At 40.3% G+C, this 144179-nt stretch overlaps 1 protein-coding gene across 1 annotated transcript; it reads right to left on the bottom strand.

Annotated features, from left to right (window-relative positions):
• Window positions 1-55969: 55969 nt before the first annotated feature.
• Window positions 55970-132237, bottom strand: COL4A1 (collagen, type IV, alpha 1). The gene is made up of 52 exons (XM_014944086.1): window positions 132178-132237; window positions 131794-131844; window positions 112812-112901; window positions 112677-112721; window positions 111057-111101; window positions 110894-110956; window positions 110741-110794; window positions 110568-110594; window positions 109208-109291; window positions 109032-109094; window positions 107947-107982; window positions 107353-107394; window positions 105330-105419; window positions 104740-104775; window positions 104536-104595; window positions 101106-101150; window positions 100834-100887; window positions 100320-100361; window positions 99372-99465; window positions 98663-98698; window positions 96919-97083; window positions 95050-95145; window positions 93638-93721; window positions 92835-92905; window positions 89994-90185; window positions 88968-89136; window positions 88482-88574; window positions 88280-88384; window positions 86689-86786; window positions 85965-86115; window positions 85510-85623; window positions 84954-85121; window positions 84311-84400; window positions 83543-83695; window positions 80632-80730; window positions 80451-80540; window positions 79569-79708; window positions 78537-78663; window positions 78352-78432; window positions 77522-77620; window positions 76957-77007; window positions 74900-75085; window positions 74090-74223; window positions 70996-71068; window positions 70246-70317; window positions 69107-69235; window positions 67685-67783; window positions 67324-67536; window positions 65572-65749; window positions 62689-62803; window positions 61487-61659; window positions 55970-59500 (listed from the first exon to the last, which is right to left on the bottom strand). The coding sequence occupies exons 1-52, from the start codon at window positions 132235-132237 to the stop codon at window positions 59419-59421; spliced, it is 5007 nt and encodes a 1668-aa protein (XP_014799572.1). The 3' UTR covers window positions 55970-59418.
• Between the last annotated feature and the right edge of the window lie 11942 nt (window positions 132238-144179).

Raw genomic sequence — 144179 nt, 5'->3', positions numbered from 1 at the left:
ACTGACTGTAACAGCATGAGAGTGAATTATGCAGCTCAGGCAGACTCCTTCAGGTCCACCGTGCCATGTACAGCTGAGAAAATCCCAAGGTCCACTTTGGAGTCCTCCGTCCTGGGCCATGGTAACAGAGTTAGTTAAGGGAAACAAGCAAACCCACCACATGGCCCAGGAAGACAGGCTGTCTTAGACAGAAGAACTAGCAGGAGGTTGTGGTAGCCTCTGGAAAATGCTTGTGTGCTCTTAAGTTGAGATGATACATGGGTACTGCAAAGCATGACTACAACTTTGTCCCCTCTGCTAGCTGATGGTGTTGGTAGACTACAAAAGGGAGAACAAAGCAGAAGCAGGCAGCTTAGTTGTGTCTCTGTCTATAACCAGAATCTCTTAGAATCATAGAACAGTTAGAGTTGGAAGGGACCTCAAAGATCATCGTGTTCCAACCCCCCTGCCATGGGCAGGGACACCTCCACTAGAGCAGGTTGCTCAAAGCCCCATCCAGCCAGGTCTTAGTAGTTGACAGAAACACAGTTTCAAGAGTGAATTTCATGAGATGTTTGTGAAAGCAATTATGTGATACAGTTTATTTTTAGTTCCCCCAAATCAGTGGGAAAATCTTCCACTGACTCTAAGAGGTTTTAGTGCAATCCCAGCATAAGTCTATGCATTACAAAGGAAAACAGGGAGTAAACATCCTCAGATTTTTGTTTATTACAGTTACCTTTACTTTTCCAAAATATATCTAATTAAATTTATATAAATGATGCATATCTTCACTGGGCATATTATTAAGGCAAATAGTTCTCCATCTTCATTTCCCGAGTGTTGACAGAAGGAAATATATCCATAGTAGGCTAGATTTTCCTAACTTAGCAAGAGTAACTAGCACGAATATCTGAGACCACTGCCCTGCTTTGTACGTTTCCAAGATAATGTTTAGTCTTCTCTTGGCCATGCTATTTGAGATCATAGAAACAAGCCCTACCTGGCTTGTTTCAATGCAGCTTCTTACAAGCAGCATTTTAGCTATCTTCATTTACAAAAACACATGACATCTGTCTAGATTCATTGAGTCAGAGACAAAAAAAGACCATTATATCATCAAATCCAATCTTTTGTATATATGTGTACATAAATTACAGAGATACAGCTTGACAGGAAACCTTCAAGTTATACTTCATTCTCTTTCATTTTATCTTTTTTGTCAATAGTCCATGCACTGCAGCATTAGCTCTGTTCACATGCACATTATTAACATCTTTCCAGTTTAAGCCTTTGAGTCTAATCTTGCAAAATCTTCCCACATAGTTCTTACTCAGAGCTATCTTCTCTAAAAACCAAGAATATTTTCATTGGCAGGATTGGTCCAAAGATTTTTATATTAGTTCTTTAAGACAGTTTCCCGTTAATTAGAGAGGAAAGAGCTCCATCTAGCTGTTTTGGGTCCAAAGGTGGAGGCTGGCATGAATTTATGCCAAAAGAACATAGAAATATTAACAGAAGGACAGAACATACCCAGTTCTGACATCTCATAACTCTGTTTTGGAAAAAAGAAAACACCTCTCTCCAGACATTTTACCAGTACTGCATTAATAGTAAAGCAATACGAGGACTAATAAACAAGGCCATTTTAAGAAGGTATTTGGAGGCAAGGGGAATCTTTCCAATCACAAATGAACATAATTTGCTTTCATTTCAAGACATAATTATCCCCAGAAGAAAATGTACAATGAATTGGAGCAAATCAGTCCACAGCTCATTTTGTTTGCCATCTTCTGTTGCATCACCTATTCTGCACTAATAAATAAATGTTAACTGCACAGTGAATAGTTTTCAGATGATTCAGCAGAAGTTATTAATGATTCATTACTATTTCTATTGCAGAAGTGTCTGAAGGTCCCAGTGGGGAATTGAAACCCCACTGTACAAACAAATAAGGGCAGAGCTGGTCTGGTTGCATGGGGCTGGGACTGGAGCTCATGCACACAAGCCCAGTCTGACTTGAGAGTAGCAGGAGTGCTGTTACTACCTAGCTACGGCAGCACAACTCTCTGCTTGGGTTATGCAAGCCACCTGAGAAGAAGCTGAATAAAAACCTGAAAACAGGGCCTGGACTGGACTCTCTGCTGCCTCGGCTATTTCTCAGACCTTATCCAAAGCAGGTACTTTAAAGCATGTTCAGATACATCTGTACAACTTGCAGGGATATCTCCAACTGCAGTTACTCTGACAGATGATCACATTGACTGGTCAAACAGCTGGAGTAACTGGAGATGTTGTGAGTCTCCTCTATTCCATCGCTGCTTTTTCTTCTGCTGGTGGTCGCCACCACTGACACGGAGGAAATCAGGCAGAAAGCCATTTGCTTTGCACTTTGACATCTTAATGTGAATCCGCTGCCATCAGCAGCTTAAGCATGAACTGGAACAGCTGAGGTATAGGCACACGTACTGCTCTGCTCACCCTCTTCATGCATGTGGTTAGTGGTGGTGGCATCCAAAGCTATCTCAGTAGCCTGCTCCTGCAGTCCTCTGCTGGAGACCTTCAATAACAAGGGAACAAAACAGTAAAGCAGGAAAAAAGAGTGGCTTTTACCAAAACAACCTTTGGAGGCAAAGCATATATTGTAGGCAATGCAGAGTGTTAGTCTCAGGACTTCTAAGATAATATTTGTGTAAAGATTTTAACAATGTTATTGAATAAACTGTACTCTACTGAATTTAGTAATTAATAAACTCTGCTGAAGAATATAGCTCCAGTCAGGCTGACAGAAGCAGTCCATCCCTGCACCTTGCCAGTACCTATTGACCAGCCTTAAAGAAAATAAAAATGCAGTTGGCATTACCAAAGTGTTCCAGAGCATTAAGCATAGCAGTCACTTATTTCCATGGGTATTTATACACCCACAAACTGAAATTGCTGTCATCAACGCAGCTGCTGTAGACAGTGAAAAAACACAATAACTGTGAATGCAAGTGTTGCAGCACTGAGACATAGGAAAACACAAGCAGCACCAGGGCAAGATCCTAACAGCACAGGAAGGCAGAGATGGCAAGGATTAGTCATCTGCTAACAAGAAATACTTCTAGAAAAAAGTGTTTTCCAAGCTTCAGCACAGTAAGATTCACTTCAGATTTGTAAAGGAGCTGAAGGATATAGCTGGAAAGTGGTGAGTGATTGAGAGATAATGTCTGTCTTCTATGACTTGAAGCTAACCTACAGAACTCAGCCACAGAAACCTCATGGGAGGACCCAGAAAGTTCAAGTGACTTTCCTTATTTGCCTCTGAAAAAATACAAGAAAGCTGATCAAGTCTTCAGCTGGTCCTCACTGAATTTTAAGGGTTTTGTAGACAATTCAGAGTTTGCCATGCAGCTTCTCCCTTTCCCACATAATTTAGTTTAAACTTTGCTCCTAAAGTTAGATTTCCAACAACACAACTATCTTACTCCTCTTTAGCATATGAATTATCTATTTTCCTTTCACACAATGAGTGGGAATCTTCAGAGATTGAGAACCGTGTTACAAAAAAAAATATAAGGTTGTATAAACCATTAAACAAAATAGTAAGAACTTTTACGGCCTTCTACTTAGCCACTCTGTAAGGAATAGCATCTTCGTTAGACTCTGCACTGGTCACTTCTCCATCCAGTGAAAGTACAATGCAATCGGGTTTGGTATAAGAGTGTTCATACTAAAATGTCAAAGACAGAGCTTTACATAAAGTTTTACATTAAAGAGTTTTCTGCTGCTTCTTGAAGCAACTGAAAAATTGAAAATGTACACAGGGATCATACAAATGATTTTACTGTCACTTTGGTAAAGGTTTGAAATTGCTAAGAAGTGTTTGGTAGTTTATATGTGAATTCTCCCTTGGTGGTACTCATATGCTTCATGTGGGCCAGAAGAAATGGAATTTAAATCATAAAAGAAACATCCTGGTTTATATGAGATGGGTTTCCATGGCATCTGGATGCCACAGGGATAAATTATATCCACTTTGGTGCTTTCTAATATACATTCAAAACAGCACCAGCGTTATTCTAGTTCCCATATATGTCCTGCTTGAAGTGTGAATGGTGACCCTATGAAGAACACTGCTACTGCTCCCTCCTCCTGCCCCCCAACAACTGCAGCTGGGAGGAGGCTGCACATCATACAAAACACGCCTGTACAACTCTTACAAGTCTCTTGCTACTTGCAGTTTATACACAACTGACGGGTTATGAAATTCTTTCAAAAAAAGGAGCTGGCTTTCCTGAGCTAAACCAGAGTCACTTCTCACTTCCTGAAGCCACTTAGTCCTTGGCTGTGTTACCGAAATGTTTCAGGCAACGTTGTATTTCTAGATAGTAGGTTTTGCTCTGGCAAATATCTTTCTATTCTGACCAGTCTACATGCAAAATAATGTCACGCTTAATAACAGTGTTACTGATTTCCCCTGCCACACACCTTTTGCCATTGACTTCTGCCTTTTCATGCAGTGTTTCCAGAATTGCTTTACTGATAGAAGGAACTATTTAAAAGAAATTGTGGACATACTTTTAGCTGTCTTGTTGAATTTCATTAGATTAATGTGAGCAAATCTGTAAACTGTAAGTAAACCTGTAAACTGAGGACTTAACTCACTTCCATTTTTATAGCTATTTCGAACACTCCAAACAAATTGTATTGATCTTCATTCATGTTATGCTGTATCTGGCAGGGATTTCAACTTCTAGTCTGAGCTAAATGCATCTTTGCATGTATTTGCCTTTGAAAGCAGATAGTCAGCATGGAGATAGACCCTAGGTACAGTGTCCCTTGCAAATTTAGTAAAATATCTTTATAAAAATGAGTAATTCAGAACAGCAATATCGTGAAGAACAAAAGGAACTTTAAATTTTTAGCTCAAGGATGATCAAGGTTGTGCTAAGTTCTATGACAATTCTAAATCTTGAAGATCTCTTGTAAAAAGTTTGGCTCTTTGGAATCTGTTTTCATCTTCCATTGCGTTACTGATTTTTTATAAGGATACAAACTTTTATAGCTCTCTGCATCATCCAAACAGTTACATGTAAATGCAATTTAATCTTCAGATGGGAGTATCGCTTTAAGATGACATTCTACTTACCCAAAAAGTGTGTTTAGTTTGGCTTCATGGCAGCAATATAAGGTTCTTATGCCCAACATGGGTCACAGAGCAGATGGAGGTAGTGTGAGTCATGCTTATATACACCTGGGAATATCAGAGGATCCAGAATTGTAAGGCGGGACAAGAGATGTGGCAGATGGATGTAAGGTCTCAAAAACCTGGAAGCATGAGTATGGACACAGATAAGACAACCAAGGGTTTTGGGAAGGGTCTTTTTTTTTTTTATGTTCTTGTTCAATTGTCTCCCCCAAGATTCAGTCCAGAACATTTTCCTTTACCTTTGTTTCAAACCTAGTGCAGGTGAAGACTCTCCACTTGTTGGATGTAGCTAGAAGAAGAGGGGATAATGGCAGCAGTCTCTTCTCCCTGTACAAAAACTCCAAAGGTAGGGGATAGCTCTGGACTGTGGGAGACCCAAGGCTGAAGGTACTCTTCAGGTCTGACCAAAATCAATCCATAGGGGTATGGTATCAATCCACAGGAGCCTCACAGCATCACAGCCATAGCCCAGGAGAAAACAGGGCTTTTCAGTGCACCTCCACCTGGTATGTTTTACAGCTGGGGTGGCTTTCTGTCCAGGTCACAGCCATGTGCAGCCCCCTCCACTCTGAGCTGCTTTCCCCGTGCACTGAAGAGAGGGGCCAGGCACCTGGTTTACAGCTGCCAACCCAACTCGAATCTGCTCACCAAAGTGCACAACCTCTGAGCCCTTTTGGGGTCTCAGTTTAAGAGTCTGAGAAGTACCATCTGATCAGTCTCTTAGTTTCTGTTCTCTTCCCCAGAATCTAAAGTTATATCCTGAGTTTCAGCTAGCAAAGAACCGAAATGTCCGAGTTACCCTCTAAATATTAACAGGCTGTTAAGAAGAGGAGGCCTTGCCAGTTACCGCTATAACTTCTTGGACTGATTTTGCAGTGTGCAATGCATTATCAGCTTCATGCTGGCAGTTCCTGAAGAATGGACCTGGTTTGCCAGAAAGGCAATATATCACAATGAACATGATATTTAAAACAACTGTAAAACACTGTCTACCTTGCCCATTTTTTTCTGAGGGCAACAACAGCCTCCAACCCCACTCTGTCTTGCACTGACTGTAACTTATCCTAACATACATTAACTTTATGTCCAGCAAAAAATGTCAGAGGTACAATCCATGATGCATGAGTTTTGTCCAACAGAGCAAAAATTATCTAAAAATGTATTGGATGTGAGGAAATGGTAAAGAGATTTGTTCCTTGAAGAAAAGGTGGCAAGGGGGAAAGCAGCAAGACTAGCAGGGACAATCACGGTCAGAGCAATGTCTACGAAATCTTAAGAGGGGAGAAGAAAACATGTTTAACCAAATAGCCCAGTCTCACTCCCTATTTATCATTGATCTTGCTGGAGACCTACTGACAGAAGCTGCTCAGTCAAATATGATAGACAAATTAAAATACACACTTCAAATAGATCTTTACTTCAGTTATTTTAACTGAAATGGGTTTGGAGCATCCACATAAGCCAATCTGGTAGCTGACTGGAAAGGCAGAACAAGGATGTGGTAGGCTCCTGCTGCATGCAATGTGGGGTGGCAACCTTTTCCACTGGTGCATTCTGATCTGGAAAATGAGATCTTTCCCCAGGCTACAATGAACGTCTGAAAGGGTACTGAAGGGAGTGTGAAACCCTACTATAACAGCCCAGGATATGAAATCATGTGATCTAGAAAAAAGGATTTTTTAGAAAGATACTCAAGAGATTGCCTACTTCAACCCCTCCAATCCTTCACCTTCCCCTCCTCTAGGTCTGCTCTTGGCTGAGGGTTTTCTAACTTGCTCTTTAAAATCCTTGGGTGATCAAGATTCCAGCACTCTTCCAGTGTTTCTCTGGCCATATGATTACAGTGTATTTCCTAGTGTTTCATCTGTCTCTCCCTTACCACAGTTTCAGATCAATCCTTCTTGCTTTATCAGTCATCAGCTCAGAAAACAGATAAATGTAGCTGCTTTTTAGATACTCGAAAACTATTAAAATTTTTCCTCTCTGTCTGCTCCTCTCTAGACTAAACAACCTTGGTACCTTCAATCTGTTCTCATGGGTTATGTTTTCTAGACCTCTACTCATTCCTGTTGCTTTCCTCCGGATTCTTTCCAACTGGTTCACATCTTTCCAGAAGTACAGTGCCAAAACCTGACCTTCCAATATTTGAAGTTCAGGCTTGGTTTGTATGAATAACCTACAATTAAATGATAAGCAGTGTCTGAACCTAATACGTCAGTAAAATTTGCAGCATAACACAAAGGTGGGTTCAAAAATGGAAATGGAAAATGTGAGTTTGATTTTACTTTTAGCAGTACAGAAGTTTCTGGTGTGTGTCTGAAATACTGGTATTTGTATTTGTATATACATACATGTACACTTTTCTACCAAGTAGTACAAACATTTATAATTGAGGTCACAGTTGCTGTTGTTCTTCCTGTAACCAATCTGGATCTATAAATTAATGTTTGAAAAGATGAAAGATTAACTTCACAGCAATGAAAACTTTGGCAGATCTCACTGATTGTTCACATATGCAATTATATTCAAAAGGACAGTTTCCATTACTGCTGTCTGAAAGGAATCAACTGTAAACTATCATACAGTTTACCTCCCCATCAGCTTATTTTGTCTGGCTGGAGAAAAAAGCCCCAATTAAGTAGCTGGTTTTGTTTTGGTTAAAATTTTGTTTCGTCCAATTAGGATGATATCAATTATCAAAATACAAATTTTCCCCTTCCTAACTTTCGGAAGCAATGACATCTCTGTGAATGGTCTAGGAATAATGTAAAGGACGCAAAGCCATCATTTCAACAGCTTAACATGCTTCCCTGTCGAAGAAGTCAATACATAATGGGTGTGCAGGACTATGTGTTCTTTTCCTTTCACGCATAGTGGGTGGAAATTCTCAATTACAAAATTACTGAAATTACATCAGACTGTAACAGTTTGTTCCTTCCACGATTTGTTTTATAAAGTTCTCATTCCTACATGTGTGCTGCTTATAGAATGTCAATCTTGTTTGTCGAAGTGTGCTGTTTATGTAATGAATACAGTTTCTCCTTGTATCATTTTGTTTTTGTGGAATAAATTGCTGCGCAATAATGTTTTATAGATCGGTAATAGCCATTCATCCTTTAAAGGCTCTTAAGGCTATGGCTGCTCTCCACAACGCAGTGCCAACTTCAGATATATGAGCTGTCATTAACTGATTCTCAAGAGCCAGTTTGCTAGCGAGCTAGCAAGCTAGCAAATTAGAAAGCAAGTTTGCTTTCTGAACACCAGACCACTGTGCGGCGTAGACACTCTCTTCTAAGTCTACCCTGAACATTGCTGCAGGTGGTCTACAGCAATTCCTGAGACTACATCTGAAATACTCTTAGGCACCTTGAGACAGTACGTTAGAAATACTCTCAGGCACCAGATACCTACCTCTGCATCCATAGTTGCGTCAAAAATCCACACACCCCCCAATCCGAAATCATAGTATAAAGGTCACTGCCAACAGGTTCAGGGTGGAACTCAGATGAATGAGGTTTGGGAGAAGGGTATGAGGGAAAGTGCCTTCAGTACCAGGTCTCTTCCTACAGATTCTTGTTCTTCCAAGAAAAAAATCAACAATGTTCCTGAGATCATTGTTCTTAAGAAGAAATGTAGATCTTGAATCTTCCTTTAGTGGAATGTTTACAATCTGCTGGTGAGGAAAGAGAAGGAGGGGAAAAAAAATCTAAACTGGGCTGAAGGCTTGAGGTAATAAAGGTTTCTAATCAGAACTATAGCTTGTGCTTACAGATAATTTTAAAATTGTTATGATTACGCAGATTATGCAATGCAGTATGGCTATCAATAAGGTAAACTTAAGAAGTAGAAGTGAAATTATAGTTGTGGTAAAGTAACTTCTCTACACATGTATAACCCACTGATAACTGACCTTCCCTAATGGAAGATGAAGAAAATATCAGGTTTTGCTTAAATTACTTCAGACTTTATTTAAAGGAAGCAATCCAAGAAAAAGTAGACACCCTTCTGATTTTTCATGCACATCACTGCTTTTATTTTCACCCAAACCCATTATCAGAATTCTTCAGGGTAGAGGGAGGGGAACAGAAAAATTTCAAGGCATAGGCAGTCAAAGATTATATGGAAAAAAGGAAACAACAACTCTTTCAAAACTTAATTTGTACTTGGACTGTGTTAGTAGTCTTAATTTTCTGAGGAAAAGAATCAAAACCAGAAAATAGACTTGAAAAATCATCCTCCCAGAAGAAAAAAAGAGGTGTCATTTATGGGTTAAAGTGAGCTTCTGGGATTACTGGCCTTGCAGTTGTCAGGTGCTGTAAGGGAGCTCCAGTTCCAAATGCCAGCCTGAGAATAATGGTGCTCAAGCTGGGGTAAATCAAGTCAGCGTTTTTATTGATTTGATAACATGCCTGATCACTAAGGTTTAACTGAAATTGGCTCTTATTAACTATAGTTCCTACGTGACTTCAGCTGCAAGCCATATGAACACAAGTGGAGGTTCACGTGTGTCACAATTGGCATGCCTGTTAGCTATTCATTCTGATAACTATTTGCAAAACCTCATACGCAACTCCACTGATACTAGATCTTTGTCCTGCCATACATGCCTGCATACTGTACTTCAGTAAGCACAAAACTCTTAGCAACAACAAAAACTAGAGCCATGAATGAAGTTTTCTTTCCAAGTGCCAGTTTCAATATGCCAACATAAGCCTTGAAGTCCTGCTTCCAGCAGTCATTTCCTGAAGAGATATATCTGCCACAGAAAACACTGGCCAGCTTCTCCTCCACCCCAAGTGAAATGTACAATTGTTTGTAAATTAATACTTTTCAAAAACATATGAAGGCTAGGGAAATTATATTTTGGTTTAGACTTGAGAAAGTTGTAGGCCTCTATCAAATCAGAAGTTTCTAAGGAAATCCCAAGAATTAAGGAGCAAATAATACCTATTCAGAGAATTTTGGGAATCCCAAGTCAACTGAACTCAGTGCAACTTCAAAAGCCTGTTTAAAGTTTTTGATTAAGGACTATACTAGCAGAGGTGTTGGTGAGGAGCCATGTGGATTGTCATAGCTCTTGCTTGCCACCTCTTAGACTGTGCTCATTGCTTTTGCTTTCTCTATGTAAAGAACACCAAAGTAATTAGTCCAGAACAATTTTATTAATCTTTTTATTGGGTTCCATTAAGAACATAGTAATTACAGGGGATTATAGCACATTATTAACCCTTTAACAAAAAAAAAACCAAACAAAACCACAGGCATCACAGTTGTATAGCTATATATAATCCATGATGTTGTATAGTCCACAAAACTTTCATGCCATGAGATATTTCCTGAAGATACTGGCAATTTCTGAACAGTACCTTCGGAAAATACCTGATTTCTGTATCTGATTTCTAAAGAGTACAGCTCCACCTGTGAGCAGGAACTAGCAGCACAGGTGCCAAACCTGGCGTACAGGTACACTCCTGAGCAGCGTGCAGCAGGGCAGGGTCAGGGAGATGTGGACACAGGATCCTGACAAACATCAGTGAAAGGCAGCAGCACCCAGCTTCTGGGAGAGAAAAAAAAACATCTTGTTTTCTGTGAAAAATCCAGGGAAACCCCCAGGGGTTTGCATGATATGTATAAAAGCCTGGGATGTTATGGACCTCTGATATGAAGGAGAAATATCTGGCTTTTGGCTTGCCACCTCAGCGTTCCCAGCCAGGGGTTGGAGCATGGTGCCATTATCAGACACTTTCCAAAGGCAGAGGAACAGGCTTTCTAAAGGCACTGGGACATTACTGTGACCAGTGGCACTGTGAGTCCAGCCATGCTGCACATGAGACAGTTTCCTGTGTGCAGTTTTGACAGCTTCACGCGCAGACGAGAAGGCTAATGACCACAGGTACACGCAAACATACTGTCTCTACACCAAGCTTCGTGAAAGGAAATACACCTTAGAAAATATGGGCCCAGGATTATGCAGAGTGCCTCAAAATGAGTTCCTGCAATGTGCGCTGGAATAATTTAAGGGGTTATTACTCTCAGCTGCCTGCCCACACAGCCAGGAGTTACTGCCCAAAAGCTAAGACTTATTGCAGTTTCAGTGAATACACCAGGCTATGACCTCTGTAGCAGAGACAAGGGTATATCACCCTTTCTGCCGACTCTGCTGCTGGGGTAATAGTGTCTGACAGAAAAATGGAGCATGTACTTTAAATCACTCCTGCATGAATAACCAAAGTTCATCTTGAGGTAGCCTCGGTAAGGCCAAACTAGAAGACCAATGTCCTTACACTTATTTGCTGCCCTACACCCTCACCTGAACCTTTAAGAGTTCAGAACCTTTCAATTAATCCAATAAAGTATTTAACACTGACAGATGTATTAAAATGGGGAATAAAATTCATACCTTCTGTAATAAGCCAGGAGAGGAAAAGTAGGTAACAATAGATGAATCACATATCAAGCGTCAAAGGGAAATCTAATTTTCTGGAGAGTCTTCCAGCTTTCATATTCCTCTGGAACATCCAACACATCTCTTTTTTCAACAGTGGGGTTTTAAATAAAGAAATGCTCTAAACTAGAGCCAGAACCTCAGGAGATCTAACAGACATAACATAGGTCCCATTTACATGCCCCTGATTGTACTCAGTTCTGTAGTTCAGGCTTCTTATCTCTGTTAGTATAACTGCAAATTAGCACAATATGTTCTTTAACCAACCATGTCAGCAGACCCCACGTTGCTTGCCAAATAATTATCTTCAAACTTCAAAGTCACCCTTGGAGGCTTTTATGTATAGCACTGTATCTTTTAAAAATAAAATTTTTATATATTCTTAACCTAAGCAACGATTAATCACCAGCTGATAGAGTTAAAGAATGTCCTCATGTGAATGTACGCACCAAAATAGCTTGCTTTACAGAAACAGGGTGATGCCTAGATGAAACTGAGAGGTGAAAGCATTATTTTTCGTTCAAGATACTGTCAAGGAAAAGAAAGAACCTTTTTCTGAGTGAGACAGTTGACAGACAGAAACCACCCCTTAAAACACAGGAAACACACAAAACACTAGGCTGGTCAGAACTGAGACAGTGATAATGTCTGATGTGACAGTACTGGGGGTAAAATCAAAAGAACTATTCCATTTGGCACAAACCAAGAATTATTGCTGATATTCCTTGTTGAAGCGAAGGGAAACCTTGAGAAAATTCTTCACATTTTGCATTCAACATTTCATTTGACTAAATTCTCTCTTAGATGCTGGTAATAAATGCACAGAAAATGATGAGCTGGAGCCACAACACTGGCAGGAGGCTGCAGAAAAGGAGTATCAACAGTTACTAGGGCATGTACCATGTGGGCAGACAGGTACCTCGACCCCAGCTATACTACTGCCCAAACGTATACCAGTACAAGTAGGTTAGGGAGTAAAAAACACACATTTTTTTCAGAGATGATATCAAGATGTCATCTGCCTCGTGCCAGGTGGTGGAGGTGTTTCTGTCACACGTGTGTGATGCAGGTCCATATGACCTGAGCCCAAGAAGGGAAATGAAGCAGGTCCCCTAAGGCTTCTACTTCCACAAGAATTGCTTCATCCAAAATGAAACCACACAAACTAAACCAAGACTTTCCCGATTATCCTTTCCCCCCCTCCCCAACCCCAGCTGAATTTTGACCTGACTTGACCAGCATTCCCAAGACAACTGCTACAAGTCCCAAATGTCATGAGTCAGGTGTCTGTCAAGAAAATAAAATGATCCCCCACTTCTCCCTGGAGCCTGGAGATAAGCACTGCCAGGATAGGGATGGGGAGGGAGGGAGGGCACGCACTGTCTCATGGAGGAACAAGTGTGTGATTTATTGCTCTGGCCCTCGCGTGAGTAGGAGCACAGGGAGATCTGATGGAGAGCAGCCAGCAAGCAACAAAGGTGACAGTCTATGCTGGGGATGTGGCCGTGGCATGGAGCCCAGCAGGGAAAGTTCTTTGCATGGTGTGCTGCTGGAGGGTACTCCCAACAGCAAGGAAAGAAACTGGTTGTTCCATCCAGTTCCTTGCAAATTCATGGTCATAAGGATCTCGTAGAACTTTGTCCTGCTACCAGAAACATCCTGCACTGCCCTGAATAATGACTAACCCTTGGTGACAAGCAGGACAGCAGAGCGAAGCCTGCAGCATGAGTAAGATCTGTGCTCCCCAGGACTGTTACACATAACCGGCTCACCAGTTGCCTTTGCTTAGGTAAATGTCACATGCGCTAAATAAAGGCTGTGACTAATTGATTTCTACTGGGAAGGAATGAGGAAAAACAATTGTTTTCTTGTTGTTTTTATTTTTAATACATCCAATTACTGTAGGCTAGCAACAGTTGCCAGGACAAGCTGTTCCAGTTTCATTCCCGGTGCCAGGGAAACGGGCCATTTTAAGGAGTGGTTCATACGGAAGAAACAGAAATACCCAAAAAGCTGAAGTGTCGATATACTGTAAAGCATGTTTAAGAAAGCTGGCAAACTACTTGGGATGAAAGCCCCTGAGAGAGGCTGCTGAGGTGAATTACTACAGATTTATTGTAGTTTTGAAGTTGCAAACAGCATTTGAAAGCCCAGCAGAACATCATTGCGACTTATCTAAGGGGGTCTTTACAGAGGCCTGGCTTTCTCTGAGCACAGCTAAATTGCTGAAGAGTTTTCAGATCTACCCTTCATCTTCTCTGGGCATGGCCTAATAATTACTTTCTAAACCACAAGCAATTGGAAATTATTTCATGTATGGGATTCAGCTGGAAAGATACAGAGCCCTGCCAGACCAACTTCTTAACTCCATGAAGTAGCAAGAAAATTCCTCCTAAAGAAGGACTCCTGCTACTGCATCACACCTTCCCTGCTGTCTTTAGGGTTTCATTTGGAACTTTATTTTCAACAGAGCCTCAGTGGATGAAACAGGAATCGCTCAGTACTGCCCATATGTTCTGTATGGAAAAAAGCTGGTCTGTATCCCAGAGTACTCACAACAGAAGCGTTTTAGCCATAGCTAGATATTAATGTATCCATATTAATTATGAATATGTATTAATTCTGAATAATACTATTGGATAATATATCTAGACAGGATTTCATTGCTTCTTGAGCTCAGAATAGCTGTCTCAGGGCAATTTTCTTTTTCACTAAGGTTTGAAAAATTATTTAGGTAAACTTATACTGCTAAAGTAAGCAACCATATATTTATCTCAATAACCTTTTAGAGTCAGCAGAAGTTGAATGAGTCTGCCAGGTTATAATGCTCTAAAAAACAGCCACAGATTATCAGCTCTATTGTCAGCTCCAAGTATTTCAGAAACCAGTCTCCTCTCTTCATCTTTTCAACTGCAAATTCCCCACCCTTCTGTCTCCTTGATGTCTGTTTGGCATGGAGACAGTGCCCTTCCACAAGGGAAAGACAGACAAAACCAATGAAATGAAATTGCATTGTGAAAATTTGTTGTGATTCTCTTCTTGGTGAAATATTTCTATTCCACTGGGACTTATAGACTACTTGCTGTACATTCTTCCCTGTAAATAAGGTTTATTGTTTACTCTACACCTTCCATGAGACACCACATGGTCTCCTATTAGACAGAAATGAGATTGCACCTGTGGGACTGCAGTTCAGTTCATGAAGGGGAATTAAACATAAAGAAGAAAGAAAACCCCAAACAGCATAACTATAACTTTTGCACGACTCTGCAGCGGAATACCTGAGCTGAAACATGTGGTCAGTTCCTACCTAAAAACAACTCAGTTCAAAGCAAGAACTGCTTGTGATTTTTTCCTCTTGGAAACCCAGCTTTCCCTCTGAAGCAATTTTGAAAATGTGCATCTAGTCATCTACCTCCCCCTCTAAGCTTTTTGTCTCAATTAGGTAAATTCTTTACAGTCAAGATTATGTGTCCTATTTGTTCTGTGTCAGACCATTTACAGTTCCCCATAATAGATACTTTACCTTTTAGATGAACAAGTGTAGATATCTTGAATTCTGAACAAAAAAAAATCTCCAACAAAACAGAACAATTCCTTCTTTCACATGATGGCATATGCCAGCTAATTAGCCACATGGGACACTGAACACTGCAGGAGACACAGATGGCAATTTGGGGCTGATAGTCCTACAGCAATGGAACAGCACATTGTTTGTTGGCAGAATATATTGCCATTTTTGTGCTGATGTCTGTGGAGTAATCATAGCAGCTCTTGGTCTTGATAGTTACAGCTTCACTCAGAATAGATTCTTATGAACTTATTTATTATTACTTTCTTAAAAAGTTCAGCTTCACGATAGCAAAAAATAAATATGCTACAAATGCGTAGGATGCGATGGGAAGATTTGAGTACTCTTCAATTTATGGATCTACAAAGGTGCTTTGGCTACATCCTACCGCTATTTTGCAAAGAGATGCACAATTTACTTTCCTTGCCCTTTTATCCCAAGACCATGTAAAGGACAGGGCATGTGGGATACATACACTCTCCAACTATGATACCGGATTAGATCATCAGGAAACCATCCTGCAGGTTACACTATGACACATACTAACGCAGATTACCTATTAATTTCTTGGTAGTGCAGCAAAATAAACATAAATGCTCACTTTAGCATTTTGGGATCAATCTCTCTAGTCCTTCTCCATCATCAGTTAACTGATGTCTAAATATTCAGGGTCCCCACAGAAGGGGACTATCCCTATACTAAAGTTGTCATCCCTATATCCATCTTTTTTGATGCAATTCAAACTCATTTAAAAAATCATCACCGTGTTGGAACCATCCCAAGTCTCTCTTGGTGACTTGGCACCCCTGCCAATTGGTCATCACCACTCTGATAGGGGGAACTGGAGTGAGTCGCCCTATGCTCATCCTCATGCAAGTTTTGCTCATCCTCATGCAAGTTTTGCTCATCCTCATGCAAGTTTTGCTCATCCTCATGCAAGTTTTGCTCATCCTCATGCAAGTTTTGCTCATCCTCATGCAAGTTTTGCTCATCCTCATGCAAGTTTTGCTCATCCTCATGCAAGTTTTGCTCATCCTCATGCAAGTTTTGCTCATCCTCATGCAAGTTTTGCTCATCCTCATGCAAGTTTTGCTCATCCTCATGCAAGTTTTGCTCATCCTCATGCAAGTTTTGCTCATCCTCATGCAAGTTTTGCTCATCCTCATGCAAGTTTTGCTCATCCTCATGCAAGTTTTGCTCATCCTCATGCAAGTTTTGCTCATCCTCATGCAAGTTTTGCTCATCCTCATGCAAGTTTTGCTCATCCTCATGCAAGTTTTGCTCATCCTCATGCAAGTTTTGCTCATCCTCATGCAAGTTTTGCTCATCCTCATGCAAGTTTTGCTCATCCTCATGCAAGTTTTGCTCATCCTCATGCAAGTTTTGCTCATCCTCATGCAAGTTTTGCTCATCCTCATGCAAGTTTTAGATGCTGATCTTCTCCATGCCAGGAATAATAGAAAGCAAGAAAACCTTCCTGACTGGAAACATCCCTTGAAGACTTCACATTCCTTTTCAGAGCTAAAGAATGACACAATCATTTCTCTGCAGCAAGCCATCCTTCTCCCATTGGTTTCTGAACTGCAGTGCACTTTCATGGGTTATGACTTTACAGGGAAACTAAACAGGGCCATGGACCAGCCACACTGTTGGTAGGCTCCCTCACAAGGCTTAGCTCCTCCCGGCAAATATTCAGGCATGACTCAGGAGAGAACATTGACAAAGACCTGTTTTCAGTAGAGACAATGGATAAGAACAGCTTATTTGGTCAAGAGAAGTAAGATTTTAGCCCTGTCATTTCACTGCCACTTGTTTGGTGGGCCAGAGAACATGCTCTACTCTTTTTTTTTTTTTTTTTTGAGTTATGTGTATTCTTCAGGATCTGCCCACTCCAAATCTAACTGAACAAATTCAATGGGAACTCACATCCTCACCAGTTTGTTCAAAGTGTACCAACAAAAGGCTGTTAGCCTGCTCCCAAACATAAAAATCCTTTTGCTTTTTGGCCCAGAGCCCTAGAAGGAGAGTGCTCCCATTGCAAGCCTCAGTCAGCTCCTGCCCCCAAGCCAGAGCATGCATCATTCCCTTTAATACCACTTCATACTTCTCTGCCAGGCTTCTCCCTTCTGGAAACACTTCTCCTCACAATCTCTTTCCATCACACCCCTGATATTCTTCCAGACCTTCTCTCATTTCCTGGCTATTTTCCCCAAGCCTCCATTCCTCCATACCTCCTCTCACATCCTTTCATCCTTTTATCTGGCTCCCCTTTTATTATTCTGGTAGACAGATTATTCCTGAACCCCATGATGCCAATAATTTCCCTTTGAGACTGCGTTCCCCAAAATTTCCTGTTATTAGACCCTCAGTCGGAGGGTTTATAACACCAGCTCTTAAGAGCTAACACACTTGAGTACAACCACAATCTTAGATTGCATCGCCACTGTAAGACTGGAAGATATGCCCTAGGAAAGAAGAAACAGCTGACTTGCTGCAGGAGATTGTATGCTTAACACCATATGACAAAGAAAAACAAGAAGGCAACAAAGCCAGACCTAGCACAAATCTACTGCTGTGCTCATAAAAAGAGGAAATGTTGTTAAATCTGTTTCAATGAGGTGTTTTTTATGGCATGTTTGTTCCTGCAGCAGAGAAAGCAAGCTAGTTTTCCTGAAGCTCTAAGCCATAAAAGGTTACCTGCCTCCTCCTACCAGAACCCAAAGAGTCACATAAATGGTTGATGTATGCATTCCAAATGCTGTGAAAGTAGTTTGGTTAAATATGTTTAATTTTATGAACAGAACCAATTCTAAATGTGAGATAAACAGGTGCAAACATCACAGAAGTTTCACCTGCTCACACAGGTTTTGAATTAAGTACTCTTTAAGGGACACTTCATAGGACAGCAGATAAGTCACCCGAGCAATAAATTAGGTGGAAAGCCATACTTGAAGACAGGAAGACAAGCAAAAAGGTATTTGCAAATCATTTGCTACTACTGGGAATTTCCAAGAGAAGACAGTCCTGAAATGTTAGTACTAGAGCTTGAAACTTTGTGGATATAAATTTTAGGCTTCATAAGTATATGGAGGGGAAAAAATAACTTCTCCAGATTTGAAAAATCCTGCATCCAGAGGGGAAACTTCATTAATAATAAATTTTGTAGTCTTACTGTTACAGGGCAGAGAGGTAGAAAGATGTACTTAGGACCTGACAGTCATTTAAAATTTCCAAGGGAAACATAGGAATTCTCAGTAATACATTTCAATCCCTTTAAACATGCAACTGCTTTTCAAATTCCAGAGGCCAAATATATTAGTGAAATGTCATATGCTTGTAGATCCTGTTACCTTTATTCAGCACCCTGTTCTTCCCACCTCCCTTTCCTCCGTCATTACTACTTAGTTTGTACAGTACATCCAGGACACAGACCTCATTTCCCACTGGTGCTGAAAACAACTTGGAACACAATCAGCCTTGTCAAGTCCTTCACTGGTATGCCATATAGGGCTGCCAGCTTTCCAAGCAATTCAATAATCCCTAGAGCAGTGCCGCAGGGTCTGCGATTAACAGAGGTGTTTACATGTCTGAAAATGTACCAGGCTAAAAATAGAAGTCATTTTCTTAGCATCCTGTGATGCTGGATTTGTTCTTTTCTCTTTCTTTCCATTTGCCAGATTGACAAATAAAGCGTGTTTGCTTAATTCCTTCAACTGATATAGAAGATCAACAACAACAAAAGAACAGCATCACAGTTCTCTGGTGGTGGTGGAAAACAAATTCCAAACAAAATACTTTCTGTTGCAGTCCAAAGATAGAAAAACACCCAAGAACACTAGCAAACTGGTCTCCTCTGCAGCACAGAGCACAATTCCAAACTGGGGTGTACAAAGGAAGGGGCCAAAGCTGGTGGTCAGTATCCCACCACAGACATTTTTGGTTTGAAGGTAAGGCTCTGCTGCTGCACAGGGAGAGGGGAGAGGCATACACAAGTACCAGGAGTGCTTCTGAGCTCCTGGTGTGATAAGGCAAGTAGGTAGATTCATATTTATTTCCCTTTGGGTGGATCATGTGGGTTGAAGACTTCCCTGGAAAAGAGCAGGGTGAAGAAACACTACTCCGGGAGTTCCTGGAAGGCTGGCATCTCTAAAAGCAACATTTACATTTCTTGTACTCTTCTCTGAAGATTGATTTGCAGAAGGCTAAGAACAGAGCCGTTCTTCCTCCCACCCCTTCTAAGGCACCACATCTCTCAGGGGCCACAAACACAGTCCCTGCTTCTCAGCAAGAGGACAAGCAAATTTCACTGAATTTCACTGAATTTCTAGAGTTGGAAGGGACCATAGAGATCATCTAGTCCAACTCCCCTGCTGAAGCAGGATTGCCTAGAGCTTGTCAGAGCATGTTACTCAGGACTGCATCCAGGCGGGTCTTGAAAATCTCCAAAGAAGGGGACTCCACAACCTCCCTGGGCAGCCTGTTCCAGGGCTCCGTCACCCTCACCGTGAAGAAGTTTCTCCTCATATTTGAGTGGAACCTCTTATGTTCCAACTTGTGCCCGTTGCCCCTCGTCCTCTCGGTGGGAACCACTGAAAAGAGTCTGGCTCCCTCCTCCTTCAACCCTCCCTTGAGATACTTGTAGGCGTTGATAAGGTCTCCCCTCAGCCTTCTCTTCTCCAGACTAAAGAGTCCCAGCTCTCTCAGTCTCTCCTCATAAGGGAGATGCTCCAATCCTTGAATCATCTTTGTAGCTCCTGGAGACCTGATCATTGCCACTGCTTGGCTGTTGTTTCAAACCATTCCTATTTGCTCTCACTTGGGCAAGTAACATCTAGCAGAGCTAGCCCTGGATTGGGTGGACGTAACCTAGTCTGTGGCTCTTAGCCCTGGGCTGAGGATTGGTTACTGAACATCTTTTCTTTTGCAGCAGACACTCAGCCAGACCCTCTTCCCTGTGGCTAGCTGTTTAGTGGCTACTGCTGGGCTGAAAGCCTCTCCTACAAACATCAGGTCAGGGTTTTTTTCATTGAAGCCAAAGCTCTGAAATACTTAGGAAATTTGTGCCCACTTCGTGCCATAGAATGGGTAGGAACAAGTCCATCACAAGCTTCATGTAAGTGAAAAGAACAAATTTCCTTGGATTAAAAGTGCACACAGTGCACATCAGAACCAATGAGCTTACAACATCTACAGGTTCCTAACATGAGCAAAGAAACCATAGGTAATACTAGCATGATACGGTACCATTCACATGAGGATGACAGTTGAAGGAGTTCTCCATTCAGCTGCATCCCAGCACAAGGTTTAGTGTGATGTAGTTTGGGACAGCTCTGAACTAGCACTTGTTCAAAGCCTGGTGCTGGATAATTTGATTTCGTCTCTCCTGTATCACTGTAGCCAGACCTGGTTTGATCCCAGGAACTGATATACCACTGTTTGGGCATTTACAGACTCTTGTCAACTTTGCAGCTTTGGGCTCATTTATACCAGGTAATTTAATTTCATAGATCTTAAATGAGTGGGTTGTTTTGCTGCTGTGCTTGTGAAATCCACAAGCAGCTACTAAAAGGCTATGGGCCCAGATTCTTCCAGAAGATGTCACAGATGCACCTGATGTCTCTATATGCTGCATTTAGCATTTGACACTCAAAGCTGACTGAGAAGTAAATGCATTCACATGTCAGCAGGTTACCATAGGTCATCTCACAATTATAGATATTGAAGATCACGGGCTGCTCCTGTCAGCATAAAAATAGTATCTGTGTGTTTCAGGTGGTAGGTAAACCCTACACACATTCTGAAAGACATAATCACCTTGGAAAACTGAAACCTTAAAGAGGCACAGAGGTGGCAGGTACTCCTTTAATGACAGAAATAAAGCCAAGTTCAGAAAACCAAAGTGGACAGCTGAATTTTTCCCTGTGAACTCATTGCTTCCAAATGTCTAGGGCTCAAGCCTTAGAGTGTTTTAAATGGTGCTACATGGGGCAAATTCCTAGTGAAGTCGCTGTAAATTTTATCCCTGTAAATTATTAATGACAAGAGGACTTATTTTACCTCCAAATCACAATTCGTTCTCTGTCTGTTAAAGTCATAACTCCATCTTTCCCTGAATCTCAGTACAATTGCTCACAGTATAATGTGATGTTAAAAAAGAAAAAAAAAAAAAGATTATCTGAGGACTCTTTTACCCTGGGATATCATTAATAAAATGCCTATCTGACCTTTGGTTCCAGATTTCAGCATGGACAGTCATACTTTTTGGCCCCAGGTATTTATCAAATTTAACACAAACGGTCTAGTATCAGAAGGTTGCTCTGTCCTTCTGGGCTGAGAAAAACAAGCATCTGTAGTTTCTCTTCTAGTATTTGACAGATTGGCTAAAGCTGTGAAGCAAAGGTACATTTTGACACTTTGCAAGCCAGTGTTTCTTCCGCTGTTTTCAGTCTCCCTAAGGCTGCCTCCTGCATCGTAAAAGCAAAGCATCGAACCCTGACAGGTTTGCTCCTGACTGAATTCTCTTTCAAAGCATTTATCTCTCTCACTAGTACCTGTAGATAGGAGACACGAACTCGATCAGCAAGACTGGGACAAATTAAGACTATGAAGATTTCTAAATATGCTACAGGGAGATCTCACATTTTAACAGGCCAAGTTTGTAAAATGACCCCTTCACTCTGGCATCTTAACCCATGATTTCTGTCACTCAGCAGCTACTCCTTAATCAGGAGAATGCTTCAGCTGCTGGATGAAGGAATTGCCTCTAGTTGAACACACAAGGTCTGATTATTCACTATGGCTTCTGATGTGATCGGTTTTCCATCTCCAACATCAGCACAAAATCCTCCTCTTTAGATGAGAGTTTTATTTTCATTTTGTCATTTTTCCTTTCTACAGGACTACATATGGAGCATGCCTGCTGACAGCCACTTTGGCATGGTTAAAATGTGGTGTAAGAGTCACATCCACACTATTTGTATGGCTGATCAACAGCTGAGCTTCATGCTGTGCATGAAGAGAGCTGAGGACATTGCAAAGGGATTGAAGACAGTCCCACGAAGAATATAATTTTCTGTTCCTTTCCTCTCATTTCCGTAACTTCTTCTCCTTTCAGGCAGCTCAATACATCTTTCTCATGGCTGTGACATTTCTTTTTATTATTTTCTATTATCCACATTTTGGACAGATTGTTAAGAGGATCGTAGAGCCTTTAACCTCTCTGTCTCCCGAACTCTGAAATGTATCTTTCACTTACTGAGTGCCAATCATAGGAATGATATCTTGCCACCAAAAGATTTGGTCCCCAAATATAATTGCTATATGAAAAACTCACTAAAGGGGTCACTTTAATGGGTGACCTATAAATGGGAGACAGACAGCTCTGGAACGAAAATGTGGCTACTTTGCCATTATGGCAAAGATCAGTAGTTCACAACTGTGGAAATACTGAGGTAACTCAACTTTCCTAGATGGAAGTGTAGCATAAAGGAATGGGAACTTAATCCCGTATTTATAACCCTGGCTGAAGCTGTAGACATATGTCCTCTTCCAAATCCATCTAGGTCAGCTGAAGATAATATCAGGTCCCTTCCCTCCCAGCTGTTTTGTTACCACAGCACAGCCAGCATTAGGGGTGTCTTCACATACCTCCCTATCTAGGGCTGCCTTAGGAATATGGAGGTTTGAATAGAGCACAGGCTTTTGAATGTCTTTGCCCTGATTTTTACAGTTCTGCATAGCTAAAATCACTTGTTCCCCTTGTGACTGTATTTCATATCTGCAGTTAATGAGGCCAGTCGGATTCAGTACACATCTGATGCAAAACCACAGAAAGCAGGTACAGAAAGTCTGACACTTCCCAGAGTTCAGCTGGAAAATTCTATATTAAGGAATCTTAATGAGTAAATTTTAATAGTAAAAATCACTACTGTGTTTATTTCAGTCTTGATAAAATTGAATTTAAACTGTAAAATCATCTAGATTTTCTATCCCAGTGTTGCCACTTGGCAGGAGAGATATGGACTGAACTGGACCCCAGAATTATACCTCTCAGGTTGGTTTTGAGCTTACCTTGAAAAACAGATGTGGCATCCCAATTTGTTTCTTCATTATTTGTTTGTCTCTAAAGCCACTCACACTTAGGGAAGTTGTATATTTAAGGCTATGACAAATGAAGCTGAACGTTTTGACCTATAAACCGTATTCACTGGAAAAGCTCCTAGGAGAACGTGCTTTAAATATGATATTGTGTGAGAAGTGGTATAACGACTGTGTGAGTTTCAAACCCCTTTAGATTTTATTTCTGCTAAGGTCAGATTCCAGTGTGTGATGTGTACTTGTTCGAAGTTCAGTGATTTATAAATAGCAAATGCTTTCAAGGTTTACCTTACTGGTTTTGACCTTATTGAAATCCCTGTTGTACACACTGAACGTAAAGAGCAAGACACTTGACTCACAAGACATCAGTGTTCAAAAAGGGTGCTTTACAAACAAATTGGCGTGGGCATAGTTGGTTCTTCTCTAGTTTTTAGTTTTTATCATTGAACAATAACCAAAACTGTAGAGGTGTACATTTTAAAAGCATTTTGTGCTATATATAGATCAAACATTTGGTCCTCCACTTATTTTGAAATGAAAGTTGTTCATAATGTAGTGTATTACCTCTTTCTATTACTGTATGAATAGAAACTGCTGAATATTTACAATATCATGGCTCTTGGGAGATACACGTGAAATTATTAATAGCAGTTAGTATAATTCATTTGGTCTTCTTTTTAGGAATATAAGTAGAGCTAATTCTGTGTGAGAGCAGGTGCTGGAATACTTTTCTGGAGTGCTAGCAGTATGGCACTCAAGACCATTCTGGTACGAAATTAGCTCGTCAAAACCCATAAAATCTGCTTGAGGGAAATAGATAAAGATCTGTTCTTTTTTTTTAAGTCATACCATTACAAGCCATTACTACCTGCCAGCTACTAATATTACATGCAATGGTAACCTGTGCTCACCTTGCCTTCCAGATTGTGCAGGCTGCTGTGTTTTCTTAAAAAAAAAAAAAAAGTGCACCTTATTTTGTAACCATTATCACATGCTTGTATCATGTGAATAATGGATTGCTTAGAGTAGCAAATTTCTGGGAGTCACTAAGCCTCAGACAGCAGAGCATCACATGTGTGCATTTTTTTTTCTATAAATACCTTACTCATCTGGACCTCAGAATATATGCCATATTTGGCTTATTTTTCATAGAAAGTTCCTTGTCTCCTCAGAGGTTGCCTGTATTGCCATTCTCCCCCCACTGATACTTTTTGCTGGACCAATGTTTTTTCATGTATCCCTCAAATTCTTCCATTTCTCCTGGTTAAGTTTTTCATCCTGTGTATGCTTAGCAGTAAACTTCTTGGAAATTTAACTGTAAATATACTGGGGAGATTTGAGTTTTAATTTCTCTCCTGTTGAAACACACCAAATAGTAACAGAAAAATATTGCATGACTTCATCCCTAGAAACGTCTCTGATAAATTCTGGCTGACTGTGCAGGCCCTGGGACTCCTGTAAGGGAATTTTCTAACCTTTCAATGCTTGGAGTTTCATGTCAGCCCAAGGCTAAGACTTTCCATTTGTTGTGGAGCCTTGTCCTTTCTCTCCACTGTCACCAGTTTAGCCTGATGTAAATTCCTTTACTAGCAGGCACTGGAACTTAGAAGCATACCACCTTCTCTCAGAGATAAAGCCCTAGGGGAAAAAACTCAGAAGAGATGCAGACAGTGGTATAAATTATCCTTAAGAGTAGCAAGAAATATTTAGGCTGGGCTCAGCCGTTGTCAGATTCTCCACCATCAGCTGAGCGGCAGTAATCCTGTATGTTTGTAATCTTGTAGCAAATGTGAGGTAATTGGATTTAATTGAGCCTGCAGTAATAAAGAGTTAAAATAAGCTGAATTATCTTGCATTTGCTGCAGACTAAGACCATACAAAGGCAGCTACCACAGCAGCCGATGTGCAGTAGCTTGTTAAGTTCTGGAAACTCACTTTATTGTATGCCTGAGTCTGCTGTGGTAGCTCTCAAAAGGCACAGAGAAGATTGCACGCTCTGGTACTAGCTATACCAGTGGAAAAAAAAAAATAAAAAAAGAGAAAACAGAAAAACCCACACACATTAAAAAAGTCAGCCCTGAAGCAGATCTGAGTAGGAAACCGGCTACACCACCCCACTGCCCTACACAGGCAGGGGAGGAGGAGCTGAGGGCAATGGCGGGGCAGGCCAGGCCCTCACCAGCCCGGTGCAGGCCTGTGGTCCCCAGAGGCACCAGGACAGTCACTCAGGGGGGCGGGCAGGGCCATGGGGGACAGGAATGGGCTGGGCCAAGGCCAGGGTGAGATGTCAAGTCAGCAAGGCTGGGCACAGGCAGGCACCACCAGCCAGGGCCTGAGGAGAAAACTAGTCCCCTGAGGCGAGGGACACCCCCAAGGAGGCTTCTCACAGCCCTGCCACCGCTCACGGTCCCCAAGTTGCCCCACAGATGTTTGCTAAAATGACCATGCTTGGAGAGGTATCAAACCCTCAATGTCTTCGGCCCATGCAGCTTGAAAAGTAAATGGAAATTGTGAAACGCAACCTTCTCAGGCAACAGAGAAACAGCAGGGGGAAGGAAGATACATGTATGTCCTTTCCCTGGCTAACCATAGGCTCAGGGATTCAGGGAGAAAAGTTGTAAACAGCTATACAAGCAGTTTAGGGACATCTAGAGCACTGCAAACAATTCAGAATAAAATGGAAAAAAGGTCTGGAGACTGTTGAATCTTATGTTTCTGAGATCCTGCAAAACGTGTCAAAGAGGCAGAGAAATAGACTGGATGTCCAGGTGTCCTCAAAGACTACATTGCATGCACAACAAATTACTTTTTCTCCATCTTAGCAACCTTTCTGGGAAACAGAAGCCTTCAAACCTTTCATTACATTTATTTTCTTAATATCTCCCACACACATTATCTTAAATGCTCTTTTCCCCCAGCATTAAACAACATTCTAATCGGGAACACGTAAATAAACTTGGCTCCATATTTCTATCTACTTCCAAAATAAGAAATAGGGGAGGCACTACCAGTGAGACATGGTTCTGGTCTTTTTACCCTGACTCTACTGGGAGATCAACCCAATATCCAGCACAACGTAGGACAGCTTGAAGTTCAGAGTAACCTGGATCTGGCTCTTCAGGGCTGAGATGTATCTTAAAGCCAGGATAATGTGTGTTAGAGCGCGCTGGACTAGGTCTCCGCTTGTGTCAGGGAGTCCCTTACACATGTTACTTTCAAGTTCCTAGCTGACTGACTTTGCTTCTTTTTTCCCTTGGACTAGCACAAAGATGCAAAGCAACTGGAGTTCTTGAGACCAGGTTCCTCCCTCCCCCCCTTTCTTGTAAGGAGCTGCAACACCCAGGGGTCCTGGAAAGTTACTCTTCTGTCAGCTAACCTTGGGTCAGCCTCAACAGACAACACCTTCATGGCTGCAAGTGGATGAGGAGGAAGGGGTACCCCTGGCGGGGTGACATCAAGAGAAACTCTGTCTGTGGCACTCTGAGATTTCACCACATATCAGCAGGTCAAGAGCTCACACAAAGGCTCTAGCTAGCTCTTCCCTTCTCCAGCCAGCCCTCACCATCTAGACCCAGGATGGTAAAAATGGCTCCTCGTTTCCTCTTGCAAAGCAGCCCCACCTCTGCCGGCTGCCGAGCTGAGTGTGGGACTGTTTTTGGCAGCTGGCACAGCTGGCGGCCGAGCGCACACACCCTGACGTGCAGGCTGCCAAAGGGCTCGCAGCCCAGCCGCAGCAGCCAGGCAGGTCCCGTAGTCTGTCTAGCCCTCTGCACAGCAAAGGTGTCTCTGGGCAATGCAGATTAACCGTGCAGGGTCCGGGAGAACAACTCGGACCGTCCCACACAGCTCTGCCTGCTTTACAACCCTCTGGGACACAGCAAGATAGCTGAAATCCCAAATGGCATCTGCCTTTAAAGCTCTATATTCTATTAGCAAATGGTCTATTAATTATACCCCAGTGACTAGTTGTAGCAGCAGTATCCAGTCTCTCTAGCTAAAGTAATAAAAATAACCTAATCACTTCTCTGGTTTTCCCACTCAGAAAGCTGCTTGTGCATTAAGTCAATCCATTGTACAAAAGATTTCATTTTGTTTCTGCATTTCAGCCCTAAAAGGAGGCTGTCAAGCTTTTATTATAAAAAAATAATTACCTCCTTCGACAGTGGTCCCTTTTAAATGGATCTTTTAAGGAGACATCTTGGGTGTATTTTTCCTTTCTTTCACCCTGACAAGAAGAAATGAAACATTTCTCATCCCATTATTTCCTCCCTTCTCCAAATTCACGTTTAAAAAAACAAAAGCAGGCCATGTTTATTATCTCTCTTATCTCTTATGAACGATTGTTTGTTCAGTCAGAACTTAATACAAAGATAATTGAAGTCAGCATGCTTTTTGAGCTGTCTTAATTAAGTCTGGGGTGAGGTGACACCAAAACACAGTGTCAGTGTAACATATTTTCCGAGAATGTTCAGTAGTTGGTGTTTTAAATTAATAAATGCTTTATTTTTTTTCATTTCTATGCTAGGTGGGATTGGTAGCAACTCCTCCTAGGAAGCTAGTCTGGTGCTTTCTGTGATAATACTCTTAACAAGACTTCAATTATAGGATATGCTAACCTCTAACTACATGTACAAAGGACTTCAGATTGAGTCAGACATGGAACGATGTATTTTTGTGAAAAATGGCAAGGTCCAGCCACTCACAAGAGTGAGTGTGGGGAAAGGATAGTGTTTTGTACATTTTTTTTAAACTTTTAAAACCTGTTCTTAAATCTAGAGGTTCACAGAAGGCACTTGAAATCTAAGGGGGATGAGTGGCTTACACGTTAAAAAAACCTTTTGCTTTTTTCCATCCAATATGGTCCGGTTATAAGTCTTTGAAAAGCAATGGTTTCATCCGTTGTTTAGAAATCTATAGCTAATTGCCTAGAATTTGTACCGTTCATGAATATGTTCTAGGTGGAAGCTGCAGAGGGCAGAGCAAGACTCCAGTTTTACCTGGGTAAAACAGAAAAAAGGAAACTGGAGCTGGAGCAGCCAGGTCAGTTAAAGGACTCCAGGGCGAGGGTGGGAAGAGGGCTGTGGGCTGAGGGAAGAGGCAGCAGAAGGAAGGACCTCGGGAGGCATCACAGGGAGAGCAAGCCTGAGAAGGGAGATTTGGACCTAACTGAAGACTGGAGCAAGGGGAAGGGAGGTGGAAATGGGCTGTTTGGTGGTGGTTTGTGAGAAGGAGAAAGAAAAAAGAATTTTTAGGGAAAGAAATAAAAGGATGGGCTTAGCCTGGAGGCTAAGAATGGCCAGTAGAAGAGGCCATGGGCTATCCTTCCCCATCAGACTATCAGTGCATTTTCTATTAAGTAACAAAGCAGTAGCTGAACTGCTACATCTGGCTGCCAATATGTTATAAGTACCTGTTGATGTCACTAAATTTAAGAGGAAGAGCCCTCTATTGGTGGGACAGAAAACCATTCTCCAGTGTGGCATTAAAAAAAGAAAAATGCTTCAAATCCTATACAAGTTTCAGGTCTTATCTCTCTCTTCACCTTGCCTCAAAGATTTTTCTCCCACCATTTGTGTTTCCTGCAGAGGGCACATACCCATACAGTGGGTATTTTTCTGGGATTTCCCAAACACAAAAGTATGTGCATGTGTAACACAGTCCAGAATTTCTGGGAAGTGACCAACTGGACAGAACTTGCATAGAAAATCTATCTCTTTCCAGAAATGTGTACATCTTTGCATTTTTCAGTTATATGGCAGGAGTTGTTGTTTCCGTGTAGTCACTGAAATAACAGAAAAATGTGCACTAAGAAAGAAAAAGGGAAAAACAGTGTCTACTAAAGGATTTTTGAGGGAGGGAAGAGTTTGGATGGCAGCAGCAAAATAATTGTTTTCACATGAAGTGTCTGATACACTCAAATGTTTTTTTTCTGTTGAACACTAATTTTTATATCTTAATAAAATATATTTCTGCCACTAAACAGCATAGAATATGGTATTAAGAAAGCCTCATTCCAGCACTTCAATTATTTATCTGGCATGTGTAAACCTATTTCTCCTACAAATAACTGCATTTGAAAACCCCTGTTTTAAAGGCAGTGGTACTTAGCGTAATATTAATTACAGTGCATTGCCAAGCAGCCAGAGCAATGTTCATATAAGCAGCTAGATGAGCAACAAAGCATAACCGTGAAAGGAAAATACTCTATAGAATTGACATAACATGTCACCCTTATGACAGAATTCCCAGCATAACTACATACTGGGAAGAAAAGCAGAAATCCTATGTGATAGCTGTGTTCCTCTCTGCTTTCAGTCTAGTCTTAGCCCAGTTTTTATAACCTGCCTCCAGAGATATTACTCGAGAACATGTCAAGTAGCTAACCAAATAGCTACAACTTTATTTTATTGGCAAGTGCCATTTGCATTGTATTGGAGGGCTGCAGAACTAGAACAGGAGGAATCTGGGGAGTAGTCACTATGGGGGAGTCAATTCACCCTTTGTGGCCTAGGAAGTCCCTGAAGATCTTGAGGTAATTAGTAGTAAAAGAACTTATCCTTGAATGATCATAGAATCCTAGAATCATAGAATGGTTAGAGTTGGAAGGGACCTTAACGATCATCAAGTGGCAGGGACACCTCCCACTAGAGCAGGTTGCTCAATGCCCCATCCAGCCCGGTCTTGAACACTTCCAGGGATGGGGCATCCACAACTTCTCTGGGGAACCTGTTCCAGTGCCTCACCACCCTCATCATGAAAAATTCCTTCCTAATATCTAATCTAAATCTCCCCTCTTTCAGTTTAAAACCATTACCCCTTGTCCTATCTCTGCACTCCCTGATAAAGAGTTCGTCCCTGATAAAGAGTCCCTCCCCATCTCTCCTGTACCTTCCAATACTACCCTTTAGTTATTGGAAGGCTGCCACAAGGTCTTCCAGGAGTTGAGTCTTCTCCAGGCTGAACAACCCCAACTCTCTCAGCTTGTCATGATGTGTGCAGCTACTCTGATACTGGGTAATTCCACAGAAATATTTTTATATCTGATGAGCAAATGCAATTAACCACAACAGCAACTCCACTATGGAATATCACAGAATCACAGAATGGTTGAGGTGTGAAGAGGCCTCTTGAGATCAGCTAGTCCAGCCCCACTTCTCAAGCAGGGTCAGATAGTCCTGGTTGCTCAGGACTCCATCCAGTCAAATGTGAAATATTTCCGAGGATGGAGACTGTACTGCCTCTTTGGGCAACCCGTTCCTGTGTTTGACCACTTTCACAGTGCAATGTCTTTTTAGATGTTCAGACTTTTTTTAAAATTTGTACCCATTGCTTCTTGTCCTGTCACTGGGCACTGCTGAAAAGGTCCGGACTCCTTCTTATTCATGGGTATTTATACACACACTGACAAAATCCCCCTCAGACTTCTCCAGGCCAAACAGTCCCAGTTATCTCAACCTTTCCTCATAGGAGAGATGTTCCAGTCTCTTCATCATCTTTGTGGCTGTTTGCAGGTTGGGCGTTTTCCAGTATGTCCATGTCTCCTGAACTGGGGAGCCCAGAACTGAACCCAGCACATTAAACATGGCCCCACCAGTGCTGAAAGGAAGGATCATTTACATCGATCTGCTGGCAATACTTTTCCTAATACTGTCCTGTTGGCGTTCACCAAATTTCCAGCTCATGATCAACTTGTTGACCCTCACATAATTTTCTGCATAACTGCTTTCCAGCTGGATGGCCTACAGCATCTGCAGGACTTGGCATTTCCTTTGTTGAACTTCATGAGGTTAGGTTCCACAAGGCCTGCTCCCCCAGCCTATCCAGGTCCTCCTGGAACCAGCTCTCTCAGCGCTTGTGGATGCAATCTTTCAGGCTCCATGGACCTCAGTATATCTGGTTTGTTTAAGTCCTCTTTAACATGGTTCTCCTTCACCAGGGGTAATTCTTTCATGTTCCAGACTTTCCCACTGGTCTCAGGGGACTGAGATATTCTAATATTATTTATTATTTTATATATTTTGGGTAGAGTAGATATTTTTAGTAAAAAATAGACACCTATGTAGCTTTGAGGATCTAGCCAATATTTATTATTTTTAAAATGTTATATATTTGTGTATTTTTTATATGTAAAGTAATAACTTGTATTATAATATCCCAAGGGAGGCCTGCAAGCAGCATCCTTGTCTATAAATTGTCTATAAATTAGTAATTTGGTAGTAAGGAGTAAGGAGTCACCAAGAGATGGGCTGCTACAAACCTTAAAGAAGCATCAGGGAAGAAGTCTGAGAAGATGATTAGGCTGTGAGAGGAAAGACCTGAGTTTCCCTGCATTGAGAAAACAGCAAGAATGTTTTCCAACCGTTTGATATGAAAAATAAAACGATTTTTTTTGTTGTTGTTACAGCTTCCCTCTCCTTCATTTATTTTCATGGGCTAGGTTCAGATCTCTTTATCCACTCATTAGTCTCAAAGATGTCCTGCGACACAGGGGAGTGCTGGAATGTGCAGTGATCCAACCCAGCGTTCCAGAAATTCACATTCTCCAGTCAAGTACCAACAGGTGCATTTATGAAAATGAAAATTTTGAATACATTAGTCTAGCATTTCATAGTAGCAAATCCAAAAAGCAATTTTCAGTCTTATAAAATTATTTTCCTATCCTGCAGCCTGAGCTGCAAGGTAAAAAATATACACTCTTCCACAACCCCACTGATTTCAACTAAGGTTTTCCAAGGCACTAGAGTCAGCTCACATAAATCAAACAGCAAGATCAAAGCCGGTGCTGGAAATACTCAGGCTATCATTTATGATGGAGTATAATAAATGGAAGACCCAGTCACATTTCATTTTATATCGCACATGTAAATGTCAGGGCTCGGTGACATGACACTATCAAAAAGTGATATGACTGTTCTGAAACGCACAGCTGCTTGATTATTTTCCCCCCTTGTGAGTTGTTGCATCTCTCTAAAGCCCCGAGCTTCCTTCTGAGATGTTGTTTCTTCTCCCAGCATAAAAAATTGTTTGTGGACTGCCCTTCTAATTAGAAAAGGAAGCCACAGATGTTCTTAAAAGAGAACTAAACCCCGTAACTAAGCCTCTACTCACTGAAAACATACCTCACTTGGAAAGGCTGCAGGAGAACTGTGCCACAGCTCCGCTGTTTACAAGCAGCCCTCCGTTCACTCCCGTCTCCAGGACCAGATGTGACATCAATACCATAGGCTGCACGCCCTTCTCCACTCGCCTTTTTGGCTTGTGCTCCCAAGGTCCTCTCTCAACCCTTTTGAAGCTCAAGTCTGTGCATGGCTGGCTCTACCTCAGGCCACACTAAATTCTCACAGTGTCGGGAAGAGGCTAATCTAACAATTAATCCAATTCTTTTTTTTTCCCTGTTGTTGTTGTTAATTACAATTAACCCAATTCTTTTTTTCTTTTTTTTTTTTTTTTGTTAATTGCAGAGCAAGTTACTCTTAATATGTGTCAAGTTTTTACAAGACGGCTGTCAATTAATCTGGAGTTCTGAGATGCCCAGTCAGTTTGAAGTGCATTGTAGTCATTTCAAAGAAATAATGGCAGTGGCAAATTCAGACCTAAAAAGAACATATGTTTAACACAGATGGTATGTATTCAAACACTTGTACAGTTGAATCCACTTTTAGAGCCTACAAATATAGCCACCTTTTACATATACTGTAAGAAAGTCAGATTCCCAGATTTCCATTTGCACATCAAAACAGTTATATTATAGCCAGGCGTCATGCATACGATGAAATTGTTCTGCTTAAAAACAAAACCAGATTGCTATAATAGGATCCCATTGTATCTGCAAAATTAATCTGTCTTAATACTAAAGAATAGCATCTGGTTTTAATGGAACAAAAATACCTCAGCCAGTATAACAAATAACACTGTAAAGTTTCCAGACTTTCCACAGAAGGGATTCCTTGGTAAAGGTGACTTAGGCTTCCCGTGTTTCCACATTGAAGACTGTGATTCAGACATTTCCTAGGAGGGAATAATTGGATTGGCTTTATGTCGAAAAAATGGAAAAAATGAAAAATAATAATAAAAAAAATACCCTATACAAAGACGACTTTAATTTAAAGTTGCAAAGTTGAAGGGTTCATGAAACAAGGCACAATAAACTAGATATTGAAAGAGTGTTTTCTCTGCTTCCTTTATAATACCTTTTACAAAAGCCTTTTATATAACTGTGCCATAGGTCCTTGATAACACAAACTATTCCTTGTTTTGAGCATCATTATAGATACACATCTTGAAGCATATTTGCAACCCTAGGATGACTTTAGTTCTCATCTGACCACAATCCTTGCCATCTTCAGAAGAAAGATTACATCACTGCCAGCAGTAACTGGCTAATAAGTTTGACAGACATTTTAATAGGATGAAAGATTAAAAGTCTGTTTAGTCCATTTACAGTAAGATCTGTTGCTGAGATCATTTTACCTGGTTTCCTACATAAGAAACCTTCTGATATGGTTCCTACACACACCACGCAAGCAACTGAAGTGAGGTCCCTCAGTTGGGAAGCAGGAATACTGCATAGTGACCCGGCTTCTGCAAAAACCGTCAGATGTAGCATTACTTTGAGGTGTTGTTCCAGTGAAGTCCATTAGATTATGGCAATTGTCCTGTCGTGCACAAGTGTTTGCAGGCTTGGAGGCTGCTGATAATGGCAGCAAAATTGGGAAGCTTTGAGAATGGAAGTCATTTTTAGGGACAGCTTAAATTAAAATGGCTTTAAACCAAAAACTGTTTCTACATACTTTCATTTTAAATTAAATACACAATTGGTTTCCAAATAGACTGCACATCTTACAAACCAGCAGCATTTCCTACTCCAGGCACTTGCAAAGATTTTAATGTTTTATGAGTGTGGAGTTATTTCTAAACATTTTTGAGTGCTTGAGATATTTTGTTCTTGAAAATGGAAGCGAATTAAGCTGTGTGTTCAAACAGGCAGTTCAAAGACATATTGAAACAATATGTATCAAACAAAAGGCTCACAATGAAAGGAACAGCCAGTAAGTATAAAAAGACATACCATTTAAAAACAAAGCAAATGGAGCCAGCATTTTATCATCGCTATTAGACAATCAGAAGGAATTTAAATGAGTGCTTCCTTTTACTGCCATTGTCCACGGATTGACTAACCTCCCCTATGACATTGGTTTTACCAGCCCTTCTCTACTTTCCCTTCTTCTCTCCCCAAGCCTTTGTTTGTGGAGTGAAATGTCATGAATTTCACCAGACAGGCACACTTATCTTGGAACTGGTTTACCCCAGCCTCCTCACAAGCAATGCAAGTGAAATTGGAAAATGGTCTCAGAATAAAAAGCCCAGTCAGCACGGGCTTATGAAAGGCAGGTCCTGCTTGACTGACTCGATCTCCTTCTATGACAAGGTGACCCACTTAGTGGATGAGGGAAAGACTTTGGGTGCTGTTTACCTAGGCTTTAGTAAAGCCTTTGGCACTGTTTCCCACAGCATTCTCCTGGAGAAACTGGATGCCCATGGCTTGGATGGGTGTACTCTTTGGTGGGTAAAAAACTGGCTGGAGGGTAGGGCCCAAAGAGTGATGGTGGATGGAGTTAAATCCAGTTGGTGGCTGATCACAAGTGGTGTTCCCCAGGGCTCAGTATTGGGGCCAGTTGTGTTTAATATCTTTATCAATGAGCTGGATGAGGGGATCAGGTGCACTCTTGTGCAGACGACACCAAGTTGGGCGGGAGTGTTGATCTGCTTGAGGGTAGGAAGGCTCTACAGAGAGGATCTGAACAGGCTGGAGTGATGGGCCAAGGCCAATACTATGAGGTTCAACAAGGCCAAGTGCTGGGTCCTGCACTTGGGTCACAACAATCCCATGCAGCGCTAAATGCTTGGGGAAGAGTGGCTGGAGAGCTATCCGGCAGCAAAGGACCCGGAAATGTTGGTTGACAGCCTGAGTATGAGCCAGCAGTGTGCCCAGATGGCCAAAAAGGCTGACAGCATCCTGGCCTGTATCAGGAATAATCTGGCCAGCAGGACTAGGGAAGTGGTCATTCCCCTGTACTCAGCACTGGTGAGGCTGTACCTCAAATAGTGTATTCAGTTTTGGGTCCCTCACTACAAGAAAGACATTGAGATGCTGTAGTGTGTCCAGAGATTCTGTGGTCTAAGTATTCATATCAGAATGAAATCATTCAGATAAAGCTGCACCACTAATTACATGGAAAATATTTTTTTTTCTTGTGTAGAGCAGACCTCAATTCTATCAATTCAGTTCTTCTTTTGGAACAATTTCCCTAGACTGGATTTCACTTCACCTGGTTTTACATGTTTAGAAGTCATATATCAAAGTGTGGTTTATTCAATCTTGCCTTCCTTCATAGTTAAAAATAAACGTATGTCAGAGAGTACTGGCAGGTATCCCCTAGTATCATCCTGATCACCATTTTCACATTACATGGCTTACCCTCAGTAGGAGCCCGTTTATTTGTACCTGTGAGGGTGTGATGATGACTGACTTAGAACTAGTGTCTGTACAGGAGTCACATCAGGTTTAAAACACCCAAATTTAGGAGAGCCTGCAGAGCATCATACGGACTCATTCTTAAAGAGACATGTAGGACTTGATTCAGCTGGTTCAGATGTGACCCTAGATATAAGTATCCCACATCCATTTCAGATGTGTGAAGGTATCTCAGACATCTGTGTGGGCTGGTAGATATGATACAGGCCTGTTTGTCCTACTTGTTTCAGGAGAGGCATCTGTAGGCCAAATGGCACAGCCTTGGGCATCTCATCTGGCATTAGATGTCTATGTTTAGACAGCTGAACTGTGCCCCAAGCAACTTGTCTGCTGGACTTTTCTCTGGATCACATTGACTAAACTTCTGTTGACAGCAGTGGGAGCTTAGACAAGTGGCCCATATGTGACACCTACATACCCTAGCCAGAATTTAGGTATCTTAGACTCAAACTGAATCCACTTAGCACTTTTAAACATGGTTTAGGGTAAGATTCATTCCATCTCTCAATTTGATCTTGAATGCTAGGTCCATATTTGCCATCTGCCTGAGTATGTAATCACTTTCCCTGTATTCCCTGCATTTTTAATTCCTTGACCATGACATCCTCCTGCTTAAATGAGTTTGCTTTATGTTTGCCTTTAGTTATATCTCAGAAAACATTTGTCTTCCCACTTCTTGTCCTGTGCTCTGTTCAAATTCAAGCTCCAAATAGGTCCTGCTTGGGTGCGAAATGGCATCAGAGCATGATCTCAGCCTCTTTAGGCTGGGATCAATGCCCACAGACACAGAAAATGTGGTGCATTTTGGCCTCTGGACAGACATCCTGCTGCTGTTATAAATGTGTGGCTTTCGTGACAAAATCATGCCATTCAAAAGCATACTAAATATTACATTTTTCAGAGTTAAGCTGCCTCAAATGAATCACAACACGGAGAAGGGGAGGATGAATGTGTTGCTGACCACTGCTTTACACGTGTCTTAGCTTAGGATTTTTCTCCCCATCTTGCTTTCAAACCTGTCCCTTCACCTTCCAACCCTAAAATCAGCAGAGGCAGAGATTTGGTGTTGTCCTGGCTTCTGTCTGCTTCTAAACACTGGACTCTGCTCCTCTATCACTATGCTCTCTCACCTGATAAAAACCATTCTTTCTTATTTTTGTTCTTTAATTGGTTTTGCAACTCTGACCTCCATTCCACCCTGCATATAAATTAAAAATCACTAACTCATACACATAGTTTAAGTAGGAAGATACAGTCAGTAAAAAGGCAGTAAAAAGGCAGTAAAGCCTAAAAAGGCATTATTCCCTCTGTTCTTTCACCAAAAAAGCATTTCTTTTCTTTTTCTTTTTTGAAATCATGCATTAAGTTTCGTGCTTCAGGCCTAATCTTGCAAACACATATGCACATGAGAAAATGTAATCACATCACAGCTCTCATTTGAAATCAAAGAGATCATTCACATCTGTTTGCAAGATTACATTTTTCAACTCCGTGAACAGGTCCACCTTCTTATTAGTCTGCAGGGTGCTATGTGTGTTTTGAATGCAGTTCAGCACCCACAAAATTTATCTCACAGAAGTGTCATCGGTGGAAAGGACCTTTAGCTGAGCAATAGCAGGTTAAAAAGAACACAAATTGAGATGCAATAGTTGTTATTTCTAATCAGCCCTGATGTGAAGGAGTGAATTTTCTCCTCTTTCCTAGCAGTTGGCAGTTTCACCTTGTGACTTCGTGTCTTAGACAGTTAGCAGAACAGAATGGCAGCTTTACTTGTGAAGTTATTGTAAATGTTATTCATAACAAGCTAATTTGTTGTTGTTCTGCTAAACTGGAACTCTTGTTTCTCAAGGGCATTTACTCATTGTGATTGTGAACTGTTGCATTCACGTTTTATGTTTGGTTAATCTAGTGAGCACTGTAACCTGACTTGTCCTCTTTGAGAGAGTGGTGTGATCATAACTCAGCCCTGAAGGGTGGGGTTACAGTCTAAAGTCTCTCAGAAAAGAAAAATAGGGGGTATTTACCCTGGGTAAAATCACTGATGTTATACCACTGAAGCTTGGCTCAGTACCAAACAAGTCATGAAGAAAAAACTCCTGGCATAAAGAAAAAAAAACAAAAACCAAAACCAAACCCCAAACAACTATTGCTGAATAATTCTATGTGCGTGAACATACCAATGCGAACAGAAAGGCAAAGAGGGCTTGTGAAAGTGTTACAAATATCTTGAGAGCTTTTCTGCGATTTGAAACTGGCTGCAAAAGCTCTCCTGCTAAGCAAAGCTGTTTCCTTAGCGAAGTCTCAAGCCCCCTGAGAATAAAATCTGTAATTTTTATTCAAAAAAGAGGCTGCTGCTTAGAGATTTCATCAGCCATATAACTGCATAAAGCTAACTTGCACGGTGTTGGGTCTGTGTGCCACGAGACTGTATGTTACAGGAGCAAGAAGTGAAACACAGGCGTGAAGCCAGAACAAACGAGCAAGTGAGCAAGACACGGCAGCGGAGCAGGGAGCTACACCCAAAGCTTAAGAATCAGATCCTAATGCCAGAGGATATGCTGGATGAGACTCTCCTCTGGCCCGCATTCATTTCAATGGTTGGTTTTGTTTTTTTTTTTCCTTTGTGAAGGGGTTTTTCGGTCCACTTCAGCAGAAGTCACACAGCAGCATCACATCTGCCAGTGTGGGTGGCCCTCTGCACTCTCCCACACAGAGAAGCTGAGACTATCATCTGCAGGGTGCTGTGGACCAGACAGACAGACGTGATTGTCCTCACGCTCACTAAAAAACATGAAGTAACTGATGGCTAAATAGCTAAGCATACTGGGTTTACTTTAAGCTGAAATAGCTAAGAATAATAGCAGGTATTCATTTAACCTCCGCTGGTTCTGAGCCCAAGGGCTTGGCGTTAAAGAAATCGTAAATGTTTATGTCCTGCGACAGACATTTCAGGAGTGTCCAAACTGCACGTAGAAGTGAGCTAACTAATGCGGGCGAGCTGCTGGAGTTTAGAAATAACCTGCTTGCTCCTCACTCACCCCTCAGAGCCAAGGGTTTGACAAAGTCTTTTTGACTGCGCGTCTGGGCTCCAGCCGACAGCAGCGCATTACACGAGCCGGCGTGTAACATAACTGGTTTCAGCTGGCCTGCGGAAAAGTCCCTTGAAAATAGCATTCCCAATACTTTCTTTTCCCAGCTAAGGATAACAGAAGTGACAATGATTACATGATGTTAATGTGATATTTATAACCAGCCTGCTAACTAATCTAAATAGCAGCCTCAGGCGTATGGTTCTTGCACACTTCCAGCATGTCTCCCCGGCTGGGGCTAAAGAGCCTGATTCAGGTAGGATGGGTTTGGTGTAAAGAGAAAATTCATGCCTAAACTCACAGTTAATCCAAGCCCAAGGAACCCCTACTCTCTCAGCTTGTCTTCAACCCACAGTGCAGATATGACACAATTCCCTGCATGGTTAGAGCCGTGTTCAACCAGCAGTATGGGAGTATCTACTGAACTTTGATCGTAAATCACCTCTTTCTTCACATAGCTCCAGGTTCACTGTGATTTGAAGATCTGTTTTTCATGCTACGACCTTTTCTGTGCCTATTAAAGTAGCAGGCAGGAACAGTTCAGTCTTCTTTGGCATCATTTTAGAGTGGTTTTGTATGGAGCCTGACCATCCTGTCTTTTCTAATCAGTATTTTACTAACTAGGACCATTTTCTACGAAGCTGCATTTATTATTTATTTGGTTAAATGCATGATCCTTTCCATCTGCGTGAGTTCACGTCCGTTAGACTGTGCCCACTGTACAGCTGCATAGACCCACAAGCTCTTCAGTACTAGGAAAAGGATTCAAAGTCCAGGGCAAAGTTGCACTTAGAACATAGTGAAATAACAAGTCAAGTAAAAGCACATTTCATTTGTACAATCACCTATTTTAGCTGTAGCGTCTTTTAATAAGATGATATCCTTGCAGTGAGAGTAAGATTTTACAAGGACACGGGGTTTTTTCCATCCAACGTACCGAAGATCCAGAGATCTTTTCCAGTTCTATGCTCCTTCACAAACAAAACTGTCTCCTTTGCTCCAGGATGCAGACTTTTTCTGTGACATCAGCATGGGCTCCTTCACTTTCCTTGGCTTTTATTTTTGGCACTTATGACAAAACTTAGCAGATTTCATCAGTGCAAAACACAGATACAGAATGAGGCACTGTTTAAGCCATTTGCCTTCCAAATTTCCAGGAAATTTCGGCTCTATTGGTTTTAGATACTTCGTTCTGCTGCTCAGAGTATTTTGTGTAGGTAATATTTTGTTCCCAGATAGTGACTGATGTTTTTTCAGAAACAGCTCTGAGCCAAGGGTTTCGACAGAGGTCTGCTTTGTCTAGTATCTAGCTAATGATCAGCATTGTTTGCTTCTGCATAATGCAGGACAACTAGTTTCAGTGGTGTATGCTAAGGATTCTTAAAGGCATAGCTAAATTCACTTGGTAAGACCTCTGGTTTAATAGGACTGACCCAAGGAATATGGACCTTGCAAATTGGGGTGTAAAGTTGGCATGTTACAGTCATTAGGTTTCCACAGCTAATGAAAAAGTAGCTTTATGTAGTAGCTTTGAGTTAGTAAGCAACTGTAGGGAATAAGTAGGGATAGGGAATATGTAGGGATAACTTCATAATTTATGTATCAGTGTAAATATGTCTCCTGGAGAAATGTCTGTCTTTAGTACATTCCTGGACTGCCCCAAGTGTCTGAATTAATTCAAGTCAGCTGGCTCGACTTTGTAGGTTCTCTCTTTGTCAGGGTGAAGACAGAGACTAACAGGGCCTTAATGGGCAGATTTTGGTTCATTCATTCTCTCTCTCTTTTCTAATTAGCTGCTCTAAGTAATTTAAAACTTTGCTAGTATTCCTTAGGAAACTCACACATTTAGGATATGAAAGAAAATAAGCCCAAAGGGGTGGTAGGAGCTTCCCTTCAGATCACATCAATACTGGGAAAGCCCCCAGGAAAGCTTGCAACTGCAGAGGTGCTGCATTTAAATGTCAACAAAGTGCTTTGTTTTATGGTAGCTAGCTGGATTCGGGGGTTAGAGCCACTCTTTAGCTCTGCTGCAATTCACAGCACTGACACACCATAAAACCCCATGGCCAGGCATCTCTCCTGTGCTGCTGTTTCATCTCTTTTTAATGACAATGAGATGCGGTACAAGTGTACAGGGCTGCACAGGAGAGGGGCACAGGGCTCAGCTGGGAATGAGAGCCTGAACAGGGAATTACCTCCTCTCAGAGACTACAGAAAAAAAAAAAGGACTACACACTTTGAATGAGAGAAGGTAAAAATTCATTAAAAATGCATCTGCTCCTTACAAATGCAGCTTTCAGGTAAGATTCAGCCTATGTTACCGAGGGAAATGAAGCAGGCAGTATGTGTGTTTTCATTTTATGTATTTTGCTTGATAGTCTGTTTTCAGTTTGTGTGTGTTTCCTTTGCATTAGATACCACAGTCATGCACAAGCATCTCTCTTTTTATGCATCTTTGCATTACAAGGATAACCTTCTCTTTCCCACAAGATTTGACTTCAAAATCTGATTCAACACACGACACTGTGTGGTTGGATGCCAACGGCTTCTCAGTGATTCTCTCAAAGGTATGGGCTTACGCCATACACTTTACCACAAATAACAACACCCTAATTAACTGTCACTGAGATCAGAATTTTTTTACCTCTTCATCTTTTTCCCGCCTACCATATCCTTGCTCACCACACTTTGTGTGCTTCCTCAAAATCACGGGCATCTGCGCAACTTTGGTTACAAGCTCAGCAAAAATTGAAGTTGCTGTTTGATGCACATGTTTGGATGGTTCACAGGTGGAGAGCTCATTTTCTGTTAATGCCCTCCCTTCTCCACTGGTTTTGTCCCTCAACAGGGTAGAGACCAGCTTGATAAAGGGGAGCTGCCTTGTCTTCTTGAAGCACAGCTACATCCTGCATCTGCTGAACCTCTAGCCACGTACCCACCACGCATCCACACACAATGCATGTGTATACAAGTATGAAACTGGAAGGGACCAATTCAGCATCCCTCCTACACATCCCCGAATAATCAAGAAGCATTTAGGGAGTTTGCACAAGCCTCAGAGGTCTGATTCTACCCAAGAAAGGTAGATCAGGGCCAAAATAGGTGGCTGTTTTCACAAGCCTGGTACAGAAGTTTCCAAGGTAGAGTGGGGAACAACTGTGGAGCTCATAAGTCTGGAGGCTCTGAAGCCAGTGGAAAATCCCTGAGAAACAGCCTTAAATTACAGCAGTTCCTATAGCTGCTGTGGGTTACGCCCGGCGATGTGTCAGTCGCTGGAACGTGTTCAGTAATGGAGTGAGCACCTTTCCCTCCCTCCCCCTTGAGCTTTTTTTTTTTTTTTTTTTTTTTTTTTTTCCTTTTCTTTTTTTTCCCTCAAAAGACTCAGGAGTCTCTTATTCTGAATCTCTAGCGCTAAGTTAATAAAAATAAAGATCAATGATTAACTACACATGCTAGGTTTTACTTACTGGAGCATTTAAAAATGCTGAGAATGCAATTTCTCAAGCTGTGGGTTGAAGCAGTTGATGGGGAGGGGGCGCGGAAGCAGCAGAGCAAGCCCAGAGCAGAGAGGTAGGAGTAGGTGTCGCAGCCTCCTCGCTGAGCTGCAGTAGCCACACTGTACTGAAGGCATCATGGCCCCGGGGGAAAGCTACAGCTCAGGTGTGTGGCAGAGACACCGCAGGCTATCAAAGTGTGGTGTGCCTCCATACAGGACCAACAGTTACTGTCTTTCAATGTTTTTTCCTAGAAAGCTGACGAGGAAAGGAGCTCCAGGTTTTGCAACCCAGAGCCCACTTCTGTAAGAAAATCAGGCTGAGGAATGAATAACAACATGGTTCAGCATCGCTGATCAAATGAAGGATATGCTAGAAGGGTGAGATCAAAGTAAGAGGGTCTTCACAGAATATTTTTATTTTTCAGAGTGCTATATTCTCTATTTCTGTGTCCGTTCCATTTACTGTTTTGCCGTGGTCCCTGCTCTACATTTAACTAGAAACCAGAGCTTCCCCAGCTAACAAGGAAAAGTATCTTGGTAATTAGGGTCTCCAGAAGGCTGTGGCACCAGCAGTGTGGTCTAAAGCAGTGAATCTATGCCATCCCACAGACGGATACCACTTCTGAACCTGAAACCAATTTCTATGAACAATGCTGCTGTCCAGCTTCAAGGGTCTTTAAAGTACACAGGCTTTTATGTTCCATTTATAATGCACTCAGTGAGAAACAGTTAAAAAAATGATAGGGTAGATGTTGCACAAAACTGGAAGCAGTGAGCACAGATAATACTGAAGTAGATACTGAAGGTACTGCAGGAGAAATCACGGGTACAATTAGCATGTTGAAGTTGGAAGGGACCTCTGGAGGTCACCTTGTCCATATGTTAGCTGTATGGTAGGAACTACCTAGGACCATTTAAGAAAAAGGGTGTCATTTTTTTAGGTGGTGGCAACAAATGAATGACATTAGATATTTTTCATGGGAGCTTGAAAAAGTGTGAGTACTTATGTTTGGGTGAGGACTTAGGTAAGGTAATTACAGACATCTTAAAATTTTCTTAGAAGGTGATGATAAGAGAGTTGCCAAGGCTAGAGCTCATTTTGGTGGACAAACAAATATTCACTGTGGATTTAGAATATCTATACTTGCCTGTATCTTAATGATCATGATTGGGTTAAATTTATTTGACCACGGTATTGCTACTAATCAGCATTATATTTTATCAAGCTTTAAATAGCCATTTTTAAAATTTTTAAGTGAATTGACATTGCTATAGACTGGAATTATATAGAGAGTGAGAAAAGCTTTAAAAAAGCACATGAGGAAATGTTTAAGAACTAGTTCTTGGATACAAAATTAAAAGCTGTGATTGAGCAACCATGAAAAGTGCAGCGGATTGAAAAGAAGAAGATGCAGAGCAATAAATAAATCCTCAAAATAAATATTTAGAATCTGTGAAGGAAAGAAAAAAGTCAGCGATGATAGGTTTTTACTTTCAAAAGGAAGGAGATAGCGGAAGCAGAAGGAATCAGTGAAATGTCACCAGTCACAATGAAGGACCAATAAAATTTGAAATTATAATAGAGTTTTAAAAAAAGAACAAATTAGAAACAAAATGTACTCTTTAAGTCATGCTCAGGTCCATTACAGGATACTGGTGGTGAACTGTAAATAGTGACAGAAAAGAAAAGCAGAACTCTAAATTTGGTTCTTTTTACCGTATTTGAAAAGAAGCATTGAAGTATTCAGTTGACAAATTTGCCATTCACAATAAAAAATGAGCAACAGCATCTGCTATATTTAAACATTTTTGAGTCAATAAAGTGTACACTAATTTATGCCAGTGGTCAAGATGAACAGGTTCTGGGATATTGCCACCAGCTGGGATTTATCACCAGTGCGTAATTGCATAGGGATAGTATCACAACGGGAGAAGTATCTTTCATGCTCCTATGTCTAATATGGCTGTTTAGAATCGTGGAATCATAAAATAGGTTGTGTTGGAAGGGACCTCAGGAGGTCCCCCATGCACCCCTGCTCCAAGCGGGGCCAGATGTGAGATCAGACCAAGTTGCTCAGGGCTTTGCCCAACTGGGTCTTGAAACACCCCAAGGATGGAGCCTGCCCACCCTCCCTGAGCAGTTTGTGCCTCTGCCCCGAGGCCTGTCCTCACGGGGGGAGGTGTCATTACCCAGTCAGAACTCCTCTCCTTACAGCTCATGCCTGCAGTACCTTGTTTCGCTGCCACACAGCTGTGACAGGCCTGTATGCCCCCTCTACATCCCTCCCCATAGGCACTGGCATGGCTGTGAGGTGTCCCCAAAGCCCAGGCTGGACAAGACCCACTGCCCCAGCCTCTGATCTCGGGGACATCCTCCAGCTCACTCCAGTTCATCAGCATCTTTCCTGCACTGGGGGGCACCAAACTGGCCAAGACATCCCGGTGTGGTTTAACAACGAGTGCTGGGCAGAGGGAACAACTCCTGCCCTGTTCTCCTGGCAGTGGTCTGGCTGACATAGTCCTGGATCTCCAAAGGTCCCCTCCAACCCCTACCATTCTGCAGTTCTGTGATTCTGTGATAGTTCAAAGTACTCCCATAAGCTCCCCTTACCTCCCAGGTAAGTGGGATTCTGATTCACAGTTTTGGTGTTAAGATACTTCATCTGCACCAGAAGCCCAGATTTCCATGGATGTGTGGCCTCAAGTACCTGTGGGTCACTAAGAGCAATTGAAGACTGACTTCTTGGCACTTCGTGCTGCTCTGGCAGTGCTCATATAACACGCTTGGCAAAGAAATGCTCGGACCAGTGGTGGTTTTTTTCCCATTTTCTCAAGGATGTGTCTCCCTTCACAAACTTATTTCTCTATAAGGTCACAGAGGTGGAACCATTTTGTCCAGAATTCGGGTACTTGAGAAGATGTCCAAGTCTTTTCACCCAATACACCTAGCAGTCATTCAAAGCATGTTTGTGACTAAAGACAAAGACTCTAGTAGCCATGTGGCACTAAGACTTGGTATTATTAAGTTGTGACTAAAGACAAAGACTCTAGTAGCCACGTGGCACTAAGGCTTGGTATTATTAAGATGGAATGGAACAGAAAGTGATGTAGATGGAAAAGATGATGGATGTTTACCTCCTTAAAGGCATTTTCCTTGCAGGGTATTTGAGTAGAAGTTGAGTTGAGCACACTGCCATCTATGGGTTGTCAATACAGCACCTTCAGGGCAATGTTTTATTCTTTTTATTTTTTCCATCGCTGACCCTGGCTTCTGTTCTGTTTTTTCTGCAGTCTGTGAGCACTCCTTTGGGTAATGGACTTCATTGGACTAGATTTATAGTGACAGTGACCTACAAGTCATGCTGATGGAAAATTCATTATGGTTTGGGATTAGTTGCTAATCTTTGGGATTATTAAAACGATAGCACTTGGACATTCTTCTTTTTGTTTTAATTGCCCGTGTTATGAACAAAGGGCACAGCCAGTCCAGCATCTGGTGTATGTGTATAATTTCTTATGAGCATCGACAGACAAATAAATACGAGCTATTTTCAAAGTGACCTTCTCCTTCCATCCGTATTAGAATGTTCTGACAAAATTCATAATTGACTGGAGTCTTTTTATAGCAGCAATGAACATAATGACCAGGGACAGAGTTTCCAGGCTGCCCTGTCTCTGCTCGGTTTCCTGTCACAGCCATGGCTCCAGTTGGGCTACACACGATCAGGGTAGCGCCTTCACTCTGGCAGAGCCCAAAGACTCAGCAGCCTCCACTGTGGGGATTTGACTTCACAGCGGATAGCATTTCTGACTGGAAATAACCAGCCTTTGGAAGCGTGTAGTAAAACCCAGCTGGCCATATGTCTTATTGTTCACAGAGTGAAAGGGAGATGAAGCCATCAGCAGTAGTCTACAGGCAATTTGTTCCTAAATTCTAGAAAAAATATCCTGTTTGTTCTGTCTGTGATACATTACTAAATTATATTGATTTTTAGTGCAGTTTATGGTTCTCGCTTCAGCCTATGGTAAGAAGAAAACCTCACGGATTCATGACAAACTATTCTGCGAGCTTCCTGGCAGCAGCACCTATTGAAACGGCTTCTTGCTACTTGACTATAATACAAACCCCCTTGAGTTCCTGTGGGCAACGAAATAGCTTCTTGCCTTTCCGTTCCTAAAAGACCGAAGAGTGTAGCAGGAACCTCAGCAATCTGCCACAAAGAAAGAAAGAAAAGAGAGGACAGCTAGCAGTTTTGCAATTTTAACCTCTTTTTGTTTGTTACCCAACGTGTCTTCACATTGCTCTGAAAGCGTCCAAGGACCATGATCCCATCTAACAGAGTGCTACCGCGGAAAGAAAATTTTGACTCATTAAAAATAATTTAAAAATTAAAAAAAAAAGAAAAAAAATCCCCCTTCTTTGGCAATATGCCAGCCTGAGACACATAACTGAGTGCAGTCACTTGTGAAATAATTAACGCTCGCAGTGGCTTGGTTGATGTGATAGTTTGAATGACAAATGTCACTGCATTCCTAATGTACTCTTAGTGACCTACATATAGACACATATCAAATAACGTGTAAAAATCAGGCACTTCACCAGCACTCAGCTACCTAGGCACAGAGGAAGAAAGTGGAGCAGAGAAAGTGCCCTTATCGTTAGCTGTGATTGATTTGGGGTTAGTACTGCAGCGTGAATCCTCATACAAATGTTGTATTATCATACATTCTCTTAAGATGCCTCAACGCAGAAGGAATATTTTTATACAGGCAGTAATTGGCAGTAATTGTGGACACAGTGACAACAGCGGGTGTGGACGTGGCCTCAGAGTAGGCACCGAGAGTGTGAAGAAGTTGGGTTCTAGCTCTGCTGCCGGCCCATGGCTCGTGGGCACCTTTGCTCACGTGGGCATCTTTGCCACAGCTCCTCCACCTGCAAAACAGGGATGATTAATCACGTTGCAAAATCCCAGAGCAAATGGCATTATGTAAGGTTAAAAGCTTGGCGTTTGATGACATTTTTGTGTTTATAGTGCACTTTGATGTGGCCACTGAGAAAGGACGAGAGCAGCAGGCAGGGAAGCAAGCCAGGTGCTTTCTCAGGACACCCAGATGGCAGTATGTACTGTGTCAATGATGTCAAGAGAACATATATTTCCAGCTTCACAGAAAAATCATTCATCCAAACAATTTTTGCTCCATGATGTTTAGCTGAAGTGCATTTTGGTTACAATGTAAGAAAATTACTTTTGTTTCTGGGTACAATAAGTTATTTAGAGAACATATCCCAAAAAGTTCTCTCGAATGTATGCATTTGTTATACCTCAAAAGACTTCTGGCAATTCATGTCCATAAGGTAGTAGGTAACAAGCCAGAAGACGACCTACAAAACTGAAAGATTAAAAGTAGTTCTTAGAAAGCAAATCAGCTTTCCTACATATGAAAAAATTTAAGTGGCAAGAGAAGCCACTTTCACAGAGAAGTCCTTAGTTATAAGCAAAAGGTAAGAAGCCGATTAATTGTGCCAAGAAAGTTGATATTAGAAGAGATACAGCCAAGCTAGGCTGTATTTTTTTAAAGGAAAGGTTTTTGTTGTTTGTCTTTGCTATTTAAATCTTTTCCACCAAGACTAAGAGAACAGAAAACTAATTCAATCAGAAGTTTATAGTTTGCCCTCAGAAAAGGGGCAGACTTTGTCTACGTATAGCAGAGGAACATGAGAGTCGAGACCCTTACTCAACACCACGATTCCTGCCTTACTGTAAGCGAACAAAATACTTTTGCATCGTTTTGTGGAGCAACCTACTTGCTTTCATGCTTCCACCCAGCTACTCCTGCTACCTTGACAAAAGAGGACTTCTGTTGTTGCAGGAAATATTCCTGAGCCTATTGTTCCCAGAATTAACTTCTAAGCAGGACCAGATGAAGATGTGCTCCTAATATTGACACATAGATGTTACGCCGCTCTGAAACAAGAGAGGGGTAGGCACTGCATGGTGTTGTGGTGTTTGTCTCTGGATAGTCTGTAGAGGTAAAGGACGGGGAGTGACAGACGTTTGGCTTAACACATGGGACATGCCGAAGAGAACTAGACTTTGTTGGGATTTTTGAACCGCTATATTGATAACAGAGAGCAAAGGTCAGAATAGATGGTGGCTGAAAAGGAACAGGTCTCTTCAGTTTGCTTGCCTTTCATCAGGAAAACACACTGCTTGTACAATCAGCCACAGCTCTCAACAAAGGACTGGCTGGAGATGAGTCACTAAAATGAATAATCCTTTTTAATCTCTATGAAAAACATCCTGTTAGTGTTGCCATATTCTAGGAATTGTTATAACAGGAGCAGCAAAAGGATTAAGTGCTTAAACCTGTCCCACCAGCACAAGTTTACTGCAGCAGAATCTCTCTGCTGGTAGCGAGTCTCCACTTCTTACAAAAACAAGAGAATACTCCTATTCTGTATTTCTTTTTCTGCAACAAGCCCTCCGGGACCCACCAATAATGTAGTTATTTTAAAAAAATTAAAATCTAGATCATCTCACAGCACGTGCTGAGGGTGAAATAAAAGTAAGGATCACAAGTTCACCAAGATCAGACCAGAGCCTGTTCTCAATGCCTTTCACTGAGAACATTACACCTCTGCCAACAAATCCTCTGGAGAGCAAGAATCCTGTAGACTCAGTGCTGTCCTTTCCGTGCTTTGCAGCGCAGCGCTGTGCCTCTTTCAAAAGGTGAGTGATTCTAGGAAGTGATTAAAATATGTAGGGGATTCTTGGTAGCATAAGGCTGAAGCCCGTGCTTTCAATACCAAATGCAAAAAAGGCTGTCAACTGTGAAGAATGAAAGAGCTACCCAGCTACCTGACAGGAACGATTAGTCTCACGAGCTATGAAAATTGCTAGAGGAGGCAGATGACTGCTTTGTTTTCCCCACAATACTTAAAATGGCAAGAGCTTGCTAAAATATTTAGTGTTAATAAAAACTGATGACAAGCTCTTACTGGTCTCTTTTCCAGAAGTGAGAGTTCAGGAAGACTGTCTCCTTTCACTGGCTCTGTCACATTAAGGTATCCGAAAGATGTTGAAGGTGACACGACACAGAACCCAAAGAGACATCCTCAATTAATCTCAAATAAATGACAAGGCTTTATCATCAACAGGTGGCCTAGCAGTCCTTGTTTTGAACCCTTCTTTTTAAATACATCACAAGGGATTTTTCAAGGTGCTCAAGCCTTACCAGCTCCTGCTCCTGTGGACTAATATTCAGTGGAGCAGAAGCGGAGGGGGATGACACCAGCTGTATTTGCACGGTGGGGCAGGTGTCATGGTTGTAGGGCCTGCACCTTGGCCGTGTCCCAACCCCAGAGCGAATATACCCCGCGATGCCCCCGCTTGTCCTAAATCCCTGACTGCCCAGACCATCCACCTGCTGCAGCTCCCTACCAATTTGTCCGCCCTTTCCTGTGCCTCTGGGCTTCTTCCCAAAAGTAAGCGGGGTGGAGAGGGAACAGTCTGCACCTGTATCTCTGTTCAAGGTGGAGCTGAGTCAGAGCTAAAATTTGCACCTAGATCTCTCCAGCTCTTGGCATATCTCCCACCTTCATTGAGTCATTAAAAAATATGGAGCAGGACTTCTTAACTCTTCTACATCAGGTTCATCCTTCTGCCAGCTGAATTTTAATAATGTTTTGGACAAGTAGTACAGATGATGGGATAATATTTCTTAGATGTAAAATATATATTAAATAACTGTTGATTTTATATATATATATATATAAAATCCATAATAAAAATCCCACCAGAGCATGAAAGGGCAGCATCTGATAATAGGAAACTACAGATATGGCCAACAGCTGTGCATTTCTTTTCAGTAAATGCTAACACAGCTTGGGGTGGAAAGCATTTTAGTTCTTCAGTCCTGCCAGCTCAGGCAATCCCACCCAATAACTATGCAAATTTGTCAGGCCTTAACACTTAACATTTTTTTGCATCTACATTTTTATTGGAAAAACAGCTCCAAATCTCTCTCCTTTGATGTTATAAAGGACTCTCCAGGCTGAATTATTTTATGGTCAATTTACTAAAGCCCCTTCTCTATGAAACAGGAAGAGGTTTAGTCCCCTCAAAACTCTGTGGAGGAGTTCTAGGCTTCTGCTCTTGGAAAAAGGACAGCTAGAATGGATCAAGGAGGACACTTGGGAGAGTCCGTATGTCAGGATACTTGGTCATTCAGAACATCCTCCCCTAGCCATCATTTCTCCTTCTATACTGACTCTTCCTGGAGCCCAGAGAAAAAGACAGTAAGTGACATGTTGTTTTTCCTAAAAAAAAAAAACCATAATTCTTGCTTCATTTCATCTATCATTAGTTTGCTTTCGAGTCTATGCTTTGAACACCATACTTTACTGATTTTCTTTTCCTCCAGGAAAGTAACTGAGAAGACAGAAAGCGGCTTTCATCAGGTGCCTCCTCTCATGTTATTTGACTCCTTAAGTACAATACCCACCTATCTAATCCGGCTGTCATTTTAAAACTACTCCAACTCTGCATTCTATATAATGTTGTATAAAAAAGTCTATCAAATGCAATGGAATATTCAAAAACTAAAAAAGCCTTTATTCTTTTCCTCACTGTTCAGTAGTGCCAGGCACTTTGGGGCAGACCATGATCCAGCAGGGACAGGAGCTAAGGACTGAGTTCATTTCTAACTAACAACATGTGACAACTGTGCTCATGAGACCCCTCCTGGAGTACTGTGTCCAGCTTTGGAGTCCTCAACACAGGAAGGACATGGACCTGTTGGAACAGGTCCAGGCGAGGGCCACGAAGATGATCAGAGGGATGGAGCACCTCCCCTATGAAGACAGACTGAGAGAGCTGGTGTGTTCAGCCCGGAGAAGAGAAGGCTCTGGGGAGACCTCATAGCAGCCTACCAATATCTGAAGGGAGCCTACAGGAGAGCTGGAGAGGAACTCTTTATCAGGAAGAGTAGTGATAGGACAAGGGGTAATGGTTATAAACGGAAAGAGGGGAGATTTAGATTAGATATTAGGAAGAAATTCTTTACTGTGAGGGTGGTGAGACACTGGAACAGGTTGCCCAGAGAAGTTGTGGATGCCCCATCCCTGGAGGTGTTCAAGGCCAGGCTGGATGGGGCTTTGAGCAACCTGCTCTAGTGGAAGGTGTCTCTGCCCATGGCAGGGGGGTTGGAACTCAATGATCGCTAAGGTCCCTTCCAACTCTAATCATTCTATGATTCTATGTAATTCCTTTCCCATTTTTCCTGCTTGTAAGATGAGGAGCAATGGCATTTATTTCCAATTTTAAACAATGTAGAAATATATGAATCAAAAGTCTTTTAATGGTTGAAGACAGTTATTGCTAAACTCCTATGGGTTTACTCTATTACTACAGACATAAACATAACCCTTTGCCTGAATTTGTGGCTGCTCATACGTTACTATCCAATGTACTTTTGTTATAGGAAGCAGAAAAAAGAAAAAAAGGTTGTTGGAAGTCTAGGCAACTATATAAAATTAGATTCACCCCATAGGAATGACAAGAATGTCCTTTACTGAACCTCAGTGCCTCACGAAGAGTTGGCCGCGTATGAAAGGAGGTAGATGATCCTACACGTTCCTTTTCCTAGTACTTGCTGCCACATGATGAGTTAATATTTGATTAGAGAGTGCTGTATCTATGACACCTGTTCACCAGGGAGACTAGGCCAACAACTGATGTAATCTACCTTATTATACACTTAATGATAGAGGAGAAGTGCTGCTTTTCCAGCTTCCCACGTCTGCTTTTCATTTCCTCTCCTACACATTCCTGAGGGGTCATGTTCAGTGCTTTGCAAGAGCAAACAAACAACTACAAAATTTTTCTCTCTCTCTCCCTGGGATTCTCTGCAATTCGCCTGAAAAAGAGGAGAAAAAGTTTAAAAATTTCCACTGAATGTTTCTGGAAAGAAATCTACTTCTTGCTAATAGTTATTAATATACATGTATCGGCTTGATTTCTCTGACTACAATAGATCAGGACAAAGTATACAAAAAATGCATCGGTATTAAAGCTGTACAGAAAAGCTCTTATTTTTCACAGCGGTGAATCAAGCGCTCAGCTGTAGCTTCCAGATCCTCTTCACAGATGTCCTCTCAGTCTCGGGCTTTGACTAGTAGGACCGACTCAATTTTTTTAGGTCAGTTCTCTGAAAAAGCAAGTGGCTGTAAGTGAAAACTTGCAGGGGCTCCAAAGCGCCCCAGCTGAATGAATTCCCCATTGCTCTCCTGTGATCCCAAGGTCAGAGTGCCTTCCGCTAGGAAATGCTGTGCTTCTGGTGTGCACCACTAGCAATCACAGTAATTCTTGGAATCTGAATATGGTTTTTATTTCAAATGTGTAAGGTTGTGCTCAGGAGAATCCATTCAGCCAGTGTGATTTCTATGGTTTTTTCCACTTGACCTTTGTAACTTCCGTCGCTCTCCTGTTAAGAAATCCCCATCTTTACGGGGAATCCCTCAATTTCCCTCATAACTGTAGGTGATTACAGCATTTTAGATATTGTCTTTCTTACTCTGATTAACTACTGGTATAATGTGAATATATTATCAAGGGAATATTGTCACAAATTTCCATTCAGATTTTTCTTTCCCATTTTAGGGAGTTCAGGAGTTTCCCTGAGGATTTGCCTTTGGACAGAGGAGAGCTGCGGTGTATTTTTATTGGAATGCCAGCACTTCTTTTCTTTTATTTTCGATGTATTTTTAATTGGCAAAGGGAGGGCTGAGAATAAGACAGGGTGTATCTTTCACTGCCCTGGGCTAGGACCTTTCCGTAATTTAGGGACAACACTAAAAGGCCCGGATGGCATTTGCTTTGAAGAGAGACGGTTGACAGTTCCCAAGTGCTGATCAAAGGTGGTCAAAAAATCTGTGAAAAAGCTGTAGTCAGTCAGTCCGTGTGGAAATGAGAGCAAACAGTCATTTCGTTTGTAGATGTGGCTGTTGAGCTACTAAGAGTCTTCATTCACTTCTGTCTGCTACTCACCTTCTTACCAGTCAGAGTTCTTGCAGACGCCACACCACATCTTCCACCCAAGGATAACAGGAGGTAGGTCTCAACTTATCAATAAACCAGTACTTACTGAGGCTCCTCGGGGAATCAGTGTCTGAGCATCACAGATAGTGTGGGGATTCCCAGATACATTTTTGAAAGTGGTACAGAGAAACAATTTTTGACATGTGATTCATGTGATTGCATTTCAAGTCCCTATGATTTGATTGCCCCTTTGATCACGTCTCACAAACAGGTTCATGTCCAAAATTAGGCTGGAAAAAATGCTGCTCTAATTACTTAGAGGAAATAGGAAGAGGGGAACATCTTCCACTGCCAGCTACTATGCCCACAAAGATAACAAAAGCTTTGGCAGAACACAGCACTGGGCATGTGCTGGCACTCTCCACTTTGAACCCCTTCCAGGAACCGGTGGCGAGAAATAAGCACTTTGGTGCGAGCCTGAGAAGTCTGTTCTAGAGAAAGCCCACAGTGAGTTACACCGGTCTAAAAGCTGTGCATTTAGAGTAATAAAAAGGTTTGATCGATGCTCTTTAAGCCGTTTTACAAGGCTTTTCTCCCCTGCCCAGGCCATTTTACATGCTTATTTACTGCAGCGCAAATCATACTTCATGGAGCTGAGATGACAAATGAAGCCTGCCACAATTCTGCATGAAATGTAACATGTTTTCTTAGGCAAGACAGGAGTCGACAGAGCATCAAATGATCATGTTCCATCTATAACTTTCACTCTGTCAAGTCTTCTGTCCTCTGCACGCCAATTATAATAAATATAGCTGACTGCATATAGCCAGGGGAAAACGAAGGCGGCTCTCTAACATATGTACAAATAAAAGATCCAGACATTTGTAAATCTTTTGATTGTTTACATAAAAGCAATGCTCTGTTCTCTTTGGTTTGAGGACAATAAGTTGGAAAGGAATGTATCTTTAGAAATCAACACTGAAATACAAGTAAGAATATTCAGCTCAGAGTAACATCCTGTTACAGTGGGAGCTGAAGACAGAAGGTGGTGTCACTAAGCCTGGCTGGGTGAAATATCATTACCATACGAAGCATTTCTGAGCTCATGAGAAGTAGTAGTGATTTATCCTCCCACAGGTATTAACACCTCAAGAAACACAACAAGCATATTGTTTGCTAGAGAGAAATAACCAAAAAGACACGTCCCCTCCTTGCATTTTTTGGAAGGACTTCCTTCTGACATGCTGAAGGAAGAGAATTGTTTAAAAAATGTATACTTTCAAGAAATTTTTTTTGAGGTTCTTCTGAGTGTTAGTACATCTTTCACAAATAACATGTGGTGCTTCTTGCTCAGCTGTTAGTGATAAAAGCAAGTTTGCATATTATTTTTTATTTATAATTGTGCTGTACAAACCCCCCCAGCATTGCAAGCTCACAATCAATATTACATTAATACTAAACAAACTATACTGCAACTAGTGGGTGGGTGGAATGATTTCCTTCTCTCTACACTCTCACTTCAGTCTGAAAACAAGGAGGCTGATTGCTCCCTGTAGCCACTGGATACTTCTTTTCTTAATAATGATTAATTATATCCCAGATCATCATCGGTCTCAGCATCAGCCAGAGCCTGATTGTATGCATTTAAGGATCCACACTGGTCTCTCACGTCCTTGCTGTGTTACCTAGTTCAGAATGTGAAGTTCATAAGAAAGATTAGCTCTGTATGAAGAGGTAGAGATGGAGTGGGCAGCACATCACTGCCACTACGTGAACAGCAAAGAAAGGGAAAGCTCCACTGCAGCTTCAAGGAGAACACTTCTGAACTTCTCCTGAAGGGCTGAGAGCAGGCATGGCAAAACACCATAAGTAGAGCAAGGGATGGAGACACAGGCAGAACCAAGACACTTGTGATGTCAAATTGTCAGGGACTGTCTTTGTGCCAGGTGCCATATACTACCTCTCCTGTGAAGACAAGCTGAGAGAGTTGGGGTTGTTCAGCCTGGAGAAGAGAAGGCTCTGGGAAGACCATATAGCAGCCTTCCAGCACCTGAAGGGGGCCTACAGGAGAGATGGGGAGGGACTCTTTGTCAGGGAGTGTAGCCATAGGATGAGGGGTAATGGTTTTAAACTGAAAGAGGGAAGATTTAGATTAGATATCAGAAGAAATGCTTTACTGTGAGGGTGGTGAGACACTGGAACAGGTTGCCCAGAGAAGTTGTGGATGCCCCATCCTTGGATGTGTTCAAGGCCAGGCTGGATGGGACCTTGAGCAACCTGCTCTAGTGGGAGGTGTCCCTGCCCATGGCAGGGGGGTTTGAACTCGATGATCTTTAAGGTCCCTTCCAACCCAAACCATTCTATCATTCTTTGCTTTTCTGTTTACTGGGTTTAGTGGATCCAATGAGCCTGGTCCTGCATTTTACATGTTTATTTTCCACCCTGTGTAGTTGGTGCAGATTACTCACAATTTGCAAAACATGAAAAGTAGGAAAGGAATTCCCAAAAAGTCACACAGCTTTAAGAATTCAGTCATAAAAAGGTATGGCTTTAATACAATCGCTTCTCAGGGAGCCTGGTATGGGGATATTGTTCTCAGGAGTCCTGATTAATTGAAAAAAGTGTATTTCATCAAGGAAATTACCACTATGAAAAGGCTATAAACTGAATGTCTATCTGCCAGAAAAGACACACAAGCCAAGAGATAATTTGTTTCAAAATATATGTTAGATTATTTAATTATATTCTACTTTTATTTTGTCTATGTATAGTTTTTTTTTTTTTTTTTTTTTTTTTTACTGAAGACTGCTTCATCCCCATTTCAGATGGAAAATTACTGATGACTAGAACATGTCAGAATAGACACAAAGACTTGGGAAAACAGAGAACTGTCAGACTGCTTCACATTTTAGTGGTTAGAGAACAAGGCATTTGTTAGTGTAAAGTTGTTAGTGTCAATCTTACCATAAAGAGAGCAAGGGCACCACCTGCTGTTTTAGAAATGTATTTATTTGGGTCATGAAAGTTACTCTTCAAGTACTGCATTCAAAACCAGTCAGGCCTACTAAACAAGCTGGACTTCTTAAGGAAAGCTTTCTCCTGAAATTTAAGCTTATGCAAGACAATTTTAACAAATTATATGTTTGCCGTTGTCCTTTCACACAACGAACTGTCCTGTAGGAACAATGCTGGCTATAAATGACTGAAGATGGGGTACTTAAAGATTTTTGAAAGCAAGGCAGTGTTTCACACTTCTTTTCTGCTTTAGTATGTGGGCTCGTCCTCACCCAGGGCACCAAAATCTAGCATTCACAACATTTTCAGTAGATCTGATTGGTACTCAATAAGCACCAAAAAGTTCACTCACTGACTTAAGTAGAACCAGCATCTTCAGCATGACAATAGTTTAGCTCAATTTATGAGCTGGAGATTACGGAATAAATAATCACTATTAGATAAGTAAGACATCAAACTACAGTTCAAACAGTTTTAAAAATTTTCAAAGGACCTTGTTTCCAAAATGCTCCTAGTTGAGAAACCACAGGTTAGTACACACCCAGCTGCAGTGAGTAGTCCCTTCCCTAGCAAAAGGGAAAAAAAAAAAAAAGTATTCTTACGCACAGATTTGATTTAAACATACACGCAGGACTTTATAAATTCAACTGTCTGGCAGTTCTGAGACAATTTGAACCAAACAAATTAAATCCCTAGCTGACCAGATAAGCTGTAGAGTGCAATTAAAAAGTCTGAGCAGCAGCTTGGATCCTCTGAGTTAGAGAAGGCTGAATGTCTGCTTAATTCTTCCTAGGAGCCACAAGGAATCACCTATAGTCTTCTCCTCTTCTGCTGAATAACAAGTGGCACTTTGGAAAACTCTGCATCAGGCTGATTAGACATAACCACAGTCTTGTATTTTATAGGCTGGTAAGGGACTTCCGTGAGGACTGGTCATTTACAAATTAAATTAATCACCTGTCAAAACTTCCATCAGAGTTAAAATTGACACTAAAGTCAATTTCTATACAGTCATTTGGCCAGCCAATGTCCTCAAGGATTTCAAGTGAAAGTGAGTTCAAAACTCACTTTCAGCAGCAGCCTCTTCACAAATTTGGGGAAACAACATGAAACATTAACAAATTATTTGCTTTTGCCAAGGAAAAAGATTATCACGATCCATTTCCTCTTGAGACAACCGGAGCCAAGATTCACCTTGCCCACTTACAAGAAAAATTATATGAGACATTTTAAATTTTATCCTGTATAATTCAGTTCTGATTTGTGCATGAAAAATTCAAGGGAATAGTGAAAAATGTGTATAACTTGATTGCTTCCCATGAGCTAAGATGAAGTAAGCAGATTTTTGTAACCTGTTCACATCAAACACATTTCAGTAATAGACACATAACTCATGATTTGTCTATCAGTACCAGTTCTTACAAGGTAACAATAGAGGTGTCGATACAGTGCCCTGTTTTCCCCTTTTGAAGATGCTTTGTACATCTGAAAGATGTGCAAAACAAAAATAATCTAGGATTGCATCAAGCTTGTGCATTTATTGGTGGCTTATTAAAAATTAATTCATTGCTGTAAATGAGTGCTGATAACAAATTAGTAAAAACTTTTTCTTTTCTTCTGTTTTTTTTTTTTTTTACACAAATAGTTTTATTACAAACTTGAATTCTTAAGAAATACACATGTAAGAAATTACACAAAGGCCTTGGCATTTGCAAAAATCTTTTGGTATTTGCATGGTAATAGTCTATAAAACACTTTTGAACACAGATGTGCTCAAACAATGGTATCATTGCATAGAAATTCTGTAGAAAAATTTCTGAGGCCACTTAGAAGAATTTTTTTTGGCACAATATTAACAAAATTAAGGCCTTATACTTTTCAAAATCAAGTCATTCAGTGTGTGAGTAGTGTTTAAAACCCTGAAAAATATTAAATACAGAATAAAGACTATAAGCTCAAAGCAGGATTTGCTATAATAAACACAAATAGCTATTAACCTGGGTTCGGTCTCTGCAACTTCAGCATTGAAATGGCCTATGTAAAATGAACATTTCACATCATATTTTGGCATTTAAAATCTAATTCATGACACTGAAAAGAAGAAAACTTTTGTAAGCTTCTCTTTGAAATGATAAACTCAGAGCTTGATTTGCCTAATGGTCGATATCTATATAAATTACTAAAATATTTATATATATATTTTTCTTGACCATTGCTGGATCATTCTTTATTCCACAGGAAAGTTTGTTCTACTGCATAAAGAAGCTGCATAGTACCAACATCGCAGAAACACTTCCTTGCCTACATGGGAAACCAATTTGGCAATCTCTTCCAGATGTAGTCCCATTAAAACCAACAGCACTAACGACTACAAACAGAAGCAAAGGTTTGCAGGATGGCACTCTATGTTGTGAAAAGATGGTTACATGTTGCTTAACCACAGTCTGTAATCCCAAAACTCTTTTTTTACAATAGTATTGCTTTGTACAGGAACAATAAGTACATACCCAAGAGCCTGGGATTTTGAGACACCTAGATAACGGTAACAACAAACTTATCTGGGGAAGAAAAATGAATCTAAATCTATAATACAAGAATGAGAAAGGGGGGTCAAACAGTATAAGGCAGAACTGCATACCTCCTAGCACCTTTGCATTTTTTCTGGATAAATGCTGACTTTTTATTCTATCAGTGCATTGCATTTATATAAAAAATACATATATTCTGATCAAAAGTGCCATTTGGCATGTCAACATTTGAAGCTTATCTTTGTTGTCTCTTTTCTTCTTCAGCAAGGACAGGGCCAGTAAAGCAGTGTGTGTTAGTTATGCAAGTTCCTAAAAGGCACTTTACTGTTTTCATATTGGACAACAATGAGGTACATATGATATATGTCTAGGCTTCATTGCTGTTAAACGAATAGCACCATATTGTGTGAAATTAGTTGAAATTCAAAAGTCATTATGTTTTTCTCATACAGACTTGACAACGGCTAACGTTTGAGCGCAGATCCCCTGCTTTCAAAGTTGAGGGAGTCGGTTTCCTGTTAAAAATAAAGAAATTAAAAGACCCATTAACAATTGTTTATACAACAGTCAGTTTGCAGGTTTATATTTGACAACACAAACTTTGCACGCAGCCAAGTGCCTCTTTAAGCTATGCTGAATCAAGAAGGTGTCCCTAAGTTCTCCAATGTATATTCACTTTCAAATTTGCTCATAAATTATGACAAGTCTCTTCTCCCAAGACAGGTGATAAGACAAGAGGAAATGGCTTCAAACTGCACTATGGAAGTTCAGATTGGATATTGGGAAAATTTTTTACACTGAAAGGGTTATTAAGCATTGGAATGGGCTGCCCAGGGAAGTGGTTGAGGCACCCTCCCTGGAGGTATTTAACTGACGGGTTGACATAGTGCTTAGTGACATGGTTTAGTGATGGTTTTTATCAGAGTTAGGTTGATGGTTGGACTAGATTATCTTAAAGGTCCCTTCCAACCTAGATAATTCTATGATTCTAAGATGAGTTTTAAACAGAATTCAATTCTGTCATGAGGCTGAACATTTTCTTAACCAGAAGACACTGCCTGTTTAATCAGCAGTTTGAAAACATGCTAGAACTTGGGTAGTAAAAAAAAAAAAATTAGACAAAGAAACTGAAGATATTTGACTGTTCATGATTTTCTGCTACCTTGTAACTTCACAGAAAAATGAAAAGCCAGCAAAGGAAATTATGTGATGTCAGACCGAAATCTTTAGTCTCTAACCTATCCTAAAGGAGTTACTCCTAGCAGGTGGAAATAAAGCTATTTCAAACAAAAGTGTGTTTACATTTAACACTTTTCTTTAAAAAGGATTAAGAGTTTATAGGACACTGCAGAGTATTTGTGAATTATGATAGTAGGACAGGTCCCCTGATCTGGGATTATTTTATTAATTTGAGATAAAGTTTGTAGCCAGAAAAGGCTATGAAGCTGACAGGCCTCTGGGTAGGACTCAGTGAATGCAAACAACTGTAGTGCTGATGACTCTAAATTTTCCTCTGACAAGCTTTCCCCTTTCCTAGGGAGCCAGTGCTTACCCCAGTGTGGGCAAATGGGCTCTTTCAGTAGTAGCTTTTATGGCTGATGACATTATCACAGCCCCAGTGATAATCAGGCCTGGTGCTCAATCTTTCTACCTGCTTAGCTGACAACTATCTCAGACAAACAGTCAAAACTGGCTAAACAATTTGCTTCCTTTTGACTGAGACAGTCTAAGAAGCATTCACAGATCTAGAAAACATGAAGGGATGGAGGGCACCAGATGAAGGAACCCGGACTGCAGTGGAAGAGGATGCTTGCCTGCCCTCCAGAGGAATGTCTGCTAATCAGGTAAACTATGCACACCTAGGAACCGCTCTATATGCTAACGTATTAATAACATTCATATGGAACAAATTAGACTGTGTTGAAGAATATTTATGTGCAGGAGACCAGAACAAAGCCTACTACCACTTAATTCCTGAAATTAGAACCTCAGCGGGACTGAAGAAATGCCTAAGGCCTCTGCCTTCAGCTGCATTTCAATCAGACATACTTCCTCCAACGTTAGGGGAAGGTAAATAATTGTTGAGCTCAGTTAGTTCAACACCTGCACTAATTTCAAGTGGTTCTATTATGTGTTAACATCCACTAGAGAAAATGTTATATTCTAACTTAATTTCAATCAGTCCGTCAGCCTATCCCAGTTACAACTCAGTGAATACAGACAAACATAGTTGCAGTGCAAACATTGTTAGATTATTCTGAAAAGCAAGATACAAGGTATAAACGACACATTGTAAACACTAACGGAAGAGACTTCATTAATTCCACCAATAGCTATAAATTTTTTTTTTCTTTTGTTACAAAAATCATTAACTGCATATACTAACCAGGCTGGGGCACAGCCAATACTTGAATCATGTGTTATATTCAAACAATACTTCTCTTATTCAGTGACAAGGCTTGACCGAGTCTCAAATACTGATAAATAAATGATGAACTTACTTGAACATCTCATTCCTCTCTATAGTGGCAAGCCAGAAGCTGTAAGCATTTGCATAATAATTGCAGGTGCCCCGGCCATGGCATTCAATGAAGGGAGCGCTGCGGAACTCCTCTAGGCAGGAACCAGGAGACGCCAGGGCCTGGCCAGAGCCCTCCGCACCAGCACTGGTGTGCTAGAAAAATACAAAAGCATCAGTCAGAGAGGGACCCTTTACCTCTTCTGCTACAACACCTACTGACTATCTGGCACAAATGTTTCTTCACATGCCTCTCCTTGTCTTCTGTTGCGTCCGTCTGTTGTTTTGTCCCTCAGTTCAAGGAGGAGCAAGAAGGTGGAGCTGAAGGGCTCCAGAGGTGGCACTGGGTTCTCTCGCTTAACGGCAGCACATCACACCAGCAACATCAACTTCAGGGCAGCTGCATGCACAGAAATCTTTTAGGGCTAACTGTAGGACCCAAGCTATCTCTGTGCTAGCAACAGAGGGCCAGCCCACTGGCCCAGAAGTCATACAGACTGGTATGGTTTATATCTGAACAGCTTCACCCTGTTCCTGCCCCACATCACAGTGGCCTCTCTCCCACTGCTAAGCGCTAACAGCTCTGGATCCATGCTGTTTCTCAGATTATGCCCAGACCTTGCTTGGGAGAGATGCTGTTGATACAGGCTGTGAGCACAACAGGAAGGATGCTCACAGCTAACCACTGTGGAGGACTCCAGAGTGGCTCTTCCAGGCCGCTCCTTGGTCCTATTCATTTTACTAGTATATATACAGCTGAAGAAACTGGATAAAAGGTCAAAAATGCCATTTGGAAACTGAAGCCTTATTCATCAAAATATGGGAATAGGACAGGCACTGATATGCTGCCACTCTAGGAAGCTACTGCAACATAGATATAGAAGGAAAATGGAAAATTATGCTTATTTTGTCATTTATTCAGCACTTGGATCCTGTGCTGGTGCTTCAAATGAGAGAGTAAGCTGTGTGCATTTCCCCAAAAGTGAACAAATAATTGTTATTGCATTATTCTCATTTAGTAATTAGCCAGAATCTTTTCAAAGCCACCAGAAAGTGTAGAGGTCTAATGCCCTCCTAAGACCTGAAGTGACACAGACAGACATTAACTTTCCTAGAACAGGAGCGTAGATCACACGCCTGAAACAAATGCTTTCCTCAGTTCAGAGTATGCCCCAGTGCACTCACCATGACAAAGGAGTAACCAATCCAGAGGGAACTCCAGCCTTCAGGACATGGTGGTATTTGAATTGTTTGACTGTGAACGGCTATTACCATAGCAGGAGCTTCACACACAGAGCATCTAGAAAGACCAAGCAATGAATGAGCTACGTGCATTTGAGGATTAATACTTCTTTTTTTTCAGAAGTTACTTTCTTGAAGGAGTGTTACATTAGAAAACATTGACACTTTCAAAAACAAAGGAAAATCAAAAAGTTTCATTCAGAAAAACAACAAATTGGTTCTCTTTTTTTTTTCCTCATTTACTTTGGGACAGCTTAACTATTAACTCCTATTCCTATTAGTCTTCCTATGAGCAAAGAACAAGAGATCTCTTATCTGAATATTCAAATGTATTTGTCTTTTTCTAGTCCCATTTGTACTGTAGTTTCAAAAAAAGTGCTCATGTCATGAACCTGAGAGGCAAACAGCCCAACACTGTAACTCAGCAAGTATCACTTAAAAAGTGGTCTACTGTGATCAGAGACAAGTAAGAGCAATTCATCATCCTAAACACAGCCCAGAGTGACTTCCAGACAGAAAGCCATCTCTCTGGAAAATGTCTTACAAAGGTAATCACTGCTAATTCCTCTCCATGCATTTTCCTTGAAAGTAGCTTTTATTTACATTTGTGCTATTTATCTCCAGTAAGGCATTTCTAGCAAAGTAACTTGAACAATGAACTTGAAAGTAACTCTTCAGAAAGTTATGCAGCATCAGTTCTTTTACTTTAGATAATTTCATTGTGTCTCAGAACTCCTAGGTTACAATTGTGCCTCACAGGAGAATCATAAAAAAATTGGGAGTTGGGCTGGAAATTTTAATATGGGAGCTGGTAATAAGGAATTTGGTAGATAACATCCATTTTTTCTTGTACAATTCCTAAATTGGCTACTGCAGTTAGCTATGATGAGAATGACTCAAAACAGATACTCAGAACTAGACAGTCTGATTCCTATTATCAGAGTGGTGAAAAGAATCAAATGCAAAAGGGATTAAGTTGGATTCTGGATAAAGCACATAAGCAAAGGAATTCAGAATGAAAGCCTTCTATTTTTGACTTGTGAAGACTGCTTTCATACCTACTGCCTTCATCTTTAGTGCAGAAGTAAGACAGTTATTTTAAGAAACACATCAATGAAAGAGTAAGTTAAAAGAAGAATGTAAAGCTGCCTCTATTCTTGGAGCTCTGCTTTGCTTCAAGGAATTTCTGGTATTTCAGTGGAAGGCCTTACATGAAAAGAAGTCCCATGACCCAAGGCAGCAAGTGACACTTCTACACCTTTTCAACTTTTGGACAGGGAAAACTGTTGGTTTAAAAGCCTCAGATAACAAAATAAATTGAAAGAACAGTCTTCTCAGATTCTGTACTGGTTTAAAAAAATGTGTATTACAATTAGCTCACTCTGCTATGGCTAAAAGGAGCAAACCCCATATACATGCACACATATACATAGATGCACACACACACATTTTTATGGTGCAAAAGCTACCATAAGATGTGGCAAAATGTTGGTGGGTTCGTCCTTGAGCAAGAATTTCAAAAGTGATCGTTAAAGGTTATGTTGGGTTCTTGATCAGGGATGGCATAAAAGGAACATGAATTACAGAGGCTGGTCATTTGAATTTTTCCAGAAGTCAAGCACCTTCCATTCACATCCAATGAACAACCAAAAAAGTAAGACCAACAAAACCTATAGTCTCTTTTGAGAATCTTGCCCTCAATCTGCCCACTCATTGTCAAGACATACCAGTTTCTATGGCATTAACCCAAATATAGTGTACAAGAGTAAGAACTGCAGACACAAGATGGATTCTATTATGCAAAATAAATATCAAATGTTTTGCAGAAGATCCAAACAGCTTTTTGAACATAGCAAGATGTCAATACTACAAACCCACTGATTATTTGAATTGTTCTTTTTCTTGGATGGTATATATAGACCCGAGAAAACTATAACAGCAATCTCCACTCCCAGTCCATTTATATGGCAGGAAGAGGGATCAGCTCTGATCCCTCTGATACAGATTAGAAGCAATGATAGGAATCATAATAGTGATTATCATTTAAGTTATAAGTTGGAGATTCCCTTGTCAGATTTTTATCTAACAATAATGGTACGGTTCACCACAGTCTTGCTCACACATCTGCCTTCAGCACTAGGCATATGAGGCCAGGATAGTTTCTGCTAGTGGCCTTAAAATTTAAAATGGACCAGAAGTTCATCATGTTGGACTGCTGCAGAAGAGTTATGTCTGATATAAGTGCTGCAACTTATGCTAGCTGAGAATGTGGAATTATCACAAAATAGACAATTGATTTTGCAACTGTTTCCTTGTTTCCTTTAATTCAGACAATATGGGCTGTATTCAAGCAGTAAGTCCAAAACAATGGAAGAAGCCTGGCAGTGTAGTGTATGATAAATAATGCTACCATTTTCAAAGAAAAAGAAACTGAGCCCGAAAAAGCTTCTAGTTATGTCTATTAAAAAAAAAAAGAATTGTTTTCAACAAGAATTGTAAAAAAAATAATAACTTCTTATTCTTCAAAGTACATCATAGCTTTTGCAAAACATAATTTCAAAGTAAATCTTTTCATTTCATTTGGACTTAAAAGAGACTACTCTATTTGTTTGGGTTTCCCCCAAAATGGGTTTATTTTTGATCAAAGTCTAAACTCAAAAGATGCACACTTTGAAACATTTAATCAAAGGAACTCAAACTTTAAATTTAAAGGCAGGATATAAAAATAGGCAGACTAAAAGCCCTTTTTTTTTTAAAAAAAAAAGTACCATACGCACTTTTCACAGGCTTCTTCATTTTATAAAGAGAGCAGAAGTGAAACCGTACCTGCTGATGAATGGTCTGATACTATCACCAGTGATAGGAGCCATATTCATTGGCATGGGTTCAGGAGTGGACAGCCAGTAGGAATAATCATTTCTTGATGCAAAGTTACATACGTTGTTGATATTGCAGAACAAGAAAGGCATTGTACTAAATTTCCGAAGACAGCTTCCTGCCGTGCCTGAAAAGGTAAGTGAAAGGTTACTTGTTAACCGATTGTTGTTAAATCATTGCCAACTGCCAAACAAATATTTCCAGGAGCAGCTGAAAAGCAAACGACCTGGTTCGCTCAGAGGAATTGACTCCTCTAAGTTCCATAAAGAAGGAGCAGGGCAATGCAAGGAGTAGCCTAGTCTTGCCTGTAATACTAATGAATAACTTAGGTGGGAACAGACCTCTAGAGGTCATCTATCCTAATCCCCTGCCAGTTAGACAGAATTGCCTAGGTTGGAAGGGACTTCTAAGAAAATCGAGTGCAAGCATCACCCTAACACTGCCAAAACCACCACTAAACCACGTCCCTAAGCACCATATTGCTTGAGTCCACAGCCAGTTGAGTTCTGAGTATCTCCAAAGACAGAGATTCAACAATCTCACTGGGGTCCTGTTCCAGTGTTTGAGCATCAGCATGGTAAAAAAAGCTTTACTTTATGTTTCACTGGAATATATCTCATACTGGTGTCCACTGCTTCTTCTGTCACTGAGCCCCTCTGACAAAAGTTTGGCTCCATTTTTTCTACCGTCCCTTTAAACAGCTGTAGACAGCAATAAAGGTTTCCCCCTAAATTTCTGCTAAGGCTGAGCAAACCCAGTTCCACCAGACTGTCCAGACCCCGCTAGCCATCTTAGTAGCTAGCTGTTGTATTCACTGTATGTCAATGCTTTCCTTGTTCTGGGAGACCGACGTCTGGGCACAATACACCAAATATAGTCTCACAATTGCCAAACAGAGGGGAAGAATCGCTTCCCTCCATCTGCTGGGTGCTCTTTTGCCAACAGAGCCCAGTAGGCTGGGCATAGGGAATGGGGCAGTTGTTGCAAGGGCACACTCATAACTCATGTTCAGTGTTGCTCACCAGGACTCCCAGGTGCTTCTCTGCAAAGCAGCTTTCTAGCAGTCTGTACTGCTGCTACCGGAAATCACAGTCAGTGTTCAGCCTGTTCTGCTGCACAAGGTTATTTCATTGCAGGTGTACCCCTTTGCATTTGCCTTGACTGAACTTCCTGAGATTTCTCTCAGCCCTTTTCTCCAGCTTGGCCAGGTCCCTCTGAATGGCAGCTGTATTCACTAGGGAATCAACCGTTCCTCCCAGTCTGGCATTACCCACAAACTTGCTGAGAGAGCACTCTATTGCATCACCCAAGCCATTAATAAATTCATTAAACAGCATTGGCTCCATACTAATTCATGAAATACTAATTCACTAATCAGCAGCCACCACTCAGACTCTGTACATCTGATCACATCCCTCTGAGCCTGATGGACCCATCAATTTTCCACTCACCTTATCATCTACTTAGTCAGCCCATATCTCACTAATTTGACTACTTTGTCAAAGGCTTCGATAAAGACTCTCTTAAATAAACTGACACTGTTTCCACTATACACCAAACCATTCTTTGTACCAACCCAGAAGGCATAATAAAGCATCAGCGAGCCAAGAATAATTACGCTGGTTTGTTCAATACAGTTCTACAAATAAAAGAAACACTTGTAACCAATTCCAACTGAATTCTAACCTGGTCTCTACTTACCCAGATCTTGGCCATGTGCTCTTTCATTGCCTTGTACATAAAGCAAGGAGTAGCCATGGTAAATCAGCCTTGTTCCAAATGGACATGATGGTTCTTCAATGGTTTGACTGTGTCTAGTAACCAGGAAGCCATGAGCAACAGATGGTGCACCTGGTGGGCCCATAGCCCCAGGCAAGCCTTCAGGACCAGGTGGACCAGGGAATCCTCTGGGCCCTACAATAAAGAGAGTCTCCTTTTATATCTACAGACAGCAGTACTCTGCCTACATAACTAAAGAAGTGAAATTAGATACATTCACACCTAATCTCCCATGTTATTTTTCTATGAAGGAATCAAGTCTTTGAAGAACTCATGGGCTTACCTGGGGGACCATAAGGACCAACTTCTCCTTTTTGCCCAGGTTTACCATCAAACCCTGGACTACCAGGTGGTCCAGGTACACCTGAAGGTCCTGTCACCCCTGTTGAAAAACAAGGAATAGTTATAACTGGATATTACTCAATATTACTCAATATATACTCTATATATTTCAATATCTAGAGCACATACAAGGGTTACTGCAGGTGAAGTGATTATAGTAGAGAAGAACAAAGTAAGCAGAGCATGTGCTTCTAAAATAAGTAGTATTTGCCTAGAATATGAAAAGGAAGGGCAGCAATCTCTTTTGTCTCTGCTTATCATATGACTCAATCAAAAATAGACCATAAAAAGTAGGCCCATGAACAGAGGGAAAATCAGTGTTATCTTAGCTTCTTTCCAAACAGGTTTTCAGACATATATTATGTCCTCCCTTTAACAATTTCTAGGGATGCTTTGTCAGTAACTCTTGACTTTGGGAAAAAGAAGTTAACACCATCACCACCATACCAACATTTCTGTGGCACATTTAAATAGTCATAGCTGTCCTTTGCCTGATCACTCAAAAAGTAATATTGTGCTCATGTAATGAATTGACTACTAGAGAACAGCAACAGAACCTATACAAGCAAACCCACACAATGTTCAATCATTGAAATTATTTCATGGGTATTTCCTAAGGGACGGCAGTTGCAGAATTGTAACTCCACCTTCAAGAGCAAACTTCCTTATCTATTCTACTAAATACAAAGAAGATAGTAATTATAATCCACTGCAATTCCCCATCATCTTCTTATAAAGCAATCAGGAACTAAGCTTTCCCTTAGAATCTTAATAGCTTAAGAACATCTCTGAGCTTCCACTCTCCATGTCCTGTCATTTTAAAGGACAGCATTTCATTTGTTTTACTCTTTGCTCCATTCTCTTGCTCCCTAACGTGTTTAATTTTTGCAGATTACCTTTTCTTTATAAAAATGGCAATGTCTGGACTAAAACACAAAATCTAGGACTGTGGAACAAGCTTCCTTAGAAAGCACTTTCAACTCCAAGATCAAGGTGTTTTTCCTCATGCTTATCTTCTCCCAGAGACACACAAACACTAAAGATAGACTATATCTTAACAAATACATTCTGGGGACAGGATGAGCAGTGTGTTAGAAGTCATTCTGGTTACTGCTGATTTCAGATACTGATACGGCAACTGCAGAGTGAGAGCCTATAAAAAAATCACTAGAAAAGCATCTGTTTCTGGGACGTCTTTGGATGAGCTTCAAAAAGGACTCTCTTCCTCACCACTGACACAAATTAAGTGGCTTATAAAAAGCTGGATAATATTATAACAAAAATCTTCAAGCGTCTAGCCTACCATTGATCTATTTTTACATTACTTAAAATGTATTTCTTCTGGCAAGTTAGAAACTCTCACCTTGCTGTCCTTTGGGACCTGGAAGTCCTGGGAATCCTTTGAGACCAACTGGTCCTACAGGACCAGGTAAGCCAGGATCTCCTTTAACAAGTTGAAAAGCACCTGGTGGGCCTGGTGGGCCTTGTAAACCTGTGAAAGTTAACAGAGGAAACCAGCAGGTATTTAGTATCGCCCAATAAAAAAAAAAAGTTAGAAAACAATGTTACCTTTTATTGCCATTTTAGTTAGAGAAGAGACAGAACTTGTAGCTACAAGATATTGATGAATTGAGAGCAGCCCTGCAAAGAAGGACTTACATATACAGGTAGATGAAAAATTGAACATAAGTCAGCAACATGTGCTCACAGCCCAGAAAGCCGATCATATCCTGGGATACATGAAAAGAAAAGTTGCCAGCTGGTGGAGGGAGGTGATTCTGCCCCCCTACTCTGCTCTCATGAGACCCCACATGGAGTACTGCGTTCTGAGCCCCAGCACAAGGAACACATGAACTTATTAGAGCAGGTCTAGAGGAGAGCCATAACATAATCAGAGGGCTGGAACACCTCTCCTATGAGGAAAGGCTCAGGGAGTTGGAGGTGTTCAGCCTAGAGAAGAGAAGGCTCTGGGGAGACCTTACTGTGGCATTTCAACAAATAAAGGAGGCTTAAAAGAAAGATGGAGGGAGACTTTTTACCAGGATCTGGAGTGACAGGAAAAGGGGCAACAATTTTAAACTGAAACTTAAGGAAGAAATTTTTTTACGAGGGTGGTGAGACACTGGAACATGTTGCCCAGAGAAGTTGTGGATACCCCATCATTGGAAATGTTCATGGCAGAGGGGTTAGACTAGATGATCTCTAAAGGGCCCTTCCAACCCAAACCATTCCCTCATTCTATGTTTTTAGGATATCATTTAAAGATTCTAATAATGACAAAGTCTCAGTATTGAATTTTCAGAGCAGGAGATAAATATGTTCACTTTCTTCCCAATACTTTAATCTAACCATTCAGATGCTGATACCATGATATCTGGTTTCATATTCTACCTTTTTACACTAAATAAAAGGGCAAGGGAGATATTCATTACCCATTGATTAGTCACAAATAACCGTTCTAACAACAACATCCAGGAAAAAAAGCAAGTCTTTATATTATACCTTTAGATCCAGGAAGACCTTGGTCACCTCGCTCACCCTTAAGGCCTGGGAAGCCAGGAGATCCTTTTGGACCTGAAGTCAAAGGAAATATTTACATGGAAACTCAATAATTTCTGGATTTGGACAGATATGTGCAGAATAATCATGTATGACCTCAGGATCATGTAAAGGCCCTGACTTTATTCACATAAGTACTTTTTAACTGTTTGCAAGAACAGTTACAAATAATAGCACCAAGTCACCAAACAAATAATGACCAAAAGCAAATTTATCTTACTTTCATTAATAGAATATTTCTCTAAATTGTAAATATTTTTTCTATTATTAACTGCATTTTTATACACACAGTGTTTTCATGTATATGATAGGGACAGTAGCAGCAATATATAGTCAACAATGGGAGAAATACTGAGCCTATATTATCTCAAATACAGCTATAGCATTTGCCCCTCCTATTCTCAAGAAAACCTTGAAGACTCCTGACCGGTAGTGTCTAAACAACTGATTTTACATCCACCTTTTCCAGCAAATGCACTCTTAAAATTGGCAAAGCAAGATAACAGGCAAAAGGCAAAAAACCTTGAGAAAAATCTTGATCTTCTTATATGCTTTTTGATGCAACTTTCAATGTCCTGTTTCAATAATTTGTAATGTAAAGTCAACATTCTTTGAGCATCTTTTTGAGAGAGGAAGGATATGAAAGAAACATCATTGCATACTTTTTAGGAATGTGGTAAGTTTTCTTCTCACCTGGAACACCTGGAACTCCTGGAGGTCCCAGATCACCCTTTTGACCAATATCTCCTGGTAAACCAGGACCACCCTGTATAAAAGAAAATGTGAAGTATAGTTATCCTACGTTATTATGATATGTCTCTCAAATAGGCTGTCTATTTTTGGAAATCTGTGAAAAAAAATTTAATATGAGAGAAAAGCCATTAAGTTTAAGGAATGGTTATTCTCTACCATGATTAGACGAGAAGCTTCTCTTACAGGAACAAGCGTGACACCTTCTTCTTACTAATTTTTGCCTTACAAAGATAGTAGATCAGAATAAGGTCTCACTAACAGTATATCCGATAAGAAATTTCTCAACCACAGACCACATTGTTAGGAAAAACATCAGCAAGCAGAAATCTCAGCAAATACTAATTTCAGTGCAGCCTCAGCTGGCAGTTGCTAGTTAGATAATTAAACGGGGTATTTCTAGACCACAGTGGACTTGAAAACTTCTACATTCACATGCGGAATAAAAATAAATGTGCTCAACAGTTTATAATCCTCTGAAGATTTTTACTTTTCAACAGGGCTAACATACTCAAGGACTTGAACACGTCAAACACAATGTGAACTCTTCCTTCTGCCTTCACTATTATAAACTGCTCCCCTGAAATTAATGGTAACAAGCTCATTATAGCCTCACTTCAAGGAAAACCAAGCCCATATTTCAAAAGACACTGTAAGCAGTCATTTAAGTGACTGACAATTTCCTTCTGTTGCAGATCATCTGCAAAAAGCTTGTAAGTATAGTTTAGAGCTTCTCCCTGGCTGAAGCAGTATGGCAGTGATAGTCCCTTATATAATACAATGTGGAACACAGGTGGAGGAAAGAAACAAAATCCCTTTGCTGAATACCTTACTGATCAGAGGTTGGAGATGTGAACTGAATACCCAGTGAAAAATAATACCACTGGGAGGATTCACCTCATCAGATATGGAGAGCAATAGGATAGACACACACAGGAGTGATTTTTCATTTGTTTTAAGTTAGATGCTTATATTGAGGTGAGAAGAACGGCTTCCTACAAATGTCTAGTTCTTTCCACTGACTATAAAGGGAGAAGGGATGACGAGCTCAAAAATACACGTCAACAATGAGACTTTGAAAGGTAAACAAAAGAAATGCTACCCTCAGAGGTATTAATGAAGTAAGGTTCCCTGGTTTCCTTCAGTCCCATAGTCAGAGTATGCAGGATTGTTTAAAGAAACAGCCCTCTCTTTGTATCATAACATATGAACTTCAGTAGCATAAAACAGAAGGGCTAACATTCATTCAGAAGACAGTGATGGATCAGACAATCTCATTAAAAGAGCCTTTTTTAATATCTTTTTTTAGGTTAAAAAACGGAATTATTTATAAAAGGAGTTTACTGGAAGCTTTCCATCAAAATACTTTTTCCACAACAGCATGCAGTTTCTTAAATGTTTTTTTCCCCCATAGCTTGGCAAACAACATTTTGTTTTGGATCCGTTCCAAACAAAACAAAACTATTTCAGTTCTTGAAAATGATGAAAATGTTTCTGTTCTCATTTCAGCGTTAAAATGCACAGTAAACCCCATGGGATTTCTATTTCACAGCCTGATCTCCACATTAACTTTTTTTTGGATAGGATTTTTGGGCAGGCTGTCACCCATGCTGTAACAAAATCTCCTTTCTGATATAAGCTACCATGTACCTGGGGACTTCTATGAGCCACTGAGTTGTAATCAAGGCAGTAGCCTGTCACATTGGGGAGGACAAAGACATTAGAAACACATCTTGGTAGGTATCACCAGGGGAAGTTTAGTGTTGAAATAACTCTCACTGGAGCATTTCGCGATGAGTTAACAATCCAACACCATGCATTGTGGCTCAAAGATAGTAAAATATTTTCTGGTGACTGAAGGCATGGAATCAAAATCCTTTGGCATTTCCCAGTCCTGATAAACAAACAATCTTGGACTGGAATATCAACCTGTGAAAAGCTTTAGAATTTCCTGGGATATAGAAATTTAGGTCTCTGCAGAAGTTCTTCAAATTCTTAAAATAGGGAAAATATATGGGAATGTTATTTTGAAATTTACTACCTTCAAAGCTGCTATGGTGTGGTTTCAAAGATAAAAAGGCATATAAGATCTAGTGTCACAACACTGAAGCAAATCCTTAATGTTTCTGTGTAGTGACCCCTGGATGCAGAAAAGGATGAAGCACATGTTTGCATTATCAAGAATAACGTAGACGTTTTAAGTCCACTATCATTATCCTGCTTTTCATGTCAGGGCCTTATTCCCGAGTCTTCTTACCTTTTGTACACTAGGAATTGTTGAGTCATATCTACCTACTTTCTTATCCATTCTTCCATAAATTTTATTTTATATTATTATTATTGTTATTTTCTTAGGAGGAAAGAGGAAATGGAAAGTTAAAATATAGAGCACATTTTCAGTGTGGAAAACGGCAGCAGGCACTGAGAGAAAGAGGATAGAAGACCAACTACTTTGGGTGACTGTCCTATTCTACCTCATTCTCCCTAATACACAGAAAAGGGACTGTTTTAGATCAGGGAAAATGAATAATATATGACAACAACGAATTAATAGAATTGCCTGTTTGTATTTCTAAATCAGCAGCTATATTTCATCACTGACAGTACTGAAAGTGCACTTTATTTGAAAGGTTTCATAACAAAACCAAACAGTTCAGGTATTTTCAGAAGGCAATTTATTGTTAAATATGCAACCTTTAAAATTAACTACTAATGCATTTGCAGGATTTATGGATGTGCTGCAGCCATCCTGTACTGTTAATACACTGTAAATTATATTCTGGGTGTTGTATGTTACCACTCACTATCTATAAATTTCTAATAAGTTCATTAGCTCAGTGGGGCTTATTGGTAGGCAGCCTTTAAAAGGAGAGAACTGAAATGTTTTCAAACTGACTTTACATCATCAGCAGTGAGTCCAAAGTGCACTTTGAGCATAAAGTATCATTATTTTGAACACGAAATACCTATGATTAATATATCCATTAATTAGAAGAACCAGCTTTCAGCAATCTGGAATGTACTGAAGGTAACTTACTGGCAGTCCCTGGAATCCCGGATCACCTTTGACTCCCGGAAGCCCAGGAGTCCCAGGCCAGCCATTGCTCCCCTGCTCTCCTTTAGCCCCTTTCAGACCCGGGGGTCCTGGTGGCCCCATTGGACCTGGTAAACCTACAAACCAGAAGGGAGTATTTAGTGGCAACACTTGTTCAGAGCAGCACCTGATGGAGGATGAGCTGGCTAAGTCTACAGACAGGCAGGACCAAAGTAATTGTCATAATAGCATTTCAAGAAAATAAGTAGGAGAATCTGTTGCAGGGAAGTCCATATGACTCACCATCTGACTGAACATCTATCATTTATCAGCCTGTGGCTAACGGAAAACAGTGGAGATTTTTCTATACATGCAGAACAAACAGATGGTATGTTCTCAGATATGAACATGCTAGAGACAAATTGCAGCTCTGCTCTACTCTCCTCCTTAACCTCCAGCACAGAGCCACTGCCGAGGTAAGGCCATGCTGGGCCATTTTTAAACACATGAACATTCCACAACATAGGAACATACAGCCATGGCTGCCTTGAAACCGTAAATAAAGTCCAGAGGGAAACATGGAAATGGGAGGCAAACTTCTCAACGTCAGAAAGACTTCTGGACAATGCCAACTGCCTGAGGACATAAAATTAGCCTGTTCTGGGACATAATTGCAAACTGCCTACGAAGGGGAGCTTTTCTCTGATCTGTGAGAAGAGGAAAAATGAGGATATGCAACATTGATTATATTATTAATTAATTAGGTGAACTTTGATTAACAACATTACATTAATACTAAAGTTAAAGCATTACCTGGGAGGCCAGGTTGGCCTTGGGGTCCTCTGTCTCCTTTAGGGCCCTCAATTGCACTTCCTGGTAGTCCAGGAAGACCTTGGTTACCCTTAGGGCCTGGTGGACCAGCGTATCCTGGCTCTCCTTTTAGACCTGGGATCCCGGGACTTCCTGGGGATCCTGGAAATCCCACATCACCTTTTGCACCTAAGATTTGAAACAGCCCCCAAAACACGATTAGAGAAAGGATCACAACTACTGAAACCTTCTGCCTTATTACCCACTCATTGCCTTTATACCTCTGTACAAAAATGCAAAAGCTTTAGGAAAACTGTATTATTCTTCACATTATGACATAAAAATATGAGGAAAATAGTAGTTTGACTGACATATCTTTTCTTAGCTAAACTGATCACTAGGCTATTTTAGTCTACTCTAAAAATAGACGAACATTCAAGCACCTCTCTATCAGTTCTTCCACAAGGAATATAAAGGCCCCAACCTCTTACTCCATTACAATTATTATTGTCATAGCTGAGTAATGGATGTTTTGCTTGACTAAGAATAAAAGCACTTACTCCAGGAGAAAAAGATAATTTATTTTTTACTAAGACACTTAGTACTTACTTTCAGATTTGTACAAATAGTTAACATTTGCAATTCAGTAGAATTTTAGATCATGATTGAGCAAAACCACTATAGATTAGCTGGTGTAAGTATAATAATAAAAGAGATAAAATGTATAAAGAACACTATCCCTGGCTCTTTGCATGAACAGAATAGGGTCTTTAAATCCTGGACGTGGGGGTCTTTTTGGAACTTCAATACACTTGGAACACAAATAATGTCAGTTGGATATCAATGTACTCTAAAACCAGATATTTTCAGATGCGGTTTGCTGGCAAAATAAAAGAGATGGGTAAGATGAGAAAAGTGTTCTCATATCTAGCATTCTACATGCCTTACTGACCTATGATTACAAAATTTGCTTATTAAAATAAGTTCTCTCACATTAGGGCTTTCTCAGCAATTTATGACTGTTAATTAATCTGAGATGGTAAATAAAAGATATTCTAAAATTCTGGTTTATCACTTTTGATTGTCCACACAAGTTTCCTGTATTTATAGAATGAATGAGTGAAGTAGAGCATTGATATTTCAAGCTACGTAAGTACTTCAAAATCTGCAATGCTATGTTAATTTCATAGATGGACTAGTTGAATCTCTTTCATTTTCTGGATGCTTCAAATTCAAAATTCTTTAATTATACACAACTTACTTTATCAGCAGCAGTTTGATAATTCTTCACTATTGTATCTATAGCAGTCTAGCATCTAGGACATACTTACTTCATGAAATGGAGCATGGTGCATTAGACAACTTGAACAAGCACTGCCTCGAGCCAATCAAGCTGTTCAACACAGCACAGCATGGTGACACACTTTGCAAAAAGTGATCTTGAAGTTGTGATAGCTACGTGCCTGCACCCAAGCTAATAAGTCCCGAGTCCAGGTAATAACAATTTTCAGTAAGATCTCATCAGGTCTCTGCTATCTTTTCCATCTCTGCACCATGCTCCTGTGCACAGCTTAGACATGCTCTACTGAGCTATACAGAATAATGATTCTAGCAATGAATAAAGTTGCATCTGGGCTGCACAACAGAGTCACGTAAAAAAAAAATTTCTGTGGTACTCTGGCCACAAAACTACTATCTTTAGCTGTTCGGTGCGCAGACCTCACTAGTCTTTGATTCTTGCAAAATTAGTAGGAAAACAGAAATACTTGGAGTCAAAAGCACAGCACACAAATACGGGAGTTATTTATATTACCTCATCACAGCACAGCTTGCAGTAAATTCCACACTATGAATAATTACCTATTTTAGGGCATATCTAACTCATATCCAAGATGCTGCCACTGTAACAGAAATTAGCATTTGAGCCTCTCAGAGTTTCTGCCTGCTCTGAAAAGGTATAGCATGTAAAAGAATGAAGTAGAAAGTATGTCTGAATTACAGTATTACTTTTATAGTATGTTGGGAGGGAGGTTTGCTGCTTGTGTAAAAAAGTGTTTTACCTTTATCTCCCTTTGCACCGGGAAATCCTGGAAGTCCTCTACCTGGAATACCTGCAAAATAGAGGCAGCAAACAATCAAAAGATGGGCCAGTACTTAAATTTAACCTGTAACGAACAAAACTCTACTAAGCAACTATAAAATCTAAATAAATGGTTTATGCAAAAGTTCTTCAGGGCAGAGACTGTCTTTGTTATGTATTGGTATTCCATCTAGCACAATGGGCCCTGTATGACTGAAAACCCTGCCCTAAGAAAAGGCAAGTCTGCTCCATTATTTCACAGCTAAGTTGCAGATCAAAATTAATTCTGAAACATGACAATTCTTTAAACTTTTGCCAGCTTTTGTGAAAGACATTCTTTCAAGATTACACTGATTAAACACAGTTGCTCATCTAGATGATCAGCTTTACAATGATGGATGATAGTAGTTTGCAAGACATCTTAGTAACTTTTATTTTCTAAGGTGCCATCCAAAGTACCTCAAGCCCAGCACACCCCTCTACCTTGTGTAGCCTGTCTCTGTGCATTTTTGTACCCCATAAACTTAACATGACAATCACAGTACCTTGTTCGCCTTTTGCACCAGCTGCACCTGGAATCCCATCATAACCTGGTTCACCTTTCTGTCCAATGGAACCAGCAGGACCCGGAGCACCAGGTTCACCTGAAAAATCATCATGATTTTTATTTCACCTATAAATCATCAGACATTTTTTCACATGTTTTTTTCCTCTAAAGAACAGATTAACATATTCTTTAGCTCCCACAGAGGCCAAGCAGATATGATATGACGACTTCAGCGTGACTTTTCTCTGAGATTACAGCTGAATTAAATATGCATGAGGCAGGGCTTAAGTATTACGGGTTTTGACATAGCTAATTATCATGAATCTCAGTGGGGTTAGAGTGCAGGAACTCCACCAAAGACTTGTGAATAGCACAGTCTATTGTTCAATGAGATGATGTGTCCTACATCCAATAAACTAAGAATATAAGGCTCCAAGTTAAAAAAATGTTGTTATAATGGCAAGGGACTTACTCTCCTCCTTACTCTATTTCCTCTTTAACATCTCTGTAATGATGTTAATGTGGTGATTCAAGTTTGAGCCCATGGATCAATTCATTGTTTTTAAATGAACTCAGAAAAAAACAGAACTAATGTGGGAAGGTGGTAAAATCTCTTCCACAAATACTGCAAGAGAAGTATTTAGCCTCACGCTACACTGACTGAGATTTACCTGGGAAACAGCACTTTCTTTTTTTGCTTATGAAATAAACAAATGTACCAGGAAACATCTGAGCCAAAACAAATGTAGAGTGCCATAGTATTTGCTTGAGCCAGTGCCTGGAGGTGAACAATATTTTAAGTAGCATTTGGTGGTTTTGCTTTTTCACCTGGTTCTCCTTTTAAACCGGGAATGCCACTCAAGCCAGGAAGTCCTTTTTCACCCTTTTCTCCATGGCGGCCAGGGCTCCCTAAAGAAAGGAGAAAGAGATAGGTTTACATGGGGGATATTTGCTATAAGTTTCACATAAATTTTTCACTGCAATTTCTGTTTTATTAAAGCATAAACACTTGCCTGGAAATCCTGCCATGCCAGGGGATCCTTTGGGACCAGGGGCACCCGGCATTCCAGGAATTCCTGCACTACCCTTTTCACCCTTATCTCCAGATAAACCTGGACTACCCGTTCTTCCTGGTTCTCCCTAGAAGAAGCAGCACACATTATAAAAGCCACACATTAATTCTGAAACAGCTTTTTCTGTTTGCAATGGTAGATGTCACCCCTCTTATCCATCAGAGTTAGAAAGAATTTAATTCTTTTTCCATTTAGAAACAAAGTAATTTAGGATTAATTTTGGCATTAAATTCCACTATCAGAATTATTGACTTTTTTTTAAGCAACTGCTTAATACTTACATATGAAAATGAGAAGTTTTCTATGCATTTTTATGGCAGGTTTTACAAAGTCTTTTCCAAATTAACCTCTTAACTTACTTATTACACTTAATCATCTTCAAAAAAATCTTTTTTTAAGTCTTCAGAAAGGTTGCTACCAGATTAGTAAGTTTTATTTTTACAATTTTTACTTATAAATTAATGAGTACTGTCATCGCATAGCTAGGAAAAGGAATATGAAACAAATGAGAATTCTATTAGAATACTATTAAAGATTAAATTAACTTTACAGACAGTATTAATACAGTTCTCTTTTGGGTAATATCTGAGCATTTTATAGGCTTTTTCAGCTTCCCAGTATCTCTGCAAAAGTACAGAAACACTATTTCAGTGTAGTTATTTGCTCCATTTGCAAGAAACCCTTCTCATTTTATTTACTTAGGATTTTTTTAAATTCTTCCCCTCCCCCACATTTCTAGCACTGTAAAGTAGCCCATTCTGAAGAGACAGAATAAATAAGAAACCTGGAAATAATGGTCCTGTCAAACAGAGTGCATCTAAACCTGTGCACATACACACCTTTCAAGTTTCTCATCAGGTATTTAAATGAGCATAATAGAAAATATAATAAAATAGCTTAAAGGCCAACAACATCTTTTCACATGAAGTACTTTGTAGAGACAGACAATTAAATCCTTAGGGCTGTAAATACCTTCTCACCAGGAGACCCTGGAAAGCCAATTCCAGGAAAACCTGGGGCTCCTTTGTCTCCTTTTTCACCTTTTTGCCCAGGGAACCCTGGTGTGCCTGGTGAACCTGGTACTCCTGGCAGACCCTTTTCTCCAGGTGTTCCTAGTAAGACAAAGGGAAAAACGGGTGTATCAGAATTAGCACTGTTGACAATTGCCTTAGCTATTCAGAGCTAGAAAAGCAATGTAACTCACTAAAATAGCTAGTAAATTAATTTTTGAGATTCACTCTCCAAATAGGAAAGTTTGTTGATTTGAGTAATTTCTAACAGGACCAAAGGGACACCGCTGTCGCAAATATTTCTGTCCTCCTTTACCATTTCAGTCTTACACCTTTAATTTCCTAAATATCCTGGGCAGAAAGCCATCTGAATGGAGACAGTTTCCATGTTGAGATATAGGATCTTCTCCATTCTACTCTTTACCAATCCTCTTCACAACACCACTCTTCCCAGATTAATAGTTTGTAATTAACACGCAGTACACAGCAATTCACCAAACGTTATAGAAGGGGGAAAACACACAAGAAACTTAATGCAGTTCATGCACCAACAGAGACAGACAGACAAACAGGTATCACTCGGAAAAGAAATACAAAACCAAATATGTAAATCCTACATATCCAGCTAATGGATTCACATGCAGAAACTTAGGAAACCATCCTATTATTTGTATATCATTTTTTTCAATTGAGAAAGCGATTTCCCAAAAGCCTGGAGTTCAGACACTGCAGATAGTGCAACCATTTAGTAGATCTACACCAACAAATACTCCGTACAGGTCTCTCATCATGTTCTTTATTAACTTGAGGAAAACAGTAATAAGAAATTCCAAGCAATCAGTACCTGGCAAACCCATTTCACCAACTGATCCTTTTTGTCCTGGAATTCCTGGATCCCCTGGGTACCCTGGGGGGCCCTGATCACCTTTTGGTCCTACAGGCAGCAGAGAAATTAGGAGTCCCATTAGTTAATGTGGTTTAAAATACCTTATAAACAGTCTCTCTGTTGCTAGCTTCCAACATACCTGGCTGTCCTGGAGTACCAGGTTCACCATCTTTCCCTGGAATTCCTGGTTCTCCATATTCCCCACGTAATCCTTTTTCTCCTGTTGGTCCATGGTCCCCTGGACACCAAGAAAACAACCACAGTGAGATCAGTTTTATCAAAGTTTACCATAATGCCATAAAATATTCCTTCTAGTTAATTTTTGATCACTGTTGCCTCTCTCTGCTGAGCAAGGAAGTAGCTGAATTCAAGCTTCATACATTGTTCAGTAGAGTCACACTTGAATAAAACACAACTCTCCAGTAGCTAACCCAGTGCCGAGGAAAGGCCGCAACCTATTACAATTTTACAGGTGTCTGTGCAAATTAAAAGGCAAGTTATATCTTTAAAAGAAATTGCAAACAAACGTGTTTGAGTTAGATTAATGCGTTACTTCAGAAGTGCCAGACAATATCCGATGTTAAAAGAAATGATCGATTTGACTGTTTTGCTATTTGTCTAAAAATGTACATGTGAACAACCGGTCCATAGACACAAATTTGCTGTTTCCTCTGTTCTATCTAATGTTAAAGCATCTTCATCACTCCAGGAGGCTCCACCTCTTATTCTGTGGTGTGCCTCTTCTCCAGCTTTAAGGTCTGAGCTTTTTGGTCACACACAACCCTGTCTGTTAGAGTTGCATATAGGTGCAGGACAGCAGGTTGCTGAAGAAAACTTGCTGGATGTTTTTAATTAAGCGGATTTTATTAAAAGCATCCCAAGATGTCCAAACCCAAATTTTTTCATTAAACTTCACTGACAATCTTCCATAAAAATACTATGCTTTTTCTGCACAGTTTGTATTTTAGAAGCTTTTAAAAACATTACTGTGATATTCATGCTTAGAGAGGTGAAGGCAGTAAAGTTATGATGATGATCAGGAAAGTTATGGAATATAACTAGATTATTTTTCTCTTCTGGTACTAAGTATGTTTGGTTTGAAGTGGATGAGATGGGCAGAATAACAGTAGAAATGTGCAGGCTGGGGTCTGTTTGAACCTACCCTTCCAGGCTGTGTGAGCCAGGCCAATCTGGAGACTGTGTTTGGTCAGGAAAAGGTAGAGCATACAGGTTTGCAAGCATGCATTATTAGTGCTGGAGAGATGAAGGAGTTAGAAACCAAAGAAATTAACCATTTGAATTTCTCAGCAAAAGCTTCTTTATATGCATGTAACCAGTGTGCCTAATTTGGATTTCTGTAAAGGAAATAAAACTAATTATCAATCAGTCAATCTGCAGGCCAGTAGCAGATAAGAAAGTAATAAAAACAACCTATGTGGATTTGTTTTAAGGCTTTTCATACCACTATACGTATCAAGATGAGAAATAAAGGAGAAAAATTAATCTAGATGAAAATTTAAAGGCTGGGAGCCTCATCAAATACAAAAGTGTTCTCAGCAGCTGCATCTCATCTTAGAGGCAGAAGCCCTCCATACTTGCACCTGCCCTCCCTCACAGTCCCTGGCTGTCCAAGCTGGGAGGTGCTACCTGTCCATGTTTCTCTGCTGGGGTTTCTCTGAGACGCAACCAGGACACAAGAACCCAAGTCTCATTCTGACAAGCAGTCAGGACATGAAGATAAGAGGTACCTAGACTGGGAAACCCTCCTGTTCCCACAATTCAAATATAACCTAACACATTTATTGGTGATTCACTGCCAAACTGGATAAGAGTCTCAAGTGCTCTGTCCTGGGCCCAACAGAGATCACATCGATGAAATGTACAGGTAACACTAAACTGGAAAGGCTTGAGAAGAACACAGGATTAGAAGGATTTTGAAGAGTTGGAGTAAAGGTTGAAAATCAACATAGTGAAAATGAAAAAGTCTATTACATCACATATGTGGTAAGGAGAAGTCAAAAGCGTGCATACAAAATGAAAAACGATTGCATAGGCAGCAGTCCAAAAGTAAAGGACTAAGGATTATAGCTAATCACAAACTGAGTTGGCTGTTGTTTCAAGAAAGGGAAATTTCATTCTAGCAGGGCCTGAGTTGAAGTACTTCCCTTGTTTCAGCAAAGTGGACTCTAACAAAGATGCAGCCAAACTGGGGAGAAGTCAGAAATGGTAACAAGAATGATAATTATTTTAGACAACAAGATATACAACGAAAGATTGAAGGATTTGGTTGAGGGAAACAGAAGACTACTTGATCTCAATAGCTCCCTTGTAAGCCTTACACTTCTATTTTAATTAAACCAGTTATCATTCATTGAAAAACTATTGTTTTATTCCAAAATAAAAATTAAATCATAATAAAAAAGGATAAATAATAAAAACATAAAAAATATGCAGTTTTTTATTTGAAAAGAAAACCAGGAGAATGATCTTAAACAACTAAATTTTCATGTAGCCATAAAAATAAACATTCAAGAATACATTGTCTAAAAAACCCTAATATTTCTACCACCATTAAGTTTCTAAATAGAAAGCTGATTGCCTTTCTCCTGAGTATTTCCAGACATTTCTAAACTGACATAAGTTGATCTTTTGGTATCAGTGGCATACAGGTGAGTCTTTCCTGAAATTTCTTCAGGTCACAAGGAAACATGTGTGCCAGAAAAGGCTGCCCACATTTTCTCATAGTATCAGTTGGCCTTCATGGCCACAACAGTGCTTCCACTGTATGTTTTACATGAATGACAGCTTTTCTCTTCTGGAAAGCTCTAGTTTCTGCTTTTAGCCATCCAAGCAAAACCCTTTCTGTCTGTGATTAATCTTCTATAGAGTTAAAAAATGCTGCAAAAATATCTGCATTTGCTATCTGAAATTCCTTAATCTTATTTTAAAAACTGTTGTCTAAAACTAAAATGCAACTGATGTCAAAGCATTGCTGCTTAACAGTATATGAGTGCTAATAACACTTAAATGCAGTTAGAGATTAAAGTTACCTTTTTCTCCTTGATCTCCCTTTTGGCCTTTTAGACTAACCATGTCCATGTTGTCCATTGTTCCAGGTTTTCCTGGGAGACCAGCTTCACCTTTATCTCCTTTGACACCAGGATCACCCTGTGGTCCAACTATACCTTTGAGACCCGGGCTACCTATAAAGGGATAGCACAGGATATTATAGTGGCATATAAAACTTTGCAAAAGTACTTAGTAGACAACAACAAATTAAATTAGCTCTTTATTCAGATTTCGAGCACCAAATACCATGATGTGGAACATCTCATTTATCTCATATGAAGTTTTGGGGTTTTTTTACACCAGGACTCCACAATAGCTCTGTCAAAAAAAATTGACATGTTTTTCTCACTTCACAGCCATTAATTTTAGACTCTCAAAACAACAGGGATAGGAGTTTGGCAGCAATACAGGGCATTATTTGCAGGATTTAATTAAGACCTTCCTGCTGGCTTTTTATAATTTCCAACACAGTATTTTTCTTGGAGTAATATCTGTAACATCCTCACACCTAGCAAATCCTTATGTTGCTGAAGAACTGATCAAAAATCCTGGCTCAGTGCTGAAATACATAAGTGCTCCTAAGACATGGCTTTCTAAATTACACTATTTCTAACTTACAGGGAAGTTATTTGATATAAAACATTCCTTAGATCAAGCATACTCCTTATATTTCATTATTTCCAGTCTTGTCTTCTGCTGGGAAAAGGGTGGATTTTACAATTTTGATTTGGAGAAAATCTCTCTCTTACCTTTTTCACCAGGTAGCCCTCGATCTCCAACTGGCCCAGGAACTCCTGGCAATCCAGGAGTTCCCATAACTCCCATTTCTCCTTTGGCTCCTGAAACCAAAGTGAAAGAGTGAATAACAGAAATAACACAAGCAGTGTAAAGAAGTACAAGAAATGGTATTATTTACTCCCTGACATATTAGGAATTGCACTTCTTAAGGAAAAATAGGACAAAGAAGATGATTTTTCTAAAATAGCCTGATAGAGAAAACAATAGGAAAAATAGTTATGAAAACCAGAATAAAACACAGTTTGTAATAGGTTTTTGACAGATTCTTTAAACTTCCTATTACAGTAAACAATGCTGTCATTAACAAAGGCATTATTAAAACCACATTCTGGCACTGAAACTGTGCAGAATAATCCCCTTTCATTATTACAGGCTAAAGGCTAGTTCCTGCAAGTTGCCAGATTTGATCCACCAAAGGACTTGAGCAGCAGTTCAGTTACACATGCACAGATCTGCTTTACTGACATCAGTCCATATGTTTTCCCAAGCTTTGGTCCTTTGATGGACCAATTCCTAATGAAGAGAAAGGGCATGCTACTACAACTTAACAAAACAGTTGTCAAAGATGCTGGTTTCAGAGGGAAACGACTTTACCTGCCGATCCTTTCAGTCCAATGGCCCCCTGTGGACCCGGCAGACCGGGTAACCCCACAGACCCTGGAACTCCAGGCTGGCCCTGGCTACCTTTATCCCCTTTTGGTCCTGGCATATCTAGACCTGGGAGACCAGGGAAGCCCCTTTCTCCTTTTATTCCAGGAAATCCTAGGAAAAACAGAAGATACAAGATTAGTCCTTTAACAGAGCACAGGGAACACCATTAACAAGACTATCTGATAATGTCCACTTGCAGTTCAGTAATTACATGGCATGAAGAATGAAAACTAAAAGCCAGACAGCAGAACTAGTCCTCATTTTCTGAGGCTTTGATCCTGTATATATTACTCACTAATGACCTGAGGAGACCAAACAGGACAGCAGGTTCTTTCTCAGGAGGCCTCGCCCTGCATTTTGGACCAGAGGGAGGAAGCCCACACATCCCCACCAACCTCACACTGCAAACCAGCTCATGAGCAACGCTTTTACCGATGCCGATATCCATTTATGCCAAAAGTCCACTCATAAGCACCGCCATAGGAGTATCTCTTCTCACCTGGTGGTCCCTGGGGTCCCGGCTGTCCTGCGGGTCCTGGCGATCCTGGTGGACCCAGCCCTGGTGCACCTGGAGGGCCCTGCAAGCCTTGCAGACCTGGTAGGCCAGGGTCACCTGTGGGGAGACAGAGACATAGAGGGAGTGGTCCTTCAACGTTATTTGAAATCTTGTTTGCTGAAGATGCTGGACAAGGTGTTTTGGAAGCACTTGACCAACAAGGCTTCATTTCAGCCTCTAACACCTCCTGCCTGGGCTGGGAGGAATGGCAGCAAAGTTGCTAGCATTTGCTACTGGTGGTTGGTCGGAGAAAATGAGGGGAAGGAAAAAGGGCACTACCCTGAGATATCAGCAGGATGTCTCAGTGGTGAACAGACTTTTTGCTGCATTTACATTACAGGGGAGTGACTTAGAAAAGGAAGTAGAAATACAAAGCTGTATTTTCCCAGTAACATTACCTCTGAATCCTTGCTGTCCAGGTCTGCCCGGAAAGCCTTGCTCACCACGTAAACCAGGGAGTCCTGGATTTCCCTTTTCTCCAGGGATTCCAGCTGGGCCGGGGGGGCCTGGCAAGCCCTTAGGGCCAGGGAGACCTACACCAGGTTCACCCTAGCCAAAGAAACACAATAGATTAGGAATCAACATACTGAACCCAAGAATTCATTCATTGACTGTATTTAAACCACACAGAGGCAGAGCAGCGCTGTGTGTGACTTGAGGTCAGAGCCATTAGCCCTTTAGTGTTAATGTCAAGCAATTCATCCATCTACTCTGCTCCTTTGTGTGCACAGTGGGAAGCATAAGATGAAAGACAGTTTGGCCATTTTTTTTTTTTCTTTTTTTTTTTTTTTTTTTTTTTTTCTCCAATTTCCACTTGTCCGTCCCTCCTAATATAAAGAGGGATGCACACTCTAGACTTGATACTGTTTTTTGGAGGTATAGTAATTCATTATTTAATATGTCATTAAAATGACACCCAGAGAAGATAGAGTCTAGCAAGATTATAAATGTACATATATTTTAAGATTATATATCTATTAGGACTAAGGTCCTTGCAGAGGTTTGGCCATTTTTTTTTTTTTTTTTTTTTTTTTTTTGTTTTGTTTTAAAGAGCAGGACCTTTGCACACATTCCTGTTAACATGGGTAGTCACAGATAACAGTATCAGCAGCTGACACCTACTTTTTGACCTTGTAAACCTGGTACACCTGGCAAACCATCCAGGCCAGGAGTTCCTGGAGTCCCCGGCTGACCAGGCGAGCCAGGTTGACCTGGGAAACCTACAAAACAAAACAAAACTCGTATCATTACTGTATCTGCCTGTAAGTGTCTCTGCTGTTTCTTTAAGACTTTAATTGAACTATTCATGTCCTCACAGGGACACCTTTAAAAAGGTCTAGGTAGTCTTTTATGTCAAACTTCTAGGGATTCCAGCATGCAAATGTCTCAACAGAGATTGAAATGCTGAGCTTTGTGCAGCATTTGGCTTCTGATGAGAAACGACCACCCAGAAGAAATAAATGCTGAGTGTCTCCTCTTAAATTAATAGCCATGTGGGTTCATGTCACTGAGAAGCATCCTGTCTGCAAGAACAGGTTCCCAAAGTCTTCTTCAGAAAAGGCATCTTAATGTGTGGGGTATCAGGCTGAGGGATGCACAACAAAATCCATCTGTGAATCAACACCTTTTGTTCAGTATATGTCGTGTGATGTGTCCTACACGTCCCGCTGTGGGTTGCACACAGCTATGTCACAGCTGGCCCACGCACTGCCATTCTGCAAATCACTTAAAGGTAGCACGCACTCAACACCAGCACACACTCAATAAATTGAGATGAAGCTCCTGTCCCAGACAAAGGTCTCAGGGAGTGGGAAATGCATCTTTTAGGCTAAGCCCCACGAAACTCATTGGGCAGAGCTGAATTCAAGAAAGGGTCCTTGAAATAAAGGTATTTGATATGTCTTCCTTTTTTGCTGGCATCAAAGAGCATACAGCAATCTTTTTCCAGATGCAACAAACCTCTTCTGTTCATGTTCATCCCACACCAGTCTCAGAGGAACTAGAGGTGGTCGCAGGTAAAGATTTTCCCTTTCTCTTTTATATGTCTTTCTGACCCTCCCAGTTCATTAGTGTGTGGCACCCTAATAAATGAAGTAACAATGAAGACACACAAGAATTTTGGGGAATGAGTTGGCTGCTGAAAGCTCAGTCATCTAGTTCTAAATGTGTGGCAGCACAATGAAATATATTCCCAAAACCCCAAAACTAGAATATGAACATTTAAACTCCCTCTAAGCTATCTGCATACCCTGACAAAGGCCATGCAGGGAAGACTAAACTTACACTGACTAAGCTGGTATTCTAACCAAACCACTCTCAACCACCTTGGACAGTTGAGCTGAGATGCTAGCTCTGGACCAAAAATGTTATAGTTATGTCAGCATGTATTATTGACCGACAACACACAGTGCTTCATCTCTCAGCAAGGTCATCTCATCTCTCAGCAAACTCAGCTGCTGCAAAGTAAGATGTTTTACTATATCACTTTCTATTCTGGCAGTAGCTTTGACATCGTCTATATCTGCAGACACATCACCATGCAAAGCAAGTGTGCATTGAAAGTATGCTTATTGTGGTGCTTGTGGACCTTCTCAAGGGAGGTTCTGCAGGTGCACCTCCCAGATCTCACACAGCCATGGCTAGATCAGATAATGCAGGCCTCCATCCACACTCCAGTTACACTAGCTCTGTTAGATGGAAAATGTTTTCTTACCTTTGGGTCCTGGAGGTCCAGGGAACCCTATACCTGGCTGCCCAACAGCACCTTTTTCTCCTGGCAGGCCAGGTCTACCTGGAAGCCCAGGATCCCCTTTGTCACCTTTACAAGTGAAAACAGACAAATGTTAATACTAAGGCTAACTTCTGGGAAACAGAGCCATTATGATCATCAGACAAAGATTTACAGGCTACTGTACCTTGGGGTCCAGGGAAACCAGGTGGCCCAGGAAGGCCATCCGCCCCAGGAGGTCCAGGAAGTGGTACAGTTCGTCCTGCTTCACCCTTTGTTCCTGTGAATGCAAAGAAGTATTAAGTCCAGGAACCAATGAAATTAAACAAGGGACTTTCACTTAGCCAGAAATATTAGTTCATCCATACCATTACCATTGACCTGCTATGAAGGTTTTTTGGTAGAAGATTCATAGAAAATTAGTATGAATTCAGTTTAGGGTGAACCTAAACCATCCTATTTAGCCTAATAAACTCTTCAAGAAAATTGCTCCCAAAGATTTGCAATTATACTGCTGAAAGCAGGCACTAATTTAAATTAGAAAGTCCTTTTATTTCAGTCTTAAATTCTGTTGATCCTCTAAGTTGTACCACCTAAAGAGCACAATTATATTGTTTTTTAAAGTGTTTTTTGTTTGTTTTTTGTTTGTTTTTAAAGCATACTACAGTATTACCTGGAAGGCCTGGTAATCCTGGGGTTCCAGCAAAGCCTCTGTCTCCTTTCTCACCGGGTAACCCTGCAGCACCTATCCCAGGAGGGCCAGGAAAACCTCTTTCACCACGTACTCCAGGGAATCCAGGTTGGCCAGGGGGACCACGTTCTCCTTTCAAGCCAGCTGTACCCTGATTTATAGAAAATGTAAGTGTATTTCTTGCCTGTTTGGCAAAACAGAACACGTCATCCTCTCTCTTTGACTATTTTGTAACTTGGAATTAGCACAGGTACTTGTAATGCTGAAAAAAGTGGATTTCTTTTATCACTGAGTTCAATGGAAATAGAGCTGGGTTCCACATGGAATAGTACATGGAAATCATACCTAGTGTGCAATGCAACTAACTGGACCATGTAGGCTATGTTCCCAGTGGTGGATCTGGGAGCAGATGTGAGCTCCACATGCAGCTCCACATCCATATCACCTGAACTCTCTCTCAGTGCAAGACTTTGGAGCATTAGTTTCCACAAGAAGAGAAGAACAACAGAGTTGAATCTTGTCTTAACAATCTGTACTTGGATAACGGCATTCCTTCAATCATCTCCAGATATCAGCTAAATCATCCACACTAAATCTCACTATGAAGCCGTGAGAAAGGGAGAAAGGAACAAAACTACTGTCCATGTCCAGAACTTTGCGGGGGAAGTAACCTTGTGCTATAGTCTGGAAAGTAAAAAGCCATACTGAATACATCTGAGTCAGATCACTCATTTGCATGACATGTAAACAGAAAATCTAAATCTGAAATCGTCTGTTGTTGCAGGGCCATCTTCCTCACTAGCTCCTGGGAAACTGGAGTCTTCCTCTGAGGAAGAACGAGCTACTCAAGGTAGTTCAAGATGTGAAGCAATTAATAAGGCCGATAAATATAAAGCATACATAGGGCATAAAAGCATGTGAATTTTGATCTGAAAGACAGAATGTATAGGACAGTATGTAAACATAAATAAACACACAGTAGGACAACACATAAAGAAACAGACATACCGCTGCTCCTTTTGGACCCTGGGGACCTGGCAATCCATCTTTTCCTGGTCTTCCTTCTCTTCCAGGAATACCTGGTTGCCCCGGGAAACCAGGATCTCCCTTTTCACCTTTCAGGATAGTATCATAAGTAAAATCTCCTGGTTCTCCTTTTGCCCCAGGGCTTCCCATAAGTCCTGGAGTGCCAGGGGGCCCCTGAAATGTCATAAATTTAGATATTATCAGTTGCCCTACCAAGCCTTCAACTAATACAAAAAAGAACCTGATAGAGCAATTAAAGACTAGACCCAAATCAAGTAAACCATTACATTTTCATTTTCAAATGAGAATATTTTCCAAGACACAACAGTGTGAATAAGGAATAAATGCAAATCTTATCCTGACCATTTTGACTTTTATCATATCACAGGTATACCATTTTAGATGGTCCCTTACCCCCTTACACCCCTTACACAAGAACTGCAGGCCATGACACCAAAAAAAATACTCTGAATTTTCAACAGACTACCCACTGGATTTCAATTATGTATATTTATACAGTATCAGCATCAAGGTGAACAGGACTTTTTAAAAAGGCATTTTCAGAGTTAAAGTGCTTGCCCCAACCTTTAAATGCTGAATTCTGTAACACTGTGGAATTTATTTCCCTGACACGTATGCAACAAAAGTATCTCTACATTTCCATGATAATTTACAATACCAGCAGTAGTACTAATACAGGAAAATAACACACTTCCAGTATGCAAAGACAAACTCATAGGTTTAAATTGCTTACACAAACCACACCCATGATTTTCTTTCTTTCAAAACCTTTTAAAACTATGATATTCATCACACGTATAGATAGTCTACAAAATTAAATGAATTGTCAAAACTCAAACGTTATTTGCACAAGAGGTAAGGCTAACTGAAGGCTGAAAGCTTCTCCCTGGGTAGTTTATTTATGACAGTTACCTGACACACGTTTCCCTTCATTACTAAAGTTCATTGATTTTGTACTGTTAACAAACACAGTCACTTGGTACTATCAGAATACTATATACATGCTCAGAAAAGAATTTTGTAAGCTGTTCTGGGAATGAATTATCTACCTAGTAATATATCTAAAGGATTCCCAGAATTCCAGATTTCCCTACATATTTTTTAGGACTTGAACATTTCTCACAGGAACAGCCTCTCTAATTTCAAGTGAATCAGAGCTACTTGCTAGGGAAAAAGCACAAACTTCATGGACAACATCCACTGCTTATGGCTGATATTTGCCCTCCATGTAGATCTGAACCAGAACATAGTCAAAGGTAATCTTTCCATTAGCTTTGGTGGGTCCTGGATCAGACTCTGATGCTCTGGCGTGGCTCTAAACAACGTCAGCTTGCAAGGCTGGCCTCTGTGTAGTTTTTCCAAGATAAACTATATGCTGGATCACCACCTGGCTGAACTTTGTGGAGCAAAACAAGCTTAAAAGCATTCAGAACAGCAGCCAGTCCTTGTCTGATGAAAGACATGAATAGAACTTAAGAGGCAATAAAAGGAAAATATAAAGGTGTGGCAAAACATGTGCTGAGAACAAATGCCAGACACAAAGAAAGCTTAAATACATTAAGATGTCTTTTATTTTTCTCCACTGTTTCTTTCATGGATCCCACTCATATTATAGTAAATTCAGCCACTGAGTATTACCATCTTGTTTATAATGGTAGAAACAGAGAATGGACTCCATCCCTGCTTATTTCCACCGGCTAAATTCAGATATTCAGGTATCTAGGCTTTATTTATACTCAAAGAAGAGAAATAGATTCTTTGAGTAAAGAATTCATACAGGTAGGTTGGTTTAACTTCTGAAGGTGCCTCTCTCTCCTCACTGGTGATAGAGGGAGCTTGCATAGCTCCAGTTTGTGTTACAGTTAGTGCATATGAATGCCAAAAATGATCAGCTGGAAGGACAAAACAGTTTTGGGAAAAAAAGTCTGCGAAGATTCTGACAAACTTAAGTCTACTTACATTAGGAATGGTGTCAAAATCCACATTATAATACAGGAATGTGTATGCTAATAGAGGCCTTGACAGCATACCACAGTGTATGTAGGGACACTTAAGTGAAGTCCTACAAGATCAAATGTAGCTGTGCTAGTACAGTGCTTGTCTAGGAGTAATTTGTGTTACATTTTAGGGAAGTGCTACGCTTGTGGATGTTCTGCTTCTGATATCCTGACTTACTCACTGGGAGCCGTATTACGTTGTGCCAACATAATTTACAAGTGATCACATTATCAGGGTGCTATCCACTTACACAGCTTTCCTTTATTTCTTCAAAACTATTTAGCTTTCCTGCTAATTACGTTTGATGGAATATACTGCACACATTTCCCAAAATTCAGACAAACTGCTGAAGTATATTGCATGCTAATATTAGACTGCTTACACTACGCTAGATGGCACTGTCTCTCTCTCAATATCTACGTACACAATAGCAAAGAGTTATTGGAAAGATTCACAAGAAGATCAGGACAGACCTGCATCTGTTTCATGTAAAATCCTACTTTTTTACCCAACTCCACTGCTTAGCTTGCTCAATCAGAAGGCCATGTGTCCTGCTGAGTTCCTATGACAGGTAAGCACAGAAATATAACCCATTTCTGACAGCTCTTTTTTTTTTTCCTCTCCTAGTTCAACCACACTGCTTCCTAGTTTATTTTGCTAGGCATAGTTCCTTAATTTTATCACACCACTGTGCTGGTCTGTTTTTAAACAGAACTATTACACAACTACACTGATAATCACATGTTTTTTTGATCGCACGTCCACTAGCAAATAAACACCTGCATTTGGCAGGGCATTACTTACAGGTACCCCTGGAAGGCCATCAAGTCCTGGTAAGCCTCTGTCACCCTTGAAACCAGATTGTCCTGGAAAACCTTATCAGAGAGACAAAAGTACAATTCTACCACATGCTTTTACAAATAGCTAATTGACTGTTAATTCTTTATAATCCTTCTCAAATTTATATCCCCAGTTGTATCAGCATAACACTGCTAAAGTCAGTGAAGCTGTCTGGATTCATGTCCTTATGTGTTCTGTGTGTCTGCATTCACAAGTTCAGAAGTTGATGATGCATTTGACTTAGGAACGAATTCAACCTTGCTATTTAGAACTATCATGTAACCACTGCAGTCTTGAAACTACCTGAACTGTACTTATTTTTCTTAACTGCCACTAGAACAAACATTAGGTATAATACTACTGTTTGCATGTGGCACTTCTCTCATATGGTAGCAGACAAATAACTATCTTTTTTAGCCACAGAATTTATGCTAGGATTGGGAATGTATATATGGGCCACTGCCAAGACTGGGCACATAGGGCAAATGCTTTCCATGTTATTTTTCACTTTCACAATCTTCTGTGAAAATATCTGGGCCACAGTTTGCAAAGAATCTCCACTGTGGTCGATTTCTGTTTCCTTGTAATTCTTGTTGATTGCATCAGAAATTTGGAATCAGGCCAAAAGCAGGAATATTTAATCCTCCTTTCATTAGTTTCACAAACAATTTGATTAGTGGGACAAAAAGTAATTACTTTTATCATATATGCTGCATTTTTAATTTTGGCCTATGTAGTGAAGTCTCAGGTAGTTAGTGAGCTTTTACCTGGTGGACCTGGTGGCCCTTGTGGTCCGGGAAGTCCAGGAGGTCCTTCTTTATCACATAAGGCGCAGGATTCTCCTTTTTCACCTGAAAGAAAAAAACAAAAACCCCAACAAAACTAATGAATAACAATGAAAAGATTTAAGACAACTGCAAGCAGGTGGATTCAGGGGCAAATGTCAATTTAATACCCTCCGTGTTGAAAGAATAAGCCTGGAGAAGAGAAGGCTCCCAGGAGACCTTACAGCAGCCTTCCAGTATCTAAAGGGGGTCTACAGGAGAGATGGGGAGGGTCTCTTTATCAGAGAATGTAGCGATAGGATGAGGGGCAATGGTTTTAAACTGCAGGAGTGGAGATTTAGATTAGATATTAGGAAGGAATCCTTTCCTGTGAGGGTGGTGAAACACTGCAACAGGTTGCCCAGAGAAGTTGTGGATGCCCCATTCAAGGCAAGGCCGTGTTCAAGGCCAGGCTGGATGGGGCTTTGAGGAGCCTGGTCTAGTGGGAGGCGTCCCTGCCCATGGCAGGGGGGTTGGAACTAGATGATCTTTAGTGTCCTTTTCAACCCAAACCATTCTATGATTCCATGAGTAAAAATAAATGTGCTACTTCTAATTACGTGCTTCAAAGAGAATTTATCAGCAAACTGATACTTAAAATTCTTTAAAATTTTTAAAGGAATGCTATGAAAATCAACATTAGTCTTATCTTAGCAATACTATTTAAAAGGGACCATGGTGAAAAGGATCAAAAAGAAGAAAATAAATATACACTGGGTATAGAAAAAATAAAAAGCTTGAAGCAGGAAAAGGAGAATCTCTATACTCACTGCAATTTTGCAGTTTTAGAAATGCAGTGAGCAGAATGAGATTAGGAAGGATCAACCATCGAGTAAATGAGTGCAGCTCATTTTTTTATATGTCCATTTAGTCAATGCTGCTAAAACATATGGTTGACAATCCTATTTATAGGCGTTACAATTTTAGCTTCAATTATAATCATGGTAATGATTCATAAACCATTTCCATTCCCAACTTATATGCCCCTCTCTAATTCTTCATCTCAGAATTCACATCTTAAATTGCCATGAACAGTTCAATTCACACTTAATGGGGCTACACTCTATTCTTTTTTTCTTTCCAGTTTCTCTTTCAGCCCTGCACCATTCTTATCACTTTCCAGCAATGCACAGGCTAAGTAGAATGTAAATGAAATATGTGTCACACAATTCAATAAATAACATCCTTCTTTTACCCATCAGAGACTCAAGAAACATCTTCCGTGTCCATGAACTATTTGTTTAACTAAATTGAAGTACACTTTCTCTGATCCAGCCTAACTTGCTCAGCCTCTTTACATATCCCTGCTCCAGGGTACAAAGCATTAGAAATCAATCACTTTAAAATAGTATTACCTTTCTCTCCCATCTCTCCTGGAAATCCATCTCTTCCTGGAGGTCCAGGAGTACCTGGTGCACCAGGTTCTCCTTGCTGGCATTGATCAATTCCATCTGCAATGGAAATGCAATGAAGAATATGTTTTGACAAGTGCAAGTTTCCATTATAGGACTGCATTTATGAATGTCTCAGCTGAATGTATCTATGAAGAGTGATAATTCAGGATAGCATTTTACTTTTCTATTTGATTTACTTTGAAAAATTTAACTGGGATTCTGTAATATGAATCCATATATACTGCTTAAGAAATCCTGAGAACTGCAGAGAAAAGACAGGCTCTGCCATAATAAGGTTAGAAACAACTTTCACATAAAAAATACTTTTATTGTAAGTTTTGGCTAAGAAAAGTGCTTTGAGTGAAAAATTGCTGGTTTGATCCTAAAGAGAATGGAGAATGTTGACGTTCTGAAGGAATTAAGTAGCTAGTTTTTTGTACCCTGACTTTTGTTATCAGTTTTAGGAAACATTCTAGGTCAAGAGCAGCTTGTTAACTTCTCTTTAAATTCTTCACAATGGTCAAGCTTCCCAAAAACAAGAAACTTCATATGTTAAGAACTTAAATAGGTAACAAATGTGAATATTTAGCAGGCTTGATATAAGAATAGAAATTGTACTTGTTCTGTTTGATGATATGACAGATGTTCTGACCCAATACAATATGACATCATTTTTGCCAAAGCCAGTAGTCAAAATGTTGATGTGAAATTTGGCAAACAAATGAAAACAAATTGCTTTCCATTATACACTTGAAGAAAGCTAAAGAAGTGTCTGCGGAAGGAGCAGAATTAAGGAGTTGCTCTTATTTTTAGGGCCAGGTAAGATTTAGCTATTTGATTCCATATTCTAGGTGCTGGATTTTGTACTGCTTCATCAGCAAAGACAGCAAAAACTAGACATCTTCAATTGTTTTTAAACAAAGTATTTTTGGTTTAGGAATTCCATAGAGAATAATGTTCCTTTCAATAGTTTTAGACTACCTAAACTACTGTAGAAAGGATATCATTCTTTATGTTGAGATGACAATTTAACTCACAATATCAGTATCACCTGTAGCAAGAGTTTGCGTTCAATTAAAGAGTTAGAATGTCAGTTGTAAAGAGTTAAGCATGGACAACTTCCATGTGTACTTTTTCCATTGCTTCATTGCAGAGTAAAACCAAATCATTTTTCTTTTAAAAATACTTTATCAGAATCTAATTATGCACAGCTATATAATATTATCATTACTAGTAATATTTATCACATCATTATCTTTTTGTTTACCTCTATAAAGTATGTGTTGACCCTGTTCTCCTGTAAGTTAATGCCATTTCACAATAAAAACTTCTGCCAGAGTGTTATCTGCAGCTCTTACACCTGTTCAGTCTGTCACATAGATTGGTACCGCAGACTTGTAAATTGTGATATTGAACAGCTATCTTTTATGCTAAGAACAGTATTAGTTTCTGCTATTTTTTTGTAATTGAAAATCTACAAATATCTCTACATTGGCACATTAGGATACACAGGAAACTACTATATAATCAAGGTTAAATTGTAACAGTCCACAATGAACTTCTGACAAAATTTTAAAAACATTTATGTAGCAAAGAATCCTTGTCCCAGTAAGGAAATGAGCAGCTGGCTGCATTGTGAAGCAGCTTTTCCTTGGTCCATTAACAACTCAGATATGTTTCTTCCATGATGTAGATGCATTCACACTATAACTTTTATAATCTTGCCTGGTTTGTTTTTTTTTTTTTTTTTTTAATTTCTTTCTTTTTTAAGTGCATGCAATGTACATTACTGAGTCTTCATTGTGAAAAGCAACCCAGTGCTTCCCCTACCTGTTTTGCCTGGAGGCCCTGGGGGGCCTGGCAACCCCGGAGTACCTGGGAAACCATCTCTTCCTGGGGGTCCAGGTAAAGGGACTCCCGGAGAACCCTTTTCACCTTTTTCACCTCTCTCTCCAGGGACACCAGGTGATCCTACCCTGTCTGGAAGTGGTCGACCTTTGGACAAAGCAAAACATATGTGAAAAAAGTGACAAGTGAAAAGACAGTAACATTATTAACACATTACCTTCTATTAGTTTTCAGAGAGAAATGGAGAAATGTTAGTGCAAAATAAAAAAAGGGACTGTGTTTTTACTATTGGTGATTTATACAAAATTGAGATTACACACTCACTACAGCTCAGAGTAACTTGCTTTGGTTTGGTCCCTAGACAAACACATTTATTCTGTACTAAGTGTGCTCCTGAGATTTAGTTGAATCAACTTCTGCTGTGTAGTATATAGTAAATAGCAGTGACATAGGAATCACACTTAAAAACTATTACATACTTCCTTATCTGATAATAAACCAAATCTTAAACACACATAGAAAGTGACAGCGTGTCTAAGAACTTCAATAAACAGGTATTCAACAACGCTAGGAGATTTCAGGAATGCTATAACCAAACCTGTTTGTAGGAAAAATAAGCAAGCAACAGCCAATAAAGAGAAGCAATTAAACAGCTTGGAAAAAACCTACTTAAGATCTCCTTTTAGCTATTTGTATGGTCACACAGGTCTTCATACTTTGGTGAGTTCAGTTCACAACTAATCACTAGACTTGATCTCTAAACCATTTTGAGCCTTTTGCAACATTGCAGGAAGATACGGAAGTCACACAAATCTCAGTTTCTGTAGGATAATGACAGACTTACATTCTTCTTGTCTTGTCACAGAGAATTCTTTAGGGACTATTACAGCCTGCAGTATATAGTATTTCCTCCCTCAACTGTGAAAAATTTCCCAGAAACTATCTGACCCTGGCTCCCATTAATTTCACATTTAGCTCACTGTCAAGATAGAAAAAGCAAGCAAATCAGGTAATAGTGGTATTACTGCAGGATGTGCTAGGGTTAGATTTCCACAAACGATTTGCTTGATTTTCAAAAGGTAATATTGTGGCTTAGCTCAAACATATGTACACATAGACATAATAGCAGTGTTGTCATGGATCTGAAGAAAAATCTAACATTTGCAAGCAAAAGAAATTAACTTTTATTAGGTGGCATAGTAAAAAAAAAAAAAAAAAAAAAAGAAAAAGCAGGAAGCCTTCAGGAATTACTTTGATCTAACGAATGCTATTATTTCTCCCTGCAAACCTTGGTTTATTGTATTTATGCAAACACAAATAGAGCTGAAGTGAGAACAAAACAAATTATCTACATATGAATATACATACATAGGTACATATGCACATACTCATGCACATATTCACATCTTACAGCTCTTCTTGCCCAGTGAAGGTGTACTCTCTGGGCTATCTCTGATGACCTGTGCACAGTACTGCTTCCATTTCAGCAGAAAGTTATCAGGGCTCTACACAAAGAGCAAGGCTCTATCACATCACAGACACGAGAAAAGCAACCTACGGGAAGGGTCTAGAGGGATGACTAGACCCCCAGAGCAGCCACTGCCTGGGTGTTCTGTAAGCTAGGCAGTAACTGGCATCAGCAGCTAAGAAGAACATCTCTCAGGACTCTTCAGCCAAGAAGAACACAGGAAAAATTTGAACAAAATCAGTAGCCGTAAATTCATACCTGGCGGTCCCGGAGCTCCTGGTATACCAGGGAAACCTTTAGAAAGAGAGGTTTTCCATTAGGCAATGAAGTCAGCAATGTCAACTTCAGTTAACTTTTAGCATATATTATTCAAGTACACATTACAAGCTAGTATGACCTGAATCAAAGTTAAGTTAAATAATCTATAGATATCTGCAAACAATGCACTCAGGAAAAGGCCCTTCTTGTGTGCCACCTTCTCCACTGATCTTTCCTCAATAGGGCAAGGTCTGTGATAGGCAAAATGGGAAAGGAAATGCTTGATTTTCCCTGTTTACTGAAGAATTTTATAAATTATGCAAGCCAATTTTAAGATTAAAATTTAGCTACTGACTTTTTTTTTAAACGAGTCACAAGATTCTCCGCATTATTATTCTTGTTATGCTTGTGTTGATTTCCATCTTTCTTAGATAAACTCACTGGATTATTTAACTGCCATAAAAAGAGATCCCAGTTTATCCTTTTCAATTTATAACTGAATGACAGACTTATTTATGATGAGAAGCAGCATCCTACAAACTACAACTAAATGTAATAACCTGAAAGCAATTAAATAAATAACTGGAACATCTCACTGTCATATAGATCTCCTGAGCTCACAGACAGTGCAATTTTAAGGTCCTTTAATAAGAAATCTAAAAGCATAACTCAGTCAAAAAAAAAAAAAAATTCAAACCAAAATACATACCTTTTTCACCTTTTTGACCTTTCAGTCCAGGCAAACCTGAAGCTCCAGGCTCTCCTTTTTCACCAAAGGTATCTACCGGTCCAGGATCTATAACCTGAATCACAGGACAAAGACTAGGACACTAGAAACATACAACTGTGCTCTCCTTTGTATCACCTCCCGCATCTTGACCTAATGGAACAGAGGCCATTTTTTTTCTGTAATAGCAATTTTGAGCAAGTTTGGTTATACTATGCACTACGTAACAACTAGTTTGAGAGGGTTTTAGCTGATGAGGAACTACCAGGAAAAAAAAGTACCAAAATTCCTCATATCAATAGTAGAATTAAGTGGATAGCTTTATAGCACCTTTCTGAAGAAGAATTATGCCAAGAAACCTCACCATGGAATAAGCACTGACCCATTAGGATTTTATTACCTTTAATTTGAAAATATTCTGTTCTAGCAATTTCTGCTAACATTGACATGAGCTTGACATATAGGATACTAACACTTACAATAAAATATTCAGGAAGTATGCAGAGTTTTTCAAATAAATTTAGCAGGTGTTGGGAATATCCACCCGTACTGGGCAAGCAGCACCATCAATGATATATTTGTTGCTGACTAATCCCATTTTTTATTTGAAATGTTAAAAAAAATTATAAACTTCAAAGCTGACTTGCTCTTACTCTTTTGAATTCTCTTTTGGATACTCTGTATTGATTAACAATGTCTCTCATTTCCATAGTCCAAACCACTAGAAATTTTTGTTCTTTGAGAACTCCTTTTCCAAATTCAAAAATATTGAAAAGGACTGTATCTGACTTTTATTTCCATTTAAAAAAAATGAGGACATGACTGATTAGAACGAGATGAGAACATGCATAGTCTCTCTTTGTTCCCTCATTGTTTGAGCACTTTTCATTTAAGTTTAAAACAAAACATGAATTATTTTTTTTTACTTACTCTTCCTGGAGGTCCTGGAAAACCTCGATCACCTTTGTCACCCTAAATCAAAAAACAATTTACATTTTAAATACAGAACACTTTTTCTTCCCGAAAAAATAGGATTTCCTTGGCAATCAACATTTAGATACAAATTCATACAACTTTCAAATGGTAAGTACCCGGACCATTATAATAAGCAGTAAATAGTTTGCAGGCCTGTACTGCTTTACACTATGTAAAGAGAAACCGGAATTTTTAGGAAAGCATATTTGTACATATGCTGGCTGGGCAAAGAGCTTGTGAAAATAAAGCCTGCATTAGTCATTTCATATGAGAGATCTAAACCAGGGGGACATAAGCTACCCTAATTTTTACTTTTCCTAGTCTCTAAGTGATGACTTTGCAAGTTAATAATATTCATTTAACATTGCTTTACGTGCATTCGTTGTCTTAATGCACATCTATGAACATGCCATACAAGTTCTTGACTTCTCATTCTGTGTGATGGGAAGCAAAGGCCACTACTACACACCTTTGTACCAGGCTCCCCAGGTCGTCCTGGAATCCCGAAGCCACCAGGCAAACCCTATACGTAGAAGACATCAAAACCAGGAAAGATAAATACAGTTGCATCTTAGCCCTGGCAGCATCAATGTTTTAAGTTTTCAAACCAGTCACTAATTCAATGAAAACAATAACGTTAAGTAATTGAGAAGGCTAGAAAATTTCAACCATTTATAATACACAGGCAGTTCTTTGTTTAGAATGTAAGAAATGCTATTGGAAATTTAGTAAAATACATACAGGTTCTCCTTTTGGTCCTGGTTCACCATCTTTTCCAGGCTTTCCCTGTAAAACACAAAGTTTCACTCTGCTTAAGAAGATGGCCACATACATGCAATTTCTAAATACAGTGAGTGAAACACTACAACAAGCCAATCGCTATTGTAATGCACTAACAGAAGTGTGCTAACACAGCTAAGAGTGTAGAGGGCACAAAGGAGGCAAATTGTGATTGCCTAGAGCCTATGTTACTCAACATCCTACAGACCACAGAATTAAATAAAATCCTGCAAATCTATTCCCAGATCCAGGAATAACATACAGATTTCCCCGTCAAGGAGGCTTCAAGACAAAATATATCAACAGCACAGGAAACTGGAACCAGACCCAGAAACTTTTCCCTTCATAGCAATCTCTTTATATATAAATATATATATATATACTCTCCAGCCTCACAAAACATTTATTCATAGACATTCAGTGCTCAGTTTGTATATATATATATATATATATATCTATACTCTCCAGCCTCACAAAACATGTATTCATAGACAATCAGTGCTCAGTTGCAGCAGAAGGCTTGGAGGGTGGCCCCATATCAGATTGCGTGGTAATCTAAACACTTCCCTAAATCGAAAGCTATAATTTCAAATCACAAAGCGAATAACAACCTAGAATCCAAGATTCCCTCCTGCAGAGCAAAATGATTCACTATTAGACCACTGTGTTAGCCTACAGAGGAGATTAGATTCCCTTGGGGTAATCAACAGTTACATGATCAATGACCAAGTTGGACTATCCTACTTTTCAGCATTCCCTTCCTCTTCCTATAGATTATGAAGGGACTGGCACCTAGACTTGGAGCCTAATCCATTGGAGGCTGGCTTTTACTTGGCATCACAGTGCTTAGATTGTATGTCTTACCATAAGCGATATGAATATGTCCCCTTAAAACCAAGAAATGTATATACTTAATATGCAAAGTAACAGCATACGCAACTCAGTCTAAAAAAATAATCCAATCAATTTAGGTCAAAGAATTCCTTCTAAAACTATGCAATTGAAGGATAAAAACGACACAACAAATGTGAAAAGGCCACCACCACCAAAGCAGGTGGCTATGGTATCTAATAAAGATGGATTACAAGTAATTTTTAATGATTAATTAAAAATACAATCTGTAAAGTCAGGAGAGTCTTCAAATGTACACTGTGATTGGAATTAATGGTTTCATTCCATGAAACTAGAATATCAAATCTTAACATCGGTTTCTCTTTCAAGCCTTATCTTAATTTCAGAAGTAGCTATGATTTCCTTGATTGGCAACAATTATATATAAAATATCTCAGGAACTTTGTTCAGGGAACTCTCCAGAAACTGAAAGCTATATTTCTGAACAATTCAAAGATACTTTGGTTTCCTCAAAAAGTTCTAGGCCAATATTTTTTCATTTTTCCAGCTTTCAAGCCCTCGTTTACGGTAAGAATAAAAATGCATACATGGCAGCAAAGACAACCCCATCACACATCTTTACTGAAAAGATGACAGAACATTTGACCTTGAAGTATAATAGAAGATGAGATTTTCTCTTTTTCAGATTAACGCACAATTCAATGTCTATAGAATCATAGAATCATAGAATTGCCCAGGCTGGAAGGGACCTCCAAAGGTCATCTAGTCTGACCTCCCCACAGTCAGCAGGGACACCCCAACTAGACCAGGTTGCCCAGGGCCTCATCAAGCCTCACCTTGAATATCTCCAGGGATGGGGCCTCAACCACCTCCCTGGGCAACCTGTTCCAGTGCTCCACCACCCTCACAGTAAAGAACCCTCTCCTAATCTCCAATCTAAATCTGTTCCCCTCCAGCTTGAAGCCATTGCCCCTCATCCTGTCACTGCAGGCCTTTCTAAACAGGCTCTCCCCAGCCTTCCTGTAGGACCCCTTCAGGTACTGGAAGGCTGCTATTAGGTCTCCCCAGAGCCTCCTCTTCTCCAGGCTGAACAACCCCAGCTCCCTCAGCCTGTCCTCGTAGCAGAGGTGCTCCATCCCCCTGATCATCCTTGTGGCCCTCCTCTGGACCCTCTCCATCAGGTCCATGTCCTTCTTATATTGAGGGCTCCAGACCTGCACACAATACTCCAGGTGAGGTCTCACCACAGCAGAGTAAAGTGGCAGAATCACCTCTCTGGACCTGCTGGCAACACTTCTTTTGATGCAGCCCAGGATGTGATTGGCCTTCTGGGCTGCAGCTGCACACTGCCTGCTCATGTCCAGCTTCTCGTCCACCAGCACCCTCAAGTCCCTTTCCTCAGGGCTGCTTTCCAATACCTCACCCCCTAGTTTGTATTGGTGGTGAGGATTGTTCCAGCCCAGGTGTAGAACCTTGCATTTGCTCTTGTTGAACCTCATGAGGTTCACCTGGGCCCACCTCTCCAGCCTGTCCAGGTCCTTTTGGATGACATCCCGTCCCTCTGGTGTATCGACAACACCACACAGCTTGGTATCGTCCGCAAACTTGCTGATGGTGCCTTTAATCTCCCTGTCTATATCATTGATAAAAATGTTGAACAGTATTGGCCCCAGCACGGACCCTTGAGGAACACCACTTGTGACTGGTCTCCATCTGGACTTTGAGCCATTGAGTACCACCCTCTGGATGCGACCATCTAGCCAGTTCCTTATCCACTGAACAGTCCACCCATCAAATCCGTACCCCTCCAATTTGGCAATCAGGATGTTGTGGGGGACCGTGTCAAAGGCCTATAGTTCTGGGTCTTTTTCTAACAGTTTATGAAGAGCCACAATTTGAGAAATGATACTTTAGATACATTTGAATGTAGAAGACATTTGTTTCTGCTACCAGCTCAGCTACGATAGATCCAGCATGACTCATGTAGAAGTTGTATGGATGAGACTAATGATATAGGTCAGACTAGGCAAATGTAACAGACCGTATGGCCTCCAGCACTTACGGTCAGGCTAGAAACCAGCAGGTGAATCTATCTCAGTCATCTAAATGTTTTGTTCTGCTTGTCGTCTTTGTAAGAAACCGTACCTTTAGGCTAAGCAGGCTTATTGTGTAGATTGCATGTAAGAATATTTGAAATAAATCAAACACATTCCATTTAGCTAAAGTCATTCCTACTGAGTGGTTTCTTCTGCTTTGCTTTTCCTTCTGTTCTGGAATGACTTTATCTTGCTTCAGTTGGGATCAATGGGAGTCTTGCCTTTGCCTTCAGCACTACAAGCTACTGTTCAGTTATCTTAAAACAAGTAACATACTAATATAATATGTTATTGCTACCTTGAATCTTACACTTGTTCTACAGCAAAACTTGCTTGTTTGGAACATACAAAATTTGCTGGTTTACAAATGGTTACTAAATTTAATTAGCTTATGGAAACAATACAACTGTAATTATGGTATTGATAAAGTTGATCATACTTACACGTGGACCAGGCATCCCAGGTGCACCCTTTTCTCCTTTGAAACCTGAACCTGGAAATCCCTGGAAAATAAATACACACCAGATTAGTTCCAAATTCTCAAGTAAATTTGCTTTTATCAAACAGCTATAAAGATATTCAGGGTCATTATCAGATTCTTCACAATTTTTATAATAATTTAAAAAAAAAATCCACATGATACTTACTGGGGCTCCCCGTTCACCCTTTTCACCTGGTTCACCCTAATGAAATAATAAAAAAATGTAGATTAGAAAGTAAAATCTTAACAATTATGTATTTAGATTGTAAATAATTCTACATGTCAGCAAAAGCACATTTAGCCCCGTTCTCCACTTCAAGAACTATGTCTAATAGTGTAATATGCAAGAAGTTAGATAAACACAAAATGTGAATCCATTAAGCTAGTTAATTATACTATAATACATATAATATATATTATATATTATATATATTGCCTAGACTAACACAATAATTGAAAAATTCATTAGCATTCAGATTCCATGACTGTGATTCTGTATATGAAAAGTAAGCTAATTAATTCAAATGTTTAGAATATTTGGTGTTTACGAGACTATGCTTACGAGTCCTCCTTCCTCAGAAAGTCCTCTACTGTATGAATTACTTATTTGTACATTTATCATTTATCATGTATTTTTCAGAGAAACTTCAAGAAAACAATCAAAATTCATTCATGAAGTATACCAGGGAGAAATCTTTGAAATTTTGATCGTATTTTAATGAAGAGTACAACAAGAGTAATCATTTACGGTCTTACCTTTTCTCCCCTTATGAATTCACTCCCTTTTTCCTTCACATGTGGTGATGGTCCTGGGGGCCCTGGGGGACCACTTACTCCTTGTTCTCCCTGTCAACACCAAATGCAGGATAGTCCATTGAAAACAGTACTGACACTGAGAACAAACATTATTAAGACCAATAACATTAAAGGTAACGACGACTCGCTTTTAAAAGTACAGCTGAATGGGTTTTTTTCAAATTTTTATTTCAGCAAAATCTGTTAGAGAAAGGGTTGTATACACAGTTACAGGAAAAACAACTGTCTGATGGGGGACAGAGACTGCCCTGAAGAGACCTCTGAATGTCCTATTAGGGTGAAAATTGATTAATAGCAAATATTGGGAACATATCCAATTAATTATTGTAATGATACAAAAGTTTTTTAGTGCCTTCCTTAGGAGGAAGGAGAACAGGTGGAAAGAGGTCAGATGCTTGAAGGAAAATCTTAAAGCTTATAGTGTTCTACCAGCTGTCCATAAAAGCCAACTTCAAGACAGTAACCATGGAACATACTTTTTTAGCAGGGTCAGAACCTCATCTCCTTATATAATGCAAAAGTAGTATCTTTTACAGTAAAACACCTCCAAAAAGGCTTGATACATTTCTCCCAAGCAGTAATGCATAACAACACCTTCTATTTTCTGCTAAAGACAACCCTGAGGAGTCCAGGAAATCTCCACATACTTTTAGTGCCAACATTTTTTAAGAAATTTTAGGATAACAAGTTAATTTCAAGAATGAGACACGTAGCAAAAAATTCTATCCATTAGGAAGAGTTTGGCTCAAAATACATAAGTAAGGTGGTGGATAAAAAACCCACTGCTTAAGTAACATGATTTCCTTATACTCCGAAAGGCCTATGTCAATGACACTCACGAGAAACTTTTGGAGAAGGGCTCAGACACACTATCAATTTACCAAGTAACCCATGACTGCATCCATTTCTTGGCTCCTGAAACTGCAACATAAGGCACTTCAGCTTCAACCTCTCAGTGGGAGAGGCAACACATTAAACCTAACATGTTTTACCTCCCATTTGATGCTGGTTAAGAGAGTAAATGGGATCCTGGATCAAATCTTTTTGGCTTAATTTCATTCAAAAGTGAACCAATCTGTGTGCTCTGAAAACTGCACCTGGTTGAGTCAAAACACAGTAAAAAGGGACAACTGCAAGATCTCCTTCAAAAGTATACACTACCAATCCGAACTAAGGCAAACAGGCCCTCAAGAGTCCTACCAGGGCACATTAAATCTCATCCCTCAGAACTAAACTGATTTCAAATAAATCTCATGATGTGTCCTAACACAGAGAGTAAATATTTCTAGATCTGTCTACTGCAAAGGGAAGGAGTTGGTACGAGTCACAGCTGGGAAACAGATAATGACCTAAATTAATGTCAGGTATAATATAATCATAAACAAAGTCTGTAACCATTTGTGACTGTTGTTCATTTAGGTATAAGTTACAGATTTACTCAAGTCTTCCAAAAATTACATCACTGATTTTCTCCATTGATAGGTTCCAATAGTTTGTTTATTTAAAACAAAGTATCAAGAATATGTGTGACTAGTTGTTCTCCAGAACTTTTCATAGAATCATAGAATTATTTAGGTTGGAAAAGACCCTTGGGATTATCGAGTCCAACCATCTACCCTACTCTACAAAGTTCTCCCCTACACCATATCCCCCAACATCACATCTACACGACTCTTAAACACATCCAGGGACGGTGACTCAACCACTTCCCTGGGCAGCCTATTCCAATGCCTGACTACCCTTTCTGTGAAAAACTCTTTCCTAATGTTCAGTTTAAACCTACCCTGTTGTAGCTTGAAGCCATTCCCTCTTGTTCTATCACTAATTACCTGGGAGAAGAGACCAGCACCAACCTCTCTACAGTGTCCTTTCAAGTAGTGAGAGAGAGTGATGAGGTCACCCCTCAGTCTCCTCTTCCTCAAACTAAACAGTCCCAGCTCCTTCAATCACTCTTGAGACTTACCTTTTCACCCTTGGGACCCTGAAAGCCCAAGCCCATGTAGCCCTGAAAATATAAATTACACACACTTAGTAAGTAAATTTTGATCAGTAGTGCATACATGCATATCTACATACACATGAAGGTATTTTGTATCTGGCAAAAATTTAGAGGACAAAAAAGACTGAATATGTCTTTTAAATGCTCATGTGAAAAAAATAAATAATTATGTCCTAAACCCCTGCTATTTTTTTAAGTTCTGCATCACAGCAATTTATGAAAAAAATAGAATGAAATTTATCAGATAAGTTTATTGTCAATATGCTCTTTTTTCAATGTTTTACTGAAAATTTTGACATTTTTAGATGAGTTCAAATAATCATAAAATGTTGTAATTACTACTGATTTGATAAAGTGAGAAAAAAACCTTAAAAAAGTGTTAAAAAATCTCTCTTTATTATGTCCATTAAGATATAAAAATAGAGTAAAAATTGTAATAAAATCCCGAAGTTTAAAAACCCCACTCGCTTAGGATCATTAGTTTCCAGACTTTTGGAGATCTCGTGTACCAAATAAATAAACAAATAGACTTAATCTTTATAATAAAAAGAGTCTTACCTTCTCGCCTGGGAGTCCTGGTGGCCCAGGAGGACCCTATAAGACAGTAAATTTTAGCATATATATGTATATAGTAAACTGGATGGAATGATGCCTTATGCTATAAAGACAGCAAAAACGCAAATATTTCCAATAAACCAAGATGTAAAGTCTTTCTCTACTACTGTGTGTAACTTGCAACATAGAATAAATAAAACCAAACAGAATTGGTCTAAGATATCTCATCAGATACTGTTTTGCAGTTAAGAGTGTTGGACCTAATCAGCATCTAGACAACAGACAATCAAAAAAAAAAAAAAAAAGTCTATGGTATTGCACTGTAAAATAACTTTATTGCTGCCTTCTTTTTTTTTTTTTTCAGTTTTGCATGCTAAATATTAGTCCTCACCTTTCTTTCCTTAATTTTTTTTTTCACATCAGCAAATGCAAATATTGACTAAATTGTGCTACCATTTTCCTTTATATCACTTCCTGTTTTCTTCAGAAGGGTAAGAAGTCTCACACAGCTCACTTTAATAGACAGAAACACTGGGCAGACTTTTACCAGATGCAAATAACTGATCCCTGCTAGTGTTACCTGTATCCAGTACAGGAAGAGAAGATATTATGTATCTGTTAGACCTGTCAAAATGTCAAATAGCTAAACGCCTTCAGCATTTGGCAATCACCATAACAACAGGTACTTGACATCCTGCTTTCCACAATGCTACTTACTGTGGCTACCCATAAGAACAACTTCAGCAAACATTTTTATTTAGATCTGGCTGCTAGGTTTGTGGTTTATTTTCTATAAATTAAGTGGGAGAAGAAGAGAAAGGAGCAATAGCTATTACAACCACTCCCATATAAAAATACCCTCCAGGCTTGCAAGAAAAGAAGATTGTCGAAACAGCTTCTATTGAAAAACTATGTTTTTCAAAACCTCATTCCTGCCATGGTAGAGTTCAAGAGGCTAAACATGAAGCCTGGAACCATAGGTAATTTTTCCCCAAAACCCAACAAACACCAGCTATGCACACCCTGTGGAACTTTCCTATGATAAAGCTCTATAAGTACAGTGCAAATCACCATGAGAGGAAACTTACTGGTTCTCCCGGAGGTCCTTGTGGCCCCATTGGTCCCTGAAACCCAGGAGTTCCAGGTGGACCCTATGAAAAATTAAAAGGGCATAATTAAAAAGTGGTATTTATTTGGCAATTTCATGATACTGATATAATTTTAATTGAAGCTCACTGCTATTCAAACATCTTTTTAGACTTACAGGTAGTCCAGGTTGGCCAGGAAAGCCTTTATCACCTTTTAGCAAACTGGGAGGTAAAAGACCAATCACTTCACCTGGATCTCCCTATAATAAGAAAAGAAAACGAATAATACTTCAACATCCATTCAAACACATTTAAAAACACTAATATTGAGATGAGAGGGAAGTTGGAGCTATGAAAAGTTTGGAATCATTTGGAAAGCTGACTTAAAAAGAAGTCACCTTACTTCTTTTAATTCAGTTGAAACATGGCAAGAGATATTAAAGACCCTAATTGCCAAATGTCCTTTAAAGCCACCTGAAGAGATCCCACACCAAATCTTTCTCCATACTCTCATTTCCTATACTATAATGGGGAATCAGAAAGACTTTACCCCAAAATCTATCACTACTGCAGTGTCATCCCACAATTTGAGCATCTGACCTGGATGTTGAGAGAAGTGGCAACCTCACAATCTCTTTTCCAGTCTATTTTCAGTCTTATACCTAATTTTGACATAAAAGCCATAAAGGCATCCTTATTCTTTACTTTGGAAAACTATTCTGATCGGTATCTACTTCTTAATTTCTTTTTCTAATAGCAAAAGATCCAATTTTTCCCATGTTTTTGTACAAAGTTGTAATATTGTAAGTGATTTTATTTCATAAGTTGTGTACCAATCCATGCTTAGGAAAGAAACATTCGAGTACTTCAGTGTTTATAGACTGAGACAATTCTTCCCATGTGAGAGAAAAAGAAGAGGGCATTTTACAACTTCAGGTAGTCAAGTCATTGCAAATCTGAGATTACATTTAGATTTTATATCTGTTCATTTTAAAGAGCAAAAGCTCTCTGTTGACATTGAATATTTCATTCTTCAGCTCACAAAAAGCACTCAGATACCTAGTTAGTTTAACTTTTCCGCTATGAAACTGTTTAGTATGTGTTGGATGCTTCTCCTATTGTGGACTATATGACCTTCTTCCACAAACACTATCTATTTGAAACTATTTAGAAAAATGAAGTGTCAATATCAAAACAAATGTTTGAACCAGAAAATCTATCTAAATCTTTATGCACAATTGGGTGCCCACCACACTACTTATACATAATTAATGGTATGTACTATTTTTTTCTGTTGTAATCTATGTAATACTTACACTTTTAAGGCCTGCATGGAACAACACATAAGTTCAACTGTTACTAACTGGAGGTCACCCCACTGTTTTCAGTGGGACTGCAGAACGGAGTAAAAACGAGAAACATGCCAGTAAAATTTTTCAATCCTTAAGTAAGGACTGCTAGTCTTACAGGGTGTAGAGTTCACCTTATTTCTTACTGTTACAAGCGGGATATGAACACACTTAGAGTAAAATGTACCTTCATTCCAGGAGGTCCTGGGGGTCCCTGTGGAAAAAAAACATATTTGATGTTATTTTTCCTCAGTATTGTCTATTTTACATCTTATTCTCTATATAATTTCACATAGTTATATTTGCATTTCAAGAATCAGGGTTGAAACAAATAAATTAAGGATAAAAGAATCTACTTACTATGCTCCCAGTCAGTCCTGGTAAACCTGGGGGACCTACTGGACCTCTTTCACCCTGAGGGGAACAGAGAAATTTGTTTTGTTTAGGGAACATATGCTTGAGGGATGTTTTTATTTCAACAGAGATGCTGTTATAAACATATGTAAATGTCACCTTTGTGCCATTACATCCTGGAATGCCAGGTGGACCAGGAGGGCCATCTTGTCCAGGAATGCCCTACATTAAAAACAAGTAGAGAAATTAGCAATAATCCTGGTTAGATGTCACAATTAAAACCTTGATGTTCCTTGTAAAAATATATATACTTCATACGTACAGGAAGGCCTGGGTTTCCTGGAAAGCCTGATGCTCCCGGGGGGCCCTGCAATCAAGAAAAAAATAAAATGAAATTACAAACCCACAAAACAGCAATGACAAGCTGCAGCCCAAGTTGCATCTTCAATGGTGACAGTCAAAATACAAGAAGCAGTTTCTTTTATACTTCCTTGACAAAATAGCTTTAATCTTCAAAACCGCTCAAACATGGCACCTTAGCAATTGATAACTAAAAGCAACTTTTTATATTTCTTTAACTTTTAAAGAAGCAATATGGCTTTCCTTCAACAGGAACTGAACCAGAGCCTTATGTGCAGGTAAAATGGAATGCAGAGGTGCTGTCTTCTCACAACCATCATTCCCAAAATGAAATTTACTGTAGGCACCTCTCTATAGCAGAAGAGGATGTTAATGCACTGTAAAGACACTTCTCTATCGATCATGCTCCACATCAGTGTATCAATTCATCCTTATTATTAAAAAATCTACCAAGTTTAGGTAACTCTTTCTCCTTGAACAGCTTTTCAGTGTAATGAATCAGGAGTTTAACTTGGCATATCATTTTCATCCTCCCAGCTTATTTATTCATGCAGTATTTCCTAATACATGTATTATGAAGCAGAAAAGATGTATGGGAATCCTGTGCTCAGATAGTATACTTGCATCTTCCAAAACTTTATAATTGCTAAAATACAGTCTACTTGCACTGTAGCACACAAACACATTTGCCAGGAGATGCCAATTTACATTAACAATCAGGATACCCTAAGGTATCATGAACATCATGGACTGAAATAAGGATTTCTTGATCTAGCAGAATACCCACTCTATAATAGCTCAGAAACTGCAGTTGATTCAGTAAATTCTATGTGCTGCAGCAGCTGCAGGCAAATGGAGAACAAAACTGAGAGGCATTTTGAAAGTCTTTGGACAAAATGATATACCTGAAAATGTATGCATGTCAAGTCATTTAAATTCTCTTTCATCATTTCATGATGAAACATGAGAACACTCAGAATGCATTTGGCACCTCACAAAACCCCGAAGGACACGGCCCTGGCTAATACAATGTGCTAAAATAAGTATTATATAAGTGTCACATTAAACAGAAATGACAACAGGAAGGTGACAGGCATATTCAGAGCCTCTTCTAGCGAAGTCAAGAGATCTTTGTCCCTGGCTTTAATTCGACTCTGGACCTTTTTAACATGTATGTGCTCATGAGCATGTCAGCTTCTCTGCTGGAGTGCTTCAAGGAGGTTAGATCATAGACATAAAGGAGAATTTTGCATGAAGTCATAAGGCTGGTTCATATTCAAGCTGGAAAAATGCTTCTGGGTATGTCAGCAAGATATCAAAGGCATAAGAATACAGGTGCTGTTGATGCAGCGGTAAGTACCAGGTGAAAATGCAAATGGGCAAAGGCACTGACTGCCCAATGTAGAAAGAATTTCAAAGGCAAAAGCAGGAATTTTGAAATTATTGTCCATCAAATGGGGATGTCACTGATTAACTCAAAGAAGAGACTAACCCCACCTTGCGCCTGAAGGCAGCCATGGAGAGTTAAAGACATATAAACCCATAGACATCAGAATTGTTATAAAAGTAAATTAGAACTCACTCTTGTTCCCTTTGTTCCTGGCAGTCCTGGTTCTCCAGTATCACCCTGCAAAGGAAAGGAGATAGCTTTATCTTTTCTGGGGACAACAATTTAGGGAAATATGAGTGTTTTAAATATTAAAGCTTAAGTTCTTACCTTAAGTCCTGGTGGCCCAGGTGGACCTTCAGGTCCTTGCATTCCAGGAAACCCAATCACACCCTGTAGTCCCGGCAAGCCTCTTTCTCCCTGTGGAAGAAGAAAACTCATCAGCAACTAAACAACTGAAGCTGCTTCTTCAAGCAACCTACAAAACCCTTGTTTCTGTGCTCAAGAAACCTGTTAGGTGGTAAGAAGCTACAAGTGACAGCAAACATTTCATGTTTGTGTTTGAAAGGATTATTATAAACAAAGAAATATTTCTGGATCAATAATAGGTTGGCAGAGGTTGAGTGTGGCATAAGAGAAAAACAGTCTTTGAATGTCAATTAAACCTTTTTTTGTCTCCCTGGATAGCACTGCTCATAGCATGGTTATACCCCAGGGATCAGGAAGGCTGCTTTCCTTCTAAGACCTATCTTCATTCCTATAGAGATACTGCTAAATCCTGGTAGAAAATCTAACACCCCAAATCAGCACTTAAATTCCTGGAAACCACAAATATCATTGTGCAGTAACTACTGTATTAATGTCCAATACCACTCCTCTTCTTATATATCATTGAAAACAGCAGATTTTGGAGACCAGGGTGTCACTTAGTCTTGTATTTCAGAGTGGTTCAGAGACAGAGTGCTTCAAGATACAGGATCTTCCAAAGAAGCTGAACACACAGATTGTATGTATCATCCTTGAGGTTCTTCTTCAATGCTGTATGGGACATCGGTGTTTTCTGTGCTGTCCCTCTCCCCACAACCCCAAATGTATTTAAATCAGATAAATCTCGAGGCAGAAAATCCATCCACATTCTAGGTCAATATTGCAGTCCACTGTACTTGACTACCAGTGAAACCAAGAGGAACACTGTCTGAATAAAGGCTGCAAAATCTACATATAGGGGAGAGAGAAAAAATTATGTGTGTCAAAGTCTGAAAACAGCAAATCAAGCAAACCAAAAGCCAGACATTCCATGTTGGAAGTAACCAGAGTTATCCTTTCAAGCAGTGCTGTGAAACAGGGAGAAAAATTTCATATTGTCCAAGAAATATTGAATGAATAAAACATTAGGCAAAAAGAAAAAGGTATGCAAGTTTGGTCAAGAGCTAAAAAGCACGGCATCTGTCTTAGAAACTCAAAACACAGGTCAATTTTCGAATGATACCAACAAGAAAACAAAATCAACAAGGTTTAAAACACATAAAAGGATGCTATGCAAAGATTTAAATATTTTCAGCAAAACAGAGTTGAGATTGTTGTTTGTAATTAACAAACAATTTAGAATGTTGAATAGCAAGAAACTTTTCTCCTGTTTGCTCAGAATAAAGATTCCTAGCAATATGCTGGTATTGCAGGGGTCATCTGAGCACTGAGCACACACGAGAGGAGCATCTGAGTCTTGGGAGAGCTCGCTCTTCAAGTAGGTGTAACAGGCACCTTGCAAAGAAAAGGTTACGATATGCAGGCAGAGGAAACTGAGTGATGACCCACATCGGTGGGTGACACCGTGCTAGTTACAGTTTTTAAAAGATGAGAGGAATTGGAATTCCTCCGTGGAGTTACAGGGTTGATGTTGGTTTTTAGTTCCTTGGCCAGGATTTTGTTAAGAAGATGAAGAGACAAGGGAGAAGAGAGGTGATTGACAGGTAAAAAGAGCAGGGCCAAGGAGGAAGGAGAGGAGAAAGCTATAACTGAGATGATAAGAGCATAAGAAAGTGAAATCAAAACAACACTCATTTATTAAAATTTCCTGCCAGGAAATTTTAGCCTGCCGGTTCTACTCTCCTTCCTCCCACAAAAACAGATCTTTCAATAAAAAGATACTTTCTGAGGGAAACAATCAATTTTTCCTTGAACTGCCAAGATGGTATGATCTCTGTTTACTCCCCAGTACTCTTTGTCAGGGTTTGAGAGTAAAGTTTGCTATTAATCCAAATCCGGGGCAGTGTGTTAGACCACAAAACACAGCAAAACAACTGAAAAAATACATTTCTAGGTCAGCTGCAAGAGGTACAAAGTCCAAGTTCTAAAGTAACTAAAAAAGTTTTGAAAAATGTTTTAAGGAAGAATGTATCAGGATTCAGGCCTCTGAATAAACGTTGAAGTAATTAAAAATCTGAAGGCTACCTGAAATGTTAAACATATTACTGAGGTTTTTAAACCCAACCTTTGGCTGGCTAATTGGCAGTGCAGGAACAAGTGTATTTTTACAAAATCAGATGTTGAGTCACTTCAGAGCACGATTTCACACTGAACCCTGGGCCTTTGCTCTCATGACCTGCTGGGAGAAGATACTCAGGTAAATAGAAAGGCTTTCCATCGCTGAAGGAAAGCACAACATGTGCAAATGAGAAGAAAACAAAATCATGTTGACACCCATGGAGAAATCTGAGTCATGTGTAAAACAACTAATAATTTCTGCACTCGGGAGTTCAGTCCGTCTGAGGGTTTCCACACACTTTGAAGCACTGCACCCTGCAACACAGGGAAACAGTCTTTCCTCCCTTCTTAAGGGAAGATAAAACTGTGGTTTACAGATTGGATTTTCACTTGGTCTAAGGCTCCCTTAAGACTGTTCTGGCACTGTAAAATGGCCTTAACGTGCCTGTAAATCACTCACTAAGGTAATGACCACTTCAGCTTGCCAAGGAGGTTAACTCAAGGCTTGAAATAAATAGAAACTTGGGCTTCCAAGGCAACTATAGTCAATTCTCTCAAGGCTGTCTTCAACCTCCCAGGCTGCCCTGTCTGAGGGGTAAAACATAGCTGCAGGAGCAGAGCCGAGACCATACCAAGTCACTTTGAGCTAAGATACATCCAGGTTTCCCTAGAAACATTTTATTTTACCGATTTGAACTGTTAGGCCACCAAGAAAAATAACTGGCTGTTTGTCCAGACAAAGCTACTGGACATCCCAAGGCCTGGAGAGTGTAACTCCCGAGCATGTGGAGGGCTGTACTGTCCCAAATATTGCAGACTCATGGTTTCTCAGACTGGAATCAAGCTCATCTTTTTGCCTGTAATTTGCCAGAGGGAAGTAAGGAAATATAAAGATGATTGCATGTGTGAGAGCTACTGGATCTTTCTCTGCTGGCAACCTGCCACCTTGGCCACTTATTTTAACCGGGGAGCATGGACTTACTGCTTATGCCTCTACCTCTACTCTGCCTTCCCATTTAATTTTACTGCAAAGTAAGTTAAGGGTAAATAATCTAAGTTAAGTATTGAGTAAGTAGTCCAAACTTGTGCAGTCTGAGGCTACGCAATTAATAGGACCTTACTCCTCGATGCCATTCACGGAAACTCAGAGAATTTAGGACACCAAGACCCAGTAACAGACCTAGGGATATCTCCTGGGTTCCAGTCCCTTTCTTTAGTCCAGGTATCAGGCTGCCTTTTTGTATAACAGTCTTAGAAAAATGGCATGCCAAAACCTGTACAGAAAGAATCATAGAATATTTTGGCTTGTAAGGGACCTTTAAAGGGCACCTAGTCAAATCTCCCCTGCAATGAGCAAGGACATCTTCAACTAGATCAGGTTGCTCAGAGCCCTCACTAATGAGCAAAGATCTTACTTCAATAATCCTGCTCCAGTTAGTACCAACGTCCACCATGAGATTGTTTTTTGGCATTAGTGAAACTACACCAAATTACAGTAAAGTTCCATCAGTCTCAAAGTATCTACACTGAAGAAGAGAACACAGAAACTCTACCATCTAGAAACCGTAAAGTCATGTGAATGCAGAGCACCAAGTGTCCTAATGTCACTGGGTAGATTAGCCCACAGAGATCACTGGGGTAGCAACATTTCTACTGTTGCTTTCCTACCCAGAGTGGCTTATTTGGAACTTCAAGCTCAGATGAAGCTATCGCTTGTTATGCTGTGCAGTACAGACATAAGCATGACCTGAAGATGTCTTGCATAGCAAGGAAATACTTGAGCAGCATCCTTTCCCCGCTTGCCTGCCCAGTTCCTTTCTTCACTCAGTGTTCCAGCCAAACAGCCCAACAGCTAGTGTTTGCACTACATTTAAGCTGCAACCCATCAAGCATCCACACTACATAAATTGGCAAGCACCAGATCACCACTGCTACCCTACTTATTTTTCGCTCAGCACTGAGATTTCTAGCTGTGATGCATGAAGAGCATAAGACTCTGACTGCAAGGGCTATGTATTGTTCAAGTTCCAATATTCACAGCTGCAAAATGTTGGCAAGTAATACTGAAAGAGCTTCTGCTTCTTACAAATCAATTCATGAGACTCAAAAATTAAAACAGATGTAACCAAGTCATCTGTACCTCTGCTGATTCAATGCACACTGTCAGAAAGCACAAAGGAGAATTCATTACTCAGCTCAGAAAAATGAATATTCTGCTACGTAAAAAGACAGCAAGTGCTCAGTCTCTGTTGCACTTATTAAATAAGCAAGATGCCTGTGCTAGCCCAGCTTTTGTGAAATGCATCCAAATGCCTTTGCATTAGATAGTTCCGATAAAAAGCAATTGAATGGACTCCTAAACAGAGGTGAACCTGTTCAGAACATAAATACATGGGCTGATATTTTTGCTGGCACCTACCCTTCCAAATTAGCCATGTAATGCTCTTTGACATGTGGAACAACTGCAGCTTGCTATGCGAGAGAGTCACATGAAGTGGTTTCAGAAGATTCAGCTGTAATAAATTAAGTGCTGAGGGGTAGGAAATAACCACCACCCCATTATAAATTATTTCCCCTATTATTGTGTCTAGGGACTGCTGGACTGGGAGATTTTAGACTTGAGAGACTGGTAACGTGGATATAAATCAACTGTTTCCAGAAGTGTGGGCTCACAGGGTGTCTGGCCCATATGAATACAATGTTCTCAGGCTCTCCAGAGACTCAGACACGCGGTGAATAATGATGTGCAGATCTTCCCCAAGCCATTTGAAAGATGCTTCGTTTGCCTCTGCCAGCAATCATCCTGCAGCTGAAATGGCAGGACTGACACATGCCTGCTCTTCAGCCGAAAAGGCATAAAACTCAGTCTTGGGGAGAGATATCAAAAGGCAGCTGAGCTGTTCTATCCAGCAAAGATGGTTCTTCTCCTCCTTTTAAAGGGATGGTGCCACCTCACCATTCTTTATGGTATGACTGGTATGATGCCCTTAGCCTCCCCCACGCCAGTTCAGCTCACTAAATTTACTGACTTTTCTAAAGTGAGCGATCTTGCTCTGGCCTCAGTGAGGAGCTCATCAGGTGGCCAGGCAGCTGCCAAAACCGATGCGAAGAGGACACAGCAATGCAGGATGCAGGGCAGAAAGCAGCTTCTCACACCAGCGCAGTGGGGTTTGCTGGAGGTCATCCACCAGAGCCCCTCAGCTGTGCCTTCACTGGAAGAGGAACTGAGCTTGGAGCCAACAAATGCTTGGCCTTGCTGGAGAGGCCATCTTCAGACCAGTGTTGCTGCTTACTCCAGTGTCATTATAAGCTCAGACTTTCTCTCTCACAAATACACATTTCTCTCTTCCCAAAAGCTAACGTTCATTGAACTGAAATGCCACCAAGGGTATATGTGGCAACGAAATTCAGCTGCTTCAAGATGAAAATTGACCATGTGCTTTCCAAAAAGAGAGAAGTTAGGCCTGACAATTCAGCATTCTTTTCTTTTTTTTCTCTTATACAAAGTCTGATTTTAGAAACAGTCTCAAACATTGCTTTTGAAAGAGATTAGAGGCCTAGGTGTAACTGTTAACAAGAAAACCCACCATCCAAAGCATTCATCGCACCTTGACGATCCAGTGTGACCTTGTAAAATCCACAGTGATGCACAACAGCCTTGTAATGCCCTAGACCCTAGACTACCAGGACTACCCCAAGGCATGTGAAAGAAGAATGTGAGCTCTGTATTTGTTCCTTCAGCTGATATAACTGCCAGCACTGAAGCGAACTGGCTTCGAGGTGTTAGACTAGTAATTACGCCGCACAGTGGGACACACTATTGCGCGATCCGAGCAGCACTCTCCAGTCGCTGTGTTTCTCTCCATGCTCTTTCAAACACGTGTTACAGAATTGTAATTGGCTCAGCGATATGCTAGGGAAGAAGCAGAGGTGGGGAATACCCAATTCTTTATTAAAGGAGTATTTTTAACCACCAGAGGGAGCACTGGCCTTGAATATCTTTCAGGATTAAAATAAACATGAAGAATAAATATCATCTGTTTGTCCTCAGCTGCACTCACCATTTTCAGTATTTTATTGAAAGTGTGAAGTGGATATCAGTCAAACAGAGTTACAGCTATATGCTCACAGGGCAAGCGTCCTCAAATGCACTAAGGATGCTGAACACTACAAAATTCCCACTGCACATCCTTCAGCACTAGAATCTATCTGTGCTACAGCTATACAGTTCTGGAGCCACTCAAGTAACAAGCAATTAATTACACAAACAACTGTGAAGACATGCAAAGAATCTGTGTAGGAACTCTGTAAAGATCTCTGTGGGAGCTCTATAAAGATCTTGGCTCACCCAGAAGTTTTGGGGCTGAGCCCCTGACAGCATGCAGAATGGAAAAGGGAGGCTGGGGGGTAGGGTGGGGGGAGAGGCAGCAAAATCTTGATGCTGTCACTGCCTGGGAGCATCTGAGAAAGCTCACCCATGTGGAAACACAAGTCCAGCATTTTTGGCTTGACTATTAGAAGGAGCAGCCATAACAGTTTTAAAGGACCTGCACAGCACCACTTGGGCTGGCTGTGGCTGGATGAGCCCCCTGCACAACTACAAGCATTACCAGGGCTGCTCTACATTACATGCAGACACATATGTTGACAAAGAGCTACCCTAACAGCTGCTGGGGACACAGCACCCTCTAGTCATGTCTTCTCTGCCGTGGTGCTAGTTCTGCCATCTCCTTCTGCCTTTTTTCTCTCAGGTGACTTTCACCTGTGGGACTCCTTCAGTCCCACAGTTAAACCTGTTCTCAGGCTGCACCTCCAGGTGGGAATGCTGATAAGTGCCCACTTAGGGCACAAAAGCCAGTGCCATAAAGGTTCATATACACCGGGGCAGAAACTGCACTCTGATCACCAAATGATGGCATCTCACTCTGTTTTTTCTCTCCCTGAAAGGATTGCTCTTCCTTTCATGAAAGTATCGTTTCCCGAGCCCTGTGAATTTACAACACTGGGCAACCTGTGCAGCTTGACACAAAATGAACCCAAACCTCTGATAGTGAATCTATCAGTACAAATATTTAATTAGAAAGCTGCTCAGGTTTACAGTTCAGGAACTGAGCCTGTGCCTCTTGCCTCCTAAATAAGAAAGAATGCTTAGACTGAAAGCATATTTCAGTGTCGCCTCATGGCTGCACAGAGCATTCCTCAGGAAGCTGCTAAGTGCTTCCCAGGAGTATAAAAATAGAAATAACGATCTTTGATTATCCTTTTCTCTACATCTCGGTATGTATGTGCTTAGTTCGTGTGCAAGCAAATGGGTAGATATACAGGGTGTCTGAATTTAATTTAGAAGCTGAATAAGAAGTAAAATAAGCTGAGTGAAGTAAAATTAGCATTCAAAAGTCTGTCATGACTATAGACTCAGCCTCCATTTAATTAATGTCAAGCAACTGGTTGCTTATCAGCATCACATGATTTCAGTTAAACCAGCTGTAAGTAATGCCCCCTCCTTACATAATTTACCAGCCCTTCTTCATGTCATTCCTCTTCTTGCTTACCCCATAGTTACTCCTGACTTTCCAGCTGCGCTAATCAGTTTTTTCAACAGAGGTGCCCAAATTTGACTTTTTAGGACTTCTTGAGCCATGCACACTCTTAACTTAAGCTCCACGTTTCCTTACATTTGTACATCTGTGGCTGATGTACTTTTTGTGTGATATTTGACTCCAGTGTAGATAAATGTTACAGATCCAGAAGCAGCTAGTATGCTGAGGAATGGATTTATACTTACAGCAAAAGATTTTGCTTGTTTTCCCTCCATTAAAAAAAAAGAAGAAAAAGATACTGAAGTTTAGTGAGGTGCATGCACCTTTCATTCATTCACAAACGATAGCATGCATGACCCCTAGTCTGAACATTTTATAAGTCAGGAGAAGTCTAACTTCAAAGCATGATTGAGGGCATGGCATATAAAGGACAGGAATACAAAGACAAGATGAAAAGATAGCAGAAGCCAACAGACAGCAAGTGAACTTTCTTTTCCAACTGTGGAAGTCTGTTTGCACAAAGCTTGGCAGTTTAACACCAAGGTATGTGGTTCATTGTCTTTATGTTTAAACTTTTCTTGAATTTTGAAAAAAAAAAGCCCACAAAGCTCATGATGTTTCAGTAGGAAGTCACAACAACCTTTTACCAAAGGTACATGTGGGTTTTTCCAAACTTTTTTTAAAAATCAGACCTGAGTCAAAGACCCTCTTCCCATCAGTCAGAACCACCCTGGGGAATAGAAGAACCTCAAAGAACACAAGGGAAGAGGATGTTCGAAGGACAAAGGCATTTGCAGTGTAAAAAGAAGGAAATTCTATCACCTGCAGACAGGTTGAACCAAAAGGGTACTATATTTCCCACCCCTTCTAATCATCTGTTGAACTCATTAAGTCTGAGTAACTCTTCCTTTGTTTTATTGCACATTGTGTTAAATCACTTCCAGTGTTGAAGGTCCAAGAATATAAGAGGCAAAAATGCTCCACGCCCTTCCTTCTTCATTAGTGAAAATTATTTAGCATTTGTTTGCATTTGGCACTGTTTAAAGGCTTACGTTTAAAGATGAAACAGCAGAAAAAAAAAGTCTTGAACTTTTCAGGTTTTTTTAATTTATTTTTGTTCACATCCTAGACCTGGAATGAAATGTGACATTACATGCAAGTTTTATTCTCTTGCCAAAGGTTTGTCATGGACATATTTACAGAAAATAATCTCTTCCATAAATAGTAAAAACACGGGCAGCTGCTCCTAGACAGTACAGACTGCAATAAAGTTCTCATAATGAAGTAGCTCATATCTTAGAGAGTTCATGACAGACAGTACTATTCTAGACAGTGCTATTCTAGCTGCTTTTTGGGGTTACATTTGAAATAGCATTTCTCAAGTTTTAAACATTTTGAAAGTTGCATAGGAGTGAAATTTCTTTCCACAAAAGCTAGTGGAAATACTCTAGCTTCTGACTTCTTTTTTTCATTAAAATACCAGCAGGTATTGTGCCTCAAAAGTGTAAATCAGTGTTTCTTCAATTTAATCTCTAGAGTCTCTTGACTCAAGCAGACGCATTGGAGAACAGAAACTACAATATGATTTTTTTCTAGTACTTTCAGGATTGTTCAGCCTAAACCAACTAAGTTGTCGAAGATGCAATAATCATTCATAATAATGAAAAACCAGTATTTCCCTTATTTTGACATTGTGGAGGATAACAGTATCATTACTTGTCAGTGAATGCCAACCAGAAGTTGGTATACACCTTAGTAGGTGTCTTTAAGGTTCTGTTTTGGGAAAAAAAGAAAAAAAAGAGAAAAAAAAAAGGCAAGCATGTGTAAACAGGCCTGTCAGAACACATGAAATTCGTGATGTATGACTGCCACCCAGAGGAGCTCGTGGGGAAATGACACAGCCACCGGAGGTGGGAGTCACACAGGACAGCTCTTCCCCTCCCGCACTCATCCTCCCTGCCCTTCCTCTAAGTTGATCCTGCCCAAGAAAGGCAAGGTGCGAAGACAGCTTTGCTATCAAAAGCTTATACTCTCCTACAGCTGGAGAGTTTCACCTTCCCGAGCACCATCCTTTTCCTTTTTTTTTCTGAGGTAAATATCATCCCCCAGCTCCCTGCCATGGCATTGATATAAATTAATTCCATTTAATAGCTAGAACTTCCTGAAGAGATCCTTTTGGAGGAGTTCTACGAGGCTGCCTGTGCCCTGGCTGGATTTCCAACTTCTGCCTCCACGTATTTTCAGACAGAAATGAAATTTGAGCTGAAGATCTGTGATCGCATCCTTAACTCAGAAACCTCGTCAGAGATGCTGCAGACAGCTGGCAGCAGCACTGCCTTCTCTGCTCACTGCTCTGCTACTCCGGCCTTTGGTGTTCCTCCTTTTTTTACACCTAAATCCCGACGTGGGAGGCAGAGGGCACTTTTGACTGCCCCTCTGTTGCTACAGTCCCTCCCTTCCATTCCGACTACTTCAACCCATTCGTTTTGCAGTCTTTCAGTCTTTGCCTGGCAGTCGAGCAAACTGTTTCAACAAAACTAAGGGTTATCAAAGCCCCCCAAAGCTTTCTTGTTCTGCCAGCTAACCATTAAATACTTTAGTTGCATCAGTTTCCAGTCAGTAAGCATCAAATGAGAAAAGAGTGAGAAGACACCGGATTTGATGCCGGTGTCTGGGTTCGCTCACTCCCCGGACTCAGTTATTTACTTGAACTGTGCACACTGATCTTTGACACCAGCCTTGGTGAGAATTATTTTTGTTGGCATATCAAAACATTTAAAAATGTTCCAGCTGAACTTCAGTGGAAGCTGTCACATGCCTGCTTTAAGAGCTACAAAATTTATGGGTAGGTTTTGCCATTCTAGTCATTCTTAAATATTCTAAGGGATAGAAACATGATTTTCCAGACAGGAGTCTAAGTTGCTTTTCCCTTGTCTTGTCTTTAATTTTGCTTTTCTTTTTTTGTTAAAGATGATGTAGGAGAAGATTTTACCTGTTACTGAAAGCTAATAATTACTCTCATGACTTCAGTTAACTTTCTTTGCTATGTCGTCTGTAGCTCAATTTACCTGTTCTGTAGAACTTTTTCAGGTGTTATACTTACCTGAAAGGAAATGTAAATCCTTTTAAACATCTCTTAAAAATGCTTTCTCAGCTGTTCTTGCTCCTTCTGTGATATTAAGCTTCTTTCTTGGCTAAGCTAGAGAGGTTCTCCAGCTGGTTAGGAACTTGCTTGTCTGATAAAGTACTCCACTATCACTTTTTTAGCAGCTACTTCAGGTTTCCTCTTTGAAAATCCGCCCTTTCATGCTGCTTCTTACTGTTCTATCTCCTTCCAGGCGTATATGGTTACAAGTTTTGCTATTTCTTCTGCAGGAGGTGTTTGTGAGAATTTTGCATACAATTTGGCTTTTTACCCCAAACTTTGAGAGAATTCAGATCTGCTTTTCTGAAAACCAACATCATATGGCCAGATATTTTCAATGACTAATGTAAGTCATGATCTCTCACTGAAAACATCGGTCTAAAATCTGAAATAGGAGGTAGCTGGGCAAAGAGAATCAAACAACTTGCTAACACTAGTATGAGATTTTAAAAAAACAAACAAAAAACCAACCAAACAAAATAAAACCTACAAAAAAAAGTAGTCCAAACAACCCCCCAAAACACTTTTTGCTCTTGGCTAGAAAGACTAGAAAGTGACTTAAGGAGATTACCATATTACTGTGGTTCCCAAGTAATAATAATATATGCCAAGGTTGCTTCCTGTGACTACTGCTACAGAGAAAATGTAGGCAGAGACGGATTATTAAGTGCATCAAGTATTAAATTCTTGTGTGGGAACTGACATACCACAGAAACGTCAATTATAATGGCTGGCTTGGTCTGAGATCCCCAGCAAGCACAATATAAATTGAATGGCAGAACAATTTAAAGAAGCCTGAGGGATAAACTACAAAATGTAACTTCTGGTGCTCCCCAGACATATGCTGTCCCAGCTCCGTAATCTACACCCACAAAATCCTGTTTGTATCATAGAGTATTAGTGTTATGGGGAGTAAGATGAGCATCCAGAAAGCAGAAGCAGACTGCAGGTGCTGTCACGCATACGACAAAAAAACCTGCAAGCCAGGGCATAAGTTTCATAATCACTATGTAGTCAGTAGACACTGGAAGCGTGACTGTTTGCATGGACAAAATTTTAAATTTGGGAAGATTCCAAACTACACATTCCCCACTTCCTCAGCATGCAGATTTCAGAGAAGTGGAGATCTTAGAGGTCTTTTCTCATCTTACTTTGATCTCACATTTGGGAAAATTTAGTGACTTCATTGGAGGCTTACAGGCTTCAGATCAAAATAAAGGCACTGTAATCCTTAGAGAAATCATAATGAAGACATACACTAACAGCAGTTGTACAAATGTAATATCAAACTCCGTGAGAGCATGTTTTATATCATGATGAATGCTTGAGATTATTATACCAGCACCTTTACAAGCAAAGATATGCATCTGGCAACAGCTGGTAAAAAGGATGTATTATGCCAACTGACATACTACTGTGTGAAAATCTTTAGAAGTCAGCTCTGAAAACTAAATATGAGCATCACACACTATTACTGGGAAATCTGCTTTTATAGCACTCTTTCCACAGAAATAAATTCATCAGTGTAATCCACTAGTTTGTGTTAACCAAAGATGTGTACTGTACCGAGTGCAAAAATACATCTTAATATAGAAATGTTGCCAGAGACATTCGCTTCCATTTGGACAAATAAGACAAATGGCTCCAATGACTATTTCAAATGAAGAAAATCTGATGGCTCCATATGCCACTTAGCAGTTTGGTCAGCCAGTTGGGAAACTGTAGAAAACTTTCAATACTTAGCATATCCCACCTGCTATTATTCAAATTCTTTTGATACCTAATTCTTTCAAGAATAGTAGCTTTTTATGAAACATAGATGTTCTTTTTCTCTGGTTTGAAATAAAAAGATTATTTTATTCTGAGTGACATAAAGGGCAAATCAATAGAAATACACTACTGTCACTGAAGAATTGACACAAATGTAACAATGGCCTGATTTTCGAAACCAAAAGTCTCCTTGAAGAATATCAGACCTGCAGCTGATCAATATCTTTGCTTATTTTATTACAGTCGTCTGATTTCCCCCTTTCAGGAATGATTAGATGTTTTCATGTTATCTATTAGCCCTTTCCAGACTGCAATCAATCTTTTTTTCCCACATCAGCCCTCCTGTCAGCTTTATGTCCCTCTCTGGGAAGTATAATTCAGCTGTGCTTTCCTTGGTGTTCTCAGTTCATAGTCTTTCCAACTCAGGTATGAACATGTGCTGTGCACAAGGTAAGTTTCTACAGCAGCCACGCAATAGAAACACTCAGCAAAACTATGGAAGAGCGGATTAAAACCAAATAGTGCACACTGATATAAAATAGTGCCAATGGAAAGTGTAAAAATGAACGTTCTTGATTAAAAAAAGTCTTGATGTTGCTGTGGTGGTGCAACACCCCACACACTCCCCAACTCAGTGCTTGGCACAATTTCCACTCCCACCTGGGCCACAGAACAATACAATGGACCAAAACATTACCTGAGACACATTATAGTCCAACATAAAAGAGAGAAAAAGGTGGAGAGTAACGGACCACAATGCTATGGCATCCCTTTAGCGTACTTGGCTCCCATGACTCCTATCACTTGGGAACAATAACAATAATCAGTCACTCCTGACAATGTATGGATCTTGGCCCAAAGAAGGGGTAAGACCAGAACTCCAAGATCTAGTAAGTTCTGAGTTTACGCAACTGGTGGAAAATACCAGAATACCCCGTTGTTCAAGTTGGGCCGGGGTGGAAAACTATCTAATGAAAGTCAATTATCTCGGACCCAGTAAGTACTGATTCTAGTGAGACCCTTTGAGCTCTTCTGGATCTCAGTGGGCTGTGGCCAGCATGTCCCCTGAGTTGGGATGGTGCTTCAGCAGACACCTCCAGGATTAAAAGGCATGGACAAGTCAACCCTCTCGAGTCTCCGTTATTGCCCACTGAGGAATGACGATGCATGGTGAGTATTTACTCCAAACTTGACAAGAGGGACATTTTAACTATAGGCTAGCCTCTCCTTCATCCACCTCTCTATCCATTTGTCTCTAATATACACATTAGCTTTTCTGAGTGTGGGTGTTCTTATACTTCATTGGATCCAAATACTTTCTGTCCATGTGTCTGTGCGTGCATAAGGAGGCCCCCGTCGGCTCACTGGAGTCGCCCACAGCAAAGAGACCTTTGGTCCTAGCAGTTAAAAACTTGGGTGTGGGTGTGACTTCTCAAGTGGTGTGTGTTTGTATGTTTGTGCTCACATCTATATGCATTGATTTGTCATGCTTTATAGTAAATTAGCGTGAAGCTTGTCATTTTTGAATCTGTAATTAAGTCGTTCAAATGTTTTGTTAAATATTTAAATCCTTAGATTGGTTAATGTTTAAGTGCTGCTAAAATTTAGCCTCTTGAGCTACCTCAAATCATTAATATATTTTGAGTTGCTGCTAAATCATAACTGTGTCAAATATTCCATCTGTGACAGTTGCTAATACTGGCTGAATATGAAAACTACAGATCCAGTGATAACTGATTTGCTCCACTAGAGGAACTAATGTGTTGCCCTCTGCTATATGGTAAAGGAAACTCAGAAGTACTTAATAGTGATCTTCCCAATAACTGCTGGAGCTTCTCTCCAACGAGGGGACTTACATTGTTTTAAATAATTTATAATAATCACAAATATTTTTGCTCTATCTTTTGATACCTAAAATGACAGGAAAAGCCTTGAAGGCCCTCCTAATCTGGCGAACCTTTAAAAAAAACCAAAGCAAACCAAACCAAATATACAGGGACACAGTCATTACCCACAGAAAGTGGAGAAGTACAATCACCTGCAGACAACAAAACCATGTGTGACTCTTATGGCTGTATGAGGGTGCAGGAAAGAAAAGACTGTTCACTGCTCCTGTTGATGGGAGACCACAGAACTGCCCCGGTGACTTTCAGCCTAAGCTAGTAACTGAGCTACCTGGCTTCCAGACCCAAAATGGCTCAGGCAAAGCCAGTTTGTGTACTTCTGCAGCATGGTCAATTCACACAGGGATGATACACCCAGCAAGGGAAACAGAGAAGGAATTTTTATGTAGGTTTAATAATACAGATACATTCTCAGAATTAGGCAAACAAAAACATGCCAATATAAAATGATTTGCTCAAGTTTTCTTACATCTCAAACAACAACAAAAAAACCCCAAAAGCAGCAGTTATGTGAGAGTTAATTCCATTTTTATTTTCTATTTTCTTCCAGAATTTCCTAGCAGGTTTTTTTTTTTGGTTTTTTTAAAGTGCAATGACAAAAATCACATTTGATATCCTTGTGACTTTAACTTTTAACAGGTAATGCTGAGGCAGGGCAATCACCATAAGGGATTTATACTAAAGAATGAGCATTTATCATTTAATGCATTCTAACTGGTATGTGTTAGAAGATTAATCATTCTGTACGAGTTACAACAAAGTTCCAGTGTAACCTCCATTTATACGTGTTTCTGATACAGAGTAAAATGAGTGTAAATGGTCATGAATGAGAGAATGAACATTCTTGGAAAAAGTCAGTGCATGGAGAATTTTACTCAGCTCTATACAGTCTTTGTTCTAAATGGTAATGAAATGCTTAACATGCTTTTTCTACACACATTAATGCTAGGGCTTCTTATCTCCACAGCTGCTTGAAATTGTTCTCAAAATCTAGGTAGGCATAAAAGAGAAAACACAGCTTCTGTCTATTTCTGAGAAACCCAATAAAACATAGGCGAGCATTAAAGCTCTAATCAGTCTAAACAGATCTCACACTTTAGCGAGGTTAGAAAGAACAGTGAGTTATTATACAGAAAACCAAATAAAAAGTGTAAAAGGAAGAGTGTAAAAGAAGATGTTTTAGGCTAATCTATTTAATGGAAAACAGTAAGGTATTATTTATTATTGTGTTATTTTAGCAATATTATGTTCTTCTAAAATTTCTGCACCTTTTGTTTGGCAAATACTTGATACTTTACATTATACAGCTTAAAATAACAGCCTGATGTTCAGTGTAATAATAAAGGCTTTACAGGATAAGAGCCATCTGTTGCAATTACACTCACTTTCTGAAATTTTCTGAAAGGGATGAAAACCCTTAGACTTTGTCAATTATATGCCCTTGATAAAGTATGAGTCATCTTAAAGGAGTTTGGCATAGAGATACAATTTTCATGGAAACAGCCTGATGAGAGAACATATTGAATGTATTCTAAATATGGCCATCCAAATGGTCGTATTGATGAAAAGATTCTCAAATGAGAGAGAAAAATATGGCAATGTAATTTAGTCTTCCATGTCTGAAATGCTGTCGGGTAATTTCTTGGGCATTTCACAGCTTTTAAGTCAAATACTATTTTCAGCATTTTTTCTGGTGAGATCATTAATATGATTATTTGGCTAAATGTATTTTAATTAAAACCCCACCCCCAAATCATAGAATCTGGAACTTCTTCCCACACTTTGGTAGGAAATATATCTCCAGATGTTAATAATTAAGGCATTAAAGGGTAAACCCAGCACCCACTTCCACAGCTGCCGAAGCTCCCACGGCATTAAACTGGTGTGGTGACGTTGCTGAAGAGTGTGGGTGGATTGGAAAAGGCCCTTCAGCGTCTGTGCACTTCTGCACAACATGGAAGCCAGATCAAAAGGGTTTCCAGTGTAGGCAACACGTTGGCTGTGGATGGTGCAAGGCAGAATGAATATGTACTTCCCACGCAAGTGGCTACGTGAGAAGTGAAGAGCAGATGTTCTCTAACATGGTCTCCTGGGGATGCCACATAAGCTGGGCATGGCGGTCCTCTTCTGGCCTGGATCCTGGCTAGGATCTAGGCTTTCTAACCAGTCCTTCTCTAATGAAGCAGCATTCACACAGATCTCTGAGGTAACATGCACCACTACTGATGTGTGCATTAATGGGAACCGTGTTTAGCAGAGATATGTTTCAAATCCAAATGTGCTGGTTGGAAAAACCATTACTAGACCCTCATCAACTTCTGTCTTCAGTCCTGGGACTGGGTAGCAGGCTGATCTTATTCTAGATGGACATTAAATGTAAAGAATTGGGACAAAAAGTTGCATTAGGCTAAAACAAGTGCAGGGGGCAGATATTTTTAAATAAAACTCAGAGCAAGCATTGATATACATTGATCTGAATCAAGCTACTTTTAAATGCACTCCAAAATACTTTCAAATGCCTTTCTGGACTATTGTTTTCTAGGTATAATTATTTATTCACCTGTCTAGATGTCTCTAATGTCAATAATTAAATTTCCTACACAGTCTAAAAGAATGTAAATATTTCACTGCACACATGTTTAAAGACAGAGAAGTTTGTGATGGAACCCATTAGGAAAAGCATGGAGTACAATGACTTGCTGGAAAAGTTTGCATAAGATCTGGAGTTTACTATGACTTCTGCTGCCATGGGCTGATATTTTTCTCTCTTCTACATTTTTAAATAACCTACATTAATTTGAGGTAGTTTTGGCTTCTAGCATATCAGACAAGGACCTTTTTCTTTCAAAAAGAACTTTTTGAGACTCTGGACTATGCAAATGAAAAATGCCAACAAGAGCTCAGGAATGCAGCTGGAAATAAATGAAGTGTAAGGTTTAATGGAATTTATTTCCCCAAACTATCATTTTTTAAAATGATGATCTAGTTACAAGACACTGGCATGCTCTATGAACTGAAAACCAATTGCTTTCAACAAGAGAGTTATAATGTAATATCTCTCTCATTCTACAATGATTCATTTGTACTTGTTACTGAAAAATAAGATCAAGGCATGGAGGAATAAATTCAGAGTTTGGAACCCTTCCCAAGTTCTTGCTTTATTTGTTTTTTAATATATTGCTGCTTTTATTAAACAGATATTAATGGGTCACTAACAAGAGGAGACTCCACCTAAAAGATGTTTTGAACCTTGACACTTTTTATCTGCCTAACAAATTAATCTGGGTTCTGTTACAAAGAAAATTATCTTTGCTTGGGTCTCCAATTAAGTCATTTACATTCCTTGTTCTGGAAAACACCAAAGAAAAGCCACTAACAAACAGCTTTAAAACCCTCATCTGTAAATATGTAGCTATTGCATGTGAGACAATGTAAAACACCAGCTGTATATTTATTTAAAAAAACAAAACTATGCCCCCCCTGCAAAAAACAAACCCCCTACATCTTCCAAGCAGTCCTTTGGGTGACCTGAACAACTTACCTCAAAAAATGTTCCCACTGCAATCACAGAATGATTAAACCTTTGGTTTGCATTCATTTATAATGGCAGATATATAGTACATATGCATGCAGAACAGAACACACTGTAGATTAAAATCTCTACAGCAAAATGGGAAGAGATAAGGAGAGTGATTGAATGTCTACAATATTTACAAAAGCAGGTAATTTACAGGGGGAACTCATGGAATGCTTAAGTACGTTATATTTTTTCTTCACTGTTACTGCTTAAAAAGAAGCCCTTAAATTGCCTTTTCTGTTTCATAAACAGAAAGTCTGGATAGCTGAATGGGAATTTCAAAACCTATTTGCAAAGTTCAGTCAAAAAGTTTTAATTATTTTTTTCTTGACCTGAAACACTTTGCTGTATTTGTTGATTATTAACCTCCTCCTTCCTATTGCAAATGATTGCCTCCCAGGGTTAACCCTGGTTAGGGTACACTGCTAATGATACATCACAGCCTTCCTGGAGAGCAATCTGCCTGCCCAGCATGCGAAGGGAAGCATTTCTGACCTGACCTCCTTGCATCGCTTCCAGAGGTGGTCAGGCTGTCACACCTGCTGCCCACTGAGAAGACTGGAAGTGAGGTGGTAGGAAAGGTGAGCGTGCCAGGTTGGCATCCTGCTTGATGGGTAAAGAGGGAGGGCATGGCCAACACTGGGCTAGGAGCTTCATTCTGCAGTGAGAGCATTCAGCTGTTCCCCACACCTGGCCCTCCTGTCCTCTGCTGCTGCAGACACCGAGCTGGGTGCTTTTTGGAAACCTTGCTGTAGGGCGCATGGCCTGGCCTTGGCAACGCTCCGTGGTGGAGCAAGTGTTCACCAAAACCAGCAGCTTACCTGCCTCCCAGTAGACTACACACCCCGTGGTTTAAATAAGCAAGATAATGAAATGGAGAGAGCTGACTTACCTTTTGCCCTTTTACTCCACTGCAGTCACATTTTCCACAACCGGAACAACCCTGAAAACAAAAGAGAAATTGAGAATTAATTGTCTGAACTGGGTCACTGGCAGAACATACTGCAATGGGCCAGAGACATCAGCAGTACCATCCAGACTGCAAAGCTGGTCAGCATGGGGAACATTTGCTTAAGGCCAGCACAATGCTTTATCTTTATATAGATGTACACTTCTGGTCTTAGTCACAGTCCAATAAAAAATGCCTTTGTAAAAGAAGAAAAAAACTTACTATAGTTCTTAACCATAGAAAAATTATTTATTATGTTACTTCTAAATCTTTGTCTTTTGGACGACCATTTAAAAAATAACTCATTTTTATAGAATACACACATACTCCACATTTATCAACATGAACACCAAGTAGATTCTCCTTTAGGATTCTATATTCATACATTTAGAGCCCAACAGAATATGTAAGACAAAGTCAATCCAGTCACGGAAGCATCTCTTCATATCAGTTTGTTAATAAATGGCTTGCATTCTGCATAAATACTTAATCTCTGTAAATATGTGCCATTGCTTTGAGGAGAAAGGGATGGCAAAATTGCAGTTCATGATTTATTTTCTACACTTAAGAAGAAAAACAACAGACCTGAAGAATATGGGTTTTGGTGGTTGTTTTTTTTCTGATGACAAAAAACTGTTGCCTAGGCACTTTGGATGTTTACCATGAGATTTCTTAATACTGATTTGCTAATTTTTTTATTCAATCATTGGCAATCATCAGATATGAAGTTGATAATTTTTAAAGGAAATTAAATATTGGTGTAATTACCACAGGAAATGGTATCAACAAGTACTTCTGGACATATGTGATGAAATCAAGTCAAACCACAGCCTCTAAGAGGGCAAACTGATCCTAATGTTAAATAATAGATATGGAGGCAACTGTTAAGGTTTACTGGCCAGGCAATAACTAGCTCTAGGGTTATGGTCCGCTTCCTACATCTACCACATTTCAAGTGATCTTCTTTCTTTCTTGCCTTCTGTAACATCTGACTGTAATTGTCATTATGATAGGAAACTTTCCACTCAGTAAAATCCAATTCATTGCAGCAGGAGAACCCATAGAAAACGTAAAAACATAACCAGTCTGAATTATTTTCCAGTAGATGTTAGAAAAATCCTTGTTTTCTGAAAGGTTTTCCTTAGGACAGAACCACCTCATGGGGTTTCTACACTAGGTAAACTAAAGTCAACTTCCAGAAAACAACGGTACTTCAGCATAGATGTTGACAGACTCCCAAGTCTATCAGGATCCTGTGAAGTGAAATTCTGGAGGGCAGGTGGACAGTAGGACTTGGGACAGGGGTGTTTTCATCTTGGGAGGGAAGGAAGGCGGACTGTGCAGCTGGCCTTGCTGATCTCATCACATGAAATAGTCCTAAGTGCCACTTCCCTCAGAAGCAAGGGAGAGAAGATCTTGCTGTAGGTTTTTGAAGAAGGGACCTTAATATTAAGGAAGGCAACTACAAGCTTTAATGTCTTTGTTCACATAGGCCTTAAGATGGAGACTTGCGAGATCTGGGTGTTGGTTGGTTTGGATTGAGTCAACAGCAACCAAAAGACTGGGATTTTTATGATGTGAACATAAAGAGTCACACATTTTTTTTCAAAACGTGAAAGGTGGTAACATATGAGAGAAGTCGGATTAACTGATGCATCTCAGCACGGATGCTGGGCACCTGTCCCTCCACACCTGCACGCCCCGCAGTCTATGGGGACATCAGTACTTCTGGGAAATAAGAGGAAATGTAGTTAATCTGTTTTGAATTTGGAAAACCTCCAATGAGACCAATAAACACGATCACTCTGGAAAGTTAAATAATACAGTAACATTTTTACTTGTGAAATAAAGCAAAGCATCAAAGAGAAATGGGGGTTTAATACTGAAAATAAAATTATGAAAGGCTGTCCTAAACTAAAGTACCAGCTCCCGAAACATTTGTTGGTTTTGTTGAGATTATTTTTTAAAAAAATGTAGATCCACCAAATTTGTTTTTTGAATTCTCAATTTCTCCATATTCACATAAAGCAAAAATAATCACTTTTTTCTCTTACATTATTACAGGATTTTACGATGTGCTATTAAAAAAGCACAGAAAGATTTTTTAAATTAACACTGATTAGAATGAATATTAGTGACACAGTTTAGTGATGGTTTTTTATCAGAGTTAGGTTGATGGTTGGACTAGATGATCTTAAAGGTCCCTTCCAACCTAGACAATTCTATGATTCTATATACTGCAGAATGAGAATCAGACGTGAAAACCAAGCCAACACATGCTACAACACCAACTCAATACTGACCCGGAGGGAAAAGCGCTACCCACTGAATAATCTGCTTTACTCCTTGTGGTACATGGTTGTGCCTGGAAAAACATTGGGCCTCTCATTTCAAGAGGTGACCCACTGTGACCTCTGCTAGCTTTTCAGACCTGATGAGATCACAGCTGCAGGACGCATGCTTGCAGCTCATACTTCCTCCTCCAGCATCATGTAGAATGTTATCAGTTTTATCAACACATCCCTTAAATTCAGAAGAAGTCTGTTTTAATTGCATCTGGGAATGTAATTAAAATACGTCATCGAATCATTATAAACATCTGTTTTCAAGTTAATCCCCACATACTTCCTTCAGCCTGTTGTTTAACATGCTTTAGAAAAAAATAGTATGTTGTTATTTATTTTTCAGTTGGGTTTTGTTCTTAAATTTGGCCTGGCCAGAAGAATGGACTTGTGCTTTCAGATCTCTGTTTTTGCTCCCAAAAATGAAGCCATTATATTCAATTTTTGCTGTTTCTTAAGCCTCAGATTAGAAGAACTAAAGTCGAGGAAGGTAAGAAGGTACTGAGCATCAGGGGGCACAGCTGCATAGGGTCCTATTTGCAGACCAATGCTGTAGGCTGCCATGCCAGAACAGGCCACCTGCCCTACAAAACTCTGTGTTTGTTTTACAGTAGCATCATCTCCTACTGTCGGTGACTGGAACCTTTGCAGGTGGATGGATGGTTGGCTGACAATGACAGCCACTAACTGGATAGGATTATCCTCAGCTACTAAAATGTATTTTTGAATCTAAGGGATGAGATAACGTTCTGCATATAGTAGGAGGAAGTATGAGATTCTTCCTCCTGGGAAGGGGAGGCCCAGACGGGAAACAGCTTATGGATCAAAGGTCAATTTAAGGAGGTTAAAGGGGCATTTAATTAATGAGGTACACTGAGAGAGGAAGATGGTTATAGCAGGTACAGGAATCACGGTCTGGGTTCCCCCAACCCAGTGTAAGTACAAACATCTCTACCAGTCACTGCAGCCTGCCTTGATTCAATGGCGAGAAACAGGCACTTTTGGGCTGAGATCCACCTCACCTATTTTGGATGTTTGTTTTCAGTGCAGATGAAGCACAACTTGGAGGACCAAGCAGGAGAGACCGAAATGGGTAGAAAGGAGTATGGGCTATGTATGAGAACAAGGGGAAAATGGAGAGAAAAGTGGATACAGAGGATCAAACAGGGGTAGATGTTACAGACAGAATGGGGCAGAGAATTACAACAGCTTGTCATTCCTCAGAAATGATTAGAAATACAGTTAAGTGTCTTTGAGCAGGGAGATCTGCATTTCTGGTACTAATTTAGGAATGACTAAAGAACCTTACACAATCGAGTTCTAAGTGGGAAAATTTACCCTGAAGGAATAAAGATAATCATCACAAGGTAAGTAAGATGAAACCATGCAAATTATTGCTTATTTCTAAACTTTCATGATTTTAAATCAGTCTCAAGATATGAAAAATCTAGTTCATGATTTCCTGACATACATGACTAGAGCTAATGAGACAAATGAAGAGAAATACAGTTTTGTTCTATCTGCCAGACACCCTTTTTGAAACAATGCCTTCCCCAGCAACTGCATGGAGCTTGGAGGAATCACTGCTGTCCTCCAAGTGCCAACAGAGAAGGAACGGTTCTGGGAAGGAAGCATAATCTGTTAGAGGGGAAGGGGATGACAAGGCAGGCTCTTTATCCCTTATCTAGGAGCCAATTACACACTAATCCAAAGATTTTGGCCAAATGCACCGTGATACCTCACCTACTTTTCATGGTGGGCTAGCAGTTCTCAAATAGCCATAGCTTCCTTGCATCACAGGCCAGCCTCTCATAACATTTGAAGACATCTATTTTATCTCACTCCTCCCACAAAATATCAGTCAGCCCAGAAGCAGCAGCTCATTTTAGTGATACAAATTGCTTCATTTTTTGACAAGCATTTCCGTTTCGTTTCATTCTCCCAGACTGTCTGCAACTGATAAGCTTAGTGAATCACGCTGGCAAATCAGTATTAAACTACAAAAATATTGCAGCTCTTCACATATACAAATGTGCTATGTGTATGCTGAGTATTTACCTGAAGGACAGCAATTCATTTACTATCATATTAACATATATTTCTAAAAAAGTGATGTTAGTGAATGGGCATTCCAACCCAGACCTCTGACTTCCACGAATCACGAACTGAGCCTTAGGAGTACTAAGCCCCGTCAGTGACAGAGCTGAGAAGGTTGCTAAAAAGTTCCTGCAGCAGATGGAAGAAACTCTGCTCTTGCAGTGCAGCCTGTAAAACATCTGTCAGATCGCAGCTACAGCCTTTTGTTGCGTTTTGCCCTGGTTTTCCACGTCCAGCTACTTTCCTGGCATTTGAGGACTCCTGCTTGGAACTCACGCAGGAACGATGCTAAGAGCCAGATGAGCAGCCCAGGAGGGAGATGACTGCCATATTTGGACATGCACCATTTCTGGAGGCTAGAGAGATCTCCAAAAAAAAAATAATCCAAAGGCCAAGTCAGTTCTTGGACGGCTCCTCTCCCTTACAGAAGTGCATTTTGCAAGATAAAATGGAGTTCTCTTTCCCACAACATCAGCTCAGACTCTGCTCCTGACATTCAGTTGCTGAGCTGCCTACCAGCCTAGGCTAAGTGCATAGGTATCAATTGAGTTCAAATCTTACCCTGTAAAGCACATCTCTAAGGTAGAAATTTAATAAAATTCTCACTGTTTATCTAACACTGTTCATGTTGAAAACCTTATTCCAGGGAACACAGTCACTTCTCCCACTCAAAACACAGTCTCTTTCAACTGACTGAAAATCCTGTAAACAGGTGACTGGTGACACTAGCACAGACATCAAAACCCTCTGACTACTCACAATGTTTCTAATTCATAGCTGAAATGCTTCAACAAGTAAAAATAGTCATAATTATTTCATCTCATTTCATTATATAATGACACGCTCTGTTTAGACATAGCACTTAAACTGATCGTGTTTTCTGATGGAACAGAGAAGATTTCCAACTCTGTGTCGTTTTGCTTCAAACCCCAGTTGGAACTGAATTCCAGTACAGGTTCCAAGTTCAAACACCAGCAATGGCTATGCCAACAGGATGGGGGCAGCTGTATGACAGTGAGAGCTTTAAGTCTGAATCTCCTCCCTCCACACAATCCACTCCTTCGACCCTTACGCTGACCTAATCACAACGGGGAAGGCCAAGGGGGATTCATCCCTACGTAGCAGACACTGTGCTTCCACCCACGCACACGTATGTACAGCTCAGGTAGCTGACAAGAGAGCTGGATCAATAGATGTCTTCAGTTTCACATCCCACCAAATACAGGAATAGGGAGGTGATGCCAACTGCAGGACACTTATCTCGCATTCCTCTCATATTTTCTTCTCTCTCCAGAATGTCAAAATAGCTCCCTGGCTGTAGTACTATTCTTGTCTTTACCCTTTAGATATAACTGTATTGAATTAGCTGAACTGCAAAGCACCATTAGAGGAAATCACTGCGATGTTCCAGTAAACCTCAATATTTTTCTAAATTTTGCAGTTCATTAACAACTTTAAAAAAATCATGTTGCTAAAACTTCTGATTTACACTTAGCCAGAACCAAAAGGATAACAAAAAAATCCAGACTGTCTTAGCAAGTTAGCAAAATTTAGTTATTTGCCTTTGTAATATGAAGTTTACTTTAGATTATAGAAACAGATGGCTATATTTGAAGAGTATAAAATCCTCTTTTTTTAAAAAAAATAAACATACCAAGATGAAATGCTTCATTGTTTCTATATCTGACCATACTGTATTTAAACAAGAGGATGAAATTTGTGATTTGCAAGAAACAAGAACTCTCATCTATTAAAAAACCACAAATGACAGACTTACAAACTTCTAGTTCTGCTTAGACAACAGTAACAAGGTATGGATTAGTATTAACATACATACTAGCTACAATTACATTTTGAAACATTATTTCTGAAAGATCAGGTCATGAATTGATATACTGGTTCACAGGAACTCTGTAGGGGAAAACTGACATTTATCCTGCCTAAACTAGAGGTTTAAAACATATTTGTAAAAACGTCAGCAAAGCAAATTGATTGCTCAGTGCAAGTGCATCATTCTTCTTTGCCACAACATAAAAAAAAATAAATCAAAAACCTAACCACAAAACCTCAAAGTCACTCTCCTTCAAAACAAAACTTTGCATTAAGTGTTTGACCCAGACTTAGAGTTGTTCCACCGTACGGCTGCCTTCTGCCTCACAGAGTCTGAGCTCACTGCTCTTAGAAGGGGAGGGAACCCGCCGGGCTGTGGAGCACTTCAAAGGCAAGACTAAGCCCCTCTCTCCCATCGAAATAATTTCATTTCATGTGGCACGCTGAAATCTCACTAGATCAGAGGTGGGAACCTGAGCATCCTCCTTAACGACAGCCAAAAGCACTGGAGTATAAAGGCATTTCCACTCGCTTTCCTCCTGCCCCCACAAGAGCTGGGTATCTGGGCATGGAACTGCACTACCCAGGTGTGACAGCAGATCTCCCAAGCACCGGCTGGTAAATGGGTACTCATCCATGAGCTGGAGCGTGGTTTCAAAACCCCTCACTGCACTGAACCCCTGCAGGCATCTTTAAAACTGAAGGAAGCAGCCATCAGGAAAAAGCAACTCATTTGTGAGCCCAGGCTTTTACTTCCTTTGCTTGTAACAAATGAAAAAAAGAATCAGAGAAGTCAAGCTGTGCTATTTAAACATTCCTGAAAAATGTCTCTAAAATTGTTTATGTCTTAATAATTTTACTGTTCTTAATATTTTATCTTTGACTATTTTGTTCACTGAATATGGTTTAAATATTTATTTTGGCACTTCTAAAGCCAAGTATTCCATCAAATCACTATCCTGCTTACAAACTCACCCATTTCTAACCAAAACATACCAGCTAGTAATCCAAAAAACACCATCAGTTTAAGTGCGGTGCCCAAACTGAAAACGCCACTTCAAAATGAGTAAACTACTAAGGCTAGCTTGAAGTGAATTATAGACAATGTCACTCTTTATGACAAGCAGTATTAATTGGTAATTAGAATGGAAACTTCGGCGCAAGCACTCGCCCAAGTACTGTGGGAAGGCTAGCTGTGCACATATGGGCTCCAGCAGGGCTGCCAGCTTCCCAAGGGTCAGAAAGGAGAAGACAGCAACTTGGTGCAGCGTCCCTCACCCTCGGTGCCTCCTGTAAGATGATTAAGGGATTGGAACACCTCCCGTACGAGGAAAGGCTCAAGGAGCTGGGACTCTTTAGCCTGGACAAGCGAAGACTGAGAGGAGACCTTATTTATGTTTATAAGTATCTAAAGGGTGAGTTGAAGGATGTTGGAGCCGGACTCTTTTCAGTGGTTTCCAGCGATAGGACAAGGGGCAACGGGCTCAAGCTGGAACATAGAAAGTTCCATTCAAATATGAGGAAGAACTTCTTTACGGTGAGGGTGACAGAGCACTGGAACAGGCTGCCCAGGGAGGGTGTGGAGTCCCCTTCTCCGGAGATTTTCAAGCCCCACCTGGATGCAGTCCTGAGTGATGTGCTCTAGGCGTTCCTGCTTTAGCAGGGGAGTTGGACCAGATGATCTCTACAGGTCCCTTCCACCTCTGACAATTCCGTGATTCCGTAACCTCTGCTGGGATGATGGTAACTGCTGCTGCTGGGTACTATCTGTGCTAAAGCACTGGCCGTGATCAGATGCCTGGAGAGTGGGAAGTCTGTCACTCACAGGAGCTGATACAAAGCCAGTTGGCCTGGAACGATGATTTGAATTTCAATCCTCAAAACAGTTCAGGAAAAGGAACACCTGCCATACCTTCATTTTCAGGACTCAAGGAACAGAAATTGAGTACCGTTCTCATTTCATTCCCAAACCCATCAGTTCCATTTATGGACAGATAAATAATAGACAAAAAGGCACATTTTATGATTTTATGTCAGCAAGCTCTAGTCCTTCCTCTTCTCCCAAATCCTTTTTCTCCCCCATAAAAAAAATATAAAGTTGGCAGCTTATCTACATGATCTTTTTTTCCCCTTTTTTTCCCAGCAAATCACGGGTAGTCTTTAACTATGACCATTCAGGGAATTCCCTGGACCAAGGGAGAGCTTATTGGTTTTAACAGCTTTCACCTTCTAGGTCACCAAATTAAGTTCAGCTCTAGTCAGCAATCACTGGAAGTTTCTGTCATGGAGTAGGCTATTTAAAGTCCTTGGTTGTATCGTTTCCATTTTCGGTAGAGCCTGTTTTCACAGAGCACAGAAAAACAGTGCCATTCAAGACGTCCTGTAGGATTCCACCTGCCTCCAGCTGCCAGGCAGGAGAGAAGATCTCTCCCCTAGGTCCCCAGGTCATATCTTCCAGGCCTATCTAAATATCTCAAATGGCAACAAATGCCTACGTTTAAGCAATGGAAATAAGTGCAACTCGGTAATCTCCAAAGGCTCATTAAACCTCGCATTGATAAGAATTAAAATAGCCATTCTCCTCAAGACCTCCTTTGGCTGTAGGCTGATGTACACGAGTAGGACAGAAGGAAGTAGACGTGGTCCCCGCTTCTCTATCAATGCAGAGCTGTTCTCCTAATAAATCTTCTAGAGATAGCTTTAGATCAGACAAAAAGTCTCTTGGAACAAACCTACGGAACAAACCTACACAGTGGAAAACCACGGGACTTCATGGTTACTAGTAAGTCAGTGCATCAATTAAGTATCCCTGTTAGCCTGAGGGAAACTTTGACTCCCAATTTAACATATGCATAATACCTGAAAGGAATGTCAAGTTAATGTCTGAAATATCACTGTGCATGATGAAATTTGAACTAATTACAACAATTCAGCTCTGGGTTTATTTAAAAGCCTTGTACAATTTTCAGAAAATCAACTGATTTAAGAAAAGCTCTATAGAATACAATCTGAAAAAAAATTTCATTATGGCTCTTGGGACATGGGGGGCTGTTTGTAGTTTTTGGCAGGGTTTTTCTGTTTGGCTGGGGGGGGTGTTGTTTTTTTTGTTGTTGTTCTTAGTATTACCAGAATCCTACAGGATGTTCATATAAAAATTGCAGACAGACCACAGATTCTTATCGGAGACCTCCAGCGTATTTGAGCCACTCAAGGGAATACTAGTCAATTTTTAAATGCTTAATATTAATTATTTCAGAAAATATTTGTTTTGTAATTTAGCATTGTTTGGAAGTAGTGCTTCACTTAAAAGATGTTTAAAAGACAGAGTTGCATCTCCTTAGTCTAAAGAATACCAGATTGCTGGAGCTGAAATGTGTTGCTGGGACCTCATTTTTCACATTCTTTTCCAAATTCCCCAGGGGTCTGTCCTGGAGGTAGGGTCATGGGAGTCCCCTGAAAGCTGCTCTGTGAACATGATTTTCCTGTTGGTGATGTGAACATCATTTTCACAAAGCAATGCAAATCCAGGGAGCTTCCAGTTAGTTCACAGGAAATATAAAGTTATTCCTGTTGTTCCATATTTGGACAAAAATGACATTTAAAGCAACTGTTTCCTCTCAGTGCATTCTTTTACAGGAAGCTCTGGCAACAATCAGGGTATTTGCTTACTTAGTGAAATTTTCAGAATATCACATTATACCACTCAGTTCTGCTCAGCTCAAAGCAGATAACTGGTTTGTGAACAGTAACTAATGGCATTATCATTGAAATATAGAGCCTCCTAACAGCATTATCCACTAGCAGGTCAATTTCCACAGACTGCCAGATACTGCTTAGCCTCAAGCAAGCAGAGAACACTGTATGTATCAAGTGAATATTGGTCCAGTTGGTTTTGCACCCTTTTCCTATTTAAGGACTTCACTTTCAGTTAAATTTTGAAAGTGAAAAAAAAAAAATTCCAGGTGCTAGGAGGATCCTCTGGTGTTACAGACACTGGTGTTACTTCAGTGACAGCTGAGGATTAGAGGATACTCTAGGACTTTCTGACACCTAGTGACAAGCGCTTTCAGAAATACATTCCAAATGGCACAATCCTTCCTAAATTCAATTGTAGTAATCATTACCAATAATCCCCACCCTACTCTTCTACTTTGTGAATGGGCAAGCTGGAGCCAGGTGATACAGGTGAGAAGCTGTGTCCTCATCTTGCTAACTTAAAAAAATCTAAGGGGAGGACAGGAAAACCTGTTGCAGAACCCCCATGGCTGTTTCAGAGCTTAACTCCCACCTCATAGGCAATGACTCTGGAGCATACAAAGCAAACCACTCCTTGTCCTGCACAATGCAGGTCCAAAGTCCTGCCTTCTAACTCGCCTTCTTCACGTTACTAGCATTAGCAGTTACTAGGCATACAAGATGAAGGGAAACCAAACATCAAACTTCATTCTCATTCATAAGGCAGAGAGATTGCAGGCTCTGAAACAAATTGTGAGTTTGTTTTGCTTGCTGCTGTCCAGAATGGATCTGCACAACCACTTCCAGCACCTGCTAGAGGTACAAGGCTGGATCCCACCATAACCTGGCAATATGGATACGGTGTCACTACAATGGTGCCCTGTAACTGCTACCTCTGCCAGCAGTGGCCAGCAATGCTTGGGAGATGGGCGGCAGTCTCCTTGCCGTTCTCTCAGCAAACCCACAACCGCAGGGCTGAACTGCTTTCTAGAAAAATGCCTCGGAGCTTCTCCAGCCTCTGGTGTTCCACACAAACCCCTATTTTCACAAGCACAAGGGTACCCACAATTAAGTCTGAGCATGGGTGCTCCGTGTGGTTGAAAGCCTGCCCCAAAATGGCTCCAGCCAGCAGGCAAAGCACAACACCACCAAAACTAGGCAGAGGCTGAGGGAGACACAGCGGTGGCCACCAGCCCAGCAGGTGATGCAGACCCTCATGGCCACCCTCCACCTCCCAGCACTTCCCAGACCGGAGGCACAACTGAGCTGAGAGGAAGCTGCCATGGAGGACTCTCCTCCTTCCCTCCTCTCACACGTGGTGGCCCTCTCTAAGCAGCTCTGGGGAACGTGGGAAGAGGTGGCTGCCACCACCAGAGCAAGCCCTCATGTCCACAGCCTGGGCCCGGCTCACCGGCCAGAGGAGAAACCGCAGCAGCACGGCCACAGGCCAAGCCCCTTGGCTGCGAGACAAGTTCTTAAAAGGTGGAGAAGAAGAATACCCCTCTAATGGCTCTGTAACCGCTTGCAGTTTCCTTCGCCACGGTGGTCAGCGGGACGTGAACGTGGCTGCTGTTTTAGGTGCCGAGCATTGCAGCCAGTAGGGCAGCCCAGCCATGGCAGTAACCTGCACACGCCGCCATGGGCCACAAAGGACCATCCCTGCGGCTGTGGGGCCGTCGCCCTGATGGAGAGGCCACCTCTTTGCCACACCGCCCACAGCCATCGCTAACTCTTCCCTTTAGTATCCGGTACTCGCCCCCATTACGCCGGGGAGCGCAGCCAAGGAGCGAGCCTGCAGGGGGGAGGCAGCCCTCCGGTCCCCCAGCCCTCCTCAAGGCACTTCTCTAAACCTGCAGGCAAAGGAGACGCCTCAGGAGGGATGTGCAGGAAGCCAGTGAAGCCGTTTCGCAAATGTTTACAGCAAGTCCATGAGTGGTGCTTTCCCTTCCCTGAGCTGATAAACATGAGCACCAACATAAACAAATACATTTAAAAAGTAACATCTCTGTAACAGCACAGCGCTGGGAAGCTGAGGGCCTAGACTAAATAAACGGAGAGGCGAAATCCTCTTGGTTGGGATGCACACCAAAGAGTGTGAGAAAAGCGCAGGAAGATAAACTGGACTTCTAGGCTTGCGCCCAGAGAAGAAACCCAGGTGGCAAACAATCTAGCACAGACACAGACCACTGCCTTTTGAACTCACGCTGCCTGAGCACAGCTTTCCCTCTGGAGGGGCTCTGAGCACCCTGTTTTCACATATCACAGAATCACGGAATTGTCAGAGTTGGAAGGGACCTCTAGAGATCATCTGGTCCAACTCCCCTG

The sequence above is a fragment of the Calidris pugnax genome, unplaced genomic scaffold (genome assembly GCF_001431845.1).
Source record: "Calidris pugnax isolate Ruff unplaced genomic scaffold, ASM143184v1 scaffold69, whole genome shotgun sequence".
Taxonomy (NCBI): Eukaryota; Metazoa; Chordata; class Aves; order Charadriiformes; family Scolopacidae; genus Calidris; species Calidris pugnax.
Note: the sequence above shows the minus strand (reverse complement) of the source record. Positions and strands in the feature narration are given on the sequence as shown.

Bases quoted from the DNA above. Each gene is read 5' to 3' on its own strand.
- COL4A1 (XM_014944086.1), bottom strand. From the start codon at position 132,237: ATGTATGAATATAGAATCCTAAAGGAGAATCTACTTGGTGTTCATGTT. The intron at 104,776-105,329 runs GTAAGACCGTAA...TTATTTCATTAG, and splicing joins AATTCATAAGGGGAGAAAAG to GGTGAACCAGGTGAAAAGGG. The intron at 80,541-80,631 runs GTATGTTGGAAG...TGCTGCCTGTAG, and splicing joins TGGTACTCCAGGACAGCCAG to GACCAAAAGGTGATCAGGGC.